The sequence below is a fragment of the Amblyomma americanum genome, chromosome 10 (assembly GCF_052857255.1).
Source record: "Amblyomma americanum isolate KBUSLIRL-KWMA chromosome 10, ASM5285725v1, whole genome shotgun sequence".
NCBI classification, from domain to species: Eukaryota; Metazoa; Arthropoda; class Arachnida; order Ixodida; family Ixodidae; genus Amblyomma; species Amblyomma americanum.
This window is the reverse complement of record NC_135506.1, coordinates 98,988,721-99,132,899: the sequence shown is the minus strand read 5'-3', so window position 1 is coordinate 99,132,899 and position 144,179 is coordinate 98,988,721. Positions and strand designations below refer to the sequence as shown.

Here is a 144,179-nt window from a genome sequence, read left to right as displayed (position 1 = left end):
CACTTTGACTCGCCCAGAAGAAATGTTGGAGTAAAACTGAATTACGATGGTGTGAACCTTGCATTTTACTCTATGGATATGCAAGGAAATATTTTTTTAATATTGTACTACAAGGTATGCTTTGATGTCATGAGTTTCCCTCGCGCATGGCACAGTCCCAGGCGTTTCTGCAAAATCCGCTCTGTCCCTTCCCTACCCAGATCATTCTTCGCAATACAGGGCTAAAAATGTTAAACCAGTGATAATGATTAGGTTATCTGTTGTCGTTCCTTATATCAATTCTTGCAATGGCTCCTAAATAGGAACTTTCGCATTTGTATTTTCATTCCTTCACTCTAAAGTTACTGAATGCTCTCTTTTATTATTCATGGAAGGAAACTTGGTTCCCAGCACATAATTAAACTACAGAAGCGAGGGGCCCTTTCCTATGACAGCACTGGAGTGAACGTTTCATGCAAGAATAAATTCAATCAAACATTAAGTAACGCATTTGTGGCTATACCGGAAACGCTTTTACACGCCAGTCACGTAAAAGATGGCGTTGTACACAGAGCCGAAAAGTGTGGGTCTGGCAGGAATCATCTTGTTTCGAAACACGCACGATAGAATTCCGTCAAAATAGGTCAGTGGTAAGTTAAAGCGTCATACACACAGTATACCCGAGAGCGCTTTACCCTGTGACTGGACTTTCCAGATGCGCCTCTTGTTTGCAATGCAGAACGAATGCGTGAAATGTGCGACGTGTTCGCACTTTCGGCGGGCAGGACTCCCCGTGCGAAGAATTAAGCTAGCGTTTTCCAAATTAAACGCCTGCGTTGAAAAACGTGTCCTGGGTGGCTGAGTTGAAGAACCGAATAGCGTTTTCAGCGAAATTCCTGTTCGAGGCGATGTCTCTGTGCACTGAAGCTCACAGAAGCATTATTCACCACACATTGCCCCGTGATTTGTTTTGTCACTACTTTTACCCTTTTTGAAGCGAAAAGCTTCACTACGCTTCGTAAAGCAGTCTTCGGGTAGGCAGCACGAAGACCTTGAACGAACTTCAGCACAACCAAGAATAGCAGTGTTGGACCATACGTGGTACAGTTATGATGTCGAACCCTTGACCCCCGACCTTGACCCATGACCTTTAGTTGACCTTTGACATTGGGTGACATTTGTGTTGGTCTTTGTCCTTAAGAACATCCGATTGGGTGGTGTGAAGAAGCCGCGTGACGACATCCGATTGGGGGGGGGGGGGGGGGGGGGGGTGTCGTAAGACAATGTGATACCATGTTAGAGCCACGTGGTCGGGTGGGTATATATAGAACGGCTGTCGCGAGCGTGTAGCGGAGCTGCCATGGACAAGCCTCAGAAGCTTAGCAAGCGTGCTTGCTTTTCGCTGAATTCCAGGGTTAGCTAAGTTAAGCAAGTGCCAATTTTTCCTCATTACATGCCGCTCACTCCAATGATTCGAAGAAGAGCTCCAAAGAAATTTAGAAATTGTAGCGTGTCTTTTTTTTCTTCAGCCCCGCTTACGCGTAAGGTTCACATAGAAATGCCAAACGAAGATAATTATTCATTGCCTCCAGGCGCGGACTATTGAACTGTTAGCGAAGTCAGTGGGGCTACATATCGCATTCTCGCTCTACATTTGAAGGAGTTGACAATGAACGAAGTTGTTCTTCCTCGGAGACTTTTCTTCTTTAGCACCCAGCATCAAAATATTTATCAGTTCTTGCATTTACGTTTTCTTTTTTCCTCCCGTATGCTTGTATAGACCGGCTTCGTTTGCCGTAGCAAGAGCATTTTACCTACAGAACTGTATTAAGATGAGTGCCTGTACTTCATTTATACACTTCATTCGCTAAGCAGCGCATGCGCTTAACGTCCATCATAACAGAAACATAGTGATGCAAAGCACCTGACGGCAAACGACCTAACGAGAATAATTTCCTCAATTTTAGAAGCAGTTATTTATTCTAATCCTACTTGCATTCCTTTAAAGCGAATGCCACTTTCAATCACTTCCGTGAAGAGGAAGAGGGAGGGGGGAGGGGGGCTTTTTTTGTGGCATGTAGATAAATAAAAAGTAGCGAAAGGCAAATCGGGAATTCTTTCACCTTGATTTTTTACGACATAGTTTAAAGAATTCGTCATTTTCACGATTGGCCTAGTTTCTCACTTCGCCTGACGCTAAGCTTTTTTTCATGCTAAGATTGTCGCTAAAGCGGAATGGATGATTTATAGTACGAAATGATCCAGTAGGGAAGCGTGGGGAACCGAGTGTTGCACTGAAAAGAAGTTGACGTTGTACTGAACATAATGTAACGTTAGATCTTCGACCAGATCTGTTGTGATAACCGAAAATTTTCTGCAGTGTTTTTCTATTGCGTGCGCACCTGTCGACAGGTAGGAAACATTGATTACAAGCAGTGTACATGTGTAAAACGACGCGATGGACACGCGATTTCGTGCAATAACCCTGTGAGATTCAGGTCGTTGGCCATAAATGTCACCTTCCTACAGGGATCTACCATGTGGTGGAAGAAGATGATGAAGATAGTGGATTTTGATGGCGCAAAGGCATCTGTGGCCAAAGAGCGCAATGGCACAAGTTGTTTTCGTTTGCTCAAGGTTGGCTCAAAGACCCATTTCCCAAGCATTTCACCCTTAATAAGCCGAGCACCAGACCAGGGGAAATCTTGTACCCATTGTATCACCGCTGGGTACCCGGCGGCAATGGGGATCGAGCCCCGCACCTCCCGCATGCGAGGCGGATGCTCAAACACTAGGCCACCGCTGCGGTGGTAAGTGTGGTGGAAGAGAAAAAAGGTCTCCCCACCCTGCGCCCGCCTTTTTTTTGCTCCGCGAGGATCGGTCATTTTAATCCGGCACGCTGGATTAAGAAATTCAACTGGGTTCCAAACAACCGTACCCAGGAAAAATGACGACCTGGACTTTAGCTGTAATATCAATGCGTTCCACCTAAATTCATTTTAACAGGGCGAAAAGGACGCTACAAACATTCCTGTTCCACATAAAAAATAAACTGAAACGAGCGTCGTTCCAGTTAAAACATGCAAAACACAGGCTTTTTGGGGAGTTATATGAATCCAACGAAGTACATGTATAACAGAGATTAAGAGTGTACTAAAATCCAACATCCAATTTTCTCACCAGACATTGGCTATCTCTGAAATTCACATTACGACAAGGTTAAACGTGTGCTGGCTTAAACTCGCTTCTAGCAGATATATATTGCAGCTGCCACTAGCGTTGGGGTGATACACAACATAGCATTCAAACAAATATTCAGGTTTTTCTTTGACGTTCAGAGACGCTTACCACAGGCCTACGCCGCTCCCGCGTATCAGCACCTTGGCGAGTGAGTAGAGCGGTGTCAACCTACCGTGTAGTGGCCATGCAGTTATTGGAAACTGCGCGCCAGCCTTTAGTTAAATAGAGAAATTACGGTATGGTACCGCTCAGCTGCCTGGTTTATGCGAACAAGCAACTTCCTCCATCTTTTTATTTTCCTGGATTTGCAAGTGACATTGATGAAGTTTTAACTCGGCTCATTTTCAGGAACAGAAGAAACACGAGCCAGTCATAATTTATTAAAATACACAATAGAACTCAAAAACGTCATCCTCTCTCAACCATAAAGTTTAACACATTTGTTTTAAATTCAAACAATGTAGAAGAATTTTTCAATGGAAGAAATTTGACGCGCTGTGGATAAAAGATAACGTAGTGTGCGCAAGAAATCCTTAGCTCTTGGTGGATAGAAACCCGTCATGTTTTTTTTTCTCCTAAGACTCGTGGTGCAAGTATTTTTTTTTTCAAATGATGTCCTGTACCACGTATGTGTATAAAATAGTTATCCACGAGCTTCGTATGGTGTTTAAGGGCTTAATTTATGTTGTTTTTCGTTTTCCTACTGTTCTGGTTATGAGTGTGATTTTTCAGAGGAAATTTCTCACCAAAATATGTAGGGTTCCTTTTATTTCACTATGGAGGGCCATTGCTAATAATTTCTGAAATATATTCCATTGGTTCCAAGCAGATCTTCCAAAAATCATTCTGCCATGGCGACTATACAACTTTGTTCCTAAAACTTCAAATATACGTTTGTGCAAAATATTGCCACGTGCCTAGCGCCGCGCGACAGCCTTGTTTGGTGCCGACGACGACGAAGCGGTTGTTGTGGGCACGAGCGGCACGCTGGTGCGGGTCTCTGTGACTCTGTGATCGGAACGGCAAGCCGACCTTATTCTCTGGTCCTCGGCAACGTGTACCTTCCCTGTGACTTCAGTCGTGACACTGGTGGAGGTGCCATCGATGATCCCTTCTCCTGCGGACGATCCTACGCGGCCGCCTCTCGTGACCACTCCTGTTCATCGTACCAGCCGACGGCTCCGAGGCTTGCCCCCCGAGGCCTTCGCTCTTGACGAAGAGACCCTAGCTGTGGCAACGACACCGCCCGCCCGTACCATGACTGTCCCTTCCACCCCTTCGTCCTGTCTCATCCTTCAGACCCCACGCACCCCTAAACCATTTCACGGTGAGCAGTTTGAAGACGCCGAGGACTGGCTAGCTCACTACGAAAGGGTCGCGACGTTTAACGGCTGGGACAACGCTGCGAAAATGCGGAACGTCTACTTCAGCCTTGAAGACGCTGCTCGGACATGGTTCGAGAACCGCGAGGCCACATTCTCTACGTGGCCGGCCTTCCGAAGCCAGCTCCTTGGTACGTACGCCAACAGTGACCGCCGAGAGAATGCCGAGCGTGCCCTAACCTCTCGAGTTCAGCGTCAGAACGAAGGGGTCGCAATGTACGTATAAGACGTCACGCGCCTTTGCCATCGCGCCGACCCGTCCATGAGTGAGGAGAAGGTGCGGCACCTGATGCACGGCGTCAAAGAACAGCTTTTTTTCCGGCCTCGTGCGGAACCCGCCCACCACAGTCGCGGCGTTTCTGGCTGAAGCTGTGACCATGGAGAAACTGCTACTGCAGCGATGCAGCCAGTACGGTCGGCCGCTGAATTCCATCTCCACACTACCGCCGTCTGACCGAACCGACTACAATCCCGGGCAAGATATGAGCTCCCTTCGCGACCTCATTCGCACCGTGGTTCGCGAGGAGCTCCAGCAACTTCATGGATCATTTACTCCTGGTGCAGCTTCCCTGGCCAGCATCATCCGTGAGGAGGTCCAGAACGCACTCACGCCACCGACAAGTACAGTCATTCCACCACCACCCCCGGGGCCCACCCAGCCGATGACTTATGCTGATGTCACACGCCGCCCAGCCCTGCTACCTACCTCTTCGCCTTACACGCAACCTCAGGTCGCTGTGCACGCTGCGGAACCGCTGCCCCTTTGGGCAGATCGGCGCCAGGCGCCCCGGAAGACTGATCTCTGGCGCGCTCCAGATAACCGCCCTCTCTGCTACCACTGTGGCGAAGCAGGTCACCTCTACCGGCAGTGCCCTTATCGTCAGATGGGCCTTAGAGGATTTTCCCCCGACAGCCCTCGTCCACGGCCTGGTCAGCGGCCTCAGGACATCGCCGAGTACGTCACCCGCCAGCGTAGTCTGCCACATTCTCCTCGTCGCGAGTCGCGCTCGCCTTCGCCTCGTCGCTCTTCGCCTTCTGGGCCACGGTATACCGCTGGACGCCATGGTTCCTCGAGCCCTCATCGGGAAAACTAGCTCCGGCGACCTTTGGGGGCGAGGCCGCCGCACACCGATTCGCCGTAAAGCTTCCACCGCCGCACCGCTCGATTCGCCCCGACGTCGAACGCCGAATTCCTGTCCAGTTTTCGCCGCACAAACCAGATCGCCCCGACGTCGTCCGCATTGCCGACCAGTTATCACCGCCGTGTCGCTTAAATTGTCCCGACGCCGACCACCCAACCGCCGTCCAGCTTCCGCCGCCACACCGCTCACTTCACTCCGAACCGACGTCGACAGGACCTGGTCTTGGCCGGGTCTCCCTGGACATCCCTATTATCGTCGACACGAAGGAGGTCAGCGCTTTAGTTGATACGGGAGCCGATTATTCTATCCTTAGCGGGCGGCTTACAAGGACACTGAAAAAGGTGGTGACGCCATGGAACGGACCAGACATACGGACGGCAGGCGGACATGTGGTTGCACCACTGGATGCTAACTGTAAACTGATTTCTGCTGATTAAGCACATCTACGCAGCAGTTCTGCAATCCTTTACAATGCCCATTTCTTGGGAGATGTAAACCCTCACTGCCTTCGAGCGCTAAAACAACAAAGAAACGAGCTCACTCAACGTTTGGTGCGGTTTTTCAACGACCGAATCATTGGCCCCTATTCCTTGAAGAGTGACTGACTGGGAGAAAGTACTGCGAAGACATTATGCAAGAAGGCGTGGAGCACAACACTGGAGATCTGTCTCACGAGATGCTAAGAGGAACGTGGTACCAGCACAATAGACCGCAGGCGCATTCTTCTTGACGTGTTGTGAAGCAAGATTTCCACTGCGATGAATAGGATGCAAGGGCCCCCTCCCGTTGCCCTGAATGTCCCCAGACTTGAGCACCTTAGACTTCTTTCTGTTGGGATACATAAAAAACAAGGGTTTCATTGAAGAGATTGCCAGTGCAGATGAGATGAAGGCGATGATCATCACAGCACGCACTGCAGCTGAGTCTGAAATTCTGAGGCAGGTACTAGATTCTATGCGCCAGCGATACATGATGTGTATTCCGGTAGAGAGACAGCATTTCTAGCATTTCTGTAAAAGTCTTCTTGTGACTTCATAAAGTTTAATTTTGCTAGTAAAGCAAGACTGCGTTCAAGTGTTTCTAGTGAGATCTTGACACGTTGCTTAACTTCTGGAAGGTAAACAGTCCATTCCTTTTTTTACGTTATGAACGACGAATTCCAAATTTTGGTTTGTTCTTGCAGAAATTGAATGGAAGGGGATTTCTACCAAACAATCTTGATAGGAACGTTCGCTCCTTAAGAATTTCCACGAAGTAGTTTCTAAAATAGACAAGTTTACTGTAGCAAACGATTACCTAACCATAATATCTCCAGCGAAATGTATCAGGTACTGAGTGTCAGATGCGCTGTCAAGAAGGTGGTCGTGTGCCCACTAAATGATTAGTTTGAACCCAATGCAGGCTGTTGACGCAGAGGGACAGCTCGATTGTCGAAATATTTATTTTGCTGCGAATAGAATGGGTGCCCTGAACAGAAAATGAAACCTACAATCCAATGGAGCTGTGAAAAAGCCACGGTTTCAGACAGACAGACAGACAGACAGACAGACAGACAGACAGACAGACAGACAGACAGACAGACAGACAGACAGACAGACAGACAGACAGACAGACAGACAGACAGACGGACGGACGGACGGACGGACGGACAGACGGACAGACGGACGGACAGACAGACAGACAGACAGACAGACAGACAGACCGACAGACAGACAGACAGACAGACGGACGGACGGACGGACGGACGGACGGACAGACAGACAGACAGACAGACAGACAGACAGACAGACAGACAGACAGACAGACAGACAGACAGACAGACAGACAGACAGACAGACAGACGGACGGACGGACGGACGGACGGACGGACGGACGGACGGACGGACGGACAGACAGACAGACAGACAGACAGACAGACAGACAGACAGACAGACAGACAGACAGACAGACAGACAGACAGACAGACAGACAGACAGACAGACAGACAGACAGACAGACAGACAGACAGACAGACAGACAGACAGACAGACGGACGGACGGACGGACGGACGGACGGACGGACGGACGGACGGACGGACGGACGGACGGACGGACGGACGGACAGACAGACAGACAGACAGACAGACAGACAGACAGACAGACAGACAGACAGACAGACAGACAGACAGACAGACAGACAGACAGACAGACAGACAGACAGACAGACAGACAGACAGACAGACAGACAGACAGACAGACAGACGGACGGACGGACGGACGGACGGACGGACGGACGGACGGACGGACGGACGGACGGACGGACAGAAGGACAGACGGACAGACGGACAGACGGACGGACGGACGGACGGACGGACAGACGGACAGACGGACAGACGGACGGACGGACGGACGGACAGACGGACGGAGGGACGGAGGGACGGAGGGACGGAGGGACGGAGGGACAGACAGACGGACGGACGGACGGACGGACGGACGGACAGACAGACAGACGGACGGACGGACGGACGGACGGACAGACAGACGGACGGACGGACGGACAGACAGACAGACGGACGGACGGACGGACGGACAGACAGACAGACAGACAGACAGACAGACAGACAGACAGACAGACAGACAGACAGACAGACAGACAGACAGACAGACAGACATGGAACCGCCACTATAAGCGCTAGCTAGCGCACTAAAATGTCATCGATTTCATTTAGCGCGGAAGGAATCGACAAAGCGGAAATCTTTGGCCCGCAGAAACCACAACAACACTTTTTAGTACAGACTGGTCGACAAAGACTTCAATGGGCATCTTCATTTTCCTTCTTCCATTTGATCCGCTTGCTCATTGCTTTTTTGTATATAGCAGGTCAATACGACAACTTCCGACAAGTTGAGGAAGCTTTTCATAATCGCAATCTTTGAGCTTTGTGTTGATTATTTCTTCTTTTCTAGATTATTCACACAATTCCTAACGCATTTCGAGTGTGAATGGGGCGACGGCGCTAACTGGACACATTTGTATGTACTCCTGCGAAGTTCATATGTTCGCTTGACATTTCTTAGGATCTGAATTGAGCAAATGCTTGTTTGTTCAAACCACTGATCTCTACGATGGCACAGCAAGCGCCTGAAAGTGAAGCCACCGAAAATAAGCGGCCTCATACCGGAAATCAGCCTTTGGCAGTGCATGAAATGGCACATAAGCATGGTCAGTTTTCGTTTCCCACGCAGCATTTCTTCGTTTTGCCGTTCTCGACTTTTTACATGACAATGCCTACATGTTGCCCCGTCAACTGCATGAGGAGACCCTCAAAGTCTTCTGGAAAGACGTTCAAAAAATAATGGTCATTTGCACCTTAATGGGAGGATACTAGAAGACTGCAGGACGTCGCTACAAACAACAAGTACGAAGCCTTGTCTGCTCAGCTCCGTGTCGTGCCATTGCGCTATAGTGTTGCCGAAGCCGCGCTTTATTGTGGTGCGCGTTCCCGTGCTTTGAGCTCAGTTTATATCATCAATGCTCGATATTTTTTTTAAGAACGAATAGGTCAAAACATTCTCCATGCAGCCGACTTTGCTGTGAAAACTTTACCGAGTAACGTTTCGGGCCCAACTAGAGCGAGACCGCGGCTGCTTCATGAGCGCCTCCAAAAGGTATGGTGCTTCTTTTACGACGAAGTGTATCAAGTACTGTTTCGTTTTGTATTATAATTTCTCTCGCGCTGTGCGCAATGAAAAAGGCACGCTTTGCAGCATTAGTCCTTCCCGTCAGTCGTTTCTCTGGCGCTTTGCACCTCTAAGCATGCTGTCGACTAGCCCAAACACTGCTTTGCATGCTTCTTGTGGGTACAGTTGTACAAACGTGGCTGAGCTATGGAGTTAAGTTTAAAACGCTTCTGTTAGGTAACTGATTTTATAAAGCGACAAATATACCCCATCGACGACAAGAGACACCGGCTGCCTGCAACTCGAAACTGAACTATACGGCGGCGATATAACGATCGGCCCTTCCAGGTACGAGTGTTCGGGTATCCGCCATAGTCGGCTTTTTCTTCACTAGGCGAAAATTCGGTTTTGAGATGACCGTAGCCTCAACGTCATTTCACTAGTGCTCCTTTTCTCGGAAGACAAGAACCAGAGAGGAGCGTAGTGTACTGTGTACCCTTTATCGCGACACGGTGAAACTTGCAGGCCTCTTTTCCTCGGTTTCTCTGAAAATACAGGGTTGTCCAAACAATGCTCATATTTCTCGCGTTCCGCTTGCTTATTTCATTGATATAACAGCAGCCATTAAACGAGAACGCAAAAAATTACGAACTAAAGGGCGAAAAAGCCATATATGACATATTTTGCGTTTAAATACAAAGCAGTCACCGGCTTCCGGGACAAGCCGTCCAACTTCTGGTTGCTTCACTCGCGCTCGCCAAGGAGAGCGGAGATACATTGCTTCTTCGCGGCTTCAGCCGCCAGGCGGACAGCTCGTTGTTGGTCTGCGCGGGCCTCGCTCCACAGCAGGGCCTCCCAGGCTTCTCCACATTCAACATTGTCCCCAGCGCCCGGAGATCCTGGACATTCCCAAATTATCTGATCGAGGCTCCCCCTCGCTCTGCGGGTCTTACATTTATCGTCTTTCCTATCGGCTGCCTCGGTGCGAGACAACCAGAGGCGGAGGTGCCGGCCCCCGTCACCTAGGCCTGCGTGCCAGGAGCTAGGGGGCCTCCTACATCGGTTGAAATAAAGTTTTAATCATCATCATCATCATCATCATCATCGGAAAGCGGGATTGTGGCATTCAGCCATCTAATGGAGATCAGGGGTACAAACTCGTCAAAGTGCAGCGTCAAGCACGCAAACGCTGACCAGAGCCAGCAGAGCTTACGACTGAGTCATCTACATCGCAATCAACACTGAACTGCCATTTCCCTTTTTTCTGACCCTTGCAAAACGCACCGCTCTTCCAGGTCTCGAGTGCTGCGTAGGAAGCAAGGATATGTCTGTAAGCTTCCTCTAAGCAGCCACAGAAGATATGGTTGAGCTGCCTAGTATAACGAAAACAAGTCAATGCAATCGAAGAGAGTGTCCAGCGGAATTTCGAACCTTCCCTGGCTTGCTTCGTCAGCCTTGAGCGAGCTGAAACACACAGGAAATACCGCCCACACAGACGTTGCGTGCTCAAGTAACAAAGATATAGGATGTGGGCAATGCAAAAGCGATGCAAGTCTGGGTAACGAGGAGAATAAAGAAAATCTTGGAGTGAGGCCTCTTGGGAAAGGTGGCTGAGAGCCCAACATAGCAAATGTGCTAAGGTCACGCTATACGGAGCAGCCCGGATGTTTACCGTTGCGCAGAAGCTGCAGTCACGGCCTGCCGCCTTCTAATGGAAGAGGCACGTCCCATCGTGTGCTCATTCCTTAGTGCTAGAACTTAAGCTGAGAGCTGACATGCGATGTTCAGCCTGTGTTCACGAACTACTCACCACCCTATGTTTCCGGAGCAGCATGCAACATGGCATGTTCAAAGAAGATAGGCAAAGTTTGTGAGTTTGGAGTGTGTGCTTACGTGAATAGCGTAACACTTTCCCTCCGCGCGCGTTCGGAGCATGCGTTCAGTAATTGAAACCAGCGCGTTTAGTACATGTTATTTCCAAATTAAGTTCGCTCGCTATAAGAGGTGTGCATTGTAGTTATTTTTTACTTTTTCGTACTTCTTGAAGCACATGCTTCTTTCTTGTGTCATAGTACGGTGGTTTGGGCCACCTGGTTCTGAACCATGGAGGAATAAAATAGCAGCACAAATGAGATAGACACCTAGAAGGGATAAACAAGAAAGGACAGGTTCTGCATTTCCAACTGTACTTGGCTCTGTTCGCGCTTAACCTTAGGGAGTTATAAATCTCATTGATTAGTGGGAAAACGGTGCGCAAGAACCTTTCCCACATGAAATAAAGCTGCTCGCGACAATAAATCAAATAGAAAATAGAAACAGGAAGGCAGGTCTTTCGAATGATTGAATTTAGAATTAGTCGTTTCGAAGTGTTATTTAACATAGAATATTTTCAACACATGCTTTCTTTCACACCGTTGTTTCCTCTTTCTGCGGTCTTCTGATGAAACCTAACTTCAGTCGTAGGCGCCTTTTCTCTAACACGCTGTGCTGTGGCGATAGCTTAGGTCGGAGCCGATAAAGAACCGTTCTTCTCATAAATTTCCTTGTGAATTTAGTTTTCGAAGTATCCTTGCCGGCTTACACTTCAGCAAGAACGCCGCATTTAGAGAGCGAGTATGTTGCTTTTAGCAGGATTATCGAAGATCACATGCTGATGCCTCATCTCCTGCCTGCCCAGTTCTTCGTGTGCTTTCGTAATTCTGCCTTGACGCGGGAAATGTAGCTCCGGACACTAATTCTGCACAGCTGATGTTGTACCACAATGGATAGTCATTCTCTCTACGCTGGTCGCGTGGCATTTGCATTTAGGCCTTGTACTTGTATTTGCAGTACTCCGTGCGATGGTTTGCATTTGAGGAGCTCCTTCGTCCTGCAAATCCCTCGATAAATGTTCACGTTCAAAAGCAGGGCGCCGCAGTTTAACATAGCAAAAAAGGGCGCGGTGATTAGATGTAGAACAAGCGCTTCTATACGGAATACTTGATCGTGTTTCCCATGTCCTTCGGCGCCACTGAATAAATGGGTGTGAACGCAAGTTCTAAGCTCTAGCCCTAGGTACCAACTGCGCCTAAAACTCAAAATAGCTCACGCATATTTTATCGTTTCCTTTATCTTGGTCAAAATTTTGGTGCCGTTTTTGGTTCTTCCAATTTTTTTTGGTTGATGCTATTTCTTTAATGGATCGTTATGAAAGCTACTTTATGCGCTCTTTGGCCTTAGATGCCCTTGCGCCAAAAAAAAAAACCTGTTATTATTGTTATTGTTGAAAGATACTTCACAGAGAGACATGCGTTGAAGATCCCTATAGCGACATTTTGGAGTTCCTAGTTTCTTGTTTCTATCATTATTCCGGAACCTAGTTAAAAGAACAATAGCTTCCGAGATCTATGCAACCTCGAAATTGATAAGGTTTCCCTATATCTCTGCTGAACGAGTCCCGCTACCAGCCTTTCGTTAGCCCTCGGACACATTGGCTCCGGGTGTTTCAATTCAACTGCCTATTATGCATCTCACCGATAAAAAGTTTCAAGCTTGTGTCTGCAACAAAAAAAAAACACTTTGACACATTTTCTCTGAACAGCTACTCTTCGCATGGAAGTCCTCCATGGTTATTTATTTTGAACAAGGCCAACATCGTGACGTGATAATATCAAGCGGGTAATAGTAAACAACGCCGCGGCAGCTACAGCAGCCCAAACTTTTGTTGAAAAAATAAAAAATAGGAGCGCACAGCTAATGCGCAGTATGCTTGACCCCAGTTACTAGGGCAGGTGAAGCAGGCTTAATCATTCCTATGATAGTCCTCAAAGATATTATAGCTAGAATTTTCTCTAAGAAACACTTTAGCGCTTGTGAACGTATTAAAGCAGAGTTTGACAATACTTTGTGGACGACACAGAGCTGCTTTTTTCTTAAATGCAGTGGTGAAACTTGCTGCGGTTACTCTTTGGAGTAAGAACATTAGCTGCTTGTCACATTTACGCTCAGTACGGAAACAATACTTCACTAGAAATCCCAAAAAAGGCAATTTCATTTTGAAATTTCTCAGATGGCTGTAGAAATAAAATGATTATTGCCGCGACAGGGGGTCGAACCAGCGGCGGTGCGAACAGATCTCTCTCGCTGGCAAGAGCACGAGAGCAATAAGCCATCGCCGCCGCCTATCATGTCTCGTGTTAAACTGCCACGCACGCGCAATGCACGCGCGTTGTGCATTGCGCGTACTCGTTTTCATCAACTTTCACCTGTGCGCACAAGTCATGAAAGGAAAGCGAACGCGCATAACTGGGTTCATGGATCAGTAGCGCTTTGAGCGATGTGGTGGTAGTGACAGAGAAATACATGCCACTTGCGTTTGCATTGACAAGTTTTCGCAGAAACGCGGCACTAGAGCAATAGGCCGCCGGCCTTCTAGGGGCCCATTGCCGTTGGCCTTGACAATGTTGTAGACTCAGTTAATTTTAGCAAATAAAACAGCCCTAACTGGCTCCTCGCTTCAGTGAATCCCTCGATCGTACTTTCAGGTACGTGGCAATGGTGACCACCAGTAAAAACTGCATTTTCGCACTATTCTTTGCCTAGCAGCTTTGCTGTCTTTTAACTTCTGCGTCCATTATAAAGATAAGGCAGCACCGCGTAAATTCAATATGATATTACATATAAGGAAATCATGAAGATCTACCTGAAAAAGCGGAAGGATTTCAACGTAGATAAAATTAGTAGACGTCCGAAAGCATTTGTTTAGCCTTATTGGCTCATGGTTTAGCTCTGCTGGTTTGTCGGCACGCCTGGCAACAGTGTTAGACTAAATTTCTCTGATCGAGGTTAACCTTGTCTGATCTGTTCGCGCCGCAGACGGAAGTTGCTGAAGTCGGCTATGTGCAGTGCACAGCGCGAGAGTGTGTTGCAGTGCTCTCCAACCGCCGCGGGTTGGAAACCCAGCCGTGGCAATATCTTTTGTACTTCTGGTCAGGGACCTTGATATATATATATATATATATATATATATATATATATATATATATATATATATATATATATATATATATATATATATATATATATATATATATATATATATATATAAAAGTATTTGGTTGCTAGAGGTAAAATGCAAAGATGAGAAACGCTTTATTTAGCAATAGATATATTTTGAATCAGAGCCTGTCCTTTCTCAATACTCCTATCTCAAGGAGTCTTGAGAAAGGACAGGCTCTGTCCGAGACGCCGACGCAAAATAAATCTATGGCTAAATGAAGCAGTATATTTTACATGTAGCGCCATCTAGCGGCTGCCACAGCAATTAACATAAATAGCTCAGGTTGGCTCGAAGTGAAGGCGCTACACATACGCAACAACATTTGTTTTGGGCAATCGTTTCGGGGGAAGAAAATAGATCAGTCTCGAAACTTTACGGGCAAACATTGTATGTCACGACGTGAAATTCGCCTATTCTAGCTGAATATCTTATGACGGAATTTTTTCTCTCATGTTGTTTTGGTTTTCGTTTGCCCTCTGGAACATTGGCTGTGACATACAAGACAAGTTGATATTACGTTTGGCATAAAACTGCGATATTGTCCTGCATGTTAATTTGATCTCATTTCTGCTTTCGGAAGGCTAGATTAATAGTGGAAATGAATAAAATAAAAAACACGAAAGCTACCATACTTTTTAATGCCTGACGTGACATCAACTCATCTTTTACGTCATATCTACAATTTGGCTTTCGAAACCGTAACAGTATGAGAAAAACAAATTCAACAGGAACACAAAGAACTCGGAAATAAAAACAGGTGAATCTAGTCCTCTAATTTCAAACACTGGGACCATCATCATCATAATCAGCCTTACTACACCCACTGCAACGCAGAGGCCTCTCCCATGTCTCTCCAATTAACCCTATTCTTTGCCAGCTGCATCTACCCTTTGCCTGCAAACTTCTTAATCTCATCCACCCACCTAACCTTCTGCCGCCCCCTGCTACGCTTACTTTCTCTATGAATTCACTCCGTTACCCTTAAGGACCAGCGGTTATCTTGCCTTCGCATTACATGCCCTGCCCAAGACCATTTCTTTTTCTTGATTTCGACTAGGATATCATTAACCCGTGTTTGTTCCCTCGCCCACTCTGCCCGCTTCCGGTCTCTTAACGTTACACCTAGCATTTTTCTTTCCATGGCTCGCTGCGTTGACTTTAACTTAAGCTGAACTCTTTTCGTTAGCCTCCACGTTTCTGCCCCGTAGGTGAGTACAGGTAAGATTATGCTGTTGTACACTTTCCTCTTGAGGGAAATTGGTAAACTGCCACTCATGATCTGCGAGAATTTGCCGTATGCGCTCCACCCCATTCTTATCCTTCTAGTTATCTCCCTCTCATGATCCGGATCAGCTGTCACTACCTGCCCTAAGTAGACGTATTCCGTCGCAATTTCTAGGCTCTTGCTGCCAATTGTGAACTGTTGTTCCCTTGCTAAGCTCTTGAACATTACCTTGGTTTTCTGCATGTTAATTTTTAGACCCATCGATCTGCTCTGCCTGTCTAACTCGTTGATAATGATTTGCAGTTCACCTCCTGAGTGACTCAGCAAGGCAATGTCATCAGCAAATCGCAGATTATTTAGGTATTCTCCATTTATTCTTATTCCCAACTGTTCCCAATTCAGACCTCGAAACACCTCCTGCAAACATGCGGTGAACAGCATTGGCGAGATCGTGTCGCCTTGCCTGACGCCCTTCCTTATTGCAATTTTTTTGCTGAATTTATGGAGGACTATTGTAGCTGTGCAGTTGCTATATATATCTTCCAATATTTTGACATAAGGCTCTTCTACCCCCTGATTACGCAATGCCTGTATGACTGCTGAGGTTTCCACTGCGACCATACATAATGGCAGTTAGCTCGATGCGAAAGCATTGAACAACGTTTGGTTTCTAATCAGTGAGTTTCTGCTTGGTAATCAAAGCCGATCAATAATAATGGTTTTCTGAATCTAGTACTGAGGCCAATGCAGCAGAGTGCTTGAAGGCTTGCGAAAAGAGGATATTCTCTACATTGAAGTGCCTCCACAAGTCACGTATTTCCTCACGTCGCGTGCATTTAAATACCAGCCCACATTCTGACTGCTATCAGGTACACTGTCGAGCGAGTAACAGGATACTTCATTCTTGTGGGCAAGAAGGTACATCTAAGGTAACAGGAAATGCAATTCTTATTATTTGGAAGAAAAACGTAAGAAGCTGAACACCTAGGGCAATATTTACGAACATTTATCTTTTAATTCTGCTTTCTGTCCTCCTAACATATCTCAGTGCTACTTGTGACGTCATAACTGAGATCAGAACAAGCAAGTTCCTTGCCGACTCCGGAAACAAATTCCGGGATCACCAATAGCCAGGAAGCAGTAGAAGTGTTCGCCTAAAATATGACTAGGAAATAGTGCCCCTGAGCTCCTAATTTGCAACGATTATTTTTTGGAGTCTTTCTCTATCACGTTAACTTAGGCGGAAGCAGGCTGCGATGTCATGGCTGATATCCGGCAAGCAACGCTATTTGCAGGAACCAGCGGCAGAGGTGGTGAGGGTTGAAGGCAAGGTGTTTGAATAATGAATCGAAAAAAGTTTAAAATCTTGCCCCTCTTAATTATATGCCTTCGTCACGAAAACCTCAAGTTTATTTTTGGTTGTCACCAAATATCTCCACAGTTTCATTAAACCCCATCAATTTATTCGACCGGAAAATTTGTCTTCGCGAAATTTTTCGTCCAATCCAGATGGAAAAAAAAGGTATCAAAACAACCAGCTTGAACGTAATAACTAAGCACAGCGCGATGAACACAAGCGGCGGGTTTAGAATAAGCCTACGCCTTTTGCTCAGAGCACGTACCTTGTTCTCCGGTTGGTAACGAAGCCCCAAACCGCAGAGAAAATCCTTCGATGAATTCCTTTCTCAATACCATCACCATGCCGCGCATTCCGGCACGAGATGACTCGCCTTTAATCGGCTTATACCAGGAACGAACTATGCGAAATTCACTGTGCGCAATGAGGCCCCACGGTCAGAGTGTAGCTGCCCAAACATGAGCGAAAACCGGCAGAGTTGAGAGAACTTATTTACGCGACGACGTACGCCGCCTTCGCTTCTAACTCGTCTGCGAAGCGCTGAAGGCGCGCGCCGTGACTGAAATACGACGACAGAGTTTAACGTATGCACGTATTTTTCAGTGCTACGGTTTCCTTTACTCACGATTTTTTAGCTTATAAATACTTTTACTTTAAAACAGGGAGAGATACGGCGGTACGGTCGTTGCGGTTGAATCGTAGAGCAAAGCGCTCCTTATGCAACGTGGCAGAGCTCAAGTAAAAGACGTTTATTTAATAGCTGCTTCTAATTCAGGAAATAAATATGCAGTTTGTGTATTTTATGATGTAGAAGAAGCAAACGGGATTTTGACGGCCATACCAAGCGTATCAAAGCGTTTTTTTATATCTGTAATGAGGGAAGCCAAACTCAACGAGCAAGGAAACAAAAGGTAATATTGAGGCTATATTTGGAACCACAATGCCGATTCAGAAAATTAATAAATCGAGCTCGCCTCCTATGTTGGCGGACTTAAATTTCGCACTGCAGTCTTGTGCTTTAACACTCAAAACAAAAAGTTGAAATAATATCGTAGTTAATTATTTGTCTTTATTTGAGCTCTATCACGTACTTAATGTCCCCATTGCATTACAATCCAATTCTACAGACCGCGCCGCCGTATATGTCGCAGTATATTTAAAAAAAAACTGGAAACGTCAAAATAAAAATCACCCGGTATTTTCGCATCTATGTAAGTTCAGTTTAGCATATTTAAGCTCTTTGTAAGCCACTAAACCTAACTTCACCGAGACCTTTGTATTGATTCGCTGTGCGCATTTGGAGTGAATATTCAGCGCCTTTTCGTTCATTCCTAGCAAATAAATGTAGCCTATAATTATAATTCCACAATCTTGAAGGTTAGCAGTTCAAGTCTTAAAACACGGTTGTTACCTTGGAAGTCGCCAGCTACAATTCAAGTCATAAAGCCCCCTACAGCTTCTTCGTTCGTAAAAAAAATGTTTTTTTTATTTTGGAAATGATCAGAATATAGCGTTAACTGCATGGTTTGCTGTAAAGTTTTGTTCCGTTGCAAAAATTTCGCATTCTTTAGTTAACTGAAACCATGTCGTTCTTTAACAAAATAGTTGAAAGGAAAGCACTTTTTCAAAATACTTTTTCCTTTAAATGGTGAACCTAGCGGCGCCGCCTGGCGAGATTTGACGTGACTTGTCTCTCGTTTTTCGCACCCAGCCGGCCCGGTCGTTTCGCCGTGCCTCTGCTGCAGCTGCATAGGTGCCAGGCGCCACGAAGCGGACGCGCTGAGAGTGCCATCGCTTTCTGCTGTTGCTTCTGCATAGAGGCTTTTGAGCGCCAATCTTACCCGCGCAACTGCGAGGAAAGCAAAGAAGGGTGGGGGGGTGCTGGAAAGGTATTGTTCAGCTCAATGTCGTACAAACGGAAACAGCCTGTAATTTCTATTAGAAAAACGGTAGGCGCTCGAAACGTCCAGATTTTGCAGACAAACAAATCGAAAGCATCACCCACAATCCCTTTCAGCTCGTGGCCCACCTAGTTTGGTTCTGTCATAGTGGCTCGACTTTGTCGCAAAGCGCCATAACGTCTTGAATGAGGCGATACAGCTATCCCTTAAGGACTGGGCTCGCGACGCAAAGTGCTTATTCGAGAGGGGTTTCCGATCATCGCGTACACTGTAAAAAGTCTGTACTCTTTCTTTACAAGTATGCCAACTCCATAACTCATCATGTGCTTTCTACCATCCCCTCAAATCGCCGTTATGGTAAGAGATGACATTGTCCGCCCTCGAATAAAGTCCCACATGGTATAGCTGCTCTCGTTCGTATATGCTCAGCCAGTCGTTGCATCGATGGCGTCAGTGCCAGGAAAGTGGAGGAACCATCACCAGTGAAAGTAGTGCTCCGTTACTCGCCGGGTTCAGCCATGGAGGCAAACCGAGCTAGACGAGCGCTCTGAAGCTCCGTGATGTGCAGCGCGCACACCCGGAGCCTCTAGCAAACATGTTACGTGTCAGGGAACCTGTCAAGGCAAGGCACCCAAGAGGTCAACTAGCAAATCGCAGGGCACAGAGCACGATCGATGATGATGATGATGATGATGATGATGATGATGATGATGTCCTCAGGCTGAATGGAACGTGCCCAGGGCAGGGGATTGACCAGGATCGACATCGAGACACTTCTTTCACGTCGTCGCCATGTGCATTATCTATAGCAAAATTTTACATCATTCCTCATTCCCAGACATTATTGAATTACGAAATGCAGGGCTAATGGCTGATGTGTGACAAATGGAGCGCTGTATGGTTGCTCACTTCCGCAAATGTGCCGCTTTAGTTTAATGTTTTAAGGCTTTCTAAACATTTGTTCAAAAAGCGATAGCGTAAGAAACTCGTTCTGCTGAAAACCCGGCGTTGGCAGTCATCCTGCGTCAGTCGGAAAATATTCTGAGAATTCCTGAAATCGGAATGTAGAAAAAGAAAATAGCCGCATTTGGTGTCCGAACACAGGCACTCTCTGTGCCAGGCGGGCACGCAACGCATAGGTCATTCGTTCAAGCGCGTTAGGGGGGCACCTAGTGAACGCGTTAGGGTGTTTATGAGAGTAAAGTGTGTTTGGGATGTGTACTGATATTACAGTAAATAAAACAATTTATATACTAATAAGACGCCTGAAATTGCGCGGAATGAAAAGTTGGTGTTATGGTGCCTTGTTCTGTTGCAATAAATGGTGTCCATGTGTATGAGTATATATAGTGAGGTAGTATGCATTGCAATTTAACCTAGATAATTATTGGTGATAGTTATTTGGTAAACGATAATTTCGGTTAGAGGTTGGGAATTAGTGATTGGCAATCGGTAATGTGATCGCTAATTGTGTTTGTAATCTACGACTGTGGACGGCAGTAGGACTGTGGTTGGTAATCGGTGAGGAATGAGAAAGGAAAAAAAATAAAAAGAGAAAAAAAATTGAGAAGGCACTATCGCATCAACCTTTAAAGCGAAGCGTCCTCCTAATTTTTTACAATTAGCTTCCTTCATTACCCCATCGCCATGGGCACTCGTAAGTCTTTTGTGTCAATAGATAAATAAATCACTAGCAGTTGTCCTGCTGAAAATGAACGCTGAAGAGCTGCATTCACGCCGACGAATATTGGACCCTCAAAGTTAGGAGGAGATTCCAAGAGGTGAATTTACGAACTCGCATAAACACTTCAAAAGGGCTGCTTGCAGAAACGTGGCCGACGATGCTGTTAAACTGTACAGAGGTAAATTTCATTGCTTGGCAGATTTTTATCTTTTTAGAAGCATTTGTATATAGAGTAGAGGCAGCACAAAAATCTTCTTCGTAGTGTCTTCAAATTGTAGTTCGAGCTCGTCTTCTTCCTTTGAGAATTTAATGAGGACTCACTTTATATAATATCGCCTGATCGCTAATTAACCAATAATGCTGCTCTGCTCTTCTCCGGAGTTTTGTCCTCCGGCCACACTTGCACTGGAAAGAAAACTTTCAACGACGCCTGAGCTAAATTTATGGGGCTTCATGCAGATTCGAGTTCTTCAAAGAGTATATTTGATGAAGTAACCCCTGAAGGAAATTTTCTAGGCTTTCTCTAATTCTTGTTCTTCGCTTGCGATAATATAGTGTCGCCCCCTGTGGAATGAAAGCAACATAGTTTTTCAGTAGAATTTATCCTGGGAAGGAAAGGCAGAAAAAGGCATCAATACGGACGTCATAAGTCATCTCTTTTTGTGTATGCCGCAGAGTTCCTTCTATAGTTGCACTGCAGTGGGAACAAAAAATGGCATGGTCTTTGAAGCCGCTCGCGCATTTCCTATGTCATGGTAATGAAGACAGCTATTTATTTAAAAAGGCGACCAAGATATTCCCAAACTGTCCTTTGATCAAGTTGTTGCCCCACCCGTACACTTATCCCCATCACGGAAGTCCACTTTGCTTTGGAAAAAACCCCGATTGAAGAGATCTGAGATAAACGAAGCATATTTCGCTTCTTCAAACAATAAGGTGCGGACTGGCACAAGCACTGAACCTAACTTGACTGAAAGACTTCAGTGCCCGTGCTTTATTTTTTTGCTTTTGGAGCCCTGCATTCAGTGTTTTTTTTTTTCTTTTGTCAATCAGGCTTAGATGAGCAAAATGAAGCATTTGGGAGTGAAACATTGCAGCACTAAAGTATTCTTGTTGCCATTCGACTATTTAGCTACTAAGGGCTGCATTTTTTGAAAAAATAGCTTCTCATTTCTACTTTTTTTTAAATCAGTTACGCGTCGTCACTTTTTCTGTGTTACATGATTTCGTCCTCGCTATGTGTCATGTGGCACCTCAACGTTCCGAAGCTGCAGGTGACTGACGAAAACGCCGTAGTCTATAGGACTCATGTTCAATCGCCATTACCTGGGATTCCGTAAGTCGGCACTAAAGGGAAATAACAAACTAAGCAATATGGACAGATTATTCCTTGGAAACCCTACCGATGTTTTTTTTCTGTGCGGAAAGGTGGCTGCGTTGCAGAGAAAATCGCAAATGAAAGCCCTTCGACCCATGCACATTCAGAGCGCCCGCGACAACTGAACACAGTGACATCATTTCTGTGGCACATTTTCCATAGAGCTCTCCGACCAATCAGAGGTGCTCGCTTGTCGAATCAGCCATAACGGGCGGTAAGAGTAAGTGCCGGGCTCCTCAGCCTCCCACTATTTAAACGGGGGCTCTCCACTGCGTCGCGCCTGTGTGCGTCACGTTGCAACGCGCTCGTGCGGTAGAAATAGGCTCCGTGGGCGCGAAAGAAAGTACGCGAAGTTATCGAGGACAGCCACAGAGCACATACAAACAGCTTATCGTGCTCACGCACTTGCGGGGATGATGACGTGAGCGTGTGGCCTTCGAATATTTGTGTGCTCTCTTGAAGAGTACACGTAAGCCACGAGGGATCCTCCAAAGGATGCGAGCAAGAGTTGAGTTGAGTTGAGGTGTTGAATGCTACAGGTGGGATTAGCCTTGCTTATTCTGCCGGCAATTGCTCCACCGTAGCGTCCCTTATATGTTAATAATGACCTCAAACCTGTCGGATCTTCCCCGCTATGCGCACAGTCACTTATAATAGTACATATTCCACTCCCGCAGTCACCATCTATGCACACATTTACTCACAGCTGAACGTAGTCCACTCCAGAAGTCACCATCTATGCACATATTTAGTCACAGTAGAACATAGCCCACTGCAGTGCCACCATCCATGCACACGTTCACTCACAGCAGATCATAGTCCGTTCCTGCTGTCACCATTTAGAGACAAGATCAGTGTTCTGCAGAAATTTTAACAGTTCTGCCAGCAGGAGTGGCCCTCCAATGTATTTCATTCACATCATCTAAATGCAAATTTGTTCGCGCACTGCGCATCTTACGGCGCGCTGTGCTGTTTATTGTCTCGTGTTGATAACTATACAGCATGATCGCGGACGACTCCTGTGATTGACCATGTTGTGGTCGTTGAGATGTCTACGTCCGTCAATTGCTTCATGTGGGTTGTAAACAAAACGAAAATTGGTGTATGTACGTTCTGGAAGCTGTAACCTGTCGTTTGGGGGCTTTAGCGATCAACAGGAAATACAGGTATAATCTAGAGAACTTACCTACCCGTTAAATTTTTTTTTCTCGCGGAAGTGCGTCTACTGTTAATACTAATTTAGCTCTTCGAATCCCATGTGTATGCTACTGCTTAGAACTATCACTTGAATTAAACGCCCTTGAATCCAGTCTTGCGTGGTAGCGCCTTTCGTCATCATTCATAATGATCGCTGCGATGAAAATTTTTCTTTAATTAGCCAAATGAGTAGTAACGGTCCTAGAACATGGTATTTATTGTATGTTTTTCAGCATATCATAAAATATCTTCTCTTTTCTACTGCGCAGAAAACATAGAAGACTACAAGCATGCCTTTACGGCTTTGTACTGTCTTTGAACGTCAGATTATAATGAGAGCCTGGGTGGAGTCCGTCATCGCATTCACTCTAGCGTAATCAGTAGCATCCGTCTAGAAGTTCTTCGTCATCCATGATGTTACGAATAAGGGGAGCTACTCTTATGTTGGCTTTGATTTTTTAGGGCTGTCTATCGTGCTGTCTTTTTTTGTTGGTGTCCACCAAGCAAAATATTTTTGTGTCGAATCAGTAGATAAGCAGGAAGTATTTCTCTAGAGGATATATAGCACGCCTGTCACCTAATGTTTCTTACTTTTTAATGACTTACTTTGCATTACCGTGCAGGGCTCATTTCTTTTACCGCAAACCGTCCTCCTGTCGGCAGTTGTACATGAGTGTACATGCCTATACGCGCACGGAGAGTACCCAGATATGCAGCGAACGGCTCACAAAACGTGCAGAACAAGCAGAGCGACTTCCGGAATAGCGCAGCGAGTGCAAACACGGCTCAAAATGTTGTTTGCAGGGAGGATGCGCTGTGTTACCAGACGCCTTTGCCAAATGTTCGTGACTGACGGCAAGATTAAGACAGCACAGAAATCTCTCACAGTGCAAAAATACGGCTATGCGTCTCTAGCTGTAGCCATTGGGACACCGTGGCGGATGCCTCACATTTTTCATGCATTCAAAAACTCAATTTCATTTCTACTTGCTTCTGAATATACCGTAAGGGCCCTTTTGGGCATTTTTAAGCTTTGCTGCGAGATATAAACTGACAGAATAGACGTGCGGACATGGTGAACACAGGTGTGAAGAAGTAGAGAGGTAGTGGTATAGAGTACTAAGCCTTTTAAAATCTTTGAGGACAAAAAAAGTCTCTCATGGAATTTTTTTGCGGAAATTCTGAGAGAGCAGTGGTGAGCGTAAAGAGCCGAGGGCTAAAGAAAAAATTTACGGCAACCTGCATTTTCATGGCCTGCACCAAAATAACCCCCCAGCGCCAAGAAACCTAAATGGCTTAGGAACTTAACTTTGTCAAGAGGAAAATTATTGTGTTTCGCATAGTGGACTTCGTGCAATTGCGAAAACAATAACCTTAACCGCTGCACGCAAATTGAATGAAGAACAGTGCCTTTTTTTGTTCGTTTTTTATCCACTCTCATCGCGCACTCATCGATGAGGTTTCACATTGTTTAACGTTACCTGTTTTGCAAAGTTTTTTAATATCTACTCTCATCAACCCGCACTCATCTAGGAGGGTTCAGACTGTTTGTTGATGCATTCTTTTCAAAGTTACGGATCCTCTTAGCTCCATACTGTGATCAGAAAGCCAGTTATCTCTAGTACGCACTGAATGGGAGCCAGCAGCGCCCTGCAGTTCGATGCTGAAAACGAACTTAAGAGGGTTGTTCAGCGCCAGCGCCCATAGAGAATGCATGCATAGTTCCAGAAGCTCTAGCGTGCCTACACTTGGTCTAATTTTCAGGGGGTTAGCGGCAACGTTTTCTTTTTTCTTTTTTAGTGAGAGAGAACATGTTAGGGAAATACTTTTTACTAACAATTTCATCGCATTACAAAGCTGAGCTAAAAATAAAGAAAAATGTCACTTTTAAAAGCGTCGCGCTTTTATGTCATTTCATAATAAAAGAAGAATACAGAAATTTCTAGCACAGTAATTCCTTCTACAAATTTTCCAGAAATTGTTGAGGCACACTTTTTATCTACATTGAGCTTGTGTTTCGCGTTCTACAGGCTCTCAGAGTTTTTCCGCTAATTTTCTGCGTAGATCTAAAACTCTCTCCGGAATTGCCTGGTACGATTTGGATTTATCTCAAGCCGGGCTATTTTGGGGATACTATAACCAACCAGCAACCTTTTTTTTTTTTTTGCTTTGTTCAAACGCTATGGTTTCTGGGGTTTTTTCTATTTGGGATTTATTGCAGGTTATTTTTTTCTTTCTTCTCAAGCATTGCACGATTTCATACCTTCGTCAAGCTTGTCCCAAGCGACCAAGGTTACGTGCACTCTGATGCTAATCGACGCAGGTGCCGTCCGCCTATCGTGCGCGTCTAAAGCGCTAGTGCAGCGTTTCCGCAGAAAGCTGCTAGCAGGTTTGTGTGGTTTTACTCCCCAAAGCATACGTGCAAATTTTGACAATCGTGTTTCACAAATACATGACATCTCGGGACGACAGTTACAAACTGAACGGCTCTAGGAAGAGATCCAGCAAATACTGTTGGGTGTAAAAAGTATGAAATGAAATACTTAGCGAGGAAAGGCTACGACGTAAACACCTGGTGACCACCAAGCCTTCCCCAAAACAAGGAGAAAGTTTAGAATTTTCGCTTGCGTATGCTTGTCGACCACATGATTGACAGAAACCGACTGGGAGAGGACATGACAGAAAGTAACATGAATAACATTCTTCGGCAACTGATTAACGGGGAATTTTTCGGACATTGCACTAGACAAGAACAACTGCGCTCGAACTGCAATATCATCTGTGCGCAATTTGGAGCATTGTAGCAGTAGAACGCTACAGTTAAAGAAGTACCAAGCAAGAGGTGCAAGCTGCACTGTCCATAGCCCTTCTGCCCCCGTAGCAGGCCTACAGCGACGCGCATTTTGTAATGCTGTCACACATTGTACTAGACAGTACGGGTGCCCACTTTCCGCCGAATGAATGTACTTCATAGTTCCGCAGCAAGCACCCATATTTTCCTTCTGCTAGTTTTATTCTTCTTTTTACTCTGCTACATAAACCTCTAGCAGCTTGATTCGTAATTTGGCACAGTTTATAATAATAGAAGTAGTAGCAGTAATAATAATCATAAATAAATCTTCATCAATACATGGTGATGGAAGAGGTGAGAAATAAAGGCGACGGGCGCTTGACTACGTTCTAACCCCTCTTACAGTGGGCAGCGGCAGGATTCAGCGGACCTCGCGGTTATACACATTACTCAATTAAAAGAAGGGCGTAGAGAATATGATGATACATAGAACACGCGAATAGCGTGATACTGCCCAGCAGCATTAACGGTGTGGCACAGAAGAAATGTCATTCAATAGTACTGATAGCATGTATCATTGAGGGATCGTTACTTGTAATGAGGTAATGTCGAATTAGTAAATTGTTGATGTCAATAATATTGTTGCCGGCGTTCGCCAATTTATTTACGATGGCCGACAGCTGGTAACGTAGCATGTGCTGACCGTTGTTCGTCCTGAATCACTTTAAAGAAAGCACCTATGCAATCGGAAAATTTACGTTCAGAGTCAGTATTGCATTGTAGACTTATGCTGTCAGTCCTTTTCTAAAGCACACTGCTCACCTTCGCATCCTAATTTTATTTATATTGGTGCCAGAGTGCCAACAATGAACGAGGCACGCAAGCAAGTAGTCCTGCAGAAATGTTTTTTTAATATTACAGTTTACAGTGTCCAAGCTTCATAACACACTCACCTTTAGTCCTTTCCTCATACTTTCTTTTATTATTGTCTTCTTCTTCTTCTTCTTCACCCCAGGTATATGGCACACATATTATTGTCTTCTGTCCTTTCTTCTTCTTTCTTTTTTCGGTGTTATCGATATTGGAGCGGGATGCAATTCGCGGCAGTGCTTTGAAGCTACAGAAGATGTATATGGCTGCGAGGTCACAACGAATCAATTTCTCCGAGCCAGCCTTCAGCTGGTGGCTTGAGGCGGAGAAATGAGCTCAGAAAGCAGAAATGGACTATGGGGAAAGGAGAGGTGCAGCACCTGTCGGCACTCTCGGCTGACTCATGAAACATGCAGTGACAGAAGGAATGACGGAGGGAGGGAAACCAGGCAGCGAGAAGGATGCGTTGCAGTCAGTGGCTCCGGAGTAATTTCTACGCACAACAGGAAGTTTACTCAAATCATGATCTTAGTCTACCTGTGCGTCAGTATAAACCACAGTCTTGACCCAACAGAACACGTGTTGGCTTTGGCGTACGTCGGAATCCTTAATCGCGCTTAAAAGCGACGATGGCGCCGCCGCGCGTTCCTCTCCCGAGCAAGCACACTGATGATAGGTGCCGTCGACGCGGTGAGCTGCCGCCTTGCGATGTAGGAAAATGCAAACAATGTAAAGGCAAAAAACGAAAAGTTGTGCTCATATCGCGTGATTACAGAGATATCAAGTCATTTCGCGTTAGCACGCCTTATGTCTTGCAAATGGGAAGACCGCACTTCCATGAACAATGATTTCTTCCTTCCTTAACGCCCTAGTTGTTACGTTACGGCTTCATTTCTTTGATTTAGCAAAATTTTGTCCGGTGGCTCGTGTCACTTTTGTTCCGTGACCTTCGAAGGCACAGCTTTTTCTCAGAGTAATGGCCCCGGGGGGGGGGGGGGGGGGGGGGGGGGGGGTGCAAAACACGTACGTAGCTTCACCAGTCGCGAAAAGTTCATTTCGCTACTCGCGGTCCCGCGCGAAAGAGTTCTTTCTGGTTAGCGCATAGCCACAATAGATTTCTTTTTTTCAAGAAAGACACAGGCCCTGAATATACGTTCATTAGCTATGGCGTGAGATTTGATTATGTTCCTCCGCGATACCAACTAGCCTCTTTACTAACTGTGCAGCTTTATTCTACCATTTGCATGGAATGCAAGTGGAGCGCTCGCGAAATGAAGATTACGGCTCATTTTTCGTGTGGAAGCGACGAAATCTCGGCCTGCTTCGCGCTAAATTGGGCGTGATGTTGGGAACGCGTGGAAATGTTTTTGCAGTTAGCCCGGCTTACATGGCGTGTACGTGCAGAGAGCCCGTGCGTTTCACTCGTTGCTGCGGTCGCTTACGAAGGGGGGTGGGCACAAAACCGGCTGCAAGGGCTTTTTCCAGAAAGCTTTCTCGTAAACACGTCCATTTGACGCGCAACGCATATTCAGAAGCAGCTGGCTTCTTCCGGTCATTTCCGGAGCAAAACATTATTGCGGTGCTAGGGGCGACGAGACATTTGTGAGCTTTTTCAGCAAAACCAGATTTCTCCTTTTTTTTGTTCTTGACATACGCTTTGCTGAAAACAAAAAAAAATTGCTGAAAGCTACATCACGAATGCACGTAGCACTAAAATCAACGTAATTACTTGTATTGTCGTAGTGTCGTTGTCGTATGGCCGTTTAAAAATAATTATAATCTACAAACCAATGCGCGCAGAACTAACGCTAAGAGTTGGCAAAATGGTAAAAAGTAGTTAAAACACTTTGCGATATTTTAAGGCACAATACCACAAGAAAATTTAAAAGATGTCATGTATGGACTTTGCATGGCAAATGAGACAAAATATGGCCGGAATTAATATTGACAAATTGTTGTCAAATATAAAAAATTAATAACAAAATGCAGGAAGAACCAGAGCCCAAAGCAGGATGGGGAAAGAACACGGCATAGCTAATGAATATAATAAAAAAGGACAACTGTTTTATTATTCCCGGGTACCTTAAGTGTATAGGCTTTAGGAAAAGACAAAAAAGATTGGACAGTGTCCTATAGAAGGACGCTATGACCACTCCATCCAATCATTGTCGTCAGTGAAAACTGATTCTCTCGCACTTTACAGCTATGTTAACATCTGCCCTGCCACAGAGCACCCATTTATCGTTGAATTCACACTCGCGACATCCACACCGAGAAGGACTGATCAACACTGGTTTCAAATTAATGGGGACGCGCGCCTAACTTAGCTGTCGACGAACCTCCTTTCACTCGTGAAGCCAGCAGCGAATAGGGACACCTGTGTTTCATTTTTGATCTTTTCTACCTGGTAAAAGCACTGTTTTCAGCGATAATGGTCTCTTTGAGTTACAGTTCCACAGTCAATCGATGCAGGCTAACTTCAGTTTGTCCTTAGAAGCCGTTTTAAGCCCTGCCGGTACGCTCGTGCATGCAAGAGAAGAAAGTTATTTGGCCTCTTAGAAGGCAACTGCGAAGTCGGTTCTCTGCCTGAAGGGTTGAACTTTGACCCGATTGCGTTCTCCTCGCTTTCGATTTTAGCTACCACACTTGTTACCGACCTATACCTGCTACCTGTGGGTTGTTCCCGCACCTAGAAAGCTATGCATGCTATGACCCATAGTTAACACGATACCTGCTCGCGCCAGGAAAAAAAACGGACATGAATAAAATATTAAAGAGACCGTTAATGACATTACGTGTTGATAATGAGGTATCACTGAAGGCTTTTATGCAGCATACTATCGATCTCGTCAATATTTTCATGATTGTCCGCCGCGTCTGGAAAGCCTTCACTGCTCGCGTTCGATGCCACTATATGCACATATGCACGCTCCCTGAAGCCGCCGCGCAGGGTGCAGACAACTGGGTCGTGTGCGGTGGCGTCCGCCATTTTGGTGCCCACTCCGCAGGCAGCCAAAGAGCACAGCGCGGCTACGTAGATTTCGTTGCAAAAAAAGGCGTGCCCTGTTCAGAAGACGAGATGACAGAACTAAGCATCGGCAGAGTATAAGGTCGTGATACTATCATTCTATCAGTCTTATTTTAAGTGAAGAATCATTGGATGCCTTTATTGTGGAGTTTTGCCAGCGCCTTAGAGCTATACGGTCAATGCGGTAACGCGTAGCCGCTGGCACCGTTGCCGGGCATGCCTGGATGCATTAGCCAGAAAGTCGTAGTTACCATAGTTAACGTATTTACCGTACGACGATGCTAAAGCTATCAATTAGCAACAGTAAGCCACCGTCCTTCATTGCTGCTGTTTCTTGTTCGTTGGTGCATAGTGCGTGTATATATTTGTTTCTTGCACTACGCTGAGCTGCAGTTGGCTTTGTAATGGTACCGAAAATGGTCTTCCTGCGAAATATTTTACTTGCTTGCTTTGTTTTTTTTTTTATTTCCGGGCTCAGCCATCTCTTTGCATGGGTGTATAGCATTACTCTTTGCGTACGCCAAGGCAGCAATGTCGATCAGATGCGACCTGCACAACAGACAGGCGCGCATCAGTCGTTGATGTTATAGCTGCGCCCAAGCTCATTTTTCGGAATACAAAAAGCAACAAGGGAGAACTCAAAAACAAGCGAAGAAGGATGGAGGACGGAAACAGCTGCTTACAACTGTAGACTCCCTTCCTCTTTCAAGGTTTGTCGCGTGGCGCTTCGAAATCATCATGAGGATAAACAAATTCTGCCAACTGTAATGCTTTCCTTTCAGGCTGCCACAGACGGGATACTCTCCACAATTACGTTTCCCATTTATCTGTAATTGCTCCAGGATTGGCCGTATTTTTTTTATCAAATGCTCATTGATCAATACCTTATAATATACCCGAGCATAACTTATGAGCGGATATATAAACAACGATATTATCAAATAAATAGAGAATTTTTAACCGAATCCACTTTGAGTTTAGTTTAATGCTTCTTCACGGCTCCTTTATCTAACAGAACGCTGTAGAGCTCTGCCAAAAAGCCGGTGAAAGAAATGACACCTGCACTGTATTTTACTGTGCCTTAGATCAATGTGGCAACTCTTCTCCCGATCTTGGATATAAAATTTTTTTTCGAGATTTGAATTGCTTAAGAAACGTGATTCTAACTTTGGCGCTAATACAAAATGCTATGAGGAGTCCGTAATATCGCATCAAGGACTAATTTGCTATGCAGCGGAGAAGTCAAAGCTTAGTTTAAAGGAATAAAATGTAAAGGACTTTTTAGGTGTTGTAGAATCGCAAGTGTCATATATCCAGCAAGTCCATCGGCAAGGATCTTTTTGAGTCATGGTGATGGGCGTTGCTTTAAAAACCAGGCGGGCTTAGCCTTACAATAATGAAGTCGGCCATTGCCACGCCTGTGGAACAGTCTACTAGAAGAAAAGAAATATACAACACCGACCAGAGTACTCGAGGCCTGCGTCCTACACGAAATCCAAAAGGAGCTTTTTTACACCTTGCCTCTTACTTCCTGAGTCTTGAAAAAGCACCACGTTAGCAACTATTTCAAACCCCATAACCTATCACCCCAGGCTCCTCTGAAATTCCTCCCGCTTATGTGAAAAAACACGAGCACAGTCGTACTCGTGTTTCTGGCATGAGCGCGAGACATTCCATTAATCCCAACGTAACACCGGTGCTAGTGTACCCGTGTTACTATAAAATTTATGAAATGTTTATTGTATTCCAGTAACTTCCAAAAGGCCCAAGGAATTGGTTTAATCGTGATATATCTACTGTGAGTGCGACGCTTCCAGCGCTGTAACATAATATTACCTATGTCATTGCCTAGAATCGTTTCTTCGACTCTCAACATCTCACGAGGAATAGAGGTGATAAGACATATTTCAGATGCACAAAGTAATAACGTAACGTTTTAAGGCATTTCCCGGCACTTTTTGCCTGTAGCTAACGTAGGCTTGTGCGCGGCAATTACTGGAACGCAGGATTCTCATTCAAGCTGTATTTCTTGGCAGATAAAGCATGAATCCAAAGAGAACTGTGTGCTTTGCACTTAAATGCGCGACCGTCAAAGGGCACAAGACTGCCTGGGAGCGACAACCTCGGGCTTTCTCTTCGCTGGCCTGTTCTGGGAGCCTCTCCGGCCACTTATACAACATTGCTCAAAGCCTTAATGGCACACGGTTCGTTTTCGCGGGCCTCGTATGGTACACACGGCACGGCTGAAGACCTAAATAAGGGGAGTAAGACCTTAAGTTGTCACATTTCAAGGCTTTTTCTTCTTTATGGATTGACTAAAAAAGGAATGGCTTGCGGTTCAGCATTGCTAAGCAGGAATTATTGTGCGACAGCGCCGGTATTGCAGCTGGACACCATCGCCACGTACCTGAAAGCGCGATTGAGGTGTACACTGATCCAGGCAGCCAGTTATGCGCATCTTCAACTACCCAATGTACGCCGACGGCCAATGCTCCAGTGTCGTGTTTCTGCAGCATTTTTGTCAACGGCAACGCGTACTGCTCAATTGCCGCGTTTCTGCCACAACGGTGTCCACGCCAACACATGCAGCCCAAACTTTTCTGCCCCTACCACCACATAGCTCAAAGCTTAAATATTAGTTTGATAATAGCGTCAGTAGATGAAGAAGATTAACAGAAGCCGTCATGTCACGAAGACAACAACAAGAACAGAAGCCGTGCTGGGCAGCAACGATAGCCTGGTTGGCAATAAAGAAAAAAAAAGCGACGATAGCCTGGTGCTCTCGCGCAGTGGCCATCGAAGTTGATTTGTTCGCGGCGAAGCGTGTTCGAACCACAGTCGCCGATAACTGTTTGATTCAGTTTTATTTCTTTATTCTACATGACACAAACCCACAAACATGGCAAGCATACAAACACTGCCTACCGGCATTCATTTCACTTGGCACTAACACACAAACATCGCAAGAACTTGCACGAGGTTTATATATCGGAATAGCGCTTCCGCACTATTAAGACCAGCCGCGATGGCTCAGTGGAAGTGGCGCATTGCTGCTGATCCCAAGGTCACAGGTTCGACCTTGGCCGCGGCAGCATCATTTAGATTGTGGCGAAATTCAAAAGTACGCGTGTGCTGTGTTGGGTCAGCACACAGTGAAGCACCCGAGTCGGTCGAAGCTAATCTAGGGTCCTCCAGTACAGCGTCCCTCATGATCCCCGTGTCGCTTCCACACGCTGAAGCTCAGATAATATTACAACAATTACAAAATAAAGGTTGCGTAAACTTCTGCAGTATTTTTCAGAATCCGGATATTTTTTGTTGCACGCGAGGGAAATGAGCAAGGAAAAACGAGTTTGTGACAGCGGTAAAGATACTTATTAGAAACAAATTAAACAGCGATTGCAAAAAAGCGTAATACGGTAATGCATGCGCTCGCTAGCACATTCCATAATGATTAAGAATAGAAACGTGCTTTTGCAATGAAATGAATTTCTGTTATTCCGACGCGCTGATATGGTTCTCCCTGTACAGAATAAAAGGTGCCAATCGCTTGCGAGCGGCTTTGTCACATTGTTTGCGAACTGCTGAATATTGAATTCCCTGTCGGGCGACTTATATCTGTCTCTCTTTCCCACTTCGGGTCCTTGAGGATCGAGATAAGCGGCTTATGAATAGTGGCGTTCTCTTCTAGAACGCTTGAGCGGCGGCACACGCGGAGAATTCACAGCTGGCACAGACTGCATGCAATCAAATATTTTTAGCCTCCATTCTCGGCAAACAATCGTAAAAAACGTCTGGAAGCCGCGGGAAACCTGAAGCGGAACATGATGGCAAAAAAAGCTGCCTCATAAAGCAGAATTTATTCGAAGCATCAAAGTATTTCTTCAGAATGATATCCGCCACAATATATACAATGTCATGTGATCGTTAAGTCAGCGTTTGCAGTATTGGTTGTACTTACATTTAGACTTAGGTTTTACACTCATTGCCTCCCATTTGGCCTTCAAATTGGATTTTGCTTTATCTTCTGCATAGGATGAGGCTTCTGCAGTGTGAAAGCCTTCTTGAGGTTCTAGGTGGCTGGAAGAGCGTAGGTGGGAGACGTATTCTTGCCGGTGAGTGGTTGAAGGTAATTTGAGTAATTTGAAGTAATTTTGAGTTCGTTTGATTTTACGGCAAAAAACTAATTCTTGAATTTTTCAGTTCGCATAACCACGTCACGCTGAAAAGTAAACAGCAAAACAAGGCTGACTAAAACTGGCAGAACATTTGCCGCAGGCTAGATGCCAGTCCTGCAAAAAGTGCCAACCACGGTTTCATGAGATAAAGATTTTAGGTAAGAACAAAGATACTAGGGCAAGGGAACTACTGGAGGCATTCCATATAAGGAAAAGAGGTGTTTATGGTGTTAGCGATACGTCTGTGAATCTATACAAATCGGAGATGGTATATCTTGAACGGTTCTGTTGATAGTGGTGTGTGTGAACTGGTATCTGCACGTCCTCTGGTGTTTTCCTTATATTTGCAGCGCTGCCAGTGAATAAAGTTACATGAAGTTTAGCGCTAGGCCTGTGTGCCCCATTCTTGTGTTCGTCTTGGTGGCGCTACAGTTCTTCGGTTACAAGCACATCCATGTTCAGAATTTTTGGATACAGAACCAGCTTGAACCGGTTCGAATAGGTTCTAACCCCTTAGAACCGGAATGTAATGTCGCTCCACAGCCGAACCAGGAACCAAACTGAACGCCAGATTCGGACACGTTTCTTCCATATACACGTCCACTATCGATGCTTTGGAAAAGCTCCGAGCAGCGAATAGGTTTACGATTTATGGGGGTTCACCGTGCCAAAGCGACTCAGGCTATGAGGGACGCCGTAGTGAAGGTCTGCGGAAATTTCGACCACCTGGGGTTCTTTAACGTGCACTAACATCGCACAGTACACGAGCCTCTAGAATTTCGCCTCCATCGAAATTCGACCGCCACGGCCGGGATCGAACCCGCGTCGTTCGGGCCAGCAGCCGAGCGCCGTAACTACTCAGCCACCGCGGCGGCTAAGCAGCGAAGAGGATGTTCCTTAACCCTGGGCTTCTGCTGGCATGTTCAGGTGATTCCGTCACCAGTGCCCCGATCCCGGAAGGTTTTCAACTGAACAATGTTTTTTCCGCTTCTCACAAACGTTCGCGATTCATGTGATGCCGGGAGTAGAATTGATATTTCCTTGTTAATCTCTTGAAGACTAGTTGGTGGCGCACGCAGCTCGCTACCTGCGTCTGTGGTTCAGGAAAGCATCTAATTGCAGCAACGCTCATTAACGCCAGGAGAAATGACCCCTTCGAGTTAAAGTAGTCATTAGCGACGTGTTGTTCCCGCGCAAAAAAGTTTGCCCTCTGGCTAAGGCTTGCTAATGAGGTTGCAAAGCCGGAAGTGAAAGCATTTTACGATGCGACGGGAAATTTTTCATAGCAAGCTCTCTGTTTATCTGCCTTAACGCTAGAGTCGTTATTAATGCAGTGTTTCGTAGCGCACGCAATTCTATAATTTACGACTGATTAACAATGGTCCCGCAAAATCGAAGCTATAGAGAGCCTCGGCTAGTATTAGTAAATTAGTGAATGCGTTCACATTGTCATCGACTGTGTTTTACATTTTGTTATGGAAGCAAAAGGATTGACGCTACGATAATAAAACCTGAGGAGAAAAATTTGCGACAGCAGTTGCATTTACCCGTAATTATTACTGTGACTGTTTTACTCTAATGTGTGCATTTACTGGGTGGCTGGAGGCGCAGTGGGGAGGTGGGTTGCCGGTGGCGATGGTTCAGGGGGTGGGGTTGGGAAGTGTCAGATGGGTAGTGCTTCTCGAGAACAGCTGACTTCAAGCGCCATAATTTTTAGTGCATCAGCGCTAAGACCCTCATTCTTGGATTTCGCCACTGTCTCTCTGTCGAAGCGGGTTGCTCCGGTAGAGCAACCTGGGTCTCGCAAACCTCTCCGGTGCAAGCACTTCCCATCACTGCCGCAGAACCGCATCGCTTAACGGCAGCGCCACTACGCTACCAGTGGTATGAGCATTCCCAGTGATCTATGAATGTAAATTAGAGAACGACCAATTCCGCATATATGTCCAATAGCCTATAAACTCTATCGCGTCACACTCAAAAGGTGGTGCTTAGTGTCGCGTCCAGTTATGCTGCGGCAGCACTATAGCTAAACACTATTCAATTTCAGAACACGTACCACTCATCGATTTAACACAAAACTCGTTGATTTCGCTCACCGATCTCGGCGATCTTTGTCTGAAGCCTGCTTTACCTTGAAAACCTAGCCTCGAACCAAAACGAAACATTAGTTAAAATCGAAGTGGTTGAACAACCTAAATGGCTTTTGGCCTAACAAAGCTCAATCATCCATCATCTATTATTTCCCTGTTTGCTTGCCTCCTGCATCATACCTTCTTGTAATATCTGCTTTCGAAAACACCTACCACACTCTTAGTTAATAATGTAAGGCAGAAATTAGACTCCACACGAAGAAATCAGTCCCACCTGCGCCAGAAATGTACATTTTTCCCTCTAAGCAGAAAAAAAATATTTTTTGCTGCTCCGGCACAAGCGATGTTATGATTTACCTTCCGCTCCCGTCACTGCTTTCGATTCCCCCTTATATGAGGGAGCTTACCTCTCCCCCAGTTGACTTTGTACCGATGCATGCTGATGATTATGGTTTAAGCGTTGTTGCAATATCCGCGCATGTGGGGTTTGCTTTTTGTATAAGTGTGCTGATGTGGCCGCATCCACAGGGAAGGCTGTAGTCCATGGCAGCAGTGGATCTCGTCTTGAGCAAAGTTGTGTAGGGAAGCTAGTCTGTCAACTCCTGACATATTTTTCAAAGCGCAGAAGGAGCAGCGTCAATTGCATTTATCTGTAAGGTTAAAGAGAGTTAAATATAAGCAGAAAATTGGGCAAAAATAAAGCTAAAATTATCTGCTCCCTCTCGAAAATAAATCAGACCCGGCATCACAGATATACACAAATATTTCAGCAGATATAAGAGGAATCACGGAAGTATTCTAACAACGTACTATTGAATTTGAAATATGACGTTAAAACTCTAATATATGGCCGATCAGCCAAGTATGCCTTTTCTTTCAAGTTGGGGCTGCAACTACTAGAATCCTCAAGTATACTCGATGGCAGACCATATTCTCACTGTCGGTAAGGGGAAATAGAAATGTTCAGATTAAACTCAGTTGCTTGAATACCGTTCTTAGACTACAAAAAAGTTATTGTAGTCTATCTCGTGGACGTGGGTAGGTGTCAGCATGAAATGCATTGCAGGAGAGGCGTCGCGTTTCTAGGAGCTACTCATAGCTGCATGTTGAAAGCCGTGCACCGGTACTGAGCCGCTCTCTTCGCTGCTGAACTTGCTACTCGTTCACCCGCTTCCGTTGTTCAAGCTGAGCGCGTGCATTGTTTCTTAGCCATTGGTGGCTTTACTTAAATAGACAACCACTGCCCCACAACAAACCACCAAAAACGTTGTTCACACCAACGCATGCGGCGCACATCTCCATCACTATCGCCACACAGCTCAAAGCACAATTACTAGTTTGATAGTAGTGATAGTTGAAAAAGAAGACGCGAGAATACGTTGCAGTTTATCGCGAGATGTGTTCGGCTGCTGCGATAGCCAAGTGCTCTAGCGAGTGGTAAGCGAAGCTGATCTGTTCGCTCCGCCGCGGGTTGCAATCCCAGTTGCAGATATCCGTTCTATTTATTCATTTCCTACTTAGCACACGCCCACCAATATCAAAAGGTCTTTCTCGAGGTTTACGCATCCGTACTGTGCTTTCACACTCAGAAAAAAAAATTGGCTGCCGCTCAACTGAGCTGATCCAGGACATAGAGAGCGAAAGCTCTGTTAAGTAAGGTTAGAAACGGTTTAGCTTTGGTTCATCTTTATTGTTTCAAGACTTCAGCGAGAGCAAATCACGTGATTCATCACGTGCCACAAGTGCTAGAGCGAGCGTCCAGTGCGGTGGTCGGCGCAGCAATTAACGGGCATGACTATCAAGAGCAAGAGCGGATCACGTGACACATCACTTGCCACAAGTGACGAGGAGGAGTGGCCGAGCAGCCGCCGGCGCAGCGGCGGACGTGACCGCCGAGCGTACAGCAATGGCAACGAAGGTGAAGATGAAGGTGGAATCACCTTCCACGCACACGATCTTCCACATGCGGCTCGCCCCCCGTCAGAGGTCAAATCTAAGAGCCAGATGACCATCAGGCACAGCATGGTAGGAGAAGAGATTTTCGTTCTAAAAGAAGGCGTCGCAGTGAGGGAAGGCCGGAGCGGAGTGCTACGATGCGGCACAGGTAAAGTTAAAAGGCGCCGGAGCAGGAAGAGATGCAGCTCCATAGACAGAGGCCGCAGCGCAGCAGCTGAAGCGACGGAGCTAAGCATACAGAGAAAACCTACGCGCTGACATGACAGAGAGTCCCAGTGAGTCAACGTGGTATGTGAGTCGAGCTGACTGCAGTGTCATGAATAAACGGGAAGCACGCTGTGGTGGAAGTTCTTGGTCCGGACGAGATGCGTAATCTAGAAGTGACAAAATATAAAAAAAACGAAGTTGGCTGTCATAACACAAGCCACAACACAAAGCAATTCTCAGTGCACAAACCAGAAATCAGTAGTGCTGATCGTCCACAGATTGACATTCAAAATTGTTCCCTTTTGAGGTCTTTACCATCATCAGCAGAATCAGCAGCCTGACTAAGCCCCTTTGTGAGAAAAGGTATCTCTCACATCTCTAAAATTTACTCGGTCTTAAGCCAGCTACACAAATCTTATTCCTGCAAATTTCTTTATCTCATTTTCCTATCTAGCTTTCTGCCGCCACTGATAGCATTCAGACGAAAGTGTTCAAATTTTTGCATAAATTTTATGATCAACTTCATGTTCACTCTCCTGTTCTGGTTAGGGGTGCCTTTGTTTGCCGAGAATTAGAGCTAAAGGCCAGCCGTTTAAGCATTACACATCTTTTAAGCATTGACATCTTTTAAGACCGCCTATGGTGGAGTCTCATTACTGCTGCTGCAATTCCGCTGCAGCACTGGCATTGCCAGAAAGTTTCGATAGCAGCTGTATTCTTCGTCGGTGATTACTTTGATGTTTTTACTCTAGAGAATGATTGTACCCTCACGCGAGGCTTCACGCACGCCACAGCATTTTTCTGGAGGGAGATGGCGGGAGGAGGTGGATGAATGCCTGGTGGTTGGTGGAGGTGGCATGGGTGGTTGGTCGAAAGCGGCAGTGGATGATTTGGCGGCCCTATAGCCCGATGGCTTGGTGGGTGGTGCTTCCGAAAGGAGCTGGCTTTCCCGCAGTGTTTTTTTATATGATGCAACGTCCTAAAGCGACTCAGGCGATGGAGGCCACCGTAGTGGAGGGCTCCAGATAGTTCCGATCAACTGGGGTTCTTTAACGTGCCCTGACATCGCACAGTACAAGGACTTCTAACATTTCGTCTTCATCGAAAAGTGACCACCGCTGCCGGTATCGAACCCGCGTCTTTCGGGTAAGTAGCCGAGCACCATAACATCTTAGCCACCGCGACAGCCATTGCTTTTTTAAGTTCAATTTGGCTGTCATTTTTACCTTCGTCTCCTCAGTGGCGTCTGGTGGATGGAGACCTTGTGCAGTGTGGAGGTAGGTGCATTGTGGTCAAGAGCGCTTCTGGATCCTAGAATGCGAGTGAGGAGGTGGGTGACTCTTCTGCAGGGTGCAGACTTCACTCGCCGCCACCATCGACACACCTCCGTCCAACTTTGCTTTCTAGAAAAATTCTGCGGCGTGTGTGAAGCTATCGGCTTAGAGAACAATTATTGATTGGAATAAAAGCATCAACGAGGACAAGTCTAAGTGCTATAGCAGATTTCTCGCATCAGGTTTCATGGTCATCCGGACGACTTTTTTCACTTGAGGAGCCCACGGTATGTATATTATTCCTATCTCGAAGCCACAGAAAGCGCTGACAACGTTGCTTTCTGGAATCACTGGCTGTCTTTCAGTGGTGGCTGAACCACCTCTAAAAGAGCAGAGCCTCCCGGAGCACAACAATAACCGGCATGTCCGATCGTATTTGCATTTCAGGCAATAATATAAACCTTCCCTACATGAGGCATCACTGTTATTTCTTTGAAATGATTCGTCCTGTGAGCCATGACTATTCGTAAAGTTCCATTGAATTTATTAGCTATGCGCATTGAAACTACCGACGCATGCTTTTATGGGCATCCGGTTCCATCGAGATAGGTGCATGACTTGTACAGAAAAACTCTCATACACTCTGTTTTTGCTCGGCTTAGTCAAGATGCTCCAAAAAAATGTTCTTACGCAGCCCCTAGCGAAAAATTTCTACAGAGCTGTGTCAAAAGGTAAGAGATGCTTGCTTCCTCGGGGCAGAAACGCTCAGCAGATGTGGCCAGTTGTGAAATAGACTACTGCGTCCAGCCGTCTATTCAAATCATTGAAATAAAAATCACGCGCCAGTAACAAAAAGCTCGCTCAGTGAACACGTAGCGCTCGTCCTATTTTCTGATTCGATTCCTTTCATTTGTTTCTACTGTCATTCGTCCTTATTTTTGACTTCACCCCTTTATTCAGTTCTTGGCTTTTTTGAGAAATTATTGCTTACAGTTCTTCTTCAGTATGAATAGCTGTCTTGTGAAAATTTCGTTTCAGTAGAGTATTATTGGTGGATAAACAGCTTTCTCATGATTCTGAACATTTGCCGATGTGTGCTTCTCCATGGAGCACCGTTGGTTTATGACCACGCTGTCGCATTAATGCATTCTTGCATTGGTCGCTGCCTAATCCTGCTTGTGTATTGACATCAATCACCACCACCACCAGTCGCTACCATCTGCCACAGAGAAACATTTACTGCTGACATTACAGTCGGGATGTCTACGAAACCTTTCAAATAGAAATTTTGGGCAGAATTAAGAGTTTACTTCAGCGTTAATAACATCTGTTATATCTTTGTTGTTAACAGCGCCAAGACGGTGGAGAGACTACTTGCACATTTTTGTTAAAGCATCACCAGCATTATTGCAGGGCATATCCTAAGATTATCTTTTTGCAATATATTCTTACGAGGAAACACTATTTACATTTATTTACAAGTGTTCGGGGTTAGAATAACAAGTTCCTAGCAGGGAGCACCAACACGAACAGGGAGCTGCATTAACCTCCTCTTCTTCGTTCGTCCTTTAACGCGAGAGGCCACTTCGTCTTCCACTGCCACTTCGTCGTAACATGACTCCCGGCGGCACGAGCGTCGTCTCGGCGATAGGCCGGTGGTCGAGAAGCGACGTGGTAGGGCTTGAGGCGCATGACGTGAACAATATCGGTGGGTGGTCTACATGATGAGGATGCAGGCGTATGAGGCGCAACTTCATACGTGACGACGGTGACCTGAGGCACCACACGATAAGAGCCATGGTAGAAGGACAAAAGTTTTTCAGAGGGACCGACGCGGCGGGAAGGAGACCACAAAAGAACAAGCGACCCCGGTTCGTAGGTGACGTGGCGATGGCGATTGTCGTACAGAGACTTCTGTGCTTGCTGGGACGCTTGGAGCCGACTACGGGCGATTTAGCGAGCGTCTGCAGCTTGAACAATGGCGTCACGGGCGTGGGCGGTGACGGGACGGTCAGCGGATGGCACAAGTGTGTCCAAAGGCAGGACGGCGTGTCTCCCATATAAGAAATAGAACGGAGAGTAACCAGTTGTGTCATGCCGGGAGATGTTGTAAGCGAACGTCACATAGGGCAAGGCGAGATCCCAGTCTTTGTGGTCGGGGGAGACATACATAGACAACTTGTCTGTTAACGTCCAGTTCAAACGCTCGGTTAGCCCGTTCGTCGGCGGGTGGTATGCTGTGGCAATCTTGTGCCTGGTTGAACATGAGCGCAGGATGTCGTCAACATCTCGAGACATGAAATAGCGTTCGCGGTCCGTGAGTAATTGACGAGGGGCACCAGGTTCTAGAATAAGATTGAGTAAAAAGAAGTCAACGACATCGGTCGCGCAGCTCGTAGGCAATGCACGGGTGATAGCGTACCGAGTGGCATAGTCGGTGGCTACTGCGACCCACCTATTTCCGTATTCCGACGTGGGAATGGTCCAAGGAGGTCGAGCCCTACATGGTGGAACGGCTCCACGGGCACGTCTATCGGGTGCAGAGGACCAGGAGGTGGTGCCGAAGGCTTCTTCCTGCGTTGACAGAGGTCGCAAGTGGTGACGTAACGCTGGACTGTACTGTATAAGCCAGGCCAAAAAAAGCGGCGCCGTATCCGGTCGTAGGTTCTTCCCACACCAAGGTGTCCAGCTGCAGGCAGGTGATGGAGTTCTGCGATTATAAAAGAGCGAAGCTGCTGGGGAATGAATTGAAGGTGGGAGGGCCCGTCAGGACAGAAGTTGCGGCGATAGAGGACCCCATTTTCGGTATCGAAGAGCTGCAGAACTCTTTATTCTAACCCCCAACACTTGTAAATGTAAATTGTATTTCCCCGTAACAATATATTACGAGTTATGGGTAGGTGGCGTGAGCAGCCACCCAATTTAAAGGATTCAACCTTACCTATCACATGCGTCTTTTGCGCTGCTGTTTCTTCAGTTATGGACGCTAGCGACTATCCAAGCTTACCATTCTTCAGCACCGTGCCTTGATTGGAGCTAGCCGCAGGTTCTCACAAAAGGTCTAACCCTTTCATCAGTTTACCCCGCACCTCCACCAAGGATGTTACGGGGAAATACTATCTACATTTATTTACAAGTGTTGGGTGTTAGAATAAAGAGTTCGTAGCAGGGAGCACTGACAGGAAGAGGGAGCTGCATTAACCTCTTCTTCTTCGTTCGTCCTTTCACGCGAGAGGCCACTTCGTCTTCCACTGCCACTTCGTCGTGACAATATCTATGTGCATCAGCTGCGTACACCAGCTGACCATTTCTGTTGGTCAGCGACAAAATAACTCTTTCAATTTGCAATAAGTGTCCTGCGGACGAAGCTTTGGAAGTCAGGGGTCATGCATAACAGAAAAAAAAAATGCGCTTTTCTACATGAAATGAAGCCCTGACCGAGAGGCGCCTTAATCATTGTCTCTTGGCTTTAAAAAAAATGCATACTAGAGACATGCCAATAAGTTGAAAAACGTGCGTCTGTGAACGAATTATTTCTAATCGCGACTCTAAATTTACGCAAGAAAAAGAAATGAATTACGCATATGGTGCCACAGAGATGCACCAACCCAGTTCACTACTTTCTCGCTAAGGCTTAGAAACAATTCAGAACCACAAGGGCAAAGTTTTGCTCCAGAGTTTGCGGCTGTCTGAGAGTAAATCTCGAAAGCAGCGTCTCTAGCGAGCTAACAGCAGACTCCATGAAACCACTTCGTCTCGGCAGAGTTATTGCCCACGAAGAGAAGCGCACTGGACTTCTTGGTGCATTCTTAGCGTAGGCAGGTGGCTGTCAGTATTGGACGCGCAGATTAGCAGAAAGGAGCAGAGTCAAGAAGGTAGGATATGTAGGATTAGGTCGACGCACTGGAGTAGGTGTATGGGTTTTAGGCCTTCGTTGTTGAGTCACCATTGCTTAGTCGGCGTAAGATCTGTCGCGGTCATTGCTTCCGTGCCACTACATCTTCGTATCGAAGCCTGAATTTCCTTGTGTGAATAGGCAGAGGCGGAACCCGATGATAAAGAGAACTGAAGCTTTCGAGGTTATTTCATGGCTCAGTTAACAGCCTTCCGTAGTTTGAGGTAAAAACAGCGGCTTTTGAGGGAACGGTATTTGGACGGGCTTGGAAATCCGCACTCTTCATTCTGCAGAAGTTTGGTGTCTCGTTATAACAGCCCACAGTAAATCGCTGCTTGATTCGTATTGCTCCGATATTGAAGTATCGCTTTTATTTGAATAATTATGCGCTAAGAGGCGGCAGGTGAAACTAAACTGAAGACAGAATTCTGAAGGCAGTTCAAGACAGCTCAGTGTGCCCCTACAGAGCCAAACTCAAGTTAGATTAAAGAAAGTCAATCATTTTTTCTTCATATACATAGGCACACAGCGCAGTAAATTAAAACGCCAAGCTGGCGTGAAAAATGAGTCTAAATATAAAGAGAAGTATCACTCCAAGATTACAACACTATGACCAAGGGCAAAGTGACAGCAACAAAAAAAAAGAATAAAATGTGCATGAAATGCTTTATAGCATGAACGATATATTTGAACAGTATACTCACCTGCAAAACGTAAACAGGCATCAAATACCGCATACATTACAGCAGCTACGACTACAGCACTATCGAAAAAGCGAACGGGACAAAGCGCATATTCTGAGTACCCGGGTTCGAACCCGACCTCGGCGGCCGCGTTTCGATGGAGGCGAAACGCAAGGCGCCCGTGTGCTGTGCGATGTCAGTGCACGTTAAAGATCCCCAGGTGGTCGAAATTATTCAGGAGTCCTCCACTACGGCACCTCCTTCTTCCTCTCTTCTCTCACACCCTGCTTTATCCCTTCCCTTAAGGCGAGGTTCAGGTGTCCGCCCAGATCTGAGACAGATACTGCGCCATTTCCTTTCCTCAGAAAACGAGTTTAATTTTCAAAGCGCATGACAGGCCATGGCGTTAGGAAGGGTCTTTTTTTGAGGTAGCATCGCAAAACATTTTGAGACTTGTCTGCGGAATCACAGCTGAACGTAGTGCTACGAAGTCAGAATAATTTTTTATCGTTCAAAAAAAGAAATTCTTTAACATTCTTCTGCGTGCTCAATATGGAGCTAGTGTTCGTAATGACGCTTATATATACGAGGCTAAAACATTTCTCCTCATCTCGTACGTTCATCTCTAGCAATGTATTTTCCGCCCACAATCAAAACTCCGGTTCTGCAATTTGCCTTGAATTTCTGCTATGATTAGCGGTTTGATATTTCTGAAAATTAACGCCACTTTTGTTCCATTTTTTTTTTATGCCAATTGAGAATGGGTCTCATAAAAACTTTAATGAGTGTACGATGGCGGCTCTAGTCTGTGTGTCATGGGTTTAAGACATAAAACTGCGCTGGGGACAAGACATAGGAGTAAAGCAGACGGGCGCTCGTCACATATGCTTCTCTCCTGTGTGTTCTAATGAGCGTACTTTTATGTTGTAAGTCATTTATAGTGGTAACCTACTGGATCTTAATGTTATCTCGATGGAAAAACGCACCCCTTACCGATCGCTGCTACCTGGGTTTTTAGGCTCATCTTGTAAAATCGATTTGCATGCTTCCAAAATAACAGGCATTCCCCAGCACGCAATCAAGTATGAATTCTGCATTTATTAACCATTGCTAAGCCGTCCAGATAAACGAAAATACTGTATTTGCTCTCTATTAAATCTGATTTTTTCATTACTTGAAATCAAACAGCACTACATATATGGACGAATACACCGGAAGACATGACAGACAAGAAACACCCGTCCTGTCATGTCTTTTTATGTATTCGCCCATATATGTAGCTTTGTTTGATGTCAAGAAAATAAAAATTCTTCACCAACTAGCCCCGCAACGTGTTTTATTAAATATTACCTCCGCTGCCAACAGGGTTTATTAGTCCCATCTTTTTTTCGTGTATCCCCTGAGCCTCAACTCAGCAAAGAGGCCTTACTTCATAAGCGTGCCTTTGACACGACAACAGTGACGTCATCCGTCATTGCCAGCGTCACTGACAATGAGCGACCAATGACACAACCAAATAAAATGAAATCGTGAAACACTGACTGGATCATCCTGATCAGATCCACGCGTGAGGAAGCAGCGATAGAGGCTAGATTTACGCTGGATATGCTTCCGCTTTTACGCATGCCTTTACTCTAATCCGAAGCTTCACACATTCGCCAGAATTTTCTTGGAGGGCGAAGGTTCGGTGCGAACGTGGGTTCAAAATGGCGGTGGGTGGATGGGCAGGCCCCTACCGAGGGAGGGGAGGTGGCTTGTAGGTGGTGCTTGTGGAGGCAGCTGCCTTTCCGCCTGTAGCTTTGAATTCGATTTCACTGTCGCATTTACGATTCGCTGCCTTGCGCAAGGGTTTTAGTGGACGGAGGCCTTGTGATGGGTGCAGTTCGGGATGAAGTGGTTGGCGGCGCTTCTAGAGATTGAAGGCTCTATTCGCCGAGACTTCAGAGAAAATTTGAGTCTTGTGCTATTCTTTTCTTGAAGTAGGCCGCTGCGGTGCCTGAGTGGTTATGGCGCTCGGCTTCTGGCCCGAAAGACGCGGGTTCGATCCCGGCCACGGCAGTCGAATTTCGATGGAGGCGAAATTCTAGAGGTCCGTGTACTGTGCGATGTCAGTGCACGTTAAAGAACCCCAGGTGGTCGAAATTTCCGGAGCCCTTCACTACGGCGTCCCTCATAGCCTGAGTCGCTTTGGGACGTAAAACCTTCATAAACCATGAACTAATCTTTTCTTGAAGTAGCCTTTATACAGGGTGGTTCACCTAAGACGTTGTGCACTATTTAAAAGCAGGCTGTTTTTAGTTAGAAAAACGCTTTTTCCATCATAACATTGTCAGCAGTGTAGGACATCAAAATACAGCTAAGGCGTCCTAACTAGCAGGTTGGTTAAGTACTAGTGAATGGTGAACTTTTTAACTATTATATTGAGGCTCCTTAATTATCGAGAGGCGTGTAGCCCACAGTAAGTAATATCTATATCAGTTTTCATAATTACGAAACAGAGGTCACACTCGCCGCTTTTATTTATTTCGACAAATTACGAGCTCTGGAGAGGCTGCCTTGCGTGTAAGCTTCTCGAAAGTGCGTGTATTTGGGCGCGATGTTGCCAACATTTGTTGGCCCACAGCGCCGAGGATAACCGCATTTTCGAAATTGTAAAGGTTGATATGAATAATATTTACGGTGAGCCCCACGCCTCCCAATATTTAAGGAGCCTAAGAGCAATATTTAAAAAGTTAACAATTTAATATTGGTTAACCAGCCGTCTCGTTAGCACGTCTAATCCGTATTCTGATGTACTGCACCGCTGACAATGCAGTGCCAAAAAAGCGCTCTTATAACTCAGAAAGCATATTTTAATAATTGTAGAAAATCTTACGTGAAACATCCTGTACAGAGTGCCTGTTTAGGCAGGGCTAGGTAGCATACCATTTCATATTTTTCCCGGGACAAAATTTAATCCAAAAGGAATCCAGAAATATAAATTTCGCTCTGACTGGGAAACTGTTCTTTCTGCGGCGTTCTTCAAACGTATTCAAACTCAAAGTTGCACCCCACTAAAGAATCCCAGATGCCAGAGAAAACACTCGCTTGTAGCATTTGGCGCAACATCAAACGCGGGTGCCAAGGAAACGAACTTCCTTTCACGTCAAACTTGCGTCCAGATTTTTTCGCGTTAAAGATCAAAGGCTCAGATTTCGATTCATCGCCAAAGAAAACTGCGTTTTAGATTCGTTCCGTCTCGACCCATATTTCATGCAACTTTTCTTTTTGCGCCTTTTTTAGTGACGGCCACCGCCACCGGAATTTTGAAGTAAAAACTAACGAGTAGCGTCAGACATAGTAGCACGCTGTATTACAGCAGACGCACAGTTCACAACTAGATTGCCCATGTAAATTCGCTGGTCCGTGTGTTTCACACTCATAGCAAGTATTAACTGAGATTAGAAGTGTAAACGTGGTTTTGAAGTCTGAGTCTTCCTCACAATCCCTACGGAATATCCTGTTGCAGGAAGTGCCAATGCCTTTCCCAGAGTTCCGCCTTCCTTGGCGTTTCCTTGTGTTCAAAAGCTGGCAACATAATTTCTCGCGTGTGTACTTAAAAGCAGATGTGAAAGACTAAGTCTTCTATTGAAGAAACTCGAGAGGACTCTTCAATTCCGCCCGAAGGGTATGAAGGGATAGCGTTAATGGGTTAATGCCCATATATGGGGAATTGATCTTTCCCTAGCTACTTTACACTCATAGATCGCTGGAAGTCCTCGTACCACTCTTGGCGCAGGGTGCAGCAGTTAAGCGATAGGCCACTTCCCTGCGATGGCAGGCACAGGTGTGGCTTGTGAGCACCAAGTTCCTCTTTCCAGGCGACCTCTCGCGACCAATCATTAACTGAACTGCCACCTGACACGGCAGGCAGTTTGTCCCCAATCCTGTGGGCGAGTTGTGATGACGTCACAAGGTAACGTGACCTAGGTGGACCACCTGCCATTTTAGGGTAGTGTTGCCACGGGGGCCACCCTAGCCAGGCGCATTTTTCGCTCACAACGCCTACGACGACGACCTCAGATTTCACGCTCAACGGGACTCTTAACGCTGCTGTGTTAAAATTACGTGACTTGAAGACAAGGACTCATAAACCTCGTTTATACGCTGCCGGATTGAGTAGGCCAGTAGTTTATATGATTGCACAATAATGAAACACCGCTCCACGTGGGGTTTACGCTGTGCTGCGTTTCTGTTAAGAAGTTAGTTAGCCTCCAAAGGTGTGTGAGATAATTGCGTTGATATAATAGCGTTGCCGCTGTGTGAACTAGTTTTTAAGATTACGCCCACATCTCCGCTGCAACGAGCCGCTGCTGCAGGGTGTTTTCAAAATAAATAATAAAAGAAAACTTCATTTATGCCGCACTAGGCATACTTAGTAATTCCAAACCCGAATTCTGGCTTCACAAGTGGAGTGTAGTTCGAAACGGTAGACGAGCAAATGACAAGAGAAATGCATGCGGGTTGTGATCAGGATTAGGCTTGCAATCGCAAATAATGAGCGACATGGCATATTTATAATAATATGTTAAACCAGCGCATGGTTTATTAAGAACACTGCAGTTAAGGGCCTTTGCGTAATTTTCAGCCGAAGGGCAAGTTAGGTTTCAGTTGCCTGGCAATGCACGGGAGCTCTTGCATTTCACGTTTACCAAATTAAGCTGTGGCGGCTGGCATTCCATACGAGTGACTTTAGACAATTAGCGGCCGAACTCCAAAGCCGTCGATACTCCGTGGCTCGTACTGCCCTAGAGGCATGGCTAAACGAAGCCAGGCTCATTACTGAAGTCCCAACATGTTAGCTGCACTTTAGTTTTGCAAGCTGCGGAGGCTGTCGTTTATTTCGTTCAAAAAAAAAAACGCGCAGAGCACTTGAGGCTACTTACGTGCTTTAAATGCGAAAGATCGGGTTTTTTACTTTTATTTCATTTTAGGTTGTCTTTTGATATTTGAAATCTTTTTTCTCTCCCTTTCTAATGACATGCCTGCTCATTAATTAGCACACAGTCGCAAGGCAACGCGCAAACTAGGTTCACCTTTGTTCGTCAAGAAGCGGCGCGGTGCGGAATATGTTACTTTCACCGTGCACAATGACTTTCCTCTACAAAGCTACATACGAAGACATTTTTCCTTGAACACTTAGCTTCAGAAAGAGGACACTTTTGTGTCCGCCTCTGTGATAGTCCCGAAACAATTGAACATTGCGTCATCAATTGCAAGAACGTAATTCTGGTTTTGAGTTATGTCTTGCAACGGACCTTCAAAAACCGAATTTTTGTCACTTCTCATACTATACGATGCATCACCAAAGTGCAATATTTTGATGAACCTCCTTATAGGCTTTCTTTAATGAATTAGGCAGCTTATGGAAACCTAGATTGATATATCGGCACTGTGAATCAGTTGTTACGACGAAATCACGTTTCAGCCAAATGATTTTTCATCTATGGGAAGTGTATGAACAGACTGACTTTAAACCGGAGTTCCGCTCCCACTTGGTAATGTGCTCAGCTCTGCCTCTCCTCTAATGCTCTGTTGGTTGGTCTTTTTATGTGTCTTTTGTGGTGTTTCTCAAAGCTTTTTATATAGGCCATGTATATATAACATAATTTCAGTGTAATAAATACCACGTCTAAACAAAAAAAAAACGGTTTTATGGCCTATGGGCTCGGTTCTCGCGATGAAATCTGATAGTATTTGCTTCAACTCCCCGCACCTTTAGAATTATTTTTTTATACCCCGGAGGCTTCATCGGGATATTTCAGAGCCCTGCCGCTGGACAGCGTCGGCGGCGGATTCATTTGTCGAGGAGCCATATAATGATTTCACATTAAAAGTCCCGGCCGAGAACATTTCCATCACGCCATCGAGAATAGGTACAAGCAAGAAATATATTGTTGGAAACGCGCAGCACGTTCATAAACGCCTCAAAGGTGTTGGTAACAGCACTCAGTCACTGGCCTGGTCTAACATAAGCCCGTTCAAACGCGCATTGTATCCCTGGTCGCGCTCGCGGCGTATTTGACATCCGGCGTTTTCCGGAGCTGCACGCGCACTTACCTTCCTTGATCGTTTCCTTCCATGCTATGGAATTCCGCCATGTCCAGGTGCTGTGATTTACGTCCTAGCGAAGGTGCTCAGCGTCCGTCGCTACTTTCGCTGTTTGACGCATTTTAGAGGTCTTCCGGTCTTCCACGGCTTCAGCGACGTGTGTGGCCAGGCAACCTTCTAACATTTGCTGGCGAGATATACGTGCTTTCCAAACAATACCCTTAACCCGCCTAATTGCCCGCCCATGGTATCAGCCTGATAACGATCATTTGTAACTGCAGAAAAAACCGATGACAGAAAGCAGAAGGCGACGGTTCGCAACGCGCATCTCGAGGGGCTACCAGCTGGTGCATGCAGAGGAAAAGGCTGCGGCACTGCTCTAGCTGTCTTCTAAATTATCGGAAAATGAAATTGATTTCTACCTTTGGGGGCCCTGGTTCTAAAACCGCTCGGGACAGTTATTCTGTTTTTTTTCGTCTCTCTCTCATTGTGACAGCACTGTTTGCACTATTTCGGAGAGGTTAGGTTCCATGGTCTTCTTTATTGATTCGTACGAGGCTAGGCTAAGTTTGCGGAGAATGGGAGCTGAAAGCATTTCATGCCTACTAATGCTCACTTGCTAGGACAAATGTAGTTCCTGTCAGGCTTTGGAGGCTTTTGTAGCATAGATGATCTGAATAAACGTTTTTAGGCTCGCCTGCGACCACCAAGTGCTCCTTTGCACTGAAAAATTGAAAATTTCCGTGTGCATTCAGAAAGTTTGGTGCAACACATTGACGACATTCTTTGTTGGAAAATTTAATGAACGTATGCATCGTTTTCTCTTGACATGTAGGTGGCGGAGCAACAAAGGCTACACTACAAGAGAAGCTTCCGAACTGGCAGCGTCAGCAAAGCCATTCAAAGCATCCAGCTCTAGAAGACCCGTTACCTAGAACTGTTGTTCGTTTTTTTTTTTTTGCTCAAATTTCTTCCTGTTATAATGATAGATCTTGTTGAACAGAAATTGAGCTGAAATTACGATCGGTCCTGATTTGAAGCTCACTTAATTCAAAGGCTGTTCGATATAATCATGCACTAAAGCCACTCCCCCCTATAATGCTTTCTGTAAGCCCTAAGGGTATGCGTTAATAAAAAAAAATAAACTGAATGGAGTACAAAGAATAAACGTTCATTCAATGAGCGCGATGTTAACTGAGCTGGCGCATTAGGCAATACTGCGTATGTTCTCTAAAGCGCGTATTTCGTCCAGAAGCGAACGCTAATGGCAACCAAATCAAAGTGTACCCTTTGAGAACGCTCTAGTCCAATTTTACTCGACGTTGTACAGTTCTTAGTTCCTTAATAAACTCAGAGAAACTGCGCTCGACATTTCCACAGAATAAAATTGACCGCACTGTCTGCAAGATACCGTAGCTCACATGTGTTTCATAATGGTTTCGAATGAACCAGACACATCCGATTTAGGCAAGCAGCAAACTAAAAGCAAGTAACCTTATTTCGGTAAGCAGCAAAGTGATTTGTTCCTGTACAGCATTTTTATTGACCTTTCTTAATTAAACGTAGAAAGGAGCTGTGATCAATTCAGGCCTTGCTCTAAAAGAACGGTTTTTAGACAATAATTACAAAGATCAAGGACATGGTGTAGATTTTACGATTAAAAGAATGGCACTGTTCATTGTTGGTTTTATTTCTCACATTTTTTCTGTTACATTCTTACTTCTTGTTGAACAGAAATTGAGCTTAAAGTATGCGCGGTCCTGATTTGAGGCTCATTTAACTCAAAAGCTGTTTTTTTTCATCGCAGGTTCAAGTTTTTTTTTTTTTTTGCATCTGACCTTAGTACAAGCATAGGCCTCATGAAAAAGTGAAAACTATCGAAAGCATCACAATACAACTTCTTTCAGATAATCCTGTGTACATCTCATAAAAGAGTAGTAATTCCTTTAATTTTCTTTCTGTCTCTTTGCCCACACGAAGAAAAAATATATTTCTTTACCGAAACACTTAACCTGCAATGTTAATCATACGGTATTTCAATTCATTACTGACGCTGAAAAGGAAGGAAATTTTTAGAAAGAAATAACAGTGTACACTTCCTCTTTTTTCCTTCAGACAGGCCCCAAAATTCTGTAAAAACGGTTTTAGTCCATGTAGCTTTGACAACGTAGCGCATGGCAATTAATATTAGAAATTACCGCTGTGTTTCTTTTTTTGCGTGGTAAAACCCATTAATTCTCTGTCGCCGTCTGCAGGATTTTGGGCGAGCAAAAGAAGTAATTTGAAAGTCAGATTTGCACGTCGTCGGAGATAGAGACAGAGAATAAACTTTATGAGCAGGCCATCCTAGTGAGCACGTTGGAGTAGCGTTACACCTAACGCTGTGGTTTGGACACATTTCATGTGAAAAAATTTACTACTGAGTTACACATTGTTCATTACTGGCAGCCGACAGGAGAGACACTTGTTCATGTCCAGGATTGTTAGGTATTAATTTATTTATTTATTTATTTGTTTATTTATTTATTTATTTGTTTATTTATTTATTTATTTCTCTATTTATTTATTTACTTACTTACTTATCAGCAATACCCTCGGGGCCTTTTTAGAAAAGGCATTGAGGAGGAGAGTGGATAAAACAAAGAAAACAAAAATACATATCTGAAGTGTTTACAGGGGTATGAATAACAACAGTAACACGATGACAAATACAAAAATAAGTGCAATGAGCAACAACACAATATATATTATCCTGTCAATAAAAATATTAGCTAAAACGGTACGAAAGCTTGAGTTGTCGTTAAGGGAAACAATGTTTCTAGGAAGGTGGTTTCATTTCGTTGATGTTGGAGGCACGTATGACTGCAGGAAAGCATGTGTGTTAGATCTATCGAGCAGACTTTATGGGTATGTTTTATGTGAAGCTCCATGACGAACACGGGGAAAAAATTATTCGACTTGTGAGCAGTAATCAAGCGCTGAGTATTTTCTGCACCGGGGCGACTGTGGCAAGCTGGTCCCTCAGCAGGGACGACCACCGCCTGGCACTTCAGGCAGGAAGTGAAGGAATGGGGTGAAGAGAGTGGACAGGGCGACAGCTTGTTTTCTTTCCAAAAAATGCTCTCCTTTCACAAACACTTAACGCCCTCTTTTTCACCTGCCCGACTTTTTCTTTCTAGGTGCCACTCTTGCCCGTGTGCAAATTTCGAAAACTTCCTTTGAATGAAAAACGCTCTCAAAGTTAAGAGCTGTACTGTCGCGATGCAGTGTGGGTATTCCCAGGTGTTTCAGGGAAGACTTTTGTCAAAAATAGGTTTTTTTGTTGCAAATATGTGGCTTTTGCGGCATAGCATTGCCTGTGTTGGCGGACACTGGAAAGCCGGTAAATTGTCTTAAGTTGTAGGTTGGTTTACTAGTTTATGATAATTAGTTTATGGTAATTTTTGAGTTTATGAGTTTATGATAATTAGGCGGAACACATCTCGCCCGTCTCTGTGTTTTTCTGGACTTCTTACTGCACCTGTGGGGTCTACCGCCCCCTCCATCGCGGTGATGGATGTACAACACCCCGAGGATCCTCCCGGTTCCCGTTCACCCGCGGACATCGGTTCGCGGAAGCGAGGAAATACGTCGAGTGGTAGCGAGGACACAGACCTGTACTGCGCATCAGGTGACGAGTCCTCGGAAGACAGCTTTCGACTTGTCCAGTACCGCAAGGCCAAAAGAAGAATTATCAACTCATCTTCGGCGTCCAGCTCGGACACTGTGAAAACATCTCCTCAGCGATGGCCTCACTCCATCCTGTTTGTGCCACAGAATGCTACCGACAACCTGCGCGTCCTCAACAGGCAAGCACTCTCCGTGTATCTAGAAAACACCGTGCCAAATGAGATCAAGGTTGTCAGGATAAACACAAGGCGAAACATCCTGGCAATCGATGTGATGAGCCCAAGCGCACTGACCATACTACAGCATGTAACGCAGCTGGGAAACATCAAGGTCCGATCCATCGTGCCAACGAATGGTGCCACAATAACAGGAGTCATATATGACATTGACAATGAAATATCTAATGCAGACCTACCAATTCTCATAAAACCAGCAAGTGAACACAGCGTGATTGTGCATGTTGGTCGCCTCGGCAACTCACGTTGTGTGAGGATAACCTTCAAAGGCGACTGCCTTCCACCCTACGTGAAGGTCGGCCACTTTCGCCACCAGGTTCGACCATTTATTCCAAGACCTATGCAATGCTTCAATTGTCAGAAGATTGGACATGTGAAGGGTGTTTGCAGAAATTCGGCCGTGTGCCCTCGATGTGCCGAACCCCACTCAGAAGACAACTGCAGCGCAACCACGTTGAAGTGTCCTAACTGTCAAGGTGATCACTGCGCCCCTTCCAAAGACTGTCCCCAGATCAAGAAAGAGATCACCATTCTTAAACAAATGGTGAGAGACAACTCTACCCACAAAGAGGCCGCTGTGAAAGTACGGCGAAGACGACGTCACCGACGAAGGTCTTCACGGCGGAAAACATCAAGCTTTCAGGAAAAGTCACCTCGCCAAGCATCATCATCAGCGGACGTTTCCAGCACTCCGAACACCGATGTTGGAAGGGAGAAAACTACGATCTACGGACCGCCAGGCGCACGCAAAACAAAATACAGCGCCGGTTAGACAAGCTCGAATCGCAACGTTGGGCTGCCTTCTGTGAGTCGCTAGATCCACGCAAGCCTTTAACGCAACTATGGAGAACGGTGCGCGGGCTGCGGACACTTCCCGCACAGCGATTTCCATTCAAGGCGCTTGCCCTTTCTCAAAAGAGATCGGATATTGACGTGGCAGAGGATTTCTGCGCCAGATTATCCGGCCAACTCACAGCTACCAACATTCCATCGCCTTCGACCAGCTACCCGCCACCACGTGATTTCCGGTTGGATCTACCATTCTCGATCCACGAACTTAAGGCAGCATTAGCTTTGTGTAGCCGCACATCAGCGCCAGGACCTGACGGAATTTCCTACCGAGCTCTGTGTCACCTGGGGGAGCGAGCGAGAAGAGTTCTTCTTGAGGTGTACAATGAATCTTGGAGAAATGGCACGCTACCATCAACCTGGAAGACAAGTCGCCTTGTTCCACTGCTGAAGCCTGGCAAGTCGCCGTTGGAGCTCTCATCATATCGCCCGATCGCTTTGGCGAGCTGTGTGGGCAAAGTAATGGAGAGGATGGTCCTAGGACGCCTGGAGTGGTACTTGGAGTACCACAACACCTACCCAGATGACATGGCGGGCTTCCGACGCGGTCGATCATCGATCGATAACGTCGTCGACCTGGTGACCTACATTCAACATGAGAAATGCCGTAAGCGTCTCTGCGCATCCTTATTCCTCGACGTTAAATGGGCGTATGACAACGTTACGCATGAAGCCATCCTCTCTGCTCTCGCAGAGGTAGGAGTGGGTGGTCGGATGCTTCAATGGATACGGAGCTATCTATCCATGCGATCCTTCTTTGTAAGCCCCGAGGAAGGCCATACTTCTCTTCACTATAGCTACCGCGGCGTCCCCCAGGGCGGTGAACTTAGCCCCGTGTTATTTAATCGAACACTAATTGCTCTCCTTGAGCACGTGCCAACCACAGTCAGGCTATCAATGTACGCGGATGACATCTGCATATGGACATCTGCAGTAACGCGCCTACAGTTGCGAGCGAGAATTCATAGAGCCGCCACACAAACGGTTATCCACCTCCGTAATAGAGGCCTAGAAATTTCCTCCGAGAAATGCGCACTAGTGTCATGTACGCGCAAACCCATGGCAAACTACAGTGTAATGATAAATGGCCAAATAATACGACGGGTCCTATCGTACAAGTTTCTAGGTGTCATAATCGACAGGGACTTGTCATGGAGCCCACACATACGTGAAAAAACGGTTGACAGGCATCTGCCACCTATTCAAGTTTTTCGCTGGCAAGACCTGGGGAATGTCGCCTAGTGCCATGTTACAACTGTACAGGGTGATTTTTCTAGGATTTCTGCGATACAGCTTGCCAGCAATAAACAACACAGGCAAAACGAATCTACGCACAATACAAAGTCTCCAGGGTCAAGCGCTCCGGATCTGTCTAGGCCTGCCTCAGAGTGCTTCAACAGTGGCTACGATAGCAATCGCTAGAGACCACCTTGTCAAGACCCACATTGAAATTGAAGTACTCAAGACCCATATAAGGCATCTAGCCCGGAATCCTCGTCACCATTTAGCCTCTCTACCAGCCGACAGGCCACACACATCTTTCAGCCAAACGATAACTGCATATGATGAATCATTGCCAGCTTGTTTCACTCCGGCTGCGAGACCTTCGATCCCTCCATGGTGCCTCGTTCAGCCAAAAATCAACCTCACAATACCTGGTATCTCGAAAAAAGCTGATCTGTCATCGCCAGCCCTTAGACAGCTCACGCTACTACATTTGTACGAGAACTACCGTGACTCAACGCATATTTACACAGATGGATCTGTCCTTCCAAGCAGCTCCGCGGCGGCAATCGTCATTCCAGCGAAAGCTACAACAATCAAATTTAAGACGACCCACGCGACAACATCGACGGCAGCAGAGCTCGCAGCGCTCTTAACTGCCCTTCATCACATTGGTGATGAACCGCCACACAAATGGACAATATTCTGCGATTCGAAGGCGGCACTGCAGTCTCTACTGTCACCTCTACGACGCGGACCGCACGAACAACTAATCTTCCATATTACAGAGACGTTACACCATATAAGTGATGCCGGCCATGAAATCACGTTCCAGTGGCTTCCAAGTCACTCCGAGATTATCGGCAATGAACGGGCGGATCACGCTGCCCGCTCAGCCCATACTGAGGAGCGCCACGTCCCAATTCCTCTTTCTAGAACTGGCGCGGCCCGGAAGCTCCGCAAACTTGCTCGGCAGTGCACCGAGTCGCAATGGAATGAGCCACATTTTAGAAATACGCGACTGTACTCACTTGATCCAACAATTAGTCTTCGAGCGCCATCACAGCTTCGCCGTAGAGACGCCACGCTTTTATATCGACTTTGGTTGGGTGTTGCCTTTACTAAAGCCTATGCCTTCCTCATAGGGATGGCCGACACCCCAACCTGTGACCACTGCGGCCATAAAGAAATAATTGGCCATATATTGTGCTCCTGCCAGCAGTACAGTCTACAGAGGGCATGCCTTAGCCACGAACTTGACCAACTGGACGACCAACCGCTATTCGAAAAAAGAATTCTACAACATCGAAAGGACCTACCGTCGCAGAAGAAGGCCGAGCAAGCGCTTTTGCGCTTCTTACAATCTACCGGCCTGTGTGAAAGACTAACTGGAACGCCTTGTGTGTGTGTGTGTGTCTCCATGTGTGCACGTTCCTTTTTTTTTTCGTTTTCCTCTCTGTCATCTTTCTAACCCCAATCCCCCCCACCCCTGTGTAGGGTAGCAAACCGGAGACTCACATCTGGTTAACCTCCCTGCGTTTCCTTTTCATTCTCTCTCTCTCTCTATGATAATTCAGTTGCTAAACATCAGCGCTAGGCATTTGGTTGAAATTAGAGTTTTGTAGCCAGTCGTTAGTAATAGCCATATCAGGTTTTAGAATTTCGAAAACGTGACTATCCTCTGCGCTGTGGCTTGGCAAAATCTGGCTACATTGTGCCAAAATACATGCGCTTTCGAAAACATCCAGGCAAAGCAACCTTTCCAGAGCACCTAACTGGTTAAAATGGCAAAATTTGTCGAGCCACAGCGTCAAATTTAATCGCGTTTTTGAAATTGTGAACACTGATAGGGCTATTAGATACGACCGGCTACAAATACTTGATTACAACTATACGCCCAATTGTATTTTTTTTAATTTAAATATTTAAAAATTTGTTAACCATCTTACGATAATAACCAGACGATAACCAATTTTCTGGCGCCCGCCAACACTGGTAATTCTATGCTGAAAAGCCATAGATTTACCTAAAAAAACCTTTTTTTGAGAATTACTTAGTCTTCCTTGAAACACATGGTATAAAGGAGATACACTACGCGTATTAAAAAATATACAGTTAACACAGCCAAACTTTTCCAAATGCTGGTTGAGCCTTACTCTTTCTAATCAACAGTAGAAGATTACAATATACTTCAAACCCACTTTGTCACGTCGGCAAATCGGTTTATACTTTAAACCCTCAAAGCCAAGTGATCCACCATCATCGAATTTTGCTAAGTTGGTCTCAAGTTTTGCAGTTGGCGTTTGAAACAGCGCGCCTAACGTCTGTGCACAATCCACTTTTGCTATTCGCCTTTTTTAACCATTTCCACCATAGTACTTCCTAGGAGCGAAAGAATGCCTTAATAAATAAGAAATTATTTTAGAATTTTAACCCTTTCTACCAAGCCATCATTTCACAAATGTTTTATCAGGCATTGTTCAGGCGAAAACAGTTTTTCATGTTTAGTTTTTTTTGTTCCAAGTAGTTAACACAACGATAGAGCGTAACAATTCCCTCGCTTGAAACATTCCAGCATGTTTTCGATTCCAGTGAATAATAACGTATGGCCGGTGCATCAGATGTATTATATCATGATCGGCGACATCAAAGCTGAATTCGTTTTGACCAAGCGGACAGTGAAAATGGAAACAGGTTTGTGATTAACTGGAAGCAAGAGTTCTTTCAAGTCATTAAAAATATTCTGGAATGCTCGAATCTATTTAAATGTCTTCATAATTTGTCATTATTTGGCTGTGGATAAGAATTAATGTGCATTTTATCGCCTGTGTTCTGAGAGACCCCACAAACAGAAAGGAACGTGTAAAAGCACTTTTTACAAAGCACTGACACGTAACTGAGCTTCTAGTAACAATGATATTCATGTGCTTGAGTTAGGCAGTAAAAATAAAGTCTGAAAATACATATCTGACCCTTATATCTATCCCCACGCTAGCAGATTCTTAGCTTTTGATTGAGCACTTGTGTACATAACTTCGTGTTTGTGCCGCTGCGTTTTTCTCTGTTTTTTCAGAATGGAGCATGAAATCGCCCTGCCAACCAGTCTTCATAGGTTCTGTTATTTTGGCAAAACCTAGATCGCTCAATCAAACCTATGCTTCGGTGCTTCCCGCAACACACTCTTCTAAGTGTTTGTGGAAAATGAGCGAATTACTCGCCAACCTGCAACACGTGTGGTGTTCTGTTCACGGGTTACGGCCTAAAATATAAGTCGGAAACGATAATACGCACAAAGAAGAAATGAAAAAACAGTTAATCTACAAACAATTTCAGTAATGCAGTGGCAGAGAGATTTGAAATATACGGTTCATTTCATGCCAAAGTAGCACTTTGTCCTTGATGAATGAGGTAGCGGAGGCCTGCAAGCTACCTTCTACCAACTGAGCTTCTTCAACGAGCAACATGATATCACTACATGGCCGCTTTTTAAAATCGTATTGCAAATTTTTGGCTTTTTTAACTGACTGTCGCCAGTCAGTCAGTCAGTCAGTCAGTCAGTCAGTCAGTCAGTCAGTCAGTCAGTCAGTCAGTCAGTCAGTCACTCAGTCAATCAATCAATCGATCGATCGATCAGTGTTATTTTCTCTGTAATAGAGAAGGAGACAATACCAAAAGCCCGCAAGCTTCACAGAGGTCCTACCTCCTTTTAAACTTGGCGGCACAGCACACAAACGGCAAAATATAAAGACAAATATACACAAACAAAAAACAAAAAATAGGAAACACTAAGTAAAAAAGAAGTGCTATTCACTGCAGCGCGCGTGCGCGCGCACATACACACGCACGCACGCACGCACAAATAACACACTAAGGAAAAAGAAGAACAGTGTGATTTTAAAATGCATGCAATATCATCATACACTTCATTATAAAAAATTGCTTAATCACTTCCTTTGAATGTTTGAAAGGGTCAAATAATTCTTGGGTTAGCTTCTTAAGCTCTTTTTTGAAGAAGGCGTAGCTTAGACAAATTAGTGACACCTGTAGTTGCCCACACGGTACAATATTTTAAGTGAGATAGGACTGAAGTGTTAAAAAGTGACAGCCTAACTTTGACAGGAAGAATACAGCGTAGGAGCGACATAACGCCTACACCTGAAGATATTTTTGATCTTTACAGTGCACAGGCCCGTGTTCATTTATTTCCTCTTCATGGAGCCTCTCTCACACACGCGCAAGCGATGGGACGCGTACGGCATAAGGAAGAAAACAGGTTGATGGAAATCGACTGAACAACGCTAACAGACAACACGGAAGAGAAGAACAAAGAAAGAAACACTTTTGTCTGTGTTCTTCTCTTCTGTACTGACTGTTAGCGCTGTTAAGTCGATTTCCATCAACATGCACCGACCATGCCAACTAAGCCCACTACTTGAAGCAAACAGGACACAAAGCAGAGTACGAAGCTAAAAGAAGTAATCTGTCGTAGAAGGCATTTCACATGTCGGCTTCTCTGTTTTCTCTGCGCTTTGTCTTTTTTAAGCACCCCCACCCACTTGCAGTTATACCAACTAACTCAGAAACTGACCATTCTACGTTATTAGTAGCGTTATTAACTGTGTATTCACTCAGGCGAAAAAGAGCAAGATATGAATTTGAATTTGCCATGCATGAATGAAAAGGTACAACGCGGCGCACGAATATTTCCTGGAGCCGCCGCGGTGGCAGTGTGGTTACGGCGCTCGGCCGCTGGCCCAAAAGATGCGGGTTCGATCCCGGCCTCGGTGGAGGCGAAATTCTAGAGGCCCGTGTACTGTGCGATGTCAGTGCACTTTAAAGAAGCCCAGGTGGTCGAAATTTCCGGCGCCCTTCACTACGGCGTCTCTTATAGCCTGGGTCGCCTTGGGACGTTAAACCCCCATGGACCAAACCAGACCAAACCGAAGATATTCTGGTCTGTTTATCTGTTTAGAAAAATAAAAAAAACATGACAGGCGTCAAAATAACTGGAGGAAAGTTGCTACGTGCAAATACGAAAAAGTAAGCCGCAACAAATGAGAGGCAAATTTACGAAAATGGAAACAATAACTACTAGGTCGAGGAGCCCGAGGACAAAAATATTGAACAACCCTGCATTGCAACCCAGCCTAACCCAACCCAACATATGTTCGTTCCACCATGTGCTCTGTTTCTTTAGGGCATGATATTCTGGCGTCGCCTATCCCCTCACAGCAAGGCTACCTCAGTTCTCACAGGCACGATATCGGGTCTCGACTTCCGGAGCGTCGCTTAGCATGGAGACCAGGCAGGCGTATATAAGTAAGTCAAGCCAGTCTGCTTCTATTGCTTATTCAAGGTGCTTCTTAAAGGACACCACGTCACAAGGGGCCGCTGTGACTCCTCATACGTGACCTAAATGGCGCAAACGGCATCACGCATCATTTGACACATCGGAGAACGTGATTAAATAATTAAGTTGGGCCAGTTGGTGCTTTTGATCCACAATATGCGATATATTACTAGCGTTAAAATACACACAAACGACTTAAAGCAGAAATACACAGGACAGACGCTAGTGTCTGGCCTGTGTGTTTCTGCTCTTTTTCCTTTGTATGTATTTTAACGCTAGTAATATGTCGCAGTCTGCGGATCGCAGAACGATTCTATTATTCTCCTTAGTCGGATGGAAAGTTGGACTAGTTGGGTTACGTTCATTTCAAAAGAAAAATACAACGCTTGTTGTGTGCACCTCTTCTTCGTCCGTCGTCTCGGTTCACGCTCTAATTTTCTTTGAAAAATTTTCTTAGTCATCTGGAGCTTATTTGGGCCCAATGCTTTTTTTGTCAATAGTGTTCATACTGTTTCGCCAATACTCAATACTGTTCATTTATTCGGCATGACACCAATTACACATCATTACAACGACTTTGATGCAGGTAATTTTATAGCAGGTGTTTAAAACATTAATGCATTTATATAAGCGTGACATCACTTCAGCAGCTGTAATTAAATTTTTTCTTAAATTCACGGCAACGGACCTCTAAATTCAAACCTCCACGTAAGTGAATACGATTCGTGTTAACCCTACTAGGCTCAGTGTACGTAGTTCTGTGAAAAGCGAATTCAGAGCTGCTTATTTAGAGGGCTGCAGAGTACGGCATCGGGCTGTGACTCTTCGTTCCAGGTGAATTTAGCATCCTTCATGTCGCTATGAAGATGTCTTTTATGCCATATATTGAGCGAGGTAAATGGTATTTCACAATGCACTCAACAGGGTAGCAGTTTGGCTGCCATTTTGATCTTGGAGAGAACAAGTTGCTCCACGATTCCTAGGCTGTTTACTTCACATAGCTTGCCATTTTCATGCTACTGTTTTTCAACCATTCCGACACTTAGTTGCAAATTTTGGGCATGACTGTAAAAAATTTCCCGCTGGTATTTTTTGCCGCAAAACTAAGAATACGTATGTGTTTCTTTTGCCCTCATTACACTATTAGGGATGAAAAATAATTGTTTCTGATGTAAACGCAATATGGCACTAGAAACGGTTAAGAATATACTTACAGCGACCATTATCACTAGGAATTTCCGCCACAATAAATATCAGAATTGATGTCCAAGTGCAGAATAACTCATATGCGTCACTTTTTCAATTAAAATGGGCAAGGGAGGGAAGCGAAAGGTCAGGCAGGTAAATATAATTTCCTTAAACACCTCTAGTCTCGTTAAACGTCACATCCTGTACTGGGTCATACCATGTTTTCCAGAAAATAGTCCGTCTCTGCTTTGCAGCAAAATAGCTCAAATCTGCCTAGTTGGGTTTACTGGTCTTACTGGGATTACTGGGCTGCCCACACCGTGTATACAGGGTGCAGGGACGTTCTGTTGAAAAGAGTAATTTAGGTTATTACGAAGGAGCTTGCAGCGTACTGATAGCTTTTGTTTCGGGCAGCACCACGACAACTTTCCTGCACGCACTGCTTTCGGCAACTTCTTCTCAGCCGGCCCATAGTCCCAGTTTACACCCCCTAAGAAATCCGCTGCCTGTCATAAACAAAGAGCGTCACTGTCAACTTAAGAACCAGTAGCGAGAAGGGTACTGTTCGAAATTAAGATGAAGTGCCAATAACTCCTCGTAAACCTAGTAAGCTGAACCATGCAATTGGAGCCAAATATGAGTTAGGCCGTAAAATGCATATCATGATAATGAGAGTCCTGAAGAGTGTCACATTTCATGGTGGCCGATTTCTGAAACAAAACTAGTCACCTTTAGCACCTGTATGTAGTCGAGGAAACAATTTTTTTTCCTTTAGGTGTGTATAGTCCACAGGTTACAGAGTCGAATTTGAGGTATTCTGCAGTTGGCCTTGTTGTTAATGGGCGAATGCGATATCTGCCGGAAACTTCTGCCATTTAGGCCCTAATGAAGAAAGCTCAATATGAGTTGAGATATGTTTTTTTGCGCTGTAATCAATGTTTAACCGCAAAAAAAGTCTATTATATTACATAGAACAAACGCGGATGTAGCCTGCCAAAGGGTAGATCATCGATATTGTGACGAAGTAGAAGACGAACTGTGCAATGGTGCGGGCAGGAGTGCCCGCGCCAGGCCGTCAGCCATTAAAAATCATTCTGCAGCCATCTGTCATCTCATCTCATTCATCGGCTTGCCGTCAGGTAACAATATATTTACTTATTTAATTAAAGAAGTACTGTCATTATTTGCAACGCACCTTAAATTATTCACCCTCCCTTCAGATACCACGCTCTACTGCCGCATTCTTAGTGAAAAGGCCACGTTCTGACAAAGCCTATGTTTGTTTATTTTCGAGCACATTTCCCACGTGTTCGGAGATTTCGCTACTCTACACAAAAGCACGGTATAAATGGCCACGGTCAGCAGTTATTCGTCACTGGAGTCCCAACAGAGCCGCGCAGGACAGGTCCTGTCAAAACGGCGAACTACCACCGACAGAAAAGGAGTTCTCTCTGTGATCTTTCACTCTTACTTGCTTAACGAAAAACAATATGCCCTGTAGTGGCCAAGGCGGTGTTGCGTTCAGACTGGTGTCTGTGCTAGACACAGACTAGAAACCAGTCCAGAATGCGAGCGTGGGTTGTGCGGCAGCAAACGGAGCCACCATCTTTCGTTCGTTGGCGTTACGCGCCGTAAATATACCTCCTGCTAAAATAGTTACATTATTTACCTAGCGTAGCATTAAATTACTTTTTTGTAATTGGTATAAAGATTTAAGAGTCAAGAAGAGTCAAGTGCAAGAAGAGCAGAGAGAGGGAGAAGCAGAAGGACAGAAATGTAGGGAGGTTAACATAAACGACGCCCTGTACGCTGCCGTACACGTGTGGAGGGGAACAAAGGGGAAAAAAAGGAAAGAAAAAGCGGCAGCGAAATGAGTTTTTCACGTGTCCGTCGACCTCTACGACAAGGGGACAGGGGCGCACGCTTAAAGCTTATAGTTTATAGTCGGGAGCTCAACCCCTAGTCATTTAAGAACTTCAGGAGCACCTTCACCGCTTTCCTTTGAGATCAATGCTTTCTCCAAGGCCCCAGAATCTTACTTTCTGTAAGAGGACGAGAGTCCAAACGGCACAGTTTAGCAGCCAGGAAGCCACGCTCTCGCTCAAGACGAGAGCAGTCACAGAGTAGGTGCACGATTGTTTCCTCGCATTCGCACTGCTCACACGCTGGAGAGTCTGCCATCGTGATGAGATGAGAATGGGCGTTTTTGAACGCCACTGCCAGCCGCAGGCGGCACAACAGCGTAATATTACAACGAGGGAGGCCGAATGGTATTTGAAGTTGAAGTAAGGGCTCGAAGTGGTGCGAGCCGGATGTCCAGCGTCCAGGGGTAGACCACGACTGCACTGTCACGTTTCGGGCGAGCAGCTGAAGGTGCCTTGCCGCGTCAGCTCTTGTCAGTGGCATAATCACCTTCTGTCTTCCTTGCCCTGTGCAGGCCCGACGTGCAGCGCCCGGACGCAATAGGCCTTTCCACTTTCTCTCAAGCTAATTCTCAACTCTCAAAGGTTATTCCGGTCGAGAAATCGCCAGTTCCATTCCTCGAAACTTCCGCTGCCACGGACGCAATCTCGTTCCAATTGCTCCTGGCCCGTCATCATGAACGGCCAACGCGTTAGCCCGGGGCAACCGGTCCGAAAAGGGCATTTTGTACTGCCCCGACTGCGGTAGCGCCCCACAACGGCGTTACATTGTACGGCGCAGACCCGTTTCCTTTCACGCTGTCTTGTTCACTTCAATCTCATGTCGCATTTTCTGTGCGTGCCAGCTCCGTGTGCATTCTCCCGGCCAATGCGCAGGGACCCCTTCTGCCGGATAGTGTACAGCTACTGACGCGCTACCCCCGTTGTACCTCGAGGATATAATTGCGTCCCTGTGATTGGAAGCGAAGCCAACGTAGCGCCGGTACTTTCCAGGGCTCTGTTGTAACTCCCGGAGCTAGGGCGCGATTTAAAATGCATGATTTGAGTTTCAGAAGAATAGATAGGACTTTGTAGCTACGTCCACTATTGCTGCTGTTTCTTTTTTTTTTTGCAGTCACCCGCAGGCGCCCTCTACAAAGTCTGCCTAGGTTCGGCTGCGGATCGATTAGTTTTTGTGTCGATTATCGCCGGCTCAACAAGGTCACCCACAAGCACGTTTACCCGCTCACTAGTATTGACGATGCCCATTACTGTCTCTACGGCTCCGAATTATTCACATCTTTGTATTTGCGTTCTGGGTGCTGATACTGGGGACTGGATAGTTACCGACACTGACCGCTTAAAGACAACTATTGTAAAGCCGGACGGCTTACATGAATTTAATGTTATGCCGTCCGGCCTCTGTCACGTGGTTCTTGCCTGCGGCCTTTCAGCGTGTCATGGACACAGTTTTACGGGTCTTGAAGCGAAAAACCTGCCTGCTCAACTTAGATGACATTCGAATTTTTTATCCTGACTTTTAAAATCATCTCACTTGCCCGGAAACCGTTCTAAAGTGCCTCCCTTATGCTTACCATGAGCTCAATTTAAGAAGTGCCACTTTGCCGCACGAGAATGGACAATCTTGGGCCATTTAGTTTCAACGGATGGTGTTCTTCCTGCCATGTCCAAATCGTGCAACGTCGCCGCCTACCCCAAACCGACGACAGTGGTGCAATTTCACAGCTTTGCAGGGCCTTTCTTTTTTTCTTTGTTTCATTAAGAATTTCAATTCCATCACGGCGTACTTGACAAATTTTCTCAGTGCCAATACCGGGTCCTCTGTCTGGTCATCAGAATGCGCTAGTGCGTTGATATTATTATGCGAACTTATAACGTTTCAGCCAAAACTTCGCAATTTTTCACTCCAGTGCGCCTGCTGAGTGCAAGCATATACGCTAGTGGTGCCGAAGCTCAGCACTGTAGTTGCTAAACGTAAAGCCGGATTCAGGATTACGCAGTGGCGTTCGCAAGCAGGAATTTCACTGAGACCGAAATTGACTATACTGTAAAATAAAAAGTGTTTTGGGCCATTGCCTGGATGATTTACAAATTCTGCCCCTCCTTTCAATGCCATTCAATGTCGTGACCCATCACCATGAGTTGTGTTGGTTCTCTCCTTTCAAGGATTCTTCTGGTCATTTCTCGCTCTGTTCTCCGCCTGTAATAGTTTGGAATCCATGTTATCTACAGATCCGGGCGCAATCATGCTGACGCCGACTCTCTGTCTCGCTTTTCCTACCGCCTGCAGCCTCTTCTCCAACATTTGAACATCCAAAGCCATTTTGTCATCTCTTCGCCTCAGTGACATAAATACCTGTAGTGCGCAGAGATCTATGCGCACCCTTCATCATTGCTTTCCTCCTTCGACAAACATCGCAGTTTGCCATTCGGGATTAACTTTTACTGACTTTCGCGTCGCTGAGAGAAAATTAAAAAAATTATCTCAGGCTAACCTCAAGCGCATTTGGTCTCAAATTTTTCACGTAGGGGGCGTTTGGCGGTCCCTTTTGTTTGATGCTAGTTTCAGTTGAGTACTTGCCTGATTCGGTCATAATTATTCAAAGATCCCTATCGTCAGGGGGGGGGGGGGGGGGGTAACACACAAAATGCGCAAGCTTTCGTAGTATTGGTACCCGTAGAGCCAACTCGCTCCCAACATAGGAACCAGCGCTCCACCGCGATATCGGGCAAAAAAAAAATGAGGCGGGGGGGGGGAGGGGAGGTAGGCAGTTCTGCGCTTGGTTCCAAAGTGCTTTCTTGACTTCTTTATCGATACTGGGTGCCGAAAAGGATATATTGCTACAGCCTCCTTATCAGAAGCTGTTGAAGCGCTCCTTGGACAATGTCGCACTGTCCACTGCACCACCACTACCTAACATTCGCAAACTCACGTCCTAACCGTACTCTTGTAGACATAATATCAAAGTGTAGCATCCTGCCACCCATTATAATTCGGGCATTGTTCTTCCATTCCCTCCTTTCGCCCACAACATGACAACGCGCACCACAACTTAATTTTCGCCTTTCTTCCTTCTGTATAGATGTGAGCCATTGTCAGTCCTTGATTCCATTATTCCTTACCATCCATATCCCTCCGAGTGTATCGCTGATTGTCAGGGTGCGAAACAAACTGAATAGCGACACCACTTCGACCTATCACTCAAGTCGCCACATCAATCTCGCCAACAAACTCGCCGTGACAACCTGGATCCTGCCAACACTTTCCCACCAGGCTCTCTTGTTTGGTTGTGGGTTCTTTCTACTACACTGCGCCTCTCCCACGAGCTGCGCACCAAGTACCAAGCACCCTACCGAGGGATGCAGCAAACATCTCCGCCAACTATGTCGCGAAGACTGTCACGCCTTCTGCCGATCTCTGACGCCGCGGGCGTGAGACTGTTCACATTCAGCGCCTTAAGCCTATTACCACCCGGCAACCTTGTCCTCGCCTTAATTCGAGAGGATGTCTCCCTCTTTCCTGGGGCGAGTTTGTAGCGACGCGGATTGCGCTGCAGCTAGACCAGTGCCTCTGGTGGGCAACTACAAGGACGTGGCTCGCAAGTGCGAGCACCTTTTCCTCAAATTTCATGCTAGTTCGGTCTCGTCCAACCACCTGCGATCCGTCCTGTTTAGCATATTCCTTTCCTGCCCCGGATTGGTGGCGGCTCCGGGTTCGATTTGCAGGCGAGGGCAAATTGTTCTTCGACTACAACCTTTCTGTGAAACCTCTAGCTTTCACTTCTAGCCGTATCGATGGTCTTGGGTGGACGTTAATCAGTAATTGCTTTGTTATTACAAATGTAGTCCACATTAAAGTATTTCTCTAAACATATTCGAATTTACCCGATGATTGCCCTCTGTGAACGAGATCCCGGAACGTTCACTTTTTTCGATCATTTTGCGCTAAGCCGCAGCGAGACGCAACACAAAAACGCGTCATGCTGTTTACCACCCGAGCAAACTACGTTAGTGAGGTGCTGAATTCTAAGTGTATACCTACAAAAACTTCCTGTAAAGGATTGGGTGCTCATATTCTCAAGTCGACAATGGGGTAACAAACCCCGATGAAAACACGTGGACGGCATACTAGATTTATTGTGGTGGCACACAAACTTCAACTTTCTAGAGATCCATTTTCCGTGCCAAATAAATTAAGATACCACGTGATGCAGCAGTCGGCAACCGGCCCGTGATACAAAGTTCGAAACACCACCTTTCTTGAGAGGAGCGGAAAACAGGTTACGAGGCCTCGTCACCACCCTCCTAATTAGCGTGGTTGCGGGCTCATTTTGATCCTAATAATAATTGGTTTTTCGGGAAAGGAAATGGCGCAGTATCTCTCTCATATATCGTGGGGCACATGAACCGCGTCGTAAGGGAAGGGATAAAGGAGGGAGTGAAAGAAGAAAGGAGGAGAGAGGTGCCGTAGTGGAGGGCTCCGGAATAATTCCGGAGCCCTCGGAATTTCCGGACTTTCGGAATTTCCGGAATTCCGGAATTTCAACCACCTGGGGATCTTTAACGTGCACTGACATCGTACAGCACACGGGCGCCTTAGCGTTTTGCCTCCATAAAAACGCAGCCGCCGTGGTCGGGTTTGAACCCGGGAACTCCGGATCAGTAGTCGAGCGCCCAAACCACTGAGCCACCGCGGCACAAGCACGATTAACGACATCAAGCTGAATCAACTCTGCGATTTAAAAAACTTTGTCAGCACATTACGTGTGCGCCTCTCCAAAGTCCGGACTTTCTTGAAAAGAAAGCTATTGGAAGTTTGCACACAAGGGAAGCTTCCCTACGCACTATGCCGCCGCGCTAGCTCCAAGGTTATGACGGTCGACTGTGATCCTAAAGTCGTGGTATATGGCTTGGGCGAGCGCACTTCTGTCCAGGTGATATGTAAAAAGCGACAGCGTGCTTAGCGACATCAGAGCCCGTTAAAGAACTCCAGATAGTTTAAAATATTTAGGAACCCTCCACTGAATCCTCCCCGTATGTTTGTCTGTTGTTGCTAGGAAGAAAGAAAAGGAAAGTGCACAGGCCTGCTCACTGGCTCAAGCCCAGCCACAATCGCTACTACGTGCAGATAGTAGGAGAGTTCAAAGATGGGATAGAAAGACACGATAGAAAAGACGCGCGGTATAATGACCCAGGCCGATCCCGGAGGCGGTGCAATACCGGGCCAACCGGTGGCGGAAGTGAAGCTACCTTCAAGCATCCGCCACGTTTCCAAAAATAAGTCCAATTGGGACCCGTATCAGATTTTCTCTGCGCTTCCCTTCCTCTGCCATATCCCCGTGTATCTCCCATATTTCCGTGTGTCGCTTCGAGAAGATAAACAGCCCACACCAAGCTGGCTGAACGTCAGAAATCTTCTGTATAAAGATTCAACGCTGAAACGATAGCTTTGTAATCTGTCAGAATAATTCGAGCGTCGTACTGGAAGACGATTAGAAAAAAGTAATGAAAGGAACACACATCTTAAAATGAAACTCTAGGTAAAAGTGTAAATATATAAATTGATGTTAATGCTGTATATAAATCACCATGGTTTTGTAGTGTTTGCTTTATTTCGAAAATTTCAATGTTTTTCAATCGTTGGCTCAGCTCATCCTATCAAAATTAAGTTTGTTATCTCCATTCTTGCTGAACTACCCAACTCGACAGAGCACGATGGGGTCTCCGTAATAATAAAAGTCGCAATAAACGCCTAAGATTTCCTTCAAATCGCTACAGTTACTTCCGACATTAAAAATACATTTCTTTACAGAAGCACCGTTCATGGAACCAAACACACCGCAACATCGAAGTGCAGGGCAAGGTCACATATGGACATAGAAGCACGCTTTAAATTATGTTCAGAATTTAAAGAGGCTCTTTATCACAACCCAGCCCATTCGCCAGTTTTGTTTTTTAAACATCCTTGCGACGATACTTCTATTCTATTATTCAAGTTTTCATTCTTTTCTTTGCTTTAGCCATCATTGTTCTTCTAGGCCGGTTTTGTGGTTCGCCCTCACAGCATCATTTTAGGCCGTGTTCTTGGTTGGCTTTCATCGCTTGTTTTTAGGTTGTCAATTGTTCCCCATTCCAACCACCCTTTCACTTCATTCTCATTTTATGTACGTCTTCATGCCGTGCTCCGAGATTTTAATATTTGCCTTTCGCGTCTTTGCCTTTTGCATTTTATTTTTTTATTTTTTTTTATCTCTGTCATCGGCAAGCCGCACAGGATTGCCGGCGCGTATAAATTTTTGTTTTGCCAAGAGGTGTTTTTATGTCCCTTTCCAATCCCGTTCACTATACTGCTCCTTTGTTTTAATGTACTTAGAGATGTGCCTGGTACCTGGCCGACCAGAACGGGTCAATCCCTCATGTGTCTTTTTGCCTCTGTGCAGTGTGGGTTCAAAATGCGCTTGCGCACTTTTTCTGTTTTTTTTTCGGTTTTTTCTTTCATTTGCGTATGCACCCTACAAACCCTGTCTAATCTTGCCGTGGGTAATTGTATGAAAACGTGCAGATCACCCTCCTTTGCTATTAAAGTTGTTAGTTCAGTACACTGTGTGTCTAGTCATCTCTTCGTCATCTGTCATTGGTACAATGTTCAGAATGTAAAACCAACTTGCCCAGATGAAAACACACCCAGCTCATGTTCATCTAGTCTTCAATGTTCTTTACTCGAATGTGCATTTATGGGGTGAGGTTCTAAATGAATTTTAGTGAAATGACTTTATAGGCTCATCCTCTGGCGGAACCTAAATGCGTGGTTTTTGCTCTCTGCGCCCTAGAATTGTGGCCATAGCCCCTTTTACACCCTAGCTTTTCTAATGGCAGACGTCAGCAAACTACGAACTGCTGTTCACTTGTGGGCTGGTCGGATATATTTTAAATAGTTACGCTCCTACCGTACAATAAAACGCCCCACTCTGCTTAATAATTAGCAGAAGGCTTGTAGCAATACACACAAGAGATTTTGGAATTTCGAAAGCGCGATTATGCTGGGCGCTTTGGCGCGTGGAGGTGCCGCCCTCTACGCGACTCAAAGTGAAGCCTTCTACCTCACGGAAGCACGCCTTCACACCTACTAGTACGTGTCGCGCACTCCATGGCGTATGTGTCACGCGACCTTTTCCGGTCACCATCCGGGGCGGTAAGTAGTGGCCCTGTATCTGTTAACATCCTCCTCCAAAGTCCAGGCGTCGATAGTTAGCGTTGGATGGATGATGACAGCAGTTCGGATGATCGGGCACTCTGGCGTCCCCAACCGGATGCCACAGCAGAAGGTACGTGTGGATGTGTTCTCGTTGGTGTGACTCCGCGCCTTCCCGGCCGCTCGGCATCGGCGGCAGCTCCTACACAGCAGCGAAAATGGACGTTGTGGTGAGACACGTCTATAGAGCACTATTCTCTGCCACAGTAATACTTAATACTTGGGCTAGAAATTTGGAGAGAATTACTCACCATTGTATAGATATTTACCCATAATGTTGGAAACATGCTTTTTCACTTTTCACACGGCATCACACTGGTACGACAGCGCGTTCTATCAACTCTTCGATTTCTGCAAGCGCATTACCCCTGCTTCCCTCCGTTTCACTGTACTTTCTCCGTGATGATGTTTTATTGTTTATGGGGGTTTTAACCTCCCAAAGCGACTCAGGCTGTGAGGGACACCGCAATGTAGGGCTCCAGAAATTTCGACCAACTGGGGTTCTTTAACGTGCACCGGCATCGCACAGTACACGGGCCGCTAGCATTTCGCCTCCATCAAAATTCGACCGCCGCGGCTGGGATCGAACCCGCGTCTTTCGGGGCAGTAGCCGAGCGCCATAACCACTGAGCCACCGCGGCGGCTAACTCCGTGATGAAGTTAGAGGCATGGATGCAGAGTAAACGGGGTGTCACTGCAAGTGTCACGCAGTTAGTGTATAACACATACAAAAACCTCCTATGGGCGTCTGCGGAAAAATCTATGTCCGTCTATGGCCTTTTATCTATACGCACCCAAAGAAGTGCTTATTCCCAGCTATTGCAAAATCTACTCCACTGAAGCTACAACTCTGGAACCATGGAACTGTTTTAGCTCTCTCTAGAAAAATATATTGCGCCTCTAACTACGGCTAGAGATGGATATAGAAAAGGTTTATAGCTATTTGGGCCAAATACTTATAGACGGCCATAGGACATTTTTGTATGCGAAGAGCAGTCAAGGTACTTCTTGAACTTCACCTAATGAATATTTTGTCTTAACTGAAAGAAAATAAGGATGAAATTTAAGTACTGACGATTCCATGTACGTTGAACCCGCCAAATATTGTGCTATCGGCCGGGCTAACATTTTCTACCGGACAATTTCAAGCAAACGCAGCCGCTTTGACGAAGCCATCAAAAACAACGTAAACGCACTGCGAAGCATAGTATGAAGAAGTTCTATGAAGACAATTTTCTGCAAAAATAACCTCTGCGAAATTTTTACCATTTTTGTTGCTCCCCAAGCAGGACTGCGGTTCTTGGTCATCAAAAGTAGAAAAAGCAATAAATAAACCAAAATCACTAAACAATTTATATTATGCGCTCCAGCCGCCGCATGAGATTTCCAGCAGGCCTCCGGGGGGAGTCACTGGAAGCTCGGCTGAATGCAAAGTAGCATTCTTCAGCTCGTTCTTCTCGCTTTTATTGAATGCTCAATGAGGAGGGGAAAAAAAGAACACAAAGCATCCATCTATGACTTCTCTTGTTTCCACATTTCGCATTCAGAATTCTATACTTACATTTACCTTTTATTTGTCTGGTGACACACTCTGCTAGAGAGTCCGCCGTGGAACAAAAACGAAATATTAACGGAACCTCATTATCGTTTCACTGACATAAGAAATCAAAAGTATTAGTAATTGCTCAAGATGAATACTACTTATTTGTATGCAATCGTGAAGTTTCTATAGTGGTATTGCTTGACAAATAAAAGCATCAGGCATCGTGGGTAGGCACCAACTTGACATTCGCTCCTCCTTAAGGCTTACTGCTACAACTAAGACTAAAGACAACGAGAACGGCCGTTAAAATGCTATACATTTCATATGCCGCACTTCTACTGCTACACCACAAAATCAGTATAATATATCGCTTAAATGCATTTTTGGTCATTAGAGAGCACATCTTCAGTGACAGTGGGAAGGAATGGTGGTCTACATATACCCCTGGAAAATGAACGCGTGGATATTGGAAAGATGCTGACCATATAGTTCACAACAGTGTCTACAGTTTCGGGCGATTTCTCTAATGGGACACGGAGCATGCCAAAGTGCGGCTTGCATGCAAAACACGTACGGTATTGCTGGGTGGAAATTTTGCGATATATACAATAACACAAATCACGGCGTTACCTTTTAGATGTGCGCAACGCCTACTTTTTGTCGATAACTTGCGCAGCAGTTTCAAATTCATTCACACACGGTTAATGTTGTTCGTCAGGACGGTGCAGCATTTCCCCATTCTTTTCATTTCACAACTCGAGTCTTCCATTTTCTTGATCTTGGCGCACTCAGGCGGCGTTTCTGCGCTTGAATACGAAGGGAAGGTCCGCCACCAAGATGAGGGATAGGGGCTTAGAATATCAGCGCCTCAGGTGAGCTCTTCTCGTTTAGCACCTGAAACTACAGCTATTTGTTTATGATAAAGTTTCTACTTTTCCGACTTTCTGGCAGGTGCGCCTGCGTCGGGAGATGAATTCCAGCAGTGCGAGAAACAGTTGCGCTACCTCTAGCTGTCTTTTCCGGCAGATGATAAATCATCGCCAGGTCCGCCCACCGCAGTTTTTGGCTGCGGTTGCATCGGTGCAGGCCGCATATACAAATACCCGGTCCTGTACCGGTATGCAAAACTAGGAAGAAGAGGTCTGTAGCAGACTTCATTTCAGACCCTGGGATTGTTTCCCGCGCTGAAGAAACTTTCGTCGATAAAGCGATATGTGTGTGCTGCCGTTCCGCCCTCTGTTCAAGACAGAAGAATAACTTTGCTGACAGACAGAAACGAGTATTTTATATTCCCAAACTTACACGTTGGCTTCATACCATGAATCCCCTTCGCATCCTTATTGCAAAGCACGCGCCATGCACAGAGGGATTTTTTATCCGTTACAGATCTTTATTTTCAGAAGCCGACGGTCGATTCGTGTACTTTAATAATAATAATAATTGGTTTTGGGGTGAAAGGAAATGGCGCAGTATCTGTCTCATATATCGTTGGACACCTGAACCGCGCCGTAAGGGAAGGGTAAAGGAGGGAGTGAAAGAAGAAAGGAAGAAATAGGTGCCGTAGTGGAGGGCTCCGGATTAATTTCGACCACCTGGGGATCTTTAACGTGCACTGACATCGCACAGCACACGGGCGCCTTAGCGTTTTTCCTCTAAGGCGCCCGTGTGCTGTGCGATTAGGTACGCTAGCACTTCGGTTTTCACTTCAGTTCGGGTGTTCGGATCCATTGTTCACTGATTGAAGTTGTTCGGTTAGCGATAATGGGTTAAAGCCCATATATGAGAAATTGGTAATTATAGACTTTGCATTCATAGATCTCTGGGAGTCCTCATACCACCCCTGACGCCGTGGTGCAGTGCTTAAGCGATGCGCTACTCCCCTGTGATGGCAGGTGCTGCCATCAGTGGGGCTTGAGCGACCCTGGCTCCTCTTTCCGAGCAACCTCTGGCGACCAATCATTAATTGAACTGCCACCTGCAACGGTGGGCCTTTGCTTACATTCCGGTGGGCAGGTTGCCAGGTATATATATATATACAAGTACATACACCTGGGCAGGTTTAACACAACCCGCTGGGCAGGTCAGTAACCTGCCAGAAAGCAGGCTTCAGACAAACAAACAAAAAGATCGACAGAAAAACGCAACTAAATACGGAAAACGGTCTCTAAAAGGGCTAGTGCACTAAAACTATCAGAGATCCGTCGGTGCGGTCTAATGAAGTGGATTGTGCAGCAAGACGGACATTATGTACATCATATGTAATAATAAATAAGTTATCAATTAAATAAAGTTAATGAATGCACTTTTCATGTTAATATTAGGAGCAAGTTTTACTGCGAAATTTATGGCCGTCAACGTCAAAGGTGACCTGTGTTTTTAAAGTTTCTTCTTTGGCTGTCCTTTTCGAAGTATCTAACGTCGGAAATATGCGATTATTACAAATCCACGCACCAAACTCTTCCCACCCCGTGCAAAGGGCTGGGGAAGGCCAACGAGCGGGTATCCTGCGCCTGCTCACTAACACGATGCGCACTTGGAAGCTATCTCAGTTGGCTTTCTCGCATTATATATTTATAAAATGGCGTCTTTCGCACTTCTTATGTATCTAATGTCAACGTAGTTGGTGCATTTGATGATCTAGAAGGAGTTAACTTTATTTCGGCGACAGTACCACGCGCAGCGATGCTATTTGTAGTTAGGCAATGCGGGAAAGCCACTTGACAAGATTTCAAATGCGTAATTTTGAATTTCGATATTTCGAACCACATTGCCGGGTAAGAAAATTTTGAAACAGGGATGACCTTCGCTGTCGACAGCCATGAATTTTGCATTATAACCGTGCCCCGTGAAATCAACAACAAATATTTTATTAGTTAAATTGGTTAAATAAAGCTAAATATACGTTGTAATGAGAACGACCAGCCGCAGTTCAAGCGGCGGGACGAAGAGGTCGACGAAGTGCAGCTGCGGAAATTCAGTGGCTCCTGGCAGCTCGTCGTGACGCTCTTACTATCAACGACCACCGATCTGCGCTTCGAATAAACACTTTTGACCCGTCTAATTCCTATGAGATCATAATGTGTGCCTTGTTGTACAATCTAGCTCAGTACACCGCATCGACATACCTCTCACAGTTTTTTTTTAATAAAATTCTTTAAAGGTTAAAAAAATCCTTTTTCCAAGTGGCGATCGATACAGGAACTCAACACTGCATCTCGGGAAGGTAATTTCCAATTAATTTGTTTTTCATTCTTCGTTTTGCGTTTTGTACAGAATCACACCATTCACCTTGCTTGCTGCCCACTTGCCCCGGCGCCAGAAACAAAGAAAGAAAGAAAGAAAGAAGGAAAGGAAGAAAGAAAGAAAGAAAGAAAGAGAGAAAGAAAGAAAGAAATGGAAGAAAGGAAGAAAGAAAGAAAGAAAGGAAGAAAGGAAAGAAAGAAAGAAGGAAAGGAAGAAAGAAAGTAAGGAAAGGAAGAAAGAAGGAAAGGAAGAAAGGAAGGAAAGAAAGAAAGAAAGAAAGAAAGAAAGAAAGAAAGAAAGAAAGAAAGAAAGAAAGAAAGAAAGAAAGAAAGAAAGAAAGGAACGAAAGAAAGAAAGAAAGAAAGGAAAGAAAGAAAGAAGGAAAGGAAGAAAAAGAAAGAAGGAAAGTAAGAAAGGAAGAAAGAAGGAAAGAAAGAAAGTAAGGAAAGGAAGAAAGAAGGAAAGGAAGAAAGGAAGGAAAGAAAGAAAGAGGCGAGGAGGGAAATACAAATAAAAACACACAGAATGCAAACATCGCGGCTTTTACCCATACTACCAAAAAGCTCGCAATGCTTCATTGTATGAATGTCAGTTTTTTAAGTGCTCACTTCTCGGTGCTGGCCTCCCAAAGGCCTGTGTTTAACTCTGTGTATGAGCTGCACAGAAGAGTGGCAAAATCATCAGGGAGGTAAGAAAACTTGTCACAACACGCACATAGACTCCGTTAGGTTGGCTGTTAGCGACGCACTCACTACAAAACTTGATGCGCGCCAAACTATTAAGGAAAAGTTTTTTTTTCCCCTAGAATAAACCTCTGAGGAAAACGTGGTCATCATGAACTCGATTCCATCCTGTACATGACAAAGGAGTTTTCTTAGGGTGTACAATTACGTCTGTCCCACACCAGCCGCTACCACCCCACCCAGACATGCTTCGTTATCTCAACCCTTCGACGAGCTTTTTCTCTCATTTGCAGTGGGAAGTGCGTAAAAAAGATCTACTTTCACGCATTATGAGCATTTTATGGCCCAAAGAACTTTCCCGTAGATCATAGTCTGCGACAAACCAATGCGTTTCGTATAAGCCGCTTAGACTCCGCAGTTGCTGTCGAAAGCTGCAGAAAAAACAAGAAACAACAGAGCTAAGCATTCAAAGGGCGCTGTAAAAACAGATCATGGCGGCAGTCGCAACGTAATATTTATGCGCATATTTCATGAAGTCGGCAAAGAACAAGAACGCAATAACCCTCTCAATTCCTTTTCTACCGTCGCCACGTTAGGAATGACGACCCGCCCTGGGAAAAAATGCACGCCAACAAGCAAAGTACTTTGCTATGCCGAGCCTCGAAAAAGCTCCCTAACTTGAACGGACGTTCAAAACCTGCTGAACACCTGTCTTCAGGGAAAACCCATCAGGTTAACTTATACGCGAAGCGTGGCCAAATTATGTGGGTAGAGCTGCAAGAATTGCCGTTTTTCTCAAAAGGAATACAAATATAAAAGGAATGACTCTTTTTTAGCATGGCGATGTAAATGCGCATACGTGCAATCCAATTCCCTAGCGCCGCCGGAACCCATGACTGGTTTCGACAGCTGCGCTCAGGAACCGTTATGCATGCACGCCTTGTATGTGCGTCTGACTTGTTTTGGCACATTTTAACCTGGCGACTCCACGCAAGATAGATTCGCTTTGAAAAGAAGGTTTGCTGTGAATGCAGTTCGGCACTCCCTCTTGCTTGCGCCGGTGCAACAGGCAAACACTTCAGGCCAGAGAGGGAGAGATTTTCATACGTGCTATGAGTTGCGTTTCACCTTAGGAAGACACAGTTCGTAATATTTTCTTTTCATGGTCTGTGCAAGCTGTGGCCGCTTGTTTTTTGTTTACTTGTAGTATTTTATATTACGCTTGGTCTCTATGAACGTTTTCTGTGCAGGATTTCCCATTGCACGTTGCTTGGAACGATAATTTATTGATATTTCCATCTTGCTTGTCTTGTTTTCAGGGTTACTTTGGAGACGGGCGCTTTCAAAACCGATATTCATCGAAAGCTTCGCAACGTGAACAATGTCATACCCTACATAGTAACATTGATAGAATAAGTACGAAGTTTGGCTCTAAAAAAGAAACTGCAAAGAAATGTGCTTTTAAAGAAGACAGATTTTTCTGCACTGTTTATTTTCTCTATGATATTCACAAAGGGAACGTTCTGTCAGATGAGAGAGCGGCACACCCTTCTTCAGAACAACCGCGTACTGCTTGGCAGGAATCAAACATGAACTACCTTTGCGCGTCATAGCTCGAATCCGTGACCGGACATCGAATGGCAACAACATGCACGCATCCAGTGTAATACAGACAGTAAGCCCTACTATCCTTTCGCTGTAATACAAACGCAAGAACTTTCATGCATGAACTCACTGAGGCTCATATAGGAACACGAAGGAGCATGTGTTCTGGTTCTTACAATTTGTTTGTACTTCACTCGTCACCAGTAGCGATGTTCATAAAAAAATTTTTATTTGCACCTAAGCAATCGTTTCTCTGTGAGGTTTCTACAACAAGTGCAGTAGTATACCTACTGGGTGTGTAGCCTTCGGAAGTGCATGTCTCAGATTCCTTCAGAAGACTGTTTTTCTTTTTTGCCTATCTGTCTTCAGCATTAAGCAATACGAGATTATGATATTCCTGGTTTGGACGCGATAGTCAGCGTGGTAGTATCGGTGTCTTGTGCGCGATATGGACCTGTCTCAGGATAGCGGCTCCGATGCATTCGCTTAAACGCACGAACGCGGGCAGTTCTTTTTAATAATATACTAACTAAGAAAGACACGTCAACCGGTTGGAAAGACAACAGCTTTTCTTTTGAACGTCGCATCATTTCCAAATGAAACCCTTCGTTAATCCTATCAAGGTCTGTTTAGGCCTAGTGGGATGCTTGTGAGGAGCGACAAGGAGACGACTCACTCCCACGAGTGACGCACAAGTGCTTTTAACTGCACACTCTGAAAATCACATACATAATACATGCAGAGTGTGCTAGCCCCAAAGACACGAGGTGAGAGGTCATTTACCCATCTCTACAAATCCGCCCGTCTCTTAATTCACTCAGCTGTCACTTGAATATCTCAATTGTTGTCACTACCTGAGAGGAGGCTTATGTAATAACAGCCAGATTTACCAGCATGTGGCCCTAACAATATAGCTTCTCTGCTACTCCTCAGCCCTTCCAATTTTACTAGCTCAAAACCTCAGCTAACTCATGCCTCAAGAGAAACAACACGATGACAGCGTATTAACGCTGGCTGAACCGGCATGCGAAGAAAGTACTTTCTTTAGGTTGTTTTAAACGATAAAGTTCTCAATTTTCTGGCTGGCTGCAAGAGTGTAAAAAGCGGCCGTTACGAGACTAATTCTCGCAACGAGTCACAAGTTCCTGAAGCCTCCAAATGTCTTTGCAGCTTTTTTTTTTTACTTTACTGAGTGCGCATGATGGCTCTTGGAAACGAGCCGCTATTACGCGCTTTCCAAAACAGGCATTCAGCTCTGTCAGCTGCACCTGTGATGGACAACCTTCACAACCTGTTCTTAGTCGTTAGCGACCAGTGTAATTTGCTCGACATTTGAACTAGCTTCTTTGCTGTGGGCCGGAGTCGGCAGAATGGCAACCCTGTAAAAACACCAACAAAAACTTAACGATGTTACCGGCATCGTTGGAAGGAACTATCACGCAGCACGGCTCAAGAGTCTTGCCTTTTTTTGGAGCACTGGCACGGTGCTGGTCTTGTTAGTGGCGGGCTTCTCGAGCTATCTCTTTAGCAGGCTTAAAGACAGAGAAATATCTCTCGTGTGATTGAGGCGCCACAATTCCTCAATGTGAATTCACATCATTTGCATCCATGAGACTAGGCGGGCGTATGTGCCAGAGCGCAATTACGAAAAGCCGCGATGGAACACATACTCATAGTGAGCCCTGGAAAACGCTAATGCAATGACGCACGCATAGCGTGGGTATGCGTGCGCTACATACATAAAACGCACCTGTATTTTGTAGAATACGCACTACCATAGCGGTTATAGTGTATACCGACTAACATTGCGGTTGTGGTAGGTTGATTTCACTGCCAAAGTACATTCGTTCGTCTCATTAACGCAGAACATGTTGCACAATGTCTTGACTCCAGTACGGGCTGTTAATGCTATTACAAATTGGTGTATATCTCAGAAATTCTGCCGTTTAAATTATGGAAAAACCAAATAATTAGTCAGACCAATCATTAATTTATTCTTTTGTGAAAACTGTTACAAAAAGAACTAGCTCTATCCGCTCTGTGCCCACAGTTACCGTGACTGAATCCTATCAAAGAAATGTCGAATAAATAAACGAATAACGTCTTCATTTCGCTTTCGCTTTTCGAAGAGTCTAAATTAATAAGAACAATCCCATAATTTTTTTTTCAATCTCGCGAACCGAAAGTGAAAGGGCAGAAGTTATCTGTTTGCTTCTGGCTCTACGTCTTTGGCCGCCGTAATATCAAACTCGACAGCCGGGTCACATCCGGCAGCAGTTTCGCACCGATCGTAATTGCATAGACTACGCTGAGTGTTCAGAGGGGGATATTTCGGAGCACAGGCTGGCTGCAAGATTACTATTAAATAAAACAGCATAAGAATGTTACCAATACCAAATGTTTAATAAAAGTAAGTACGCTCTCTGCTGTGTCGAAAGCTTTATTATTTTACCTTTTTTATGCAGTTTAGATACTAACAGCGAGAATTGGCACCTTTTTTTGAGTCCGCGCGGCCGCATAGCCCGCATTCAGGATATTGTCTCTTTAAATTGTGTCAACTTAATATTGTATACACTGCCCAGAACCCAATGGGATTTGGCGCTTCCGCATATAGCGTGATTTTCAAGGAGATATTGTGGCGTGTGCAAAGAGTTAGGGGAAGAGATGGAAAGAGAGAAGAGGCTTTATTCGGAACACTGCAATTCACTGATTGATCAACGCCGGTGAGCGATGACATGCTTTGTAATAAACGTACATTTTTGTGTATTCCTTGTTATCATGTGATAGAAAATGTAACATATTCACCCAATGATCATGCCTGACAACAGCTGGCTGGAAAATCACTGCCCTTCACGCGAAACTTCAAATCGCAGTATTGAAAACCACATCTACAGGACATTCGGTATTTAGGCAACCTTTCTATTGTTGGCTTTGGTTTAAAACTGCGTTATTAGGCTGGCCCAATTTGGCTTAATCACTAGCAAACAGCGGTACGAAGGCATGAAGACCTTACCTTATATACCGACACTTTTAAGAGTGTTGATCTCGGCGGAAAGTGACCAAAGAAACTGCATGAAACTATACTATAAACTATCTCAATTGGCTTCAAACCATCCCTCTGTTCATATTAGGCAGCAAGAGAAAAAAAAGAATCACAGGCGCCTACTTCGATGCTCCCGCGGGTTCCCCGCATTCTGTACAAATGAAAACAGTCTCTTTTCTGTGTCATGCTTGCTTCACATGCAGCCTTTCTCTCTGGTCGAAGTGGTTTGCTATGAGAACAGGACCGCGCGAACTAAAGAGACAAATTCTATCTTAACAAACCTCACCGATGTTCGGCCACCAGATTAGGCAGGTTACTTAGTTGAGTGGAACCGCCAATCGCTTTGAGGCTGCAGGAAACGAAAGCGGCGTCCTAACAGGTACTTTTTTTATTAACAAATCTGCCTAAACTTGCTTGAGAAACCGGGAGCGTTTCACAGAGAGCACTGACGAGTATTCTGAAGCAACTGGATATGCATGCAAAACTGTTCATTACCATAGTGCGTTTAATGAACCTGATAATGCCCAAGAAATGGCAATGTCGCATGAAGTAATCAAGATTTTCATCGCTGGCAGTGTCCACATTGCACAATTCCAAAACACTAGTCGACTTGATAAGAAAAATGTTAGTGCATAATTTGAAGTACCAAATTATGATAATATCTGAATGTCCAAGTGAGACAAATGTCTGCACAAATAGTACCATACAGCCATTCAATAGCCAGATTCCAAAAATTTTCAGTCATATTTCTAGGCAGCAGTACAGTCAAAGAAACTTTACCTTCCTTTGCAATAGCGTTTATTTTTACTAGCGATCTAGCTTCAAGCTGGCGTCGTGCATCCTGACTGTTCACATCTTGAGATCGGTTTGATAAATATGGCCTAAACCTGCCTTCATCTGTAATTTGACTAATTATTACATATATCTGACCAAAGATGAAAAATTACACGGCTGAAAAACCAAGGAGCATTTTTAACTATGTTATTTGCCAACAAATACATAAAGAGCGAAAAAACGTTTATTCACCGACGAAACATACAGCACAGGGCAGCTCTGAAATTTCTCCATTCCACTGCCTGACAGCATAGTTTATTTTTCAGGTGTTGCTAATTGTTGACAGAGAAAAAATTATGAAAAAATACTTACCGATTTGTACGACCATTTGATTAAAGGTTTTATTCTCCTGGCTTCAACAGTTTCTTACCTAAGTTTTGAAAAATTTATGTGAGTATAAAATTCTAAGTATGGAACACAGAGTTTTATTCTTTTTATTTCACATGGTCATTCAGCATCCGTAGTTTTAACTACTCTTTTTTTATACATTTACTTTTAACCTGCAAAAGTCGCCAACTTGAATATGTCATTTGGTTAGCCACTGAAAAGCGTTACGACAAGAAGGCTGATTTACCGGCATACTGAGTGTACGCTAGGCTTACCGATTACTTGCGCGTGTTTCATTTTTAGTATCAGCAGCTGCTTGAAAAATCCTGCTTGTATCCTACTCAGCTCCTACTGAGAAATCCTACTCGGCTGAGCACCGTTCGGACGAAATTCGGGAATGCATTAAATCCTGCCCAAAAAAAACTTCATGATTGCGTAGCTAAGTGCCGAGCTCTCGAAAGCCTATACAGTTCCTATTAAAACTAGCCGCACAGAAATAATTTCCGTAAAGGGTTTTCAGTTGCTCTTCACGTACATTTTCTTTTCACAGAGGAGTACTTTTCCCGTTATCCGTACTCCCCGTCACGCTTATTGTAACATGCTGCTTCGTACATGAGCATGTATTGGCCTCAAAGTAAATGTGCAAACAGCAAGCCAGTAAGGAACAATGTCCTTTAATGCAGCGTCATATTATTTTATTGGTACACTTTCACAGTTCCAATTCGATTGCTTGCAATGAACTACCTTCCACATACTTCCTCCACATCGCAGATCTGGGCTGTTCACGTGGTTTCGTTTTAGCGCTTGGAGATAACTTCTGTTCAAAGTAAACGCGAAAACTACCATTATTCCAAACGAAAAGATACTTTGGAGAAAATTAAAGAACCTGGCATTAAAAATGTTCCAAGATAAAGTAGATGTAGCAACGCATAATGCCGCTGCACACAGCTGTCCTTGCATACAGGTAGAGAAAAGAGGAGGAGCCCAAGAATAAATCCACAGCAAACGGTTCAAGTCACGTACAAATATACTTTGCACAAACAGTTATTTTTTTATATTTCACCCTCCGAAACTGCTGCTTCGTTTGATGCGCCTTTGGAGGATCTGCGAGGGACGACAAGCAGCGAATGATCTGACCACGCAATAGCCATTGCCGTCGCCAGCGGGACCCTGGACTAAGGGCTCAAGCCAGAAGAAGAACACAATCTCTTGCTTACATAAATAGTTTTTCCACCTATCCAACTAGGAACACTTTTCTAAATGGCCGCATTATATACTTTCAATCACCCTTTTCTTGTTCCCATAGGGGGATTTGAGAAATCCAAGAGGTCTCTGCCCTCTATCTCCCTTTTTCTCTCGAGAAGCATTTTGTAAAATAAAGCTGCTGATGCGGGCATCTCCAAAAGGTGTTCCATTTCCTCCCAGCGTTGCTGAAGATGGTTGGTTACAGCAAGCCTTTCGGTAACGGGCGTGCGACTCGAGAGGGTGTCCCCCAGCTGTGGTAACCCGAGCCTTGCCGCGATAAGATTGATGTCTCTGCGCTGGCATCTCCGCCTGCCCTAAAGTGCAACATAGTGAGTCGACCGATACCCGGGGCGCGCGTTGCTTCTTCTGCCGAAAAGGCAGCCGCTCCCATGTCTCACTGATCGAAGCGCCACCCTTCGACAATGTCTTAGAGTGAGGGCGAGGAAGACGACCATACCAAACACTGGCTTCTCTTCAAACCTTGAAAGTGGCTCCGTTACTAATGTCTGAATGAACCCATTTTCGGGATTGCTCACTGTGCCTTCCACAATCTTTGACGTTCAAATGTAGATTATGACTCCTTTTTTGGGTGACAACCATCGCTTAGTGCTTCGTTTGACACCCACACACACCTCTAACTACAGAACTCCTGGGGCAGTTCAGCTCTTCTTAATAGCTTGTTTATGTTTTGCAAGCGTTCGACTATCCGTATGTAGTTCGCCATGATTCTGGCCACAAAACAGTTAATGTCTCAATAGCGTTAGTGTTTTTTAATTCTTTATTACTACAATGGGTAGTTATTTTTTATGCATCCTGTCTCGCTGACTGCAACCACATTTCAGAACACTGGCCTTATTTTACTTTTGGGCCGTTTATTTTAGGTCCGAATTGAACGGCTTAAAACGGTGTTAATCGATACGACATTTCCACGCTCGGTCCAAGAAACGCGTTCCTAAATGTTGCTGCATCGCATTGACAAAAGTGCGAAAAACTGCGAGAGCCGCGTTTCGGCTGTGCATCCTAAACAGAGGTGCTCTAGGGAACTTAACTTGTGTCTCCATTAACTGTGAAGCCCTCCTTCATTTCCTTATCCACTTTCTAAAGCCGTGCAATTAATCAGAACAGAACAAAATTTATTGCAGTGCTCGTCATGCCGCTTATTTAAAATCGTGTCATCAGTTATTGGCATCGCACTCGCCGTTTTATTGCAACTGATCGAGTAATAGAGCAAACACTGCTGCAATTTACCAATAGGTGTTCCTCCATAGTTATTTTCTTTAGCAGCAGATGGCGCTACGAACGTAATTAAGCTTCAGCAAGAAAATCTCCACGTCTAAAAGCACCTTTCCCGAAGGGGACAGCGTGCGGCTCACTGACTTCATTTCTAGACCACAGCAACGGTGCACTCATAGAGCGACCGCGCCAGACACACGCTAGGCAACATGTCTCCGGCGTGGCTGCTGCTGCAGCTGCTCCCTGTGGCGTCGTCTCTCCTGGTCCTCTTCGCCACAGCGTCGGCCAGGCCTTGTCCCCAAGGATGCCTCTGTGTCGGAACTACAGTCCGCTGCATGTTCCTGAACTTTGACCACGTGCCTCAAGTGCCCGAGAACACTACAGTGCTGTGAGTAGCCACTTGCTCGTAGCTTCAAGAACACGGAATATTCGTACGTTCCTAACTATTCCGAAAATTTTCTTAATAGCGCTAAACAACATGTTTCATGTTTAGAATTAGTTTTGCTTTGCGTAGCAATTTCATGCAAAAATGTAAGTAAAACTTTATTCGATCTAGTATATAACATAGCTAGATGAGGGTGAGAGTAGAAATAGTAATGGCCGCACAATAAAAGTAACATGGCCATGGAAATTAGACAAATACTTAGGACTAACATTGAATTACGGCCCAATATTTGCATAAGAATCAGCCATAACAACAACGCTTTCCACGAGAAAGTTCCAAAGCTCACAATATATATTAACAAAATCATGTAGCACACAGCAAATAATTGCTATGTTTGACTCTTCCTGTGTCCAGCACGTGATACAAGCATGAATGCTTGATCGATTTTCCATTTTTCCAGCTTCTAATATAAGTATGAAGATTCGTAGAGATTTTAACTTCAGCATATCTAATACCTAAGGCGGCGTTTAAGAGAGTAAAAAGTACTATAGGGAAAAAAATGTCAATCAGAAAAATAATAAAGTTCAACTCCCGAGTCAGACAGAGTTTGTTACTGCTTTGAAGATTTTGTGCATGTGCTGCGGAAGTACTGCTCACCTGAGTTTTTCGCTCAAAAGTATTTCTTTTTTGCGTGAATATTCATCATGATTTCCTGACATTCACACAAAAACGGAATGCGAAAAAATGTTAGATCACGTGAGCTACACAATGAAAATTAGGTAACTTTTTCTTTTTGTCTTAGCTGCTTCTGTTACTTTTCCTTATTGTGTCAGTAAGGCAATCCGCTTCGTTCGCACAGTCTAACCTTGTCTTAGCAATAAAACAAATGAGCGAACTAAGAAAAGAAGCAAATTTTCCTCGTAACTAAGACGTCGCAACTAAACCGACAGTCATGTACTCTCTTTTTTTTTTTGAACGAAGTGTCCTCTATCGATATCAGTACTTTGAGCTGACTGTTATTCTTATTCTTCTCACTGCTAACTTTTATCTTGCATTGAAGAATAATCGCACGAAGCGTGAGGCAGCCATGCAATTGCAATCATAAATAATGTGCTGAAACCTTATCTTTTATGCCACACGAGGAATTTAGTCAAAATTAAATCGACACTGTAAATAACTGACATTGGGCGGCTTTGACGGAATACCGTGTTCCAATGACAAAGTCGGTACTTGCACTGAAAAGTTTTTTTATAGTCTCCGTAAAGGTAGGAAAATATAGTACAAGTATCGTCACAACAGGTCGTTTTCGCAAGCACACTGCGGTAACGTGAAGAAAGTTCACTCCAGATCTCTGAGGCCAGCCTACAGCGCCATTCATTTGCCAGTGAAGGACACGGAATCCATTTCAATCTTTATTGCACAAAACTCAATCGATGGCTGGGCAAAAAATTTTCCCTTTTTAAGATCAATATTACGCGCAATAGATGCGTTTTTTTCTCGATAATAAACATGAGTATAACGAGAAATTGTCATTATATCGATTTCTTCGAAGGACATATCTAAGGAAATGTGATCTTCAGTGTCTGTTTTAAACAGGTGACAGTTCGGCTAAAAAGCCGGACAAAAGCAAAGGCATCAGGACTGTCGTGCGTTTTCTGTCCTCGTGATTAACTCGTGATTAAGTAAAGTGAGTTCACTAGCGTCTTAAAAACCTCAGAGAAATATTGAAATTAGCTTTCAAAGCCATCGCCAGTTCAGCGTAAATGAAGCATAGTGAAGACTGATCTTGTACCTAGCAGTAGTCTTGACTTTATGCCGAAGTCCTGCGCATCTTTTGCTTAAAAGGAGATGCGCCATAGCAGACACGCTGGCCGAGCTGTTTAAAAAAGAAGAACTTGCGGGGACACCTAAGTTCCCTCTTAAGGGTATGACGTGATGGTGTTAATGGGTTAATGTCCGTGTATGCAGAATTGGTCAATTTTTAGATTACCTTCACAGATCCCTTGTAGTATCACACCACCTCTGGCGTAGTGGGAAAGCGGTTAAGCGATGCACCAATGCCCCGCGATGGCAAGTGCTGCCATTGGTCACGCTTGTGAGACTCAGGTTGCTGTTCCCGGCCAGCCTCTCACGACAAATCATTAATTAAACTGTCGTCTGCCACGATGGGCAGTTTGCTCACAATCCGGTGGACAGTTTGTGCTGACGTCCCATGGCCACGTGACCTAGATGACTCACTTGGCACCTTGGTTGCTTCTCTCGACATTTATCGTGAATTTTCGCGACACGGTTTTTTTGCGACACGGGACGATTAGCGCTATCGCGTTAAAACACTAGGCTTCCCATTAAGATTGGCTGACGTCTATTCGTGCTTCAGTCAACTGTGACGACCAAGTACGCTTAGCTTGTGAGCCAGTGTTGTTTGGTTCCGGCTTGTGTTGATACAACAGCAGAACCTTTCTGCAGGGGCCTTTCCCGTAATGCACGCTCATCATACCATTGTTTGCGACCAACCTAAAAATATGGGAATAATGGCACCAAATCTGGACGTTCCGAAGTGTAAGAGAGGATTTTTTTTTACGCATTGAAAGCAAAACAATATGAATTGCGTATCCCTTCGCAACGTGCCTGGGAAAACTGCTACAAACAACTTCAGACAAGTGTGTACGGTTACAGGCCTTGAAGCGAGACATGGAAAACGATAAACAAGCCTCTCATGAAACATTACCTCTCCATAATTAGATTGAATATTTGTCGAAGGTGCTGGGCCACCCGGAGCTTTTTCCCCTTGTATAGTAGTGCTGTAAAAAAGTGACCCCTTTATTCTAATCTATGAACATATACACTTCTAATTATTATTAAATCTGATGTCTAATAACAATCAAACGTTACACTCTACGTCACAATTTATTGGCATAGAAATGGAAGCTATCTTGCAATAGCGGGTCAGAATCCGGCATTTCGATGCTCTTGAAGGTACCAAGTGTACACCCATTCCCTGCCATTAATTAACTAAGCAAAAATTCCTCCCAGTAACTTACTGCTTCCGGGCACGAACGTTTTTCAGCACATGGTTTCTGATTTACTGCTAGGTGTGGGATCCTCTTCAGTGGCGTCAACATAAGGGACAACTTTTTTCTCAGATTGCTGTCTGCGAGATAACACACAGGCTCAAAGATACAAATTATAAGTTTTGGGGAAAAGAAGTGACCTACATAACCCCAGAAAATCGCACATTAGGATGTTGCATTGTTGCTTGCTTAAAACCTAATATGACTCATACTGTCGTGCATTGGCATGGAATAGATGAGTCGTGCTGTAGAAAAAAGTAAAATACAGAAAACAGAACTTTCAGATACAAGAAATCTTAACTCACGGATCATCATCATCAGCCTGACTACGCCGACTGTAGGGCAAAGGCCTCTCCCATGTCTCTCCAATTAACCCTGTCCTTTGCCAGCTGCGCCCAACCTATACCTGCAAACTTCCTAATCTCATCCGCCCACCTAACCTTCTGCCGCCCCCTGCTACGCCTGCCTTCTCTTGGAATCTAATCCGTTACCCTTAAGGACCAGCGGTTATCTTGCCTTACCATTACATGCCCTGCTCAAGCCCATTTCTTTCACAGCCGCATTTCAAAGGTTTATATCCCCGCCCCGGGTGCCCAGTCTGCAAGAACAGAGACTGTCAGGCGGATATCCACCACCTGTTGTGGGACTGCCCGGCGCTGAAGCCGACGAGAATTCGGCACCTGGCGGCAGTGGGACTCTCACCGGACAATCCGGATTCATATATTGCATGGACACAGGGTCCATATCATCGTTCACTTCTTGATTTCATCAAATCAGCCCACCTTTTTTCATTTATTTAACCATCTTACTCATCACTTCATAGTTTTTATGCCCTGAGGCAATAAACATAGCTTCAAAAAAAGCAGCCCATTTCTTCCTCTTTATTTCGACTACGATGTCATTAACACGCGTTTGTTCAAGGATAGGACCTATTTAACATCCTTTTACGTTGCTGAATCCTCAACATAACCTAAGCCTTGCTCACTTCTTTGTAAACTGTCACGTGCGTAGGACGAGGCTCAGCAGCCAGAGCTCCTCGGCGGTTTTGTATTGGCACAAAAAGGGAGTTTGTCCAAGACCTTGTGTACAGGCCGTGAAGAGGGCTGCGCCGAGTCCTTGACATCAAAACCGCTAGACCGCCAAGTGCGGCACTCGTTATCGCTCGCTTTCAGACACGCGAAAAAAGAAAAGCTGACCCGCAGCGCAATAAGCATGGACCTTGGAAGAACATCACGAGCGATGGCATTGGGATCCCCCTCAATCGCACAAGGGCTCTTACGCAATAGTGTCGTCTTTCTAAGACGTCACGGTGGAGATGACCGCATCGTCGCAAGAGCCGGAGCGCCGGGGTTTAAAAGGCATTTCAGTCAGATTCCCCTTCACAGCGGAAACTAGATCAGTACGCAACAGTGGGCAAGTGCGCCATTTTGCTGCCCTCCAGGAGGCTATGAGTTCTAGTGGGGAAAAACTGCAAATGCGACTCAAATCCTCTTCTACCTAGCGAGGAATTCCTAACGCATTCACAAATGCGGTTACCTTTCGTGTCCCCCTTCATGGTCGTCATATGGCCAGCGAACCAGTGAGCCACAATGCATTTAATTGAGATTCAACATCGTATGAAAGAGGGATGATTTAAAGCGTGTGGTTTGCTTAGGTTGGGTAATCAAGAGGTAGAAATAAATGTATACAATGCCGAAAGGTGTTGTAGGACTAGTCGCTTCTAAACCGTCTCAGGAAGTTCCCTGGGGCGAGGTTGCACTGAGCAGACGGCAAGAAATATAACCGCCTATGTGATGCGCTGCAACTAAAGTTAGTTTCTGTCTCTTTTCCTCTCACTCTCCGGCTCCAGATCATCTCGTCTGAATTTGCCTTTTTTTGTATTAGGTACAGCGCGGTATTGGTACTCCTGTCGGGCTTTAAGCTCGCGCAGAAAAAAACAGTCAGATCTCTTTGCAAACGATGTATTCTTCAGCGAGAAGGTTAGGTACGCTAGAAAAAAAACATGACAACAGCCATGCAGAACTGAAAATAATTGTATATTAATGGCCGAAGTAGTCTAGAGCGTACGCCATAACCAGTCAGCTGTTGAGCTGTACCTTCTGCAGAATTGTGGAAGTTGCGATGGAATTATAATTTCTTCATAAAAGTAATCCTACTGCTTAATGCAGTGATGAAGGTAAAATAAGGCAATAGCATGTTCTCGCTTACCTGTATATTATACTGCATGCAGTAACTGATACTGCCACGTAAGTTTTCTACTCAGTTACTTTTCATTTATTTTCTTCAGTAATCTTTTCTTTGGAAAGGGTATCATTACGCAGTTCTAACAGAAAGTAGGTTAGGTTACCGAACCGTTTTCGCAACTTATCTGAAAGCAAGTAGTTTTTTTTTAAGAAAAAACACGTCGCCAGGCGACATTTCTCACATAGCTGGGGCTTCGGTTCTCGGCGTGAGATGACAGTGTGATGATGCGCTTGATGCCAGGGCCTGTTTAATCAGAGAGCATTACAAGGCTCGTCGGGAAAAAGACCAGCGTCACACTGTTCGCAACATAAATTATGGTGAGGCATAAAAAAAGAAAAAAAAAAGAAAAAGAGCCAGGCAGATGGTGTCCGGGAAGTGCACTGCGCGGGAAATGCAACCTGAGTCTCACATGCTGCACCAGTCACGTCCGACAAATGCATCGCCAGCTTCGAATGGTAATGCATCGCAAACACATACTGTAATTAGGTTCCCTGTGAATTTTTTCAACCTCCTTTCCTAGAGAAACAAAATTTTCAAAACTTCTGCGGGAGGCATTCGAAACAAGGGGTAATGAATTTAACCAAGGGGTAGTGAATTTAATGTTTTCAAACTAAATGCACGGTGCATGGAATCGTCTTTAATTTTAGGGCCGTATCGAAGTGCACGTTCATGGATCACCTGTCATGTGGTATAACGACACACAGTCGCATCAGTGCCAAAGTTCTCTTGGCGAAAGAGTATCATGCAAAGTTGTGAGATGCTCAGTTCATCGCCCCTAAGTGCGCACTCTGCCCGTACTGTCAGCTTCTTTGCAGAACTGTAGCGGCGCTCTCCCGCTTTTCTCGAGCCTTGCTTAAGGCACGTTTATTGCACTGGCCGGCAACAGCTTCTGGAGCCATGCGCCATTGAGAAAAACGAAGTTGGAAGCACTCACCCTGTACGCCTTGTCTACATCAAAACGCGGTTGCCGTGGCTGTCCACGAAGGCCACATTTTGATGGAGACGAAATGCGAAAACCGCCCATGTACAGTGCTATTGCACCGAACGTTGACGATCGTCAGGTGATCGAAATTATTCCAGGGCCTTCCACCACAGCACTTAATGATCTGTTTCTTCTTTCACTCCTTCTTTCCTTCCTTCCCTAACGACGCAGTTCATGTGTCCACCGAGAAGGGAGATAGTTGCTGCGCCTTTCATTTCCTCAAGAACCAATTTTTAGCAAACACTCCGTTGTAGCTTGTAAAAATCAAGTCCTTTTTTCCCACAAAAATATTCTTGAAACCAACTGTAACCATTGCATTCACCTGGGGGCACAAACCTTTGATTCTAACAAAACGGCTGGAAATACTGAGCACAGATCCGCGAACTATGAAGTAGCGAGGTAACATAAGGCGACAAAAATAAAGCACTGTGTATTACGGAATAACCACGAGCACTAAAAGCTGTAGGTGGACTTAGGAAGAGAAATGGACTTCAACAAGTTATGTACTACGTAGCTTATATATCTGATGGACTGCAACGAAGGTAGCAAGTCACTTAAGGGCGGAAAGGAGACGAAATTCTGAAACATTCTGTTTAGTGTGAGCGTAATTGGCACAGAACAAAGCTTATTGGTGATCACTAAGAAGGAAATTTCCTCCCTGGTGTATTTAACTTGGCTAGTGATGATTATGGCAGTAAAAACAAGCAATGCGGTTGTACATTCCGTACACATCAGAAAGGTTGCCAATACCCCTATATAAAAAAAAACAAGCCAGCAAACCATTCGAAGTCCCAAGCACACCATTACTGATAATGTAAAGAAAACCTCTCACAAAATTACGCACAAGGCCCGCCACTAGCATCACTGTATGGCATTGCGCACAAATATTCAGAATTGGTTTGTGTTCTGTGTTTTCTATGGCTAGGAAGCGGCTCATAATCTTTTCCTATGGTTCTTTCTCTTTTCACATGACTACCCATGGCGGGAACTGCCCAGTGACCTGCGTTTCAACAACATACAACGCATACCGGCGAACACCTTTCGAGACCTGCACCAGCTTGACGCCTTGTAAGTACACAGAGCAGGCTGTCTCTTCAGAAACGTGAATTATTCGGGCATACAATCGCGTTAATCTAGTTACGCACTGTGGCATAACCAGGTAATGTTAACAAATGGCCTCTAGTTTGCATGCCTGCCACCACGTACAGCGTGGCGCTGAACGCTCAAAATGGCCGCGAGTATTTCGAACGTTCGGTACATCCTATTCATTCTCTGCGGCCGCCAGAATAATTCGGTGTGATTGCAGGAAGCATTTTGAAGGTCAGAGTTTGCAGCGAAGCGAAGAAGGCAGCCAAGATAATCGCTCACAATCTCTGTAGACTCGGTAGTTTTCTTTAACTTGGAAGTTTAAAACATCCCCACTGGGTTACGCCCTCCTCTACTCGCTGCTCGCGGCCAAGAGATGACAATACTTCCTGATCTCTAGGAAAGCTTGGCATGATTCGTGGATTGTAAATCTTTACGAGCCTGAGAACTTACAGCTCAAAGCTCCCGGATATCCAACCACACCTGCCTCTTGAACGTGCCCTTAATGTGCATTGCAATGCGTAGTACTTATTGGGAACTTTTTTCTGCAACAGCTTTCTCTACAAAATGAAAAGTTATATGATGCTTTCCCAGTTACAGACAGTGCATAACAAAAAATCTGAAGTTAAATGTCCTTACATGTTCATCATCGCCTTCCTAGCGGTATGAATTTTTCACCATACAGATCTTGTAAAAAAATTTTGGGATACATGGTTTTCGCATCACTGTTTTCCTCACATTCTGCAATAAACAAAACTTTATTTGCATAGTATTGCTGCGTGAACATGAAGGCATGTTTTGCAGGCTGTTGGACAACAACCAGCTGCAGATAATCGAGAACCAAGCCTTCGATGGACTGAACAACCTGCGACACTTGTATGTATTTCCAGGAAGCAAAAGTTTCTCAGCAACTTCCGTTTCCGCTGACATTATTATATATTCATCAAAACCAGTGCCTTTACTAATTTTTTCTGGTGTTAAATATTTGCGAACTAATTCCCTTGTCCTTGCACAGATTTCTCTACAATTCGTAACGTTAGCCAATTTTTGTTTTTGCCGTAAAATCGCTCTTATCACGCTAACTCACATTTGTAGGATTGCCTTCAAAGCCAACCAAACTTTTGCTTTATATGCCCTGGTTTTCAGTCATGGGCCTGTGGGCGTTAAGAAAAAAAATCTCTATGTTTTGCTGGAGTTATGAAGCACGCTTTGTGTTTGAGAGATCCCTCTTGTCATAGCAGGCATTCTAGAGCGCATAAAAACCACGCAGAAAGATTCATTTTTGGCACCTATCGTGATTTTCGCAGCGTCGCTAGAGCAAAGCTGGACTAGAACTCCTAATATAGCGTTACTGTTATCATGTATATACCTACGAATGGCCTCGGTGAAGCTCTTGAAAAACATTTTTCACAGATATACTGCTGATTTGTGTAAGTACATGATGATGGCGCCTTTTTGAAATTCGAGCAATTCAGGGCAAAAACATGTTATTTCAATAGTGATATTATTATTTCATGCCATATCCAAAAGGGCATTATAGATTCCAAATGATCTTCCTGGCTGCGTTTCGGACTGTGCACTAAAAATGAAACTTTTATCCTTACCATAACTGTAACATTTTACGTTTGATCTTACACTGCCTGCCTTTCATTAGTATGGCCGTCATATTTGCTTTGCCTTCCTTCTACTTTGTCAACATTTAATACTTTTTCTGTTACCCTGATGTTTTTGTGTCCTGTTGCTTAAGCCGTTTCCCGACACAAGCCAGGACTAGCACCTACCCTTTGTTTTTAGTTTTATTCATCGGCTTTTTTAACTGTCTTCTTTAAGTCTCATTTGCGCAACTCGCGTTCCAGTATTATAAAACTTCTGCGGTGTCCAATGCGTAACGATATATCGACTATCATGTGCAATAACATCAGCTGACGCTTAAACTCGTTTATGTTTAATCCTCTTCTGCTAAACCCTCTCACACTTTAATTCTGATTGCAGTTTTTGTAATCTCAGCCACCCTCCTCTCACTGCAATGCCTTTTTGGAAAAAATGCGGGTGTATTTACAAAACAAATTTATGTGCAGTAAACATTCCCTTGTCTTGGGCTTTAGTATTTATAAATATTCCTGACTGCCATTTAGCTGCTTCCTCAACTGTCTTGATGCCGGATCGGCAGCATAATTTTAGCTGCTGATTACTTCCCGGTAACACAGAAATACCGCATCACGCAAAGTGAGATACATTGCAGCTTTATTGTTCCCGCCCAAACAGCGAAGTCTTTCGCGATGCGAGCAGTGGTATGAAGGACAACAAGAGCTTACAGAGGCAGATGAGAAGAGCTATGAGTGACGAACGCCATAGAAGTAGCTGCACTATTTGAGTTAGAGAGGAGCCAGTGACGCGACCAAACCACGATGTTCTGACACTGGTCTTAAAGACACCGCTATTTAGGTCACGTGGCCGCTGCTTTCATTCTCTTGTCTTTGCCATGGAGGGAAAAAAAATTCAATAGTCTTGGCGTTGAGCTTGCTTGCGCCATCTGTCAGTGAGAGCAGTGAACTTGTCCGACGGCCTTCCGCATTTTCTGGTAGATGGCACCACAAGTGCGGCTCGCGCCCACTGTTCCGACGATTGAAGTAAACGCGCTGGAGTAGGCGGGAGTCGACGTACCATCTCACGGATGCGACTGGAGTCAACAGGGAGAAGATTGTGGTGCACCAAACAGATGGCGCTACAAGGCGGCTTTCAGCCTTCATTTCTAATTATGGACAATTATCCTATATATGCTACGTACCAGCGAAAACACTATCTTTATAAGTGTGGCGGTGCACCAAAATACTGACATATTGCGCAGTTCTAACCTGTAAATTTTTCTCATTGTTACTTAACGTCCTTGCTAAAAATTGGCTACACTTCATTCATCACATATTTTAAATTGCTCTGTTTTTCAAAGCGTTAGCGACGACCAGGAAACAATATTCCGTCTTCGTGACATCTTGTACCTCGACAGCCTTCAACTTAATCTCTGCATCACGCCTAATTCTTCCTGCAGCTTGATCTCACATCATGTTTTTCCAGGCGCATTTTGAAAATGCGCCCTATTCGTCATGTAAATATCTGCTCAGTTGCGCCAACATTAATTGTGAAATTAATTATTAGTAGGTTCTTGATTGTAAATGTGTTTATGGCATTCAATTCCAACCACTACAAACGTTTTTGCAAAGTTTCATCTTGATCGATATCGCGCTGAAAATGTTTTTTTTTTTTTTCGAGACGACGCATAACACTCAAGACACGTAAAGCCTTTTTTAAAACTTCGGAGCCCAGGGGCGTTTCTTTCTAAGCTGTGCAGTGGAGCTCTGGGAAGTTTCGTAGAAGTCCTACCTATCGCACAGCGAAGAGTCTCCGTACCTGTTACGCTAAAGGTATTTGGATTGTCGAGCATGCATAACGAGCCACATGTGTCATAGAAGCAGACACACCTGGGCTGTGAACTTTTCACAAAAGTTGTATATAAATTTTTGAGCATCAAGGCACCTCTGACATGTTTCACAATTTTCGCAAAGATACCTTTCACACTTCCTGTGTTTATGAAAATAACGGATCTCCCAGCACGCTGTTCATAGGCACGTGTTTTTTTTCACGTCGCTTATAGACAGGGTACACGGATATTGAAGCCTAGTGTCTAGCGTGGGCAGAATAAAAAAAGACCTCCTTGGAGAAAGTATTTTCTTGTGAACGATGTTTTCATAGTCAACGCTTCATAATAAGCTCTTATCACATTCCGAAATATGTCGGACTTCCCCTGCACAATCTCTATTTTTTAGCAGAATTTGCGGGTAGCCTTCTAATAGTCTTCTACTGTTGTGCTGCCAGGTTTCTCTCCAAGAACAGAATCAAGCATTTGGAAGATGACGCCTTTGCTGGGCTGCAACAACTGGAGCAGCTGTGAGTCGGGCCCCTCTTCTCTGTCAGATTCATCTGTAACCAGCTGATTACGTTGCACCGCATACAGCATGAGCAGAACGACGCATAGCGGAAGGCGTTCAGGCTCAGCCGCAGTGACACGTAGAAAGAGGGAACAATAAATGTGGTGTAATAAACTTGATCCGCTAATAAAGTGATTTGTGCAATAAGGAAAGGTTAAAAGGTTAAACTATGAAGAGCTAAAACGTGCGAAGATATAAAGCACGTGTGTTGAAAGCGTATCGAAGAGCTAGTGCTGGTGGAAAGGTATTAGATTTAGAGTTAAACCATCACACAGCACGCTGTGTTGCTGTATACTGACGTTGGCATCCACGAATGACTCTTACGCAGGTCTGTGCACGAGAACGAGCTTGTGGAGATCGCGGAGGCCCCGTTTCGGAATCTACTGTCGTTGGAGCGGCTGTGAGCTTTCGCTAAGCGGGCGCGCGCGCGCTTTCATGCCAGTGTCTGCCAACCCGCGTTGCCGCTGGTGTTTTCCAGCGGCGGTTAAATGCTCATTGACGTTGCGCTTTTCGCAGGCACCTCAACGACAACCGGATACAGGCGGTCCAAAAGGGGGCCCTGCAAAACCTCCGGCAGCTCAGGCGCCTGTAAGGACAAACCGTGGAATGTTTAGCGGGACGTATTGCATTTGCGGCCTCCGTTTCATAAGCCTCAAAAGCCCGAGGGAATGCAGCGGACTTGACGTCCGCGAAAAGCTTTATCGTGTTCAGCTATGCGTGCATAGTAAGCATGCCAGTGTTATCGAAGTAAGCTCGAAATGCTTACTATAAAATAAATAACCTTGCATGTGTAACTATTCCAGGTATTCTTTTATATGCATTTCCACACAAGGAAGGTTCCATTCCTTGAAAACATTCAACGTGTTTCGAATTTGTAGAGATGAAAGTAGTATAGCATTAGAAGGATTATAAACAACCGTGTTGGAATCGGGAAGTTTCGGCTCTTCACATAGCAGCTATTGCTGCTTTCTTGAAGGCCCTCAGTACAATCTTTTTACTCTGTAACCAGCGCTGAGCAAGCTAAATGTACCAAGGCAACAATTTTAATACGATAGCTATATAAGGATCTTTCTACGCTCTTTATTTACAGCGCTGCTTGCACAAGGGGCTTTCTTACGAGTAATCGATGCCGGTGTCGAATATCGTAATATAAAAGACCAATGAGCATATTTTAATTGCCATTATAGGAGTTGATGCTCTTCATACTCGAGGTAGGACACCCGCGTGGTACCAAGTGCATAAAATTTTCGAATCCTGCGCGCACCGAAAGCCTTTAGTACATTGCGTGGAGTCATCAAGCCTGACCCAAACCATAGCCAATAATTTGGTAGCGCGGCTCACCCGCGGGATATGTTCGGTTCATAATCAACCACATGAAGCAGAGTGATTTCAAGAGCAGATACATGTATATCATGGTCATATGGACCAGAATACGAGATGCGCTGGCTTTTTATGTCCTTGCATTTTCTCTTTCGTCGGGTACCCTCATAGATGGCGTAAGGCTGAACCATCCGAACATCGATGGGACATTCTGGGCAGCGAGCAAGGGAACATGGAACTTTCTTTTTGGGATGTAACATTACGGCAGCGTAAACCGAAAACCCACCTAATTCTACCTGTCACTTTAGAAAACTGCAATACTGGCATCACGATGAAGTTGTAATGTGCTGTTGAAGCGCGAAGCAGGAACTGCCTGAAAAGTTCTTTGCGTCCTGGCTGTTGAGGGCACTAACGTCCCGCACCCGGTGGTTGTCTTGAAAACCTCATCAGAGCATTACGCTTAGCAGTCAGGGCCACATGGCGCGAAGCCTTCCACGTTGCTACCGCAATGTTTGTCGCCGTAACGAGCCGCACTGTGTCCTTCACCAGACGGCTGGACGGCAACCCGCTGTCGTGCGACTGCGGGCTCGTCTGGTTCACCCAAATGCTGCGCGAGAAGCAGACCATCACGCAGGCCTCGGGACGATGCTCGCAGCCCGAGAGACTCCGCAACCGGCCTCTTACGTCGCTGGACACCACCGACTTCACGTGTGGTACGTGGACCGTGCGAGCGAGACGTGAAAATGGAAACGGCCTATAGGCTGTAGCTGATCTTTCCAAAAAAATAAATAATGGGGCTCAAATCATCAACCTGAAATGTAACCTGAATCCGACAGGACATGCAATACGGCGAGAAAGTCAACGGTGGTTGTTTTGAGTCACAGAATGGACACAAAAAGAGAGGAGACGCTGCCAAAGGGCGTGTAAATATTGCCAGGCGGCGCTCAGGCTCAAAGACGTCAAGCATCAACGCCATGATAATATTTGCTGTGAGCGTGTGGCGCTAGGCGGCTGTGTGCGCGTGTGTGCGGCCCAACGCGATGGTGTTTACATGCGCGCGAGGCAATGCGTCGGTGCCCGCGAGCTAGGAAAGTGCGCCTCGATAGGAAAGTGCGTCTCTGTGGCCACGCGCAAAAAACTTTCGACACACGCGCGCGGGAGCCGTACTCTACTTGAATCCTTGTATAATTTTATATTGTGTACAGCGTCACTCTACCCCTCTCCTTTCTTTCTATCGTTAACCTCTTTCCTTGACCCTCTCTGTCCATTAACTATATATTTTTATTTTCGATAACCCTAGCTCAGGTGCTTCAGGATTCCATAGAATATTCCGCGGCTAGTAACAGCTTTTTCTTCCGTTTTTATTATCAAAAACCACTAATAAGTTTGGTTTAGTTTATGGGGGCTTAACGTCCCAAAGCGACTCAGGCTATGAGGGACGCCGTAGTTAAGGGCTCCAGAAATTTTGACCACCTAGTATTCTTTAACGTGCACCGACATCGCAAAGCACACGGGCCTCCAGAATTTCGCCTCCATCGAAATCCTACCGGCGCGACCGCGATCGAACCGCCTTCTTTCGGGTCAGCAGCCGAGCACCATAACCACTGAGCCACCGCAGCGGGTAAACTACTACTACTACTACTACTACTACTACTACTACTACTACTACTACTACTACTACTACTACTACTACTACTAATGATAATAATAATAATAATAATAATAATAATAATAATAATAATAATAATAACCTAGGGCTGTCAAGAATCGAGTGACAGATAGGATTAATCAACTTGCTGGGACTAAACGGCCAGTTTACTCAGGGAAGAGCTTAACGCAACCACTAGTTTTGGCACATTGCGCTACAAAACGAACAGGCACTGAGGAAAGGAGCGCAGAGGACTATCGGTTGTCCTTCCAACCACTAACTTGTCTATGTTTTTCGCTGAATTATATTGCTCAAATCAATGATACTTCTCCCTTTCGCAGTGCCGTTATTGATTTTGTATAAGTGCTCACTTGAAGCTATGCTTAATTTATTAGCCGCTGTTTTTCGTGGTTTGTTTTGTGTATTGCTGCTTTCGTAATGTTGTTATTGAATTTACATAAGTGCGTGCCTCTGACTGGTTAATTTCTTAACTGCTGTTTATATTTCTATGTAATTCCCACAGCCCTCTTTAACGCATAACGGACCTGAGGGTAAATAAACAAATAAAACTTCTATGTTCACGAGCTTATCAACACCAAAGCATAGAACGCGCTTGCGGTTTCGTTTATCTCTTCCTTCATCTTTGCGCCTTGAGTGTGCTGCTTTTTAGAGTCATATCGAAGTGCCGCGCGCAATGTGCTGAGGAAGTTGTTATATTCCTGCAGTACAGTTCCCGAACGTCATTTTGTAGCGATAGCTATGTTACGGTAGCATTTCGAGCCTTCATCGTGGCGGCGGCACATGACCGTGGCGGCGCCGCCATGGTCACGTGGGTGGTCACGTGGTTGGTAACGTGGTGCGAGCAGCTGCCGGCGGCGCGGCGCCGTGTTGGTCACGTTGCTCGTCACGTGGTTGGTCACGTGGTACGGAGCAGCTGCTGCTGCCGGCGGCGCGGCGCGCCTGCGAAACCGAGCTGCAACAGCTGCGCGCATGCGCCGTGTCAACTGGAACGAAGATGGAGGAACGCCCAGTGAAACGGAGCCGCGAAAGACCGACTTTGCAATCCGACTGAGCAAGGTCCACTCGGCCAGCTGCAGCTATCGCGTCACTTCACTTCAGGTTTAACCAGCGCTAAACCGAATAAGACGGAAATTTTACCTTCCTAAGCTGGCACGCAAGTAGGTAGCACATCATTCGGTACCACCCTTGTGCATCCTAATACTGTGCCAAACGGCACTGTGTTTCGTAAAGTTATTAATTATTGCTGCTTTAAAGCAATACAACAAACTGACATTGCTAATGCATGGCTTCAACAGGTAGAGTATGGGCTCAAAAAAGTATGCCACTCCCATTTTATATTCGAATATAATTCAAGAAAAAAGCGGCTTTTCTCCGTAAGACGACCCCCTTCCAGCCAATGGCGTCGGCGGATTCTCATGAGGCTGCTAGCGTGACTATGCAGGAAGTGGCAGATTAAAGGGGATAGTCCCCGCCCTCTCTGCATGATCATGCCACTCCCTGCATAGTCATGTTAGCCACGCTAGCAGGTTCGTGTTAATCGGCTGGCACCATTGGCTAAAAGGGGGTCCTTTGACAGAAAAAGCCGCTTTCTTCTTGACTTGTATCCGACATTTGTACACATATCTTAAAATAAGGTATATCCTGCCTATGCGCGAGTTGAAGGCGCCGGAGACTCGTGGCAGCAAGAACACGGCAACGAACAAGTACTATAATGCTTGTCTCATGTATCCAATTGCTTTGAGCTTCGTTAAGGTTCCTTTTATTCAGCAGTTTACTACTTTGCTCGCTGAAGTACCGAAAAGACAATTGCAACGGTCTTCCTTTGTTTATTTATTTGCAGATACTGCAGACCATACATACATATTCTCCAAGCAGGAAGGGCATTCGTGACAAAATGGAAGTTCCCACACAACAAGCATATGGCATACAGAAAACACTAGCAAAGTATTCATTACGAGCGAAATACAATCAGGAACACAGAAATTGACGGTTTAATTCCTTAATAGGGTCGCATGCTGCGAAAGTGTGCGAAGGCAAGGAATTCCTCTCACTTATTGTTCTGGGAAACAAACTCTGATTAAAGGAGTTGGTTCTTGCGAAAGTTGAAGCTAGAGAAGGAGAGTGTGCATGTTCCTAGTTTTTCTGGTTCAATGAAGTTTCACGCTATCCGGCAATTTTCGATGCGCTAGCAGCAGTGAAGCGCATGGTAGGTATAGCCCGACCTTACGTTGGCATGCTGCTTGCTCTATGCAGAAGGGTCTAATGCTTCTAAATTTTTTTATTCCATCCACTTCGCATTTTTCATGGCCTTTTTTCTTATTTCTCTGGTGAATTGGTAATTCTCTCGGCTTTCCTAAATACAGTCAAGGAAATTTTCCCGACAGAAATAACCGGGGAAGGTTTGCCTTCCTCGCAGAGAGGCCACGCATTGTCCAAGAGCCACAGACTCAAGAAGTGGAGCGTGGGGATGCAGTCAACCTAACCTGCAAGGCGGACGGGGCACCCCGACCTCACATCTACTGGACTCACAATGGGTAAACTGAGATCTCGATGTTTCAATGCGTAATATCAAAAACGCATTAAATTGGCCCCTAACCATGCCTTAAGTGCGCCAGTCAACGCACTCAGCGCTTGGAGTGCGGACATGTGACAAACTCAGCCGTGTTTCATGCTCCTGTGCTGAGCGTAGTACTCATATAAGAGCAAAAAGCTCTGCTTTGTTGTTTACGGCGGCTTCTCTATATTGGAAATACGTTGGCAAATACTGGTTCTTTGCAGGACTGTTATTTACAACGTATTTCCAATATCGGGCCGATGCCCAGTGCTGCTAGGGACCGAAGTCGTTGATGTAGCATCCTTGTCCGCTCGACCGTTGGCGCCACTTGTCACGCTAGGAGGGTTAGCAGGGACCGTATTCTTTTCAAAGTTCATTCTTTTGCCCTGGTTTCAGTAGATTGGTAGTTGCAACATGTGACGTCATCACTGGAAACTAAATAACCAGTGCCAATATAGTCAGCTCCGGTTTCAAATGTGGAACTGGTCAATCAACAACAGAAGAGTGAATAGCAAATAAGGCTCATGACCAAAAACTGTTTCTTTGCTCTATTTTAAGACGATTCCTCCCTTGATTCATTTTCACTACTCGTCGCTGACAGCTCTTGCCCTTAAAACGTCAGTGTATATATATGTGAAATGTTACTCGGCGGCTTTGCTATCAAAGGCAAGGCTATCTAATGACAAGGGAGCTAATGATGAGCGAAGTTACAGATGAGTCTACAAGATACTAAGATGACAGGACTTCTAACTTCTCAGCACTTATAGCGCACTTAATTTTTCTTCGACACTGTATCGCTCGCAACGGGCCCCACAGATTCTGTGAAGACATCGCCAATGGCAGAAAAGTATTTCAGCGTCCCTCCGAATGTCTTTTTTTCAGCAAGCCTGTAGAACAAGACTGCAGAATACGCGCCTGGGAAACCTTGCTTTAATGCCACTGGATCAGTGCGCTGTTTGTGTTGTTCTGCTCAGTGGTTCCTTTGTGCGAAACTATTTGGAAAGCTAATAACATATTTAGACTGGTGATTTCAGCCTTCTCGGTCCTAAGCATGCCCCCATTTGTAGTCGCAGCGTACACTTGCCAGCTCCCTATTTTGTTACGTCGACATTCGGTGCGAGTTTATTAGACATATGTACCGATGTTGTGCTTAATTTAAATGAAATGATCATTACATTTGTTTTCTCTTTATTTGACGCCTGAGAAATTAATGATTGGCGGTCAAGTCTAATAGCTATTATCTTTGGAGGGCGACCAAGTTAAACGGTAAAGCATGAGGCTTTTTCTTTTCAAGACACTAGCACTCATAGTAGTATCTCAGGCCAGCGTTTGCATCTGAACGGCTTAGTTCATGTAAAACGTAGATGTTGTTATTCCTTGTTCAAAATGTAATGCGCAAGCAGCACTGACCGCACTGTGCTATATTTCCTGTGAAGTGTTGTTAAACAACATGAACTGGTGGGCGAGTTGGTCAGACATAGTTCTTGTAAACCAGCGCAACGGCTCGAAGCCAAACAGAACAGCTGTGTTTTGTCCCTTTCTGTTTGGCTTCGAGCCGTTGCGCTGGTTTACAAGAACTGTGTTGTTAAAGCCTTGCGCAGTTTCATGGTGTCAGGGCAGTTATACTCTGCTATTATAATTGACGTAAGAAACCCTATGTCGTGTTTGCAATGACGGGGCCACACGCCACAAGTTAGAAACATGGCCAGCAGTATAACATAACGGCAGCGTAGAACGGCGACTCTCATAAGCGTCGCCATATCCTCAATCTAATGACTAAATGTCATCCGTCGTTACATTACAAAGTGTTCCTCCTTTCTTCCCTCGCGTAATAATGAGGTTGTGCTTGGCGCCCAGTCTTGACGTCTTCTCCGGGGTCCGTGGTGGAATTGACATCCTCGAAGACGGGAGCCTGGTGATTCGCTCGGCCAAGGAGGACCACGAAGGAACGTACCAATGCAGAGCCGAAAACGCCGCCGGAAGTGTGACGTCACGGAGCGTACAGCTACGCGTCAGGGACGGCTTCGACAACTACGCGGACAGGCAAGGTTGGTGCTGCTTCTCTCTCACACGACAGTATAGGTGGCACCAAGCGGATTTTTTATGCACTTCCCGCTAAGTTCAGGCCGCGCTTCAATAAATATTGGCTTTGATGCGGAGGAGTATTTAATCTAATAATACTGTCTATCTTCGTTTACAAGTGAGCGTATCTTAAGCTTTGCATACTACTTGACTGCTTAAGTGGCGCCGCCAATTCATAAGAGATGCCCTGCCTGACGTCCTTATATGTCTACGGGTGACGTGTATTGCTCTGAAATTATTTTGCAAGAAACAGTTTTCTTCCACTGTCGCAAACCGAGATAAGTAATTCACCTTCCATCCATCGTGTTTAAATTTCAGAAAACCCAAATTCCTTTCGGCAAGCGTTTTTTTCTAAATCAAGTCGCACACAGGGCTCTCAACTAGGTAGTTAGGATTGCGCGGCTTGATTGTAGCTGTAGCCATTTTTACAGGTCAGGTCCCGAAGTAGAAGAAAGTATTCACGCGCGTATATTCGGTTCTCCATTGCGCGATGCAGTGGTCGTCAGGGAACTATACTGCTGGCCCGCAGGCCGTTCTTACGTGATCTCGATGATGTCGGTGTCTGTTTCGTAGCTGGAGGTTAAATTTTCATGAGGATATTCGTGAGAACGAGTAATATTTTGGGGATTACGGGCAAATAACCTTGGCAAAAATCCACCAGACCAGAAATTTGGCGCATGCATGAAAACTTCTGTACATATTTCTTTCTTTGACACACGGTTTAGTTAGAGGCTGATGTTTATTTACATGTTTATTCATTCAATTCTAAACACCCCGAAGCACTACTGGAGAGTGTGGTACGGAGGGCTGACACAATAATAAACTAAAATTCAGGTTCTTTTTCTGTGCTCTGTGCCACAGCACTAGCTGAAACGTTGCTTAAGACTTGACAGTTTACAAATGGCAGCAGTCAGTCCAGGTAGTCCGAGTTCTAACTTTTTTATCACTGGCAGCTGGCGAAGACATAAAAGGAGCCAAATATAGTGACCGTTCAAAACGTATTGTTCATGGAGTAGGAAGAGGCACATCAAAGTCCTTTCTTCTTTAGATCGCGCAGGTGGCGACGAGCCGCGGCTGGTGGTGAAGCCTTCTGACGTAGCCGTCACTGCTGGCCGGAGCGTGACGCTGCGTTGCCAGGCCACGGGGCGGCCCACACCCATCGTAACGTGGACGCGCGACGGTGTGCCGGTGCTGCAGCATGCCCGCTACCACGTGTCCCGTACGGCGGGCATGCTGTTGATCTCGGCCACTGACACCAGCGACTCCGGCACCTACCGCTGCACGGCCACTTCTCCCCTCGGAGAAGACAGCGCCTCCTTCAAGCTGGACGTGCAACGTTAGTGCAGATGCAGAGCCTTTAAGTGCGGTATAGCACTACTAGGCGAATTTTCCGATATGGGGCATACCTACTTAACGTCCCTGAAGCCTGCTGTGTCACAGGCGGCCCTCCAGCCCACCGGGTTGTGGGCAGCCTGCCAGGTGTGTACACCTGCAAGCCTACACCTGGGTGAAGGCTTTCAAGGTAACAGGGTAAATGCCTTTGTGGTCTTTAGGTCAAATGCCTTTAGGTTAAAGGCCTTCAGGTAAATGTCTTTGTCATAGGCCTTTAGGATGCAGGCAATGAGGCTGCCTTGCTGCGCAAGATGCGCAGCAGAGGCCCGTCATGATCGACAATCATACAGTGAGACACTTGAGATTAGGGTCGCGTATAGATGAGCCATGCTTGAGCACGGAGGCGAATGTTTCATGTCTGGAAAACTATGATCAATTGTTAAATGGGGACGCATCACCAACATTGAAGTTTCACACACACACACACGCACACACGCACACACTCGTATTGTGCTCCCAAACATACCCGTCATCACATCGTCTACCGGATTGTACCTTGGTGCCATCTTTTTTTTTATTTAAGCGAAAGCTTTACTACGGGACCTCGCGCTTCGTCGCCAGGTGCTTAGTTTTCACCTTCAGCTGAGGTGGAGGTGAAACCATGAAAAAGATAAAAACAAATTGAATCAATATCGGTGACCGGGAGTCGAACTCGCCGCTGCGCGAACATATCTCATTCAAGGGCCGCTCACCGAGACCACTAGGAGACCGCAGCCAACACGCCTCGTATTAAACTGCACCACGATCTCGCGCTGTGCATTGGAGAGCGTCGCCTGCATAAACCGTCCCGCGGCACTGCCTGCTCAACGTCGTCTTCTACGTAGCACAAATCCATACTTTCGCTCAGATTCTAATATAGCAAACACTCTTGTTAGGTTTCTTTTATTGCTGAGTGAATAGTAAAATTAACCTGACTACCTCCCGTGCGCACCACAGTAAAATTTTGTCATCAGTTGTGTACACGTGGGTGAGCGAGCACTTTAATTTTTTTCAATGGCTGGCTGAACGTTGACTCATTGTACTGGTCCTGTTAACTGCTACATAACGGCGTTTATTGGTGCGCTGAACAGTGCAGCCTGCTGTCACATACAGTTGCTATAGAGAACTTGGAGAGAAATTCAAAGAAAATTTTCAGCTAACTTTGGTTCTTATTTAATCTAAGTGGCACTATAATAACGTCCTTTCTTTGTCGTCATTTTGCTCACTCTCGTCCGCATACAGTTCAAGACAAACGCATGCTATACCAAAAACTCCATTTCCATCTGGCAATAACTTTTTATTATTCTTCTACTCCACGAACGGCAACTTTCCCTGCACTGAAATTTTGCGGTCAGCAGAGTCACACTTTGCGTCACTCTTGCAGCGATATTATTTGATATCTATGTTTTTATTTGTTACTTGTTTTGCTTAACCTACCACTGCATGTTTATCTATGCCTTTCATATCATTGAGCGTGGATATTAGTTTTTACTGTGGTTCTTTGCAACGGTTACCACATGAACCACCTTCCGGTTACGCATTCCTGCGCTCTCCCCATACCCTCCTCCCTCCACGGGAACCACCCTCTCACCTTCCGGTTCACCATTCCACCGCTCTTGCCAATCTTTCTTTCCATGGTAACCCCTCTCCTCCTCTTTCGACGGTAACCATCCTCCGGGTGGTTCCCGTGTCAACCACCGGTCGCGCATTCCCCTACTCTCACCATACCCTCTACTCCCAGGAATCCTCATCCGTAACCTTCCATGTAACCCTCGTTCTGTTACGCATTGCTTCATTCTCACCCTTCTCTCCTCCTTCCAAGGTTACCCTCCTCCTCTTGTATGGTAACCGCTCTCCGAGTGATTTCCCGTGGCAGCCACCTTAAGATTGCGCATTCCTCCTCTCTTAGCATACCCTTCTTTTTCCTTACGCTCCTCCTTCCCGGTGGTTAATACCCTCTGGTTACGCCGAATAATATCACTACGACACTGAACCAAAAGGAACAGTTCCGTAACAGCTGTCACTTAACAAATTGTTAAACAATAAAATACAGATGTGAAGACAATTAAATTTAAACTATCGGGCTCAGGAATCAGCGAAGCGCTACTCAGAAATTCAAGAAACATGTTTACCTCATGCCAGGATATATTCGGCAAATCTTCGCGGGTACAGTCCACTGGTAATTATTATGAGATTTATTTTGCTGTGTGATGGGGCAAGTTATTATTCAAGTGTATTTGGAGGAATCCTCGCTTTGGAGTGGATATAACATAAGGGAGAAGCCACACATTAGCATCCACCCAAGCGCCGCCGTACTACCAGAGAAGAATGCTATACATGTTTTACAGAAAGTTTGTAGTTGAAGAAAAATCTCCCTACTCCGCATGAGCAGTGTTCCCAATGCACAGCTCTGCCCATGTTCCGTTTTAGAGCATGATGAGCGTGACGACACTATGGGAGCGACGGGGCAGCGGCTCCAATCACGTCCCGAAGCGTCTTAGGGCTAATTCACACTTAATAGTCGCAGAGGTCGCGCGACTGTTTTAGTCGAAAAGCGACAGTCGCAAACGGTAGCGTTGGTCGAAAAGAGACAGTCGCGGGCCAGTCGCTCGCTGCTCAATTTTGCAGCCCCGCGACTGCGAGTCGCAAATCGCTGAACCAATCAGCGAGCGAGTCAAGCTTTCGGCAACGACGACGCTCGCGGGTGCGCCGAGCGACGAACTGCGCTATCTGCTCCTTGGCTGCCGTAGTCTTCGCTAAGCCTAGCCGGTTTCACATCGATGCCGCAGCTGAGGGCGTTTCGGAACTGACCAGCGCTGTACCCAAGATGCTGGTTTCGTCAGGGCTTTATTGTGAACCCCGTCTCATGATAATATAAAATTATGCTCGATTTCCGCGACACCTTCAGCAGCGGAGAAAACATACGCCAGGCAATCGAGCCGCTTAGGGCAACAGCAGCAAAGCGTCTATGAGAAGAAATTTGCTTGTATCCAGCAGTTCTGTATTGGCCAACGACCCTCAAAACTTATTTATTTTTGAATTTCGACTACCCAGAGCATGGTATGAACGCGAACAAACAACACACTAGCGCATTTTTCTGACGCTAGCGGCCGGCATCCAGGCTGGCTGGCAGGCCTCTTGTACGGCTGCGGTGCACATTGCCGCTATATTTTCCTCTTCGCTTAGGTCGTCGCATATATTGCTAATATCGAGGGACAGAGCCCTTTCGAGGGCCAATCGCGAGCGCACGAGACGCGGCCAACGCAGACGAAACTCTCGAAAGCGCGCGAATGACTTCATTCCCAAGAGTTCTCATTTCAAACGAGAATTGAACGAGAAGGCCACCCGCAGGTCGCCCTTGGAAGTGTGAAGATCGGTGTTGTCGAACTGCGGTGTAGTCGCAGGCGACTGCTGGCCGCGCGACCTCTGCGACTCTCAAGTGTGAATGAGCCCTTATGCCACACGTACAGTAGTAAGGTTTATAAAAGGGAACGCGTGAGCGTCAGGCAGATAATCTCTAACCCTACTTGTGGCGATACGCGGTGGCCGCTTTGAGAAACAAAGTGGAAAGAAAGGTGCGAGCCAGAAACAGGCGAGGGAGCAGGACCTTTTCCACCACGTTGCGAAAACTAGCCGCTGTGTGTCGCCACAAGTAGGGTTCGAGACTACCTGCCACGCGCTCGCCCGTTCCCTTTCATAAAGCTGGCGACTCTACAGCTCATTGTAGATGCCTCAATAATGGTGGTTCTTACGCCATTTTCAGAGCCTCCGTACTTCCTGGAGAAACCACGGGAGCAAGATGTTCTCGAAGGCGAGGACGTGGAGTTCATCTGCAGCGGTGCAGGATCGCCTGCGCCGGATTTGTCATGGTACAAGGATGGTATGGTGCCCACGTGACGCTAACCACTCCGTTTTACGCGCTTTAGAATTTGAGGCAAATCATAGTCAGCGTCAGAGGCGTAGGTGAGAGCGACGTTTGAAAAAAACCAGCCATAACGTCCGGGGGGCGGGGGGCGGTTTACTGTAGGAGTTCTGTCAGAAGATGTTATGGGATGGGTTTGGATCGTCGCATCATGTCATCAAGCTGATCAGAGCGGTTTTGCAAGATCATTCAACAGCAACATCAAAGTCAGGTCTCGAAAAGCATAACCAAGTGCCTTCAAAATAAGGAGCATTGACACCGCTTTCTCGCGGACGTCTAGTCACTCGCTGGTATGTGCAGGTATCGAGCTCAAGCGTATGTGTATTCAGTAAGGCGACAGCGATGAGCCGATAACAGCTCGATCGCAGCCACACGCATTCTAGCTGACCTTGGTGGTGCGGCATTGACGAGTGAACTGTGCCTTGCAGAGGCCATCGAGCAGCAACAGAGGCAGGTTAATTCCCCTAATGTTCGGCGGCTGGTTTAAATTCAGGCTGCGTTGCTTTCGCTGTTAGCACGAAATCGTTCGCTCTACTGACCATGTCTTGTAAACAGACGTTTTGAGTACCCCGAGCTGTTTCAAGTGCACTGAAAGTGCGGCCTCTCACAAAAAATCGAGAAATTATTGAAGGATCAAGACGCTTTCATGTGCTCTTACGCATCATAGGTCAACGGATCGTGGCCGACGGGGACAGCGTGAGAATCCTTCACAGCGGCAAGGTGCTGAGACTCCAGGAGGTGCCCAGGCAAGCGCAGGGAGTCTACACGTGCCACGCTGAGAACGCCGTTGGATACGCCGAAGCTCACGCAGACCTAGCCGTCAACTCCAAGAGTGAGTGAGCTACGGGAAAAGAGGGAAACTGCAATCGTATTCGGCCCACTGAGGCGCTTTTTCTGCGCTATTGTAGTGGGGGGGGGGGGGGGTGATTGTATTAGCATGCAGGTAATATTAATGTACTACCGCGCTCAGGATGAGTTGCAACGCCTCTAGAGTGAAGCAGCTGAGGTGTCCACTTTATAGTATATCTGTGCGCCTTCAAACAACGCACCTGCCCAACCTGCCTACTTACCTCGCGTTTTTGTTTTATTGCGGCTATATTCATCTTTTTTATTCTCGCTTTTTGACATGTGACGCTGTCTATTCTAACTTCGTATTTTATTACTTAATATTTTGCCGCCTTTATGTTGTATGTTGCTTCTTGTAGCCCACTCCCCCCTCCAGTGCATCGGCGATTCAGTGTATGCGATATAAATAAGTGTAAAGTATATTTTTTTTATTTCTTTGGACAGCCAAGCGCTTGAAATATAAACTTCACTGGGCCCACAGTGCGTCGAGAACAGAGCTCAAACCGCGTGTCGTGTGTCGCAGTTGATACTAAGAACAGTTGTACCTGTCGCCTTTTGCTCCCGTTGTGCCTGCCAATGAAAAAATAACAGGCTCTCTTACGAACTGCATAGACGTCTCAACAGACATCCACATTTATCTACAGCGTTCGAACGGAGCACCTTCAAATCTACTTTATTTTCCAACCTACAAGTTGGGGGACCCCCGGGGAAAAAGACTGGGCCCTGGGGGCCTACAGGGCCCCCGGGACCCTGTAAGTGATCTTGCGTCATTTTCGTATTGTCTGTGATTCGAAACACCTTATCGCGCATGCGCATTCCTGTACAGTATATTTAACTTTTTATGCCTTTAAAAGCTAAATCGGACACTCAAGGCAGCAGCGATTGCCATAAATGTACAACCAAGTGCGCCGCTCGAGCTCACTAGAAAAGTGATGGCCGTCCGTACGTATAAATGGATCCCCTACTAGTCCAGAGCGCCGTACCGGCATCAAACATGGAGACCGAACTTAGCTTCTGAGACTACTGCATTTTGTAGCAAAACCTACATTGGCCACGAACTTGAGATTTCGCTGTGGCACTCCTGAGGAGAAGGCAAAGAGCAGTTGCCTAGCAACGGGTGCAGATGGCGGACACCGCGCGCTCGCCGCGCCATCTGGCATGACGTCACACCGCGCGCCTCGCCGCGGAGCCGCCCTTGCCCGTCGTTCCGCGCTTAACCGCTAACCAACGTATTCGGTGGCGCTATCAATGGGAGCCGCTGAAACCCCCGCACACTAACTGAATAAAAAAACCTGTGTCGAGGCTGGGAATCGAACCAGGGTCATTGGCGTTTGAGGAGGAGACGCCACCACTCCGCCATGACGGCCTTTTTTTGTTTATTGCATGGAAATAGTGCCCAAAAGAAACGTCAGGGTTTCATCATGAATAAAGGTGCATATAGTGGATGCATGGGTTTCATATATTAACTCTCCCGATCCAGAAGTCGCCGCGCTTTCGCTACGTATATCCTGGCCTACCAGGGCCAGGCCATCAGCAATTTTTTTATGTGTCAGACAGCTAGATTTTTTACACTGCCGCAGCATTAGTCGTTAGTGCGACAAATCAGACTTCGGGTGTCACGGCCGTGATACTTATATCAGGGTCTGTGCAGAGCGAATATGGTAATAATAGAAACTAGTTTGCAGTTATTTACTTTTTCATTAAGGCATTTAATAAATAGTTTCAACCTTTGTTTTACAGTTCTACTTCTGCAGAAATGCATTCCCGCGATTGCTAATAGAGCCACGTCTATTCTAACAAGCCTATTTTCTTGTTCGCAAGGGCTTATTTATTGGCAACCATTGGAGGGTGGTTGCAGGGTGGCGGGGAAGAGGTCGTAGTGCCCCGGTGCTTTCGTTTAGAGTCTTCATCAAGAAATTTTAGTGCAATGTCCGTTTGCCGCATATTTTTTTTTTCACCTTAAAGAACCGGTGTTCGCCGCCGGCACTCATTCCCGATGTTGGCGCTATAGAGCACATTGTCCAATGAGTGCAGAACCGCATTTATTTGATAGTCTGCTCGACCCTCGGATAAAAGCCACTTCAGCCACAGCGCCTTCTTTTTTGTTTTTCTTCCGTTCACAGTTCTTTAGCCGCCGCGATGGCTCAGTGCTTATGCTGCTCGGCTGCTGACCCGAAAAACTCGGGTTCGACCCCGGCCGCAGAAGTCGAATTTCGACGGAGACAAAATTCTAGAGGCCCGTGTACTCTGCGATGTCAGTGCGCGCTAAAGAAACCCAGGTGGTCGAATTTTCCCGGAGCTCTTCACTGCGGTGTCCCTGCCACGGCGGCGTCGCTTTGGGGCGTAAAATCCCCATTAACTAAACCGTTCACACTTCTTTGAGTAGCGTATAGGGGCGATAGTTGACACCTTTGCGCGGAAACTCGTGAGTAGAATTACAGCTAATTCGCTATAATGAGAATTTTGCTAACGATCGCTCCGTTAAAGAGAGTATAGTATTTATATCCCGCCATATCATTAACCGCACACCATTTACGTCTGTCACCACGCGGACACAGCTGCGCCTCACTTCGTCAACGCACCGGTCAACACGGAGGCAGACCTCGGCTCCAGCGTCGAGGTGCTGTGCATGGCCGAGGGCCACCCGGCACCTACGCTGTCCTGGCGCAAAGACGGGCGCCCCCTGGTGCTCAATGGACGGGTCAGCGCGGGGCCCGACGGACTACGTGTGAAGCGCCTCGAACAACGCGACGAAGGCCACTACGAATGCGTCGCCGAGAACGAGATGGGACAGGCTGCGGCACCTTTCTACATACTCGTCAGAGGTACGCTGCTTTGGTCGCTACTGCATGCAACCGCAACTTGTCCTCCTGCCGCCACATGCCTAGTTCGCCAGCCTATGGGCAGGCATATACTTGCAGTGTATATTGCATCGCATCACGCAGCAGGAAGCCTGCAATAATGACAAAACAGGAATGTAAATATTGGCATATTAGGCAAGGGACAGTGGTGGCATCAGTGACAAAATGGATGACTGTAAAATAAGACCAGTTCGTCAACATTGTCTCTAATGATAGAGCACGCATTTCAATAGTGACTAAATTCAGGAGTCTGCGTATTGGTGCAGTGACGCAAAACAGCAGTAGCTGCGCCGTAAATTTTAAAGCAGTCTTTTAGGATGTGGCCTAAAACAACTAGGGAGGGTCGTTGTGTTGAATTTTTCTTTAATATTTTGAAAGCACTGACATCATATTTACGTTCTTTTGCTACATTCGGGGTGCCTTCTACGTCAGCCCTTTTCCGGCTTACTAGTTTAAAGTAAGATATATGTACAGGCTCGGCCACAATGTTATGGAGCACACTTCAGCTTTTTAAGTTTAATCATGCATTTTGTAAAGACATTATAAATGATTCAGTGTCTTATATGCCAGCGCCTCAGCGGCATTTGCTTTTGTACGCATAAAGTACCTTTTAATTACCGAAAGGCAAGGCATTAGAGGAGTTTGACCGTGGAAGCGTGATCCGTAATGTTCTGGCCGCGGCTGTATAGTCGCAGTACTTGTGCCTGGCACAGTATACCGTGATCTGGCATATTCTGTTCGGTCTTAAGTAGAAGTTCGCTTTATTTCTGAAGTCAAGGTGATGTCATGTGCATATAAAAAAGGTTGCTGCCTTAGGTATTAGAGTTCTTTCGCTGCGGATTTCTCGCGTGCTCTGTTCTGCTGTCCTGATGCCTTCATAACTAAGCCTCACTGTATTGTGACACATATTAGACAGTTAAATATATAGTTAAACCGTGTTCCTCGTTACCTTTAGGGCCGTTGTACGATCGTTTCGGAGCGCCTTCCGCCACATCCGCTTCGCGAGCGGTCCGCCAGTTTTCGGCCGCCAGGCGGACGTGAGGCGGAAAGGTGTTGTACGATCACTTTGGCGCTTGCGAGCGAGGCGGATGGTCCCAGCATGCCGATAGGCGCGCCCGGCATATCCGTCTGTCCAATAGCCTTCTCCGGCTGATGGCAACCTAGCCGGCGCGAGCGCACCGCCAGCATCGCTCCACGCGCCGAAACGGGCTCCCGCATCCCAAGGGACAGATCGGTATGCGCCCAACTACCTTCTCCCTTGCCTCCTTTCCTGCCCCCCTCTCCAAACCCCGATATCCCTCCACACTGCGTTTCCCCCCCCTTCCCTAACTACTTCCCGTACTAGCGCCACCCCCCCCCCCAAATAATAACCTCTTTTCGTGGTCACGTGGTACTTTTTTCCGTTCCTCGGCGACCTGCACCTAGGCCTAGTAGGCTGCGCTTCGGCATCGTCATGGTGTGCGTGTTGAAGCTCGAAATAAACACTTCGTGACACCTCCATTGCACTGCACAGGTCTTGCATCGGTCTGCAGAGCCGCAGCAGGAATTACAAACGCATGCAAAAACCACAAACAGCTCGAAATAAACACTTCGTGACACCGCCACTGCACAGGTCTTGCATCAGTTTGAAGAGGCGCTCTGTCAACTCCGTCAACGTAGATGATTACAGAATTCAACTAGTTGAACTATCGCTCGCCACTGCTGAACGCGGCGAAGTTTGCAGTCGCTCTGAACACTGGTAATATCAAGATGCGGCCAATATAACACGCTTCGCGACATCGCTGCCACTGCCCAGGCCGCGCTCCCCAGTTCAGTCGACGGATGGCCATCTTGCCCTGGCAGGGCAGAACCGAGGCGGCGGGAGGAGGGGCTCGGACGTCACTGACGTCCCGGGAAAAGCAGCCAATAGCTGCAATCCGGTCCCCGGCCGGATGCGCTCGTCCGCCGGAAAGTTGAAGTTGACCAACTTTCCATCCGTTCGCAGAACGAGGCGGATCCGCCAGGCCCGCTCGCGAAGCGGACGTGGCGGAAGGCGCTCCGAAACGATCGTACAACGGCCCTTACCGGAGTGCCGGAGCCCGCCCACCGCCAGAGCTGCTGGCGCCACCAGGCGCCATCTGGCGCCCTCAAGGCGACGTGCGCATGCGCAGTGATGGTGCGCCGGCTTGGGGTACTCCGGTAACCCTCACGGCAACACGGTACATGGTATGCTAAAGGTGTCTATTAAGTGGCACACATCGTTCCGTACGATACTATTCCATACCATACCATACCATACCATGGTTATACATAATTGCGCTTTTGAAATGACTTGAAACAACACAAGAAAACAGACAATCAAGAAAAGAAATTCTTGGAAAAGTAATAACAAAGGGAAACTTATCTGCTTGTACAAATGCTTGTTGATATGATAGCAAAGTTGCTGCATTAACTGTGTTTTTCGTGATTTTTGTTTCTGACTTGTAAAGCTGATATATGGGTGCACACCGCAATAAACTTCAGTTGACAGTTTGCGCCCCAGTGTTTTTGTTGCTCCTGTGTTGTTCTAAGTCATTTCAAAAGCCCAGTTATGTAAGAACATGTTAACTATCAACTAGCCCAGTTTGAAACCCTCTTAATAGCATACCATACAAAACACTATTATACCATACCGTACCACACAATACCATGCCACACCATCTTTCAGTGAATATAAAAGAGAGCGATGGTCTTCCTTTTGGGCGTATTTCAGATGATGGGGTGGTGGACAACAGCATCCACCCGGGCGACCGGTATGTGCTGTCGGCGCTGCACGAGGCCGAGCAGTCGGTGGACCGGGCAGTGAACAGCACTCTCGAGGACCTGCTAAACAACAAGAGGAGCACCGTGGGTGGTCGCCACAGGCACGCACACCTGCTCCGTATTTTCCGCTACCCGGATTCGGAAGCTCAGCGCTCGGCCAGGGCTGCCGAGGTGTTTGAGAGGGCGCTCAACATCATCCAGGAACAGGTCGCCGCCGGCATGCATTTCAACATCTCGGGTAAGAAGGCATATGGCTCGGTGATGAAGAAGCGTTTGGAGATTTTTCTTTTTTTCATTCTTTACAATCCAATTTTTCCGAGAATTGTTTAGTGCGCTGAGAACGTGTACACAACTGTCGCTTGCTCCAGTGAGGTGAACGTCAAGTGAAGTAAACAACTTGGGGCGGCTCGGAATCGGATGTGGCAAGTAGAAGGCTCGATGGATTGGTATGGTCGCACCTGAGGCCCCATACAGCGCTTTTGGAGATTAATAGGATTAACTCCGTACTTCCGAACTTGGGTGTTTATGGTGGAAACTGTCGAACGCAGCAATAATGAGCAGGATTAGGGAACATGGGTGAGGGAATATCTTAGCTGAACTCGGAAAGGAGACGCAGCACGTGCTCAGGACATGTAATGCGGAGTGAACATGATCAGTGGTCCGTTAGCATAACGGAGCGGATTTTAGGGCAAGGCAGAAATAGTAGAATGCGGCAGAGAGTCAGGTGGACGAATGAGATTAGGAAGTTCATTGTTCTCAAGCCCAACGGCAAGCGGCCAAAGAAGGGTAGAAGAACTAAAACAAGGACGGAACACAATGTTGAGTTCCGTCCTATACAAACTAGCCAAGCAGCTAACACTACTCAAGATTAGGAAGGCTACGAGGATATGTGGCCGCAGTTAGCGCAGGGCGCAGTTAATTTGAAGTCGCTCCCTGAAACTTTTGTCCTGCAGTGGACGTATCTGAGCTGATGATGCTGGCCGTACAAGCGCATGCGGCCGAGCTGTTCATTGCGACGCCACTCAAACGTTGCATTTGATGACTCGCGAAACTCAAAGGCGCAATGGATGCAAGCCTTTAAGCTAACGGACGTGTTGCATAAAACGGTCAGGCTATCATTGTCAACGCCATCTAGGAAAGTGCGCTCACTAATCCGCTTCCCGTGTCCTCTCGTAGTGTCTACCACTTCAGCGTCTGACTAGCGGCCGACTGTTTCACTTTCTTCTGTGATACACAGACACCTCAGTAGACAACCTCCTGTCCCCCGGGTACCTTGACCTACTGGCCGAGAAGTCTGGCTGCCTTCAGCACCGCCAGGTACCAGACTGCTCGGACACGTGCTTCCACAGCCGGTTCCGCACCTACGACGGCACCTGCAACAATCTGCAGCACCCCATGTGGGGCGCCTCGCTCACTCCATTCGAGAGGCTCCTTCCAGCAGAGTACGAGAACGGATTCAATACACCCGTAGGTAAGCCGGAAGCTGTTTTGCACAGGTACCTTGGGGTCGTCTTTAATGACTGTCCGGTAGGTTGAAGCCTGCATTTATACAAGTCGGACTTTCATTGCTTACATCGATAAATAATTATGAAGAATCAAATGCTTGTAAAAAAGCTGAAAAATACGCTGGACGCACTGTACGAGCTTGGCAATGCGTGCTTATAGAAAGATAAGATTGTGTGCGGTCTGTACAGGTATAGGTTACCTCAGAAAACCGCGACCGCACGAGAAGAGAATGAATAACGGAGTAGCCCCTTAGGGCAGATTGCGTGTGGCAGAGTCATTCACATTGTATTTCTGCAATTTGCTATTTATGTTTTTGATCTCAATAGCCCTCTCTACTGTGCTTGAAGCAGTATCCACAGCCAACTCTGCTATAAATCTCACGCAGGAAACTCTATCTCCAACAAAACAGTTAATCTCATCATTTCAGGGATAAAGCGTTGACAGTACCATGACTGAGCAGCTTCGATTTCTTAAAACGGGCTAAAAAGGGAAGGAAGTTGTCACTTTCCTACACGCTGAAGTGCAGGTGTCGTTCCATTGGTAAGGTGATTATGACAAAAAAAATGCAGGGCGCGCGTTCACTAACATTAAAATCTATCACAGCGGACAACATCATCTCATAGTGCCACACCTAGACCGGCGCAGTGGCAACGAATTTCCGTTTCCTTCCGTAGGATGGACGGCGGAGAAACCCGTCAATGGCCACCGTCTTCCCCTCGCTCGCTCCGTGTCGACCGGCCTCGTTTCCACCGAGGTCGTAGAGGGAGACTCGGAGCATTCGCACATGCTGATGCAGTGGGGTCAGTTCCTGGACCACGACATGGACTTCTCCATGCCGGCCATCAGCCACGAGAGGTTCATAGACACTGTCGACTGCGCAGACTCGTGTGACAACGTCATGCCTTGTTTTCCCATCGAGGTAAGCCTTTCTGAGTCTAGTTGTGGCGTTTACCAAATGGCTTCTACACTCCATTATCATCGGGACATAGCCTTTGTTTAGTACCCTCGGTAGGAGTTTTAAAATCTGTGCCCTACTGATGCAGTAATGGCCCCGTCATATTAACGGTATCTCTTGACAATGCCGCGTCCATGCGCGGCAAAGTTTTGGGCCTATTTAGTGGAGAGAAGACATGGGTAATGAAAAGCTTGTACTCATGATTTTGGCCCGCCGTTTTTGAAGGACGTTCTCGTCAGCCTGATTTCATTACTACTTATCTGAAGCAACATCAATACTTTCGTGTTCTTTTGTGGTTAGAAGTGACTGCATAGCTGTACCACATTCCTCTCTATCTCTTGGGAGCGCAAAATTCAAGATCAGCTTGCGAGCGTACGGCAAGCTCACCCGAATGGCATGATGACAGTGAAAAAAATGGAAAACACTTGTGTCGTGGCCCATTTGGATAACACCGTCATTATTCAGCACGTGATTAAGCCAGCTTTCGACGGCGACGCGCTACAACAGGACATCATTTACACATGCACATGTAGCAGTAAAATGCTTCTTTTTTTCTGATAGCATAAAAAAAGTGTGTTAATCTTGGACCCTCTCCTGCCTATACCTCATGTCTGGTTTCTTTGAAAGCGCTTTAGAACTTCACTGTTTGTCATGGCGTAACACGAAAGGGGCATCTTTTGATTTTACTATGAAGACCTGTTGCGGTGGTAAGGAGTGGGACTATTATTATCCACGGTCTTCACCTCCGACAGAAGCCTAGTTTGTGAGATCTCCACGGTGCTTTCTTAAATCAAGCAGAAAAAACTGCTTCAAGATTGAGTGTCATAAGCGTAAAAACTGCCATTTGACAAGGTTCCTCTCATGTTGAGCCCATAATGTTTGGGCAAACGACCGGATGTTGTCAAGGCGACCTTTTGTCCCCAACATTCAGCTACTTCTCGTTTGCGCCCATATCCAATTGCATACTACTACAGATTTTATGACGTACAAATTAGGTTTTCACGCGCCAAACATACAATACATTGTGTGTTGAAAAAATGGCCCCTTGTCATACTCTGCAGGATCGCTTAAACGTTTGCGTGCTGGGCTTTCTATTTTTATTTCCCTGCACATCTTGGCAAGATACTCGATGGTTGTTAAAGGTATACCGGACTGGGTACTAAGAGAAGGCAAGGGCAGCAGGGGCTACAGAAAGTGAGGTGGCCGAATGAGATGAAAATGTTTTCGGGGTTAAGATGGCCGCAGCTGTCACAGGACAGGGTTTATAGGACAGGTGGGCGATAGGCCTTTAACCCGCAGCAGGAGTTGTCAGGCTGATGATGACGACATCGCCACCTGCGTTAGGCGGGCACACAAGACGTACTATCAGAGCCAAGCGAAATGCGATCGAAGCAGTACCAACAGGATCAACAAATCGACTTGAGCCTAAATTAAAAAGACCGAACATTACAGCACTTGATGCCCTCTTCTGTAGTGCGAGGACCACGTCGTTAATGGATACATCCTGCATTTCCTTCCAAGCCGCTATTATTTTAGTGATATTGATTGCTTTGCAGATATTTTGTTCCCTTTTCCTTCGACGCTGACAGCACGCGACCGTAACACGTACACAGGTGCCTCCGGATGACCGTCGAGTCCGGGGCCACCGGTGCATCGAGTTCGTCCGATCGAGCACGGCCTGTGGATCGGGCCGCACTTCGGTGTTCTACGGGGCGCTGGCGCCTCGTGAGCAGACCAACCAGCTGACGGCGTTCATCGACGCATCCAACGTATATGGCAGCCGGGCCAAGCAGGCGGTCCACCTGCGCAACTTGACCAGCGACAGGGGCCTCTTGAGAGTGGGGCCTCGCATGCCCTCCGGGAAGTACCTGCTGCCTTTCAACGACGGGCAGCCCAACGACTGCAAGAGGAACTCCGAGGTATATACGAGTAATAAGATGCAGACCATAAAAAGAAGAGCCGAGAACTAACGTTATGAGCCAGTGACTGCGAATAGCTTTATTCTGGAATCTAATTAATACCCAGCGAGGTGGGTCGCCAGTTCGGCTAGAGCTCGCTGCTTTTTAAACTCCACGAAGTTTAGCCAGACGCTCCAGGCGAGGGTTTGGGAAATACATAGATCTTCGTGCAGTGTTGGAAGTGAAAATATGCGCGAGAGATTTTGCACTCGGTGTTTTCATGAATTCCTCGTTTTTTGTTGATGCTGTCGTCAATCCTTTTTTTATTTATAACATCGTTCCTTATTTCGACTTCTGATGCCATTTGCCGAACTAAACTCCGGTTTTTTTCTTCTTATATGGCGGGTGCTGCAAAGTGAGCCCTTTAAATGACTCACTTATACCTATTAACTTAGTGATCATTCAGAGTGGTTTCTGTGTGCTTTATAATGAAAGGTTAAAATTTTTAAAAAATTAAAGGAAAACCCTTTACGCCCGTAAATTAAAGGACATAGGTGATCTAGTAAGCCTTTCTTTCAGCCCTTACTCACGCTCTAGTGATCAAGGCATAAGCATAAAAAAGTAAAATAAGTACATTTGTAAAATTTTATTAGACGTGTGCTCCACTTCCGGTTGGCGTCCTTAGACTAGGCCTCGACTTGCTTCGGCCACCCGACAAAAAGGTAACACTTCGCTTTGCCTCCTGCTCGTATCCCTGGGGAGCGATACATTGAGTCTCTTGATAAATCGTGCTTACGACAGAAATAAATCAAAGCAGGGCGCTGGGAGTACGAACGCTGCGAAAGCGCCGACTTCTTTCAACGGTGTCCGCAGATCAACGACGTGGACTGCTTCCTATCGGGCGACGTCCGCGCCAACGAGCAGCTTGGCCTGCTGGCCATGCACACGCTGTGGTTCCGTGAGCACAACCGACTGGCCGAGGCACTCAGTGAGCTCAACCCGCATTGGGACGGCGAGAGGCTGTACCAGGAGACACGCAAGATCGTGGGCGCGGAGATGCAGCACATCACCTTCGAGCACTGGCTGCCCAAGATACTCGGCCCGCTGGGGATGGCGGCGATGGGACCATACCAGTGAGCGCCTCTCCTGCTGCACCGCTGCTAAGCTGGGAACGAAATTGGTCTTCACGAAGCTACCCTTTTTTCAGCGTAGAATTCTCTAGAATGGTTGCTAGGGCCTTTTACGCTTTACGTCACGGATTTGACCCTAGCCATGAAAGCTGGCTTTCGTTACAGGAAGAATGGTGCAAACCTTTTAAACTGGGATCTACAGAACGACACAGGCAGTGAAAGGAAGCCGGGGAGGTTAACCAGAAGAACAAAGGTTCCTATTTGCTACTCTTCACTGGGTGAGAAAGGTAGTAAAGAGGAAGTTTAAAAAGGTCAGTTGAAAAATAAAGGATGTCAACGGAGGACGTACGTGCGCTAAAGACACTGCCTTGAGGATTTAAACTAATGCTAAGCTGTACATTTCCTAGGCGAAAATCTTGTCAGTAAGCAAGTGAACGAGTGAGCAGCCAGCTGGAGAGCAGGGACAGGAGCGTCATCATCATGTCAGCCTCGTAAATAGGAGGCTGGAGTGGGAGAGGATATTTACTGTAAAAATCTGGAAGGCACTCCACACATTGCAGTATTGTTCGGAACACCCCGACATTTGTGCAAAGCATCAACTTGCGTATTTAGGGCATTTCTTCGCTCCTTACGCAGGGGCTACAACCCCCGGCTGAACCCCTCCGTGGTGAACGTGTTCGCGACGGCCGCCATGCGTTTCGGCCACTTCCTGATCAACCCCGTGCTGCTTCGTCTGGGCGCAGACTGGCGGCCTGTAAGGGAGGGACCCGTCCCTCTGCGCAAGGCGTTTTTCGCGCCCCACCTGATGCTCAGGGAGGGTGGCATCGACCCGCTCATGAGAGGCCTGCTCATCGCGCCCGCCAAGTTGCGCAAAGCTGACCAGCTGCTCAACTCCGAGCTCACCGACCACTTGTTCGAGGTAGGCATGTGGGTGCACAAAAACGGTCCATTTGTACCGATTGATTCTCGATAATTTCAACTCTTAGGAAACAGAAACTTTGTTCGAATGATACTAAGTTCGAAATCCGTTAATTCGAACTACGTAACTAGCAGTAAAGGGTGGATTATAAATCTACCTCAGACTAGACTAAAGCCCGGCCGCTTGAATGAACTGGTAGTTCGAAATTAGTGAGTTATTTTTATTTATTTATTGAATACTGCGGACATGCTGTATGTCCAAGCAGGAGAGGGAAATACATACAGGGGAAAGAAAAGCAAGTACCGAACAATATATATGCCACAAAATATACAATGCAGACACACATTAAAATGCAGTTACAATACAGCAGTGAAAATACCAAGAATGATTAGCAAGCAACGGAGAGGTCTGTGGTAGGGAATTCCATTCAGAAACTGTTCTTGGAAAGAAAGAAAACTTGTACGTATTTGTGCGTGCAAAAATAGGTTCCAGGCTAAGGGTATGCTTGTGGCGCGAGGCTCGACTAGAATCTCTAGCGATGTGATTTCCGGGTCGAATACCAAGTCGAGAAAAGTATAATGCATCAAGGAAATTGAGACGGGCTTTCTTTCTTCTATCTGCAAGTGGTTCTAAGCTAACAAAATTAACACTCGGAGGTTACCACTCGGGAACCTACCAATGAGATTTACAGTGTTCTGCTCCAAGGAGCGTCAAAGTGCTGTACATTTCTATTGGCGTTAACATCCGGTCTTGATAGTCAAGGTAAGGTGCGCTCTACAGCGCTCATAACAGCGCTGAAGCCATCCCGTGCTTACGGTTGGTTTAAAGCGTACAGATTGAATGAATGAATGAATGAATGAATGAATGAATGAATGAATGAATGAATGAATGAATGAATGAATGAATGAATGAATGAATGAATCTTTTATTGCTTGAGAGGGTGGCACCCGGCCGCTTTTGGGCAATTAGGAGGTCGGATGGGGGTGTATGTGCAGTCGCTCTGCAACTTCTAGTCGGCCGTCTGATAGCATTCAGAGCTGGTGTTGTAGAGTACAGATTAAAAATAAAAAGGACCTATTTCATGACGCTCTCGTTAAATGTTTAAACCCTGCTTTAAGGTATTTTCACTGGCGCACCAAGTTACCAAACAGTTGTGTATCGTTCGCACGCCAGGCTGGAACAGAACCACGTTTATTGATGCAGTGCCTTTTTTATAGGCCGATGATCATCTGATGTGCCGACGGCTGCTTGCGTGACTGATAAGCGATACATGAAAAATGCAGTGTTTAAAACATGCGCATGCGCTATCAGTACACCACACAAACCAACGCCCAAAGCAAGGCTCAATGAAGTTCTCCATTTAGCTCAACCATTATGACCTTCGCGAACCAAAAGGCGCCCCAAAAGGCAGCGCAAAACTATATTCAATCGACGTTTTCCTTAGCCTCCGGTAGGTGGAAATGGTCAGCCAGTGGCTCTAAAGTGGCTCAAATGAGTTCAGCGTGAGAACAGTGTCGATCAAACTTGATAGCTGATTACGCTCGGTGTTGTGTTTAGCATATATGTCTTCCTCATGTGTCTTTCACGTCACATGCCATCACGAGAGCCAGACGTTTACAAATATCAAACAAACTTCGTGGCTTTTTCCAAATGTGTTTTAAGAGTTTTTTCTCCATTTTCCTCTAGAAGGTGGAACCTATTTGCATGCGACGTCGATTTCGGCATCGATTCAAATGCGTGTTATGTAAACTTTCCATTGTATTTTTAGCATGCTCTTTGAGATGGATCACACAGGTTGCGCTTGACAGCTTATTACTATAACTTGCATTTTCCGACTATGGACGGCGGACGGCTGACAATGATATATTTACACAGTTTATACACTGACAATGCAATTTACAGCAATCCGCCAATAGTAATTCGTGTGATTCGCCGCTATGCGATTGCCAACAACGTAAAAGGAAGTTTGTATAACGCATATTGATATTTTTTTTTTACTGATCAGGACTACCCGGATAAATCCCGCTGCAGGGACGTTTAAAGGCGTTTTACAGAGCCCTAAGTGGTCCAAATTAATCCGGATCTCTCTACTGCGACTTCTCTCATAGGTCATGCGGCGATTCGCGCCACTAATACCAGCAGTTTGAAATATTTTATATTGATATGTTTGCTTCTTAAACAAACCAAAACCCCTTGCAGTTCCCCTAATCCGAATAAATAAATGGATGCATCTCAGGAGCGTCCTCTTTGAAACAGGTTGGTGGTGCGTGATATGACGATCTTTTTTTCTTTATATTCATGAAACAAAAATGTCGTATTTCCCGGTACAGTCCAAAAATGCATTCTTCAAAAACAAAAATAAATTATTGTGACTTCGACGCTATCTAGGTTTGGAATTCTGGTCTTGTCTTGTACGCACTGCTTTGAAGCCCCCAATCTTCCATCCGCATTTTACTGACGCCTGCCATAGTTTCCTTCACATTAGCCTTGTTATCTCTTAACCAGGGCTTCAATAATAATGATTGTGCTTGCATCAACATCAGCATCGATACAGCCACATTCTTGCAAAATATTTGCATGTTTCAAAAGGTTTATCACACACAGGATATACGTTATCATTCTGGCTAAATATCATGTAGCTTCGAGTTGTGAGAGATTCTGATCTCACTTCAAAGAGCAGGGAACCTCCTCTTGAATTATCATAGAACGATTCATTCCTGATTTTTTTTTTCATTCTGTATGTAGGTCCAGGCTGCGCATATTTCTGATCAGTTAATCCTCCTCTCATTCCGTGCCTATTTTACCCGGCGTTTAACTCTTTTTATTTCCCCGTTTTAGGGTTTCTGAATTTTTAATGTTTAGTTTCCTAGTCATTATATACTTAAGTATTTTAGGTGCGCGTCTCTTTCCGTCCAGTTTCCTCAGGCGTTCTCCATACATTTGACCGTGCTTCCCGCGATTCAAAAGTTGCCCAGCCCATTACTCTCTGTACTGCCTCATTTGTGGTTTTGCCATGAGCAGCTAATCCTGATCTGCATCAAGCTGAATGGTTTACCTCTAGGCACACTTCTAAAATTAAGCCCTGGTGCTGCTTTTTTTTTCAAATCACCTTTCAGTGCTTGGTTTCCTATTGTACCCTTTACGATGCTCAACGCTTCTTAGCTCTACTAAGGTTATGCTCTACTGCCACCTGGCAATGTGAGGAAGTAATACTCGGATGAGGGTACTGCATGCCACTGGATGGCTACGCCAGAACGTTTAAGGTAAAGTTCCTTGATGAACTAATCCTTCATATTTTCTAAACCATGCATGGAGACGAAATACAAAATAAGACGAATGCGCTGGTCCCTCGGTTTGCAGAACGAGCATCGTAGAACCAGATATTATTCCATGTAAGTTGGCCCCGAAATCATCAACGGAATACAAGAAAACGGGTGAAGAAAGTGAAGTGGTCGTTTTGTTTGCGTATCAGCGCCAGTGAAAGCCTGAAGTGCACCGCCAGATCTTTATCCTCGAGTACCACAGCCAATAAAAATGCAGGTGGTTGGCCTGCTCAGGGAAAAAGTGAACGATATTACTACAAGGTGCCTGCAACGTCATGCAGGAATCGGCCACATTGCAAAAGCGGGGATTCTAGAAGTACAAAAGCCGGTAAATCCTTAAAGAGTGACGTTTCCATGAAACAGCACTACCTTGAATACCGGTGGTTTTCAAGCCAGTGAGTGACACGGTGACAGTATTACAAGATCGCAAGGAACCTTATAATACGGTCTTTATCGGGGCACCAGTGACCTCTCCCTCAGCGACGCCTGTGCTCAAGCTGCATACGAAACGGTCTTGTCAAAATCTGCGTTCGGACTGGGGCTGTTTCTCATACGACCAAACACAATTTTACGTCCTTTGTCTTATAATTAATACCTCTGACTACCACTGCTGTGTCGAGCGAGTTAATTAACCACCATGCAAACAGCGCTTATCTCACAGTTTTCGGCAAACATTGCAGAAACACCACTGCAATGTAAAAGCTGGTTTTATTTTTCCTGCCTGCAGGCACGGGCGGCCCATGGGAGCTGTGGAACACAATTCACTTGATAGCTACATGTTTGGACCGCCAAGAGATGAGCCGTTTAGCGGTTTCGATGTTTCCAAAAATGTCAGAGCATTTTCTTATCTATTTAATGCTATTATCGCGTGCCACGAGTTCTTCCTTACACACTTTTTGCGTGCATAGATCACGACGGACCAAGCAGCGAGTGATCGCAGTTATTTCTTCTGCAGTGTTTGCGTAGCAGCAAAACATAACAGGGGCATATGCAGCTGTAAAGTCGGAGCTAATCAGTCTAGCGTAATGACAGCTCTAACGCAGCAACGAATGATGTGATGTACGTTGGATCAGCACCTCTCAGTTATGAAACTTCCAATCCCGGTCTGCTCCGCTCCAGTGTGTCTCATTATATCTCCTGAAATGGGAGGGTCAGCGAATGACTGCGGCATATTGTTGTCTGTGATAGGCCAGGCAGCCAGACAGCGTTACACCAGACAGCGATATAAGAAAGAAAGCTTTACCGTCTTCCTAGAAACATCTTGAATTTCAACGCAGCGCATATAATGCATGTACCATCGGAATATTAGGTACACAGAGCGGAGCCCAACAGCTTTCCAGGTTTAGTACACCACGACGTAATCTCCTATTCGCTGATGACATTGCCTTGCTAAGTCACTCAGGAGATGAACTGCAAAGCATATTAAGTGAGTTGGACAGGCAGAGCAGAACGGTGGATCTAAAAATTATCATGTTGGAAATCAAAGTAACGTTCAACAGTCTCGCAAGAGAACAGCAGTTCACAATTGGTAGAGAGAAGCTGCAGGCGGTAAGGGAATACGTCTACTAAAGGCAGATAGTGACAGCTTATCCGGATCATGAGAGGGAAATAACTAGAAGGATAAAAAAGGGTTGGAGCGCATATGGCAAGTTCTATCAGATCATGAATGGCAGGTTGCCAATATCCCTCAAGAGCACAGAGTACAACAGCTGTGTCTTACCGGTACTCACCTACGGGGTAGAAACGTGGAGGCTGGTGAAAAGGGTTCAGCTTAAGTTAAGGACAGCACAGCGAGCCATGGAAAGGAAAATGATAGGTGTAACGTTAAGAGACCGGAAGCGGGCAGATTGGGTGAGAGAACGAAGGCGTGTTAATGACATCCTAGTCGAAATCAAGAGGAAGAAATGGGCTTGGGCAGGGCATGTACTGCGAAGGCAAGATAACCGCTGGTCCTTAAAGGTAACGGAGGGGATTCTAAGAGAAGGCAAGCGTAGCAGGGGGCGGCAGAAGGTTAGGTGGACGGATGAGATTAGGAAGTTTCCAGGCACAGGGTGGGTGTAGCTGGCAAAGGACAGGTTTAAATGGAGAGCCATAGGAGAGGCTTTTGCCGTGCAGTGGGTGTAGTCAGTCTGATGATGACGACTCGCAAGGCTGCCAACAGACACCATAAATACTGCTGACCTTCCCCCAAACACCCGTCCCCAGATAATTGCGTCGTGTTTCTTCGTGTTTCTTCTATCTTGTCCTCGTTCCGCTGCGCTGTGTCAAACTGTTTCTTAGAAAGTATGAACCAACTAGCCCACACCAGAATCCTGTTAGAATTAAGGTTTTATGTTGTCGTGCTACAAATATTTTCGCACTTTCAGAATTGTGAATCACTTTGGCGAAAAACTGACTTTTTGCTGCAGGCTTATTAGATCCGAGTTCTTATTTTAGGAACATGTAGAACATTCGCTGACCAATATTTTGAAAACTGGAAAATTATAAGATACTGTTAAGCAAATATTGAAGGTAATGGTCCATTCTCCTGATATGTAGCAAAATCTTTCGTTTAAATTGTTTCCATTGATCGCATCGAACAGTTAAGACTGACATAGAATAGGAAACGCTTTAGATGATAGCAAAAACCTTAAGAGAAAAAATAAAAGAATGCCATCGCGTGATCAGCGGATATTTTGATTGCTATATTGAAATCTTGCATTATAAAAAAATTGCTTTCATAAACTGTTCCCGCTCAAAAATGCTATTGTCTAGAATTGTTGGGTATGAAAATAAAAAGCATCAAGACATAGACTTTTATTGTTCCTGGCGCCAGGATTAGGAACAAAATTATTTATCAAAGGGCGAAGGCGTGAACTATAGTATCAAGAAAAAAAGGAACACTGCTAATCTCCGTTCAAGCCGTCTGTGCTATTTTCGCATAAATATTTACACATAAACTGCGCGCCAACTTCAAAAATCACCATCTACGTTGTGTGTAAGAAACATTCCGCTCATTTGCGAAGTCGTGCGGCTAAAATCATAGACAAATTTTCGCCTCTTGAGGCAGGCGCCACAGTCTGACTATTTCTTGGGGTAAAGAGTCATTAATTTTAAACGTGTCTTTATTTACTTTAGCCCGCCCTGGTGGTTGCCCAAGACCTGGCCTCGTTCAACATCCAGCGTGGTCGGGACCACGGCATGCCTGGATACAACAGCTGGCGCCAGTTCTGCAACCTCTCAAGGGCCCAGAGCTTCGAAGACCTGCGCCATGAAATCACCAGTGCGCAGCTCAGGGAGAAGCTTAAGCGCCTCTACAAGACACCAGGTGAGTAGTGGTTCTTGCACTCTGGACGTAAGCTATGCATATCGCTGTTTCGTAATGTAACTGTGCCCGGCGATGGTGTCGACCTCTGTGTGCCGGAACGGCACAGAGGACTCCCACGGACGGACTTCCTATCAATTAATGGCATTACTTAGCTTTACAAGTTTCAGTTTGAGGGCGGGAACAACTCTTAATTAAATTTTCTGGGGTAATTTTTTTTCTTTTGCTGCCGCAGAAACGTTAAAGGGGCCCTGAAAGGGGCTCTCAATAAATTTGCTGTATCAGGAACGTATCCAAGGGGGGCCTGAGGCGACCCCCCCCCCCCGAAATCGTGCTCAACACCCCACCCCCCCCCCCAGGAAGCAGTGTTCTTGTAAAGCATGAGATCTGCCCCCCCCCCCCCCCCCCCCCGGCTTCGCGCCCTATACAACTGCCTCGGGCTCCTTCCGAAAAAAAAATTTCTGGCTACGTGCCTGTGCGATTTATGCTTGGGATGGTAAAAGATGCCGCTTCACGAATATCCTCCAGCACGAAATTTTTACTGCCCTTTGTAGAAGGTGTGTTGTCTGTGGTTAACAATAATAATTGGTTTTTGGGGAAAGGAAATGGCGCAGTATCTGTCTCATATATCGTTGGACACCTGAACCGCGCCGTATGGGAAGGGATAAGGGAGGGAGGGAAAGAAGAAAGGAAGAAGGAGGTGCTGTAGTGGAGGGCTCCGGAATAATTTCGACCACCCGGGGATCTTTAACGTGCACTGACATCGCACAGCACACGGGCGCCTTAGCGTTTTCCCTCCATAAAAACGCAGCCGCCGCGGTCGGGTTCGAACCCGGGAACTCCGGATCAGTAGTCGAGCGCACTAACCACTGAGCCACCGCGGCGGTGGTTAAAAACTGGATCTCAGAGTTTACGCCCCTCTTCCTCTCCTCTGGTCACTTTTTGAATGCTGAAAGTTCAGCGCTGCTCCAGCGGCCCCACAGCCAACGCGCGCGGGAATTACCCCGGGGGCGAAGCTTCCTGACCCGCCGGAGCAGCGAGCCAGACTGGCCGCAGTCATGGTAGCGGCCTGACGTATGAAAAAATCTAACCAATAGCCATCTCTTGACCAGCTTACGCTGGAACCTTTGACGGAGGAGGGTGCGAACATGAAAAGTCACCGGGAAGGGCTCGCCAACTTTAGCGCGATTGTGGATCCTCTGCTGCGTGTAGAAGTGCATTATTTGGCTCAGGTGTTCATGACAACACAATGTAGTGATTGAGTGAGTTGATGTTCTCTGCTTAGAAAGTGTTTCAGAGCACTTTAACATACCCAGAACGAGCGAGAGAATCAATATTTACTGATAAAAATAATTGGATGCAGTTCTCGTCAGTGTTCCTATAAGTGTTTTAAGTGCAATTCGCAAGGAGACCTCGCCGTTGTGAAAGGACTAAGTGGAGCCCAATTTCTCTCTTTAGAAGTTGTCGTAATGTTTCCTTTTACCCCCATTCATTTCATTATGCGCACTCGTTCCAGTAGAAGCAAAGGAACAGCCAGTTCTGAAAAAAGGGTGCCGTTATGTCAAATTAGGTTTATTTAGAGAGTGTACGAAACTTTAAATTTCATGAACTCTTTCTAAGGCGCAAAGCTTCTTAATAGTCCTTCTGTAACCAAACACAAATATGAATGTAAAAACAGTTCATGCAAGATACGACTCCTGCAGGCTATAGCAATCAAAAGTGAAATATGTACCTGAAATCTGTTCATTCCGATGCTCCCACAGCATGGGAGAGATTTGTATTGTTTTAAGAAAGTGCTTTTCGTTGTTAGTTTCTTTTACACGCAGAAAGAGAGCTCTTTGTTACGAGGACCACCGCAGTGTAGGACCTCCGATTAATTTCGGCCACCTGCGCACTGCAACGTGAACTGAAATCTCAGCACACTGGCATGTTTGCATTCCACCTCAATGGAAATGCGCCGGTAGGGTTGGAATCAAGCTCACGTACTCCTACTCAACGGCGAATGCCAAGGGAACTGTGTCTGTGTGCTTTTAAGGAAATGAAGGCAATATGTTATCCTTTATCAGTAACCACATCGTTTCCGGGGAAGCGGTAAATCCTAAAGAAGGTCCTTTTCTGTAAGAGCAAAGTGCACGTTTTGCGCATTTAGGAAAGTGGTGCCTGCAGTTCCTACCAGTTGTTCAGAAAAAGGGAAGTTTAACGCGACTAGCCGAATCGCTTGATGGGAAATATAAGAATGGCAAATTTCGTTGCGCGCCAACGAGATACAGTCGAACTTGAGTCGTTAAACCTTAATCATGGAAGTGCTGGCGGGAGTTAGGTCTTTTTAGTTCTCTATTTTCTTGATTTAAAAAACGGGGACTGTATAATAAAGATACAACACAGACAAGGCAGAATTAGGTGAAGGGCTGCTGTAGTTGTACATTCTTGGTAGCCTGTGCCTTTTGTTCCTAATTCTACTTTTTTTTTGTCTAGAGAAGAAGATTTTGAAATTATGAACTGCGTCATTTAACTTTATGCAGCGAAAAAAACGTAAAAAATTAAGCTTTTCTGGATTTTACAGAAAATACTCTGCGTGTTCCTTCCTAAACTCGGGACAGGAAAGTCATACTTTGAAACGAAAGTAAGGCCAAACCACAGAAAGGTATAATCGGGCAGGTGAGAGAACAAACTCTAGGTAATAATGTCCTAGCTGGAATTAAAAAAGAAAAGAGCTTTAGGCAGGGTCTCTAATGCAGCGAGCAGATAAGCGATATTCTTTTGGGGCTTCAGATGAAAGACAGCTTAACCGTGGGTGGCTGAAAGTCAGGTACAGGAAGTTTCTTATTGCTATCGATGGCCTCGGCTGCAGCAGGGCAGCTTTACAGCCTGAACATATGGAGAAACATTTGTTCTGTGACTGACGTAATTTGGTTGATGATGGAGAGATTATGGCTCAGCATACGGTGACAACCAAGAAGAGGGTATAATAAAAGGAGAGTGACGTCCTAGTGGGATAAGGCGAGTTCGAGGTATTTCCTTGAGTCCCAATCAGTTTACAAAACTTTTTTGCTAAGCTAGTATTCGATATTTTTATAAGATTGAAATGCAAGCCAGCTTACGCCGCCTGATTCAAACGTCAGATGTAAAACGTATTTCTGTGCGGTACAAATACCGTTGCAAATCTTTCGGTCAGCAGCATGCTGTTTAAATAACTTTTTTTTTTAATCTTAGGCTCATGCAGTCCTTCGTTCCTAAAGAGAGACACAGAAGGGTTTTGTATTGAAAAGGGGAAAGTTTTGCCAGTGTGCTTAAAGTTCCTCGCAGGTCAGTTTGTTTGAAAAGGGGATTTATAAAAGGCAAGGCGGGAAAAGAAGAGAGGGAGGAAGTCTAAAATAAAAAGCAAAATGTGAGACAAATGGTGTCACGAAATTCTTATGGGGGCATTTCAAGGGTCGAAAAAAAGATTCTAAAGCAAATCAAGGTGGCCAAAATTTCTGTTATAAAGTACGATTATATGCTTGTATGATCAGAAAATCGTAAAATATATAATACGTATAATGGCCTTCATTATACGATTCCGCCCAAAAAATGACATAATATCCAAAAAGCGCCACTTTTGAAATATGGTACTGGATAGGTGGATATCTCGTCCCATGATATGCTCAAAATATTGATAACAGGAGTAATAATTTTCTAATACTTTCTTAAAAACATTCCAATTTTTGTGGTAAGTAATACTAATTTACTAGTTAAAAATAACCAATCAAACAAACTCTCAATTGGCTAATTAATTATTACTAAGTGATTAATTACTGTTTGATTAATCAGTCATTAACTAGCTGCCGTTAGGGCACTATATATATACCTACGGCATACTACACCACTGATGACGTCATCAGTTTGATTGACAGCTATAGTGTGACACTTTTCTGCGAACATCCCTGCTGGTGAGTCATGAGCCTATAAACGCTTTAGCCTTAATACCTCTGTACAGCCACAATTGGCCCCATGTGTCGTCTTTACCGTTTCCACAGACAACATCGACATTTGGGTAGGCGCTATCAGTGAGGAACCACTGCCTGGTTCCAAGGTGGGACCGACGCTGACATGCCTGCTAAGTCTACAGTTCGCACGGCTTCGTGACGGTGACCGGTAAGTATAAATACCTAGAGTTTGGACGCAGAAATATACGACTCGAACTTCGCCACACAATTTACAAATGCCCTCAGCGCTTAGTGTAGAATATTCTGCATGTGTTCTGCTTTAGATGCGTGCAACTGGTTGTTAAGATGGCCACCAGCCACACCACTGATCCGTTAAAAAGGTTTGGTGTTCGATGCTTTTGGGCTGTTTTTCGGCGCAAAACTACCTTTAAGTGTCCAGTTATTTTCGTTTGAACAGTGGCAGGGGACGTAAGCTGCAGGTTGCGCAAGTAGTATTCGTAAAGCAGAGAAAAAAACTCAAATGCACTCAAAAAGCAACTAAAAAACTGGAAAGCGAGAAGATAAACACGCCACCAACTAACCCAAACCAAAGTTTATATCCATGCAAAAGAGACTGAACGCTTTGCCAAATACGTACAAAAATAATCTCACCTTGCCGTCCACGTGCCTGCTGCTTACGTCTCACAAATTCATGACAAAAACAATCATTTCGTTACTTCACCCGCTCGTCCCGGTCAATCAGGCGCATGATATGCTCAGAGCTTTATCTTCGTTCTTTAAATAAATTGCTCTTTTTTTCATCTCTCTTCTTGCCTAACGTTTGCTTCAAACGGCACTTTATTAGCAGAAATGATCCTAGTGTTTTAATCGTTTTAAAGACAACCCAGCACGTAACTTGCAGCAAGCAAGTTATGTATAACATATCAATAAACGATCCCAAGGATGAAACTAAGGTGACATTACTTAATGTGTACCGCTTTCGTTCTTCGCCGAATTTAAGCTCTGATTCCTTTTGAATGCACTCTTAACACGAATACGCCTATATAGAAGTAAAAAGAGTAAGCTGTCTTTTAGCGCACTCTTTTGTAAAAGGGAGTGGGCTAGAGGAGTTCCACTCTCTTTATACTCCTTCCTGTTTAGAGCGTAAGTGATACACGTCTAGAGGTCTACATCACTTAAACTCCGTTAGCCAAAGGACATATTTTGCAAAGCGTTAACTCAAGGCACTCTCATTCCGTTGGCTCTTTTTTGTATTCGTCGCCGTTTACTTGTTCCTAAGGCGGGTAGTTGCTAACAAAATGCATTATTTCCATTCCTGTGTCCTCTTCAGAGGGAGCTAATTAAATCCCGCCGGTACGTCTGTGGCAATTTGCACCATCACATCAGACTATAACATGGCAACCGGCTAACAACAAAATTCAAGGCAGCCGTATCGCGAATGAAATAGTGCACCGTTAATTGGTTTTCACTAGCCCCAGCATTATAACACAAATGAGATGTTATAAGTTCTGGAACGCTGGATTGCAAAATGAAAAGAACAAGCAGTAGCTGTAAGCGGTCAGAGATGTAGCGCGACACAATGATCAAAATTCTGGAGCTGCCGACGCTGATCACATTTTTTTATTTATTTATTTCATTATAAGGAACTCATTTCAGGACGTGACATTTCATCCGTTCACACTGGAGTGTGGTCAACCAAAACAAGTGTGTAAAAGCCAACAATTTTTTATATTCCGAGAGATGGGTTTGCTACCCGCTTACGTGTGCTGGCACGTATATCGTCTAGATAGGATAAAAGCTGGAGCAAAGTGTAAATTCTCCGCATATTTGTCATCACTGTACACTGTAGTACTGTATAGCTTCTGTTAAAGCCATCCCGGTCTCTGAACTTTCACTGCCACTAACCGTACGTTTTTTTCTCGTCAGAAGGAAAGAGCAGACCCTACATTGTTAACGATAGGGATTACCTACAGAGTTTAATGACACATGAATGTCTCTACTACGAGGTATCATTACAGTCGTTTGTTCTCGGATACTGCTTGTAAGGACTCTTCCAGCGAAGTGGACAATAAATAATCCGTTACCACACAATTTCAGCTGTCTTGGACGTCACGTTTAATTGTGAGGCAACTGTGTAATATTGTAAGACACTGTTATGAAAATATTGATGGGAATGACCTAGCCTTGCGATGCGTAGCACAATCTAGCTTTTCATGCTTGTCCTGCACTCACACCGAGTTGTTAAGACTGCCTTAGAAAACTAATTGGGTACGCTCTTCACAATAATTTTGAGGCTACTGTGTAATATTGTGAAGTACTGTTTTATAGTAAGAACTCTATGAAAGAGCAATGAGGCGAGTTTTTTTAAATTAACAGCAGAAAACTACAAACATTCCGAACTGAGATATGCGGATAGGTATATCGATATGAAGCAACCTTATTACATGCGAAAAAGCTGGTTTCACATTAAGTATATCCCGCTGAAAAAATTCTTTGGTCCAGAGTTCTCTGGTCATGTTTTTATTGCTGCCTCAGCGAAGCTTTATAATTATTTTTTTCTTAGAGCTCTACAACACAGCGCGTAGCTAACGACGGGCGTGATAAAGTCAACCAGCATTCACTTGTGCTGACATTTCGCGTCCTGTATCGTGCACAGACTCTGGTACCTGAACGAAGGCACCTTCACCACTGAGCAACGAGAGGAACTGAAGCGGTCCTCGCTGGCCCGGGTGCTCTGTGAGAACGGCGATGACATCACGCACGTCACACGCGACGTGTTTACTCTGCCCGAGCGCCAACAGGGTGGCGTTGTCCACTGCGCAGAGATACCGGCTCTGAACCTCGAAGCCTGGAGGGAGCGCACGCCAGGTCAGTATGGAAGGCAACGGCAGAAAAACCGATCGGGAATCGAGCGAGGTAAACAGCAGACCACCTGACCACACGCCGAAAAGGACAGCGTTATATGCAAAGGGCACATGTGGTCGGATAAACAGCTCTTGTTTTAATCAAAAATATTGTTGTTTGGAGATAACCAACGATGCATATTCTGTTGACACACGCTTCCGCAGAAAGGTGAGCCGCTCTCGCAATTTTCGCAATTTCCTTTTTTTTGCGTTTGCACTTGTTCTGTGATTGCGTTGAAACCACCCAGTTCATTGGCAACACGCACTGTCTCGAAATCAAAGGTGTCGCTCGCGGGGCTACCCCCTACAGTGAAAATAGAGCACGTAGCTGAACGCAAGCCGTGCAGCCGCAGAACTGACCGGTATAGACGAGGAAATCAGGTATTTGGCATTTTTTGCTGAAAGGAAAGAGTGATAGCGACAGTTTCTTTTCTTTATGCGTTCGTACACTATAATACACATAAAAAAAATTATCAAACGGAATAAACGCACGCAAAAAACATTTTATGCCACAATTCTTCCCTTATGGCCACTGCTGACTAGGTTCAGGGTACGAACAATCTAGTAAATTTTCGCTTTCATTTAGACTGGAACTTTACGTGTTATAAACATCGGGTGCGTACTATAGCCCATAAATTATCATAGTTGACGACAAACACTTCACAGCCACAGATTAATGTTTTTTAACTGCTTTTTCGCACTATTACTTTTGTAGCTTATTGCTGCGCAATACGACCTGTTCAAAATGAATCGCGGTCCATGCTTTACTTCATTTTTCAAATTAGCGAGCAGCGGCGAAGGGGAATAGAATATTCGCCGCAGCACCTTACCGTCAAAAATCATCGGTTCTTAGGCAGCGTCACATGAGCTCGTAAATTTAAAGGACTACGGACACCAAATTTTGGTTGCATGTTTTCTTCTTTCAAGCGATGCGTTAGACATTCGCATACATGGAGAACCCTGAGGTATTCATGTACGGCCGCTAAATAGTTTAAAATTGAATTTCTTCTTTACGCTGTCCCGGTTTCGATTTCATCGATTGAACGACGACCATGACGTCAATTTGATATTTAGGTCACGTGATCCTGTAACTGTAAAATAAATCTGGAATATAATCGTTGACAGGTCATTTCTTGTCACTCCAGGTCCTGGAAGCGGCTGAGCTAAATGTCTTAGTGAACTAAAATTAGAAAACAGCGAATATATTAGTTTTTGTAGTAGATCACGTGACCAAAACATAAAATTGAAGTCCCAGTCGTCGTTTTGTCGATGAAACGAAAACAACATGAGAGAAGGAATTAAATTATAAATTATTTAGCGGTTGTAGGAAAATACGATCCAGTCATCTATGTATTCTAATGTCTAACGCATCATTTGACAGAAGAAAACACGCATTAAAATTAGGTGTCTATAGTCCTTTAACGGCACCTAATGTAATGAACTACTTTCGCAACAGATTCCGCTTCGACTCCGTTGTCAACATTTATTGAAGGGCGTGATGCATTTATGCACTTCGTGGGTGCCGATCGCAGCTATTTCATTACGCTTCTGTTTTGTTTTTTTTATTCTGGATAGTCTATTCGTCTTAACACGCTTGCTGGCAGTGCCCTCATTTGGTTTAGATACTGACCTGTAGTTTAAAAGAAAATTTGTCATGTTACGCTACAAGAATATTTGCATTCCTCTACGCTGCACTTCGTACCCTCTTTCCTGCCCTCCCATTATCCCTCAATATTTATTCTACTGAACCGCCGCGGGGGCACTGTAGTTATGACGCTCGGTTGGTGATCCTAAAGACACGGGTTCGATTCCGGCCGCGGTGGTTGCATTTCAATGGAGGCATGCCAAATGCTCGAGCGCCGTGTGCTTTGCGATGTCAGTGCACTTTGAAGATCCCCCTCCAGCGTCACCCATAGCCCGAGTCGCTTTGGGACGTTATAGACCATGAAAAAAAAATATTTATTTTAATGATTTCTTGCCCATCAGGCATCTTGCCGCAGTTTGCGCCTCCACTACAGTCCGTGGAGTTTTTAGGAATAAATCTGACCTTACTCCCTCCTCGAAAATTGTTTTTCAACGCGTATTGTCCAGGGCCATGGGTCCGCTATAGTAAGACTCTCAAATCTAGTCTTTTAATCCTGCGATCATAGTATCATGATCATATGACTATGCGTGTTGTCGGAACCTGTTCTGATTTTCCGCGTGCCGGATCAGACAAAGCCTGGTAATTCGTCTCTCCTCGTGTGAGTGGGTAATAGAAGATCACGTGTGGGAAAAAGAAAGAAGGCCTCGCGAAAGAAGGAAATAACTTCTCTTTCTTTTCTCGCTCTATGAAAGAACATGAGCAGCATAAAAATTCGCATCTCAGTTCCTGTTTCCCGCGCTCCCCCTACGCGTTATAGGAGGAAGAAGAATGGAGAAGAAAAGCACGTCTCTAATTGCGCTAGCGGAAGCGTTTCTTCGAGCCTCCACCTCCGGCGTTCTTGTCACACTGTGGCGCCCGAGTAGAGCGGATGCGAATTAAATACACAAAATGCAAAGCATGTAGTCCTTTTTTTTTCTCCTTCATACTGTTCCCATTGAAAGGCAAAAGGTGGCTGTCTTCCCACAGCGTCGTGCAAAATTTGCTCCTTTTTGTTCCTTCACTAGTGCAGAAAAGTCCTCTGAATCGCTCATAAGAGCACGCTGAACGCATCGCTGCCCTCTGTCCAGGAACTTCCAGGCTGCGTCTCTCAGAACACGCCGCCTCGTGTCCAAATAGCTGGTGTTTTAGCGTCAATTTTGGCTTTTTCCTTTTCCTGGCGCGGCGCCATAATCATGAGAATGGCATACCAGCAAACTGCCTTATAAGCGGTATAATTAGAGCACCAAAAGGGGGAAAAAGAAGCACAGCTTGGGCCATGTTTTCTTTGGACGTTTCCGGATTCCCTTTCGTATGCGCATACGGCGAACACATGAACTTGACCTTCACCAGCCACATAAAAATGTGGCTCTTAGCCGATGGCATAAAAGACTATGTCATTGCATACCTTGAGCCAGAGCACGTATACCATTCCTCGTAAGGTGCACTGCCCTTCTGTCTACTGCATTTTATTGATAGTCAAACACCTCGTTGTTATTTTCCCAGTGATGATGGGAAAGCATTTCTTCGCTGGCAAGCTGACTTGCAACACTTGCTTTTAATGTGGAATTTTGTGAGATTCCATTTTATGTGCAACGATAGCGGTGAGAAAGTTGTAACTTCTTTTAAATGTCTCCGTGGCGTAGCCAAAGAAATGTTCCATGAACTATGCGAGCGTTTCCAATTGCCATGACATCGAGGCTAACACTTATATAATGACTGCTTTATTGTTTAGCACCTTCTTCAGCATGGTAAGCGTGGCATTCAAGCTGAACTTTTGTTTGAATTAATTTTAAAATAATGCTCCCAGTTGCACCTAACATAACTGCACATAACGAGGGAATAGAAAAATAGAAAATATATTCGCATTGAATGAGTGTCTTGTGATCGGATGTTTTTTGTGTATCTCACGCACATCGCAACTGCAAATCAAGATTTCCAGCAAACAAGGAAAAACGGTATGAAGGGATCCTGAAATGGTTTTGATAGTCATATTGTAAGGGAACATGTCTGTAGAGGTGATCATTGTGAGCATTTGAGTGAAATTTAAAAACTTTGTTAACACCCTGTAATTAAACAAAGAAATATTTTAAATGCTGCTCGCTCGGAGCCAATTAGGTCGACAACTCACAGTGCGTTCTTGCCCCCCCCCCCCCCTCCCTATGATGTGAAGCGGAAAATCTGGGCGAGCCTTCTCATTGCCCGAGGGGGGTACCGTCTCGAAATGTTTTCTTTATTTTTTGTATGGCTATCTGCATGTATCAGTAGACAGGAGAGAAGGGGAGCATCATTTTTATTGGCCGGTTTATTCAGTGCCACTGAAGCTAGCTAGGTTACAATTTTTTGCAGTGCTGTGACGAGTGATGGAATACCGAACGCATTATTAATTACGGCATGAAGATCATTATCATCATCAAACAAGGAGCCGGCTAGCGCCACTGTTCCAAGGGGTACGAATGGGCCGCAGACACACACCAAAGCCGCGTGGACGTATGAGAAAGGTGTCTTTGCGATTAAAAAGGTAGAAACGACTGTACGTTGCATGCTGCCTGGCGCACCCGACGTCGAAAGCTGAGCATTCGATGTCAGGTGCGCCAGGCAGCATGCAACGTTCACTGAAACCTGAGCATTCGGCAAGAGGAAGCATTTAATCACAAATAAAAGGCGAACAGGCCGGTTAGAGGTGGGACCATCTGGCCAGCTGCTATGCTCCCAAGGAAGGGAAAGAGATATGATGGCTGACGACGAAGAGATAACTGACATGCTAATGTATGCTAACGCATGGACAGAAGAGTTCACCACAAGCGCTTGTTGACTCGTGCTCTGCGTTACAAATGTGAAGCCCTAAAGACCTGGCTTATAAGAGCTTCCAGATGCCCAAAAACGGAATAAAGTGCAGGTAAGAGAGAGACTTCAAGCAGCCTTTCCGAAAGAACTTTTCACTTGGCACAGAGGCATAGATAATGTTGAGGTGACGTCACAGGCGCCATCTTTGGGTACTGAGACTAGCTCCTACAGTGCAAGCGAAATGGACGATAAGCGGATTAGGAAAGCGCCGAGGTTTCTGCCTCGCTTTCTGATCCCAATGATTGCGGCCGCTGTGAAATCGGTGCTAACTATGAATGCATAACGCGCACCTTAGCGACATAAGTTGCCGCCTGATTCGCATGTGAACCTTACCAGCCATCCGCGACCAAAGACTGACTCCTTTATTCCACCTGTTTAAGGTAGTCGAAGCTTGAGAATTTGCCTACCGCTGGCTACATGCTTCAGCTATTTTCTAAGTGCTTTCCTTGTGTTTCGTTGTCTACCTATTTTTAACAACTCCGGCCTGGATTCTAGAAGGGCCTGCAGCGCAGTGTATAATGAATGAATGAATGAATGAATGAATGAATGAATGAATGAATGAATGAATGAATGAATGAATGAATTTAAATGTCTCACAGGTGAGCACGGTTCTCTGAAGAACGGTTAGTCGGTCTTGCAGCCTCATAGTTGGACAACATGGATTGTTGACGTCTAATTTTCCAGCCAACCGGCATAGGCGATCGGACGCAATATGCACGTACCGGATAACTGAAAGTGGTCATGCCAGTGGGCGCCTGCAACGGAAATGCAAATAACACATTACCGTACAAACTTCGCAGCAAGTTCTTACGATAGCCCGTGGGTTCGGACTCTGAACGCAGCTTTCTCTGTTGATTTCAAGCCGCTTACACACCCTGTTTTTACCTCCGATTCGTTTTGTAGCGATAGCTACATTACGGTAGCATTCCGAGCCTTCGGCGTGGTGGCGCCGTGGCTGTGGCTGCACCGCCACGCTGTCACGTGGTTGGTCACGTGATGCGCAGCAGCTGCGTGTGGCGCGGCGCCGTGGCTGATCACGTTGTTGGTCACGTGACCGAATTCCACTCGGCCGGCTGTAGCTATAGCATCCCTCCAGGTTTAACCAGAGCTAAACCACCGCCATTTTTTTCTCATTCAGACCCCAAGTGTCCGGATGTTCGCACCAAGCCGGCGTCGAAGGGGCTTCGCTCAGCAACCAAAGTTCGTCGCGGAAACGGACAGTAGAGGACATAAGGTCTGACGCCAGTCGCCATCTAAACACTGCCTGCTTTGGATACCACCCACCAGGCGTAACCCAAGAACAATATTCATCGATCCAAACACTCAGTGCCGTTTGACTCTCGCTGCTTAATGCTATATAGCTCATATCTGTATTTTATCTAAACCTTATAATAAGTCTTTAATAAACTAAAGGAGTTTCCAAGTGGGCGTACTTGACTAGAAGTATGTCAAGCGCCCTACTACAAACAAATTATGCATGCTGTTAAGGTTAATTTTATGCTTACTGACTTATTGTATTTAATCTCAACTACAAGCACTTACAGAAATGCATCCGCCTTTACTTTCACCAGTGGTTCGAACGAATAACGTGTTAGCCTCTATTTGTAATCACTTTTGTGTCCTCAACTGCTTAACTTTCGCAGTGTTATGGAACTGTTCGATATTGGTTGGCCAATAAGTGAATAATAAGGGAGAGAGTAAAACTGAAGCTTATAGAGGATTTCACCGAAAGGATACAAAATTCATCAGCGAGAGAAACTTGTTTAGCGGCTGAAACAAGACAAAGCTAGAATTCTGCTCATTTTGTAAATTTCCATTTGCTCTTATGTACAAAACAGTAATAAAATTATCAGCGATATTACCGTTAATCAACATTATGGAAGTATATTGAGGGTCCTGGACTGTTGCCTTCCACTTTATATTGAGGGTTCTGGACTGTTGCCTTCCACTTTAATGTACTCGGAGCTAATGTACTCGCTCCGATCGCTTGTATATGTTGTGTATATACAGTTGCTCTTTGTTTGTTTTGCTTGTTCTGCGCACTGTTGTAGCGGACGTTTTACCAATTTGAGAGTTTTAGGTGGTGTTATTTTATGTGTTTTTGCATAGCACTGCCATTTCAGACCACCTCGCCATCGTTGCAACTCTAATGTATGCGCAGTGTTTGTTACTTTTTGCACCACCGACTTCCGCAAGTGGCAAGTCCTTGCGTTTGCGCGTTGGTGCATTTGTTGATAGCTTCAATAAAACTCTTTCTAAGACAACAGCCTACTATCTCTTACTTACAGGGCCCAGCATTCGCAAACAGCTTTGCTTTTTCAAATGAATCCTCAAGGCAAATTAATGCATGATTTATATTGTCACGAAGTGGTGACTGCAGTCCGGAGAGCATAAAGGCTGCGAAAATCGTGTCTAAACAAAACTCTTAATTTGGGCTGACTTGCGCACAATGGACTGAATGACTCGGCGGCGGCGTAGCGACAAGCGTAGGCGGCGGTCGTCGAACAGAATGCCCGCCGCTGTCAAACGTTCTCAATTTAAAGCTGATAGTGAATTTTCGAGATTCAGCATGCGAAGTTACTAGAACATTCTGGAACGACGTAGAATCAGCTCTGCCTGAATGCGATCAATCGAGATAATCTGGTCCCGTCTTGCATAGCAAACAAAGCGATAAAGCAGCGTGCGGGCAGCTTTGAAGAATGGTCAAACACTGCAAAGATTCGCGACATCGCTCCCCTCTAAAAGAAGCATCGACCCTATGCATTAAAATAATCAAGGTGACTACCAACGAATAAAACGGATCGTGCGAAAATAAACAGAGATTGCGGAAACACACCCTCCTTTAGAGCGCATAATATGGCTTCAGACGGACGATATGGGCAACTTCTGGTTGTACGCGGCGTCGCTGGGAGGCAGTCATTGCGTTAGGGATGACTTCATAACTCAGTGCACCTAGCCGACGAAGAACCTTGTACGGGCCGAAATAGCGGCGCAAA

At 45.6% G+C, this 144,179-nt stretch overlaps 1 protein-coding gene across 2 annotated transcripts; it reads left to right on the top strand.

The window, feature by feature from the left end:
• The first annotated feature begins 85,892 nt into the window (after positions 1–85,892).
• On the top strand, positions 85,893–143,449 carry Pxn (Peroxidasin). Of its 2 annotated transcripts, XM_077642090.1 has the most exons (23): positions 85,893–86,082; positions 93,373–93,444; positions 94,267–94,338; positions 97,333–97,404; positions 97,774–97,845; positions 97,962–98,033; positions 99,315–99,478; positions 102,851–102,968; positions 104,846–105,036; positions 106,119–106,406; positions 110,205–110,321; positions 111,031–111,195; positions 113,768–114,034; positions 116,802–117,089; positions 118,089–118,322; positions 119,032–119,276; positions 120,926–121,231; positions 122,084–122,343; positions 122,977–123,259; positions 129,700–129,889; positions 133,903–134,020; positions 136,469–136,680; positions 142,322–143,449. In XM_077642090.1, exons 1-23 carry the CDS (start codon positions 85,904–85,906, stop codon positions 142,405–142,407), a joined length of 4,071 nt encoding a protein of 1,356 aa, XP_077498216.1. In that variant the 5' UTR covers positions 85,893–85,903; the 3' UTR covers positions 142,408–143,449. The 2 variants fall into 2 exon arrangements, with proteins under 2 accessions (XP_077498216.1, XP_077498217.1); XM_077642091.1 differs by lacking the exon at positions 97,774–97,845.
• The last annotated feature ends 730 nt before the right edge of the window (positions 143,450–144,179 follow it).

Coding starts and splice junctions, on each gene's coding strand:
- Pxn (XM_077642090.1), top strand. CDS start 85,904: ATGTCTCCGGCGTGGCTGCTGCTGCAGCTGCTCCCTGTGGCGTCGTCT. Junction 121,232..122,083: donor ACTGCAAGAGGAACTCCGAG/GTATATACGAGT, acceptor CGGTGTCCGCAG/ATCAACGACGTGGACTGCTT. Junction 134,021..136,468: donor CGGCTTCGTGACGGTGACCG/GTAAGTATAAAT, acceptor TATCGTGCACAG/ACTCTGGTACCTGAACGAAG.